The 118,448-nt window shown below is 39.4% G+C and overlaps 1 protein-coding gene and 1 pseudogene across 7 annotated transcripts; both read right to left on the reverse strand.

Annotated features, from left to right (window-relative positions):
- Positions 1–2,045: 2,045 nt before the first annotated feature.
- On the reverse strand, positions 2,046–105,442 carry Hectd1 (HECT domain E3 ubiquitin protein ligase 1). 7 transcript variants are annotated; one of them, XM_070026324.1, is made up of 43 exons: positions 105,089–105,441; positions 103,686–103,846; positions 86,348–86,582; positions 78,848–79,075; positions 77,122–77,403; positions 76,754–77,024; positions 75,996–76,072; positions 75,817–75,915; positions 72,665–72,779; positions 71,805–71,979; positions 61,095–61,233; positions 60,731–60,901; positions 52,765–52,987; positions 51,974–52,237; positions 51,753–51,829; positions 48,467–48,601; positions 47,452–47,598; positions 45,237–45,331; positions 42,342–42,447; positions 40,308–40,442; positions 37,938–38,077; positions 37,166–37,489; positions 35,046–35,212; positions 34,779–34,955; positions 28,041–28,877; positions 27,221–27,442; positions 24,582–24,709; positions 22,759–22,881; positions 20,499–20,655; positions 17,743–17,965; positions 14,785–14,839; positions 14,411–14,593; positions 13,618–13,825; positions 13,446–13,531; positions 13,200–13,327; positions 12,432–12,633; positions 10,919–11,056; positions 9,991–10,598; positions 6,798–6,876; positions 6,615–6,708; positions 4,383–4,533; positions 3,046–3,190; positions 2,046–2,944 (listed from the first exon to the last, which is right to left on the reverse strand). In XM_070026324.1, the coding sequence occupies exons 2-43, from the start codon at positions 103,823–103,825 to the stop codon at positions 2,807–2,809; spliced, it is 7,827 nt and encodes a 2,608-aa protein (XP_069882425.1). In that variant the 5' UTR covers positions 103,826–103,846; positions 105,089–105,441; the 3' UTR covers positions 2,046–2,806. The 7 variants fall into 7 exon arrangements, with proteins under 7 accessions (XP_069882425.1, XP_069882441.1, XP_069882422.1 ...); XM_070026340.1 differs by having other exon boundaries at positions 28,041–28,736; positions 105,089–105,440; XM_070026321.1 differs by having other exon boundaries at positions 24,576–24,709; positions 105,089–105,440.
- On the reverse strand, positions 87,757–87,943 carry LOC138835551 (small nucleolar RNA U3; annotated as a pseudogene).
- Positions 105,443–118,448: the final 13,006 nt, after the last annotated feature.

Consider the following 118,448-nt stretch of genomic DNA (forward strand, 5'->3'; position numbering starts at 1 on the left):
GGACAGCACTCAGGCCCAGAGTTCAAGCCCCACAACTGACACACACAAAAAAAAATCAAAACCAAAAGAAAACCTTAGCTGGTTGTTGGTATCTCACACCTGTAATCCTAGCTATTCAGGAAGCTAAGATCTGAGGTTCATGGTTTGCCATGAGGCTCTGCTCTCCAATTAACCATCCAAAAACTGGAATTAGAGCTGTGTCTCAAAGTGGTAGAGCACTAGCTTTGAGCAAAAATGCTCAGGGACAGTGCTCAGGCCCTGAGTTCAAGCCCCACAACTGATAAAAAGAAAACAAAAAACACCAAAAACACCAAAGACTTCTATCCTCTTGTAAGGATAGAGAAGTGGCTCAGGAAGTTAAGTGCCTGCCTAAAAACAAGAAGTCCTGAGTTCAAGCTCCAGGACCATAACAAAACAAAACAAAAGCCAACAACAAAAAATCCTTTATGCATATTGAAATTTAAATTTCACGTAATTTTCATACATAAAATATTCTGCTTTTTCAGTTATTTAAAAACTTTAAAAACATATTTAGTTCATAGGCCATATTTGCCAGGCTAACCTTTGTAAATATTATGGACAAACATTTTTAGAGATTTAAATAATGGCAAAACTACACACACATAAACTGGATTTCAATTCTAAAACCAGTTATGTATTCATGACTTTATTGAAAAAGAAACATACTAATTTTTGGGTTGAAACACCAGTCATACATTTAAATATTGGTATTAGGTTTTAAATTCAGTCTCTCAGAGAACTGTGACATTGACAAATATTTAAATGCTGCTTTAAATTACACAGTTGTAACATTTTTATGCAGCAAGCAAATATATAGTTGGCCCTTCATATTCTTAGTTTCCCTATATGTAGATTGAAATTATAGGTAATGAGATGACTTAAAGTATGGAGGAAGATATGGATAGGTTATGTGCACGCGTCATGCCATTTTACGTAAGAGATTTGAGCATCCTAGACTTTGCTATAGGGGTGGTAGGAGTGTCTCAGCAACAGCAACCACTTCTCTGAGCATACTCAGAGACAACATACTCAAATCATTGTAATGGGAGTTATCTCTTCAAATATAACTACTAGACAATTTCAAACATGCTCTTAGTGCCCTAATAAACATCAATCAGGCCTAGTTACATTTCTTTATGCACAGCTATGGTAACAGTAGGCATCTAGAAAATGGAAATTCTTCACTTAAGACCAGGAAACAAATATCCTGGTGGTTTCTTTTCACACTAAAACAAGATAATCATTGTCTTTCTCTTTTGTTGTCTGAGACCAGGACTCAAACTTAACATCTGATGCTTGCTTTTGCTCATTGGTTGGTGTTCTACCACCTAAACCATGCCTCCAACCCCATGAAAATAATTCTCGATCTCAGATTTCTACATCCCTGCAGATACAATGATAAATAACAGACCAGCTGTTTTAAAAAAGCTTATAAGCCAGGCACCAATAGCTACTCAGGAGGCTGAGATCTGACGATCGAAGTTTGAAGCCAGCCAGGGCTGAAGTCTGTAAGACTCTTATCTCCAGGAAACCAGAGTGGTGCTGTGGCTCAAAGTGGTAGAGTCCTCAACTTGAGTGAAAAGGCAAAAAAGCTCAGGAATAGTGCCCAGGCACTGAATTCAAGTCCTATGACCAACAACAACAATAAAAAAAGCTGGAAGTGGAGCTGTGGCTCAGGGACAGTGCCAGGTCCTAAATTCAAGCACCAAAAACAAAAGAAGTTAATAATAACTGGACATTTCTAACTGCAGATTTCTACACAACTAAACACAGCAGATGGATCACAAGTATGTGAATACATATTTCTTCTAGTCCTTTAATTTTAGTATTTACTATCAAAAACACATTTTTATATCATAATATCAGAAAACTAAATTTCAGTAATTCAAAATGAAAAGTATCTGGTTAAGCTCTTAGGCCTGATGACTGCAGTGAAATAGTCACATGACACAGTTTTGTACGCTGCAAACATTTTAATGATTATTGTTGAGCATACATTTTGGAAATTTACTTCAAACTGCAACAAGTTTAAATAAATGTTTATAATATACAAAGAAAATACAACCAAACATAAAACTTGCTTCAAGTGTGCCTTGCACCTAGACCAGTGTTTCCCCCTCCCTTAATATATCTTTTATTTTTGAGCTGCACAAACACACTTAAGAATTTGATCTTTATAGTATGGCATTTAGGAAATAAAAATATACTCCCACCTCAAAGAAATAAAAAGGTTGTGCATGATTATATGCCAAACAAAAGAGAGAACACTAGAATACTCTGATAGTGCAGGCATCATTAAAAAGGAAAAGAAAAAGCTTGAGATGCTCATTAACTCTCTATGTCTTAAGGAAGCAGGATTTTTGATGATGTAGCTTTAAAGTCAGCAAAACGGGGGATCAGTGATGGCAACTGTAGTGTATGGAATATGAAATAACAAACTTTACACAAATACACTGTTAGAAATTTACCAGTGAACACTGAAGATCTGAGAAGCTGCTCTTTGGAACAGTCGAGTGAGTGGGACCATCTTTTCCAGTCACATGAGCCCTTGTGAATCAACACAGTGTCCTGTCCTGTGCAATATACCTGCTGGCTGGGTAGTTAAAGGATTTTTTTTTTTTGTCATTAGCAGCTAACAAAGTTATTCCACATGTTCTTAAAGCCTTAATGGTGGGATAAAAGGCAAGTGTCATTAGCGTGGAGGATCACATTTCTCTGCACACAAACACAAGAGGCGCTTCACTAGAATTGTAAGTCTCTGATGACTCCCATTTTACTTCAGAACTCAATTGAGATGAAAGCCTTTCTCCATTGTAGCAGCTAGCAATCGTTCTCTCATGATCTCCTCAGAAGAATATTCTGGCAACTTAAGATAATGTACACATGTATTGACTGATGGATAGCTTGCATCAGTAGCATCAACCTACAAAAAATGAAAACAGAACACCATAGGTTTAATTATTTTTTTTCTTCCTTTCAATTCTAACTAAATACCATTTGAAATCCCTACTAGCTAGTTTGTACCTTTCGTACAACTGTGAGTCTGGGATGGAGGTTAGCCAGTCCGCCTGGGGGTAGAGTTGAACAACCAGTGGTAAACTGCAGGAATGCTTTCCTCTCATCTGAAGACATGCCACATAAAACTCTCACAAACCTCAGGAAACCAGGGCTAAAGGAAGAAAAGTGTATAGTTACGGTGATTTCACAGCAAATTTAAATGAAAACACATTGCAATTATTTTGTAGGCCATGCCCCAACAATAACTCTATGCCCCAAACAATAGCTACATGTCAAAAGAACAAGACTGTTAAGAACTATTAGTATACAGGAAATGGGCTGATTCAAGCTACTTTAAAAATGAACCTCAGGAAAAAAAAAAAAAAAATGAATCTCAGGGCTGGGAAGGTGGCTTGGTGGTAGAGCGCTTGCCTTGCATGCCTGAGGCCCTGGGTTCGATTCCTCAGCACCACATAAGCAAAAAGAAAAAAGCCGGAAGTGGCGCTGTGGCTCAAGTGGTAGAGCGCTAGCCTTGAGCTGAAGAGCTGAGGGACAGCGCCCAGGCCCAGAGTTCAGGCCCCACGACCGGACCCCCCCCCCCAAAAAAAAAGAATCTCAGTGTCTTGCACTTTTACAAACAATAGGAACTGAAACCTAAGATCTAACCTACAACAAACTCAGAAAATCACATAAGCGCAAGATAAATTTGAATAACTAATCCAAATAAGGCTCAACTTATCAACACAAACTTGAAATAATTCCTTTTCATTCCAATAAAATGATTACTGTGTAATCAAAGAATATCTACAATGAAAAGACCAAATGCCACACAGTCATCCCTTGCTATACTGTGGTTCACTTATTGTGAAATCACAGGATTTTAAAAAAAAAATGTAAATAGTGATTCCTCACCTACTGTGGGAACTACAATCCAGAAACAGGTGAAAATCTGCAAAGTAGCAATAAGTGAACCACAACAGAGGGATGACTAATGCTGCTACTGCACAGATTTTCACCTATCATGGGGATCTCTGGAACCTAACTCCCACAACAAGTGAGGAATCACTGTAAGTCTTTAATTTTTTTCTGCCCAGGCTGGTTTTGAATTGTAAATAGCTAGACTTACAGGCATAAGCCACTGGCACCTGGCTCAATTGAGCCAAATTCTTAAATAATGAACAATTAAAACAGGAGAAAATGGATTTTAACATCAACTATTATTCAGTGTCTGTGTACCCTCGTGGCCCTATCATTCATTGTATATGCATTTTCAATGTAATTCAGAGTTAGTTTTTTAAAAGAATTTATCATTAGAGCTTTGGCTACAAAACAATTTTGTACATTGGGAAATTAACAACACATACCTGTCACGTGTATAACCTAGCTTAGGTTCAGTGTAATTGATAATATCTTCTGCTGCCCAGGAAGGTGACTGGTTTCCACAAAGAATCATCTGGACTTCCTCATGACTGAAGGAACTTAATTTCTCCATTGGAAAAACTTTATTAAACCCATCTAGATTATATAAATGTCACAGAAACATATAACTTAGTTTCTAAGTTATGTTACAAAGTACCACATTTTAAAACCAAACAAAATTACTCATTATCATCTAAGTGGACAGAAAATGGAAAAAAAAATAAATGTGTGAATCAACAAATACAAATCAAAATAGCTTAAAAAATAGAAGTTCTGAGGATTTAAGATGTTAATTTCTACCAGGCACCAGTGACTCCTGCCTGTAAACCTAGTTACACAGGAGGCTGAGATGGAGGAGGAGGAGGAGGCTGAGGAGGAGGAGGAGGGGGAGGGGTGTGTGTGTGTGTGTGTGTGTGTGTGTGTGTGTGTGTGTGTGTGTGTGTGTGTGTGTGTGTGTGTGTGAGATAGGGCGTGTGTGTGTGTGTGTGTGTGTGTGTGTGTGTGTGTGTGTGTGTGTGTGTGTGTGTGTGTGTGTGTGTGTGTGTGTGTGTGTGTGTGTGTGTGTGTGTGTGTGTGTGTGTGTGTGTGTGTGTGTGTGTGTGTGTGTGTGTGTGTGTGTGTGTGTGTGTGTGTGTGTGTGTGTGTGTGTGTGTGTGTGTGTGTGTGAGATAGGGCTTGAACTCTGGGCCTGAACGCTGTCCCTCAGCTCTTCAGTTCAAGGCTAGCACTCTACTACTTGAGCCACTGTGCCACTTCTGATTTTCTGAGTGGTTTATTGGAGATAAGAGTAAGAGCCTCAGATCTCAGTCTCCTAAGTAGCTAGGATTATAGGTGTGAGCCACTGGTGTCCAGGTGAGGATTGAAGTTTAAAGCCAGCCCAGGCAGGAAAGTCCAATTAATCACCAGAAAACTGGAAGTAGCACTGTGGCTCAAGTGGTAAAGCGCTTGCCTTGAGTTGAAGGGCTCAGGGACAGTGCCCAAGCCCAGAGTTCAATCCCTACAACGAACAACAAAAAAATGATCATCTGTTTAGGGGGTTGGGATGTAGCTCATTGGTAGGTAAGTAGTAGTCTAGTTTATGCAAGGCCCTAGGTTCAATACCTAGTACCATAAAAAGCAAAATGACTTAAGATCAAAATGTGACACCCTAGACACACAAAGAAAATCTATATACAGATTATCTATACAGATACATATAACATCACAGCATGATGTCATATATGATTCAAAATGTTCAAAATGTGGACTATGAAAATACTCATTGTGATCACCTGTAAAACAACAAACAATAATAAGGTAAATCAGGAAGAAAAAAATATTCATTGTGGACAACAGCCAAATTTTTTTATTTTTTAACCATTCCTAGGGCTTGAACTCAAGGCCTGGATTCTGTCCTTGAGCATTTTTTCAAGGCTGGAACTGGCATTCTGCCACTTGAGCTCCACTTCTGGCTTTTTGGTGGCTAACTGAAGTTAAGATTGTCAGGGACTTTGCTGTATAACCTGGCTTTGAACCAAGATCATCAGACCAGAGCCTCCTAAGTAAATAAGACAAGAGGCCTGAGCCACTGACACCCAGCTAATGGCCAAATTCTCACAAGTAACAATTAGGTATTCACAGTTCTGTGTTATAAAAGCAGCCAATTTGTATTTGTTTTCAAAAGTGATTTACCATACTTTTATCCAATCTTCACTTGAAGAACTTTCTTGGTATTCAAGGGTGGGGAATGACCATGCAAGGACCACATCAGAAATCATTTTGGTATATGACTGAACAGACACAAAATGCTCACAGCCTATCCACCTGTGTTGATAATTTTGTATGGTCATAGCTATGATACAAATACACAAATGGCCCTTGGAGGAAAAAATAAAGTTTCCCATCCCTTGCTCATGATGAATTAACTCAATTCATTCAAATTCTATAATGTAGAAAGTACAATCTTAAGTCTGCTAACAATTGAAGAAATAAAAGCCAATGTGGGACCCTAGTACAATAAGAGGAGAGAGGTAAAAGTATATTATAGCTTTACAATGTTCTAGCCTGTTCTTAATACTTTGTAGGAACCTAATTATCTGGAGGCCAAGAAAGTAGGAGGCAAGTATAAAGATTATGAGCAGTCTTGGCCTTCATTTCAACTGTTTCAATGGCAATGGATTGGTATCCTTCAAAATTACCTCTAAAGGCTTCCATCTGTTTCTGAATACCTGTATGCATACAAAAGTCAAACATCAAATCCACATATTCTTCTGCATTATCCATTGTTATCATCTAAAAAGAAAAATTCACATGCATTATTATTACTTTAGTACTATTTCATAAATAGCTCATGTAACTAGCCTTATTAAACTTATCTTTACCTCATCTTCACCACTTGGCTTGAGATCCACAGCTGTAAAACCATAAATTCTAGAAGAAGGGCAAAACTGGAAATTTAATCTGAGGACAAAAAAAAAAAAAAAAAAAAAAAAATTAACTAACATTCAGCACTACTGCTATTTATTTATTGTGCTAGGCCTGGGGCTTGAAATCAGGGCCTGGTGCTGTCTCTGAGCTTTCTGCTCAAGGGTAGTACTCTACACTTGAGCCACAGCTCCAATTCCAGCCTTTTGATGGTTAATTGGATATAAGAATCTTACAGACTTCCCTGCCTGGGCTGGCTTTGAACTATGATCCTCAGATCTTAGCCTCCTGAGGAGCTAGGATTACAGGTGTAAGCCACAGGCACCCAGCATGGCGCTTAATTTTTATAACACTGCTAGGTGTAAATACAAGAACTAAAGTTTTACTCTTAATTTATAGTGTTGGATTAGGCCCAATGCTTGAACATGAGGCAAATTATCTTTTTTTTCTTTTGGTGCTGGTATTTGGTTGATATTTTTACCACTTGAGCAATATCTCCACTCCTCCTTTTGGGTGGGTAAGTCTCATGGACTTTCCTGCTTGAGCTGGCTTCAAAGCACTATCCACAGATCTCAGCCTCTGAGTAGCTAGGATTATAGGCATGAGCTCTGGTACTTGGCTGAGGCAAGATTTTAATTTTTTAAATATATTTTTATTGTTTTCCTTTCCTAACAGTATCCTCCTTTGATCTGACTGTGAATACCTAGTTTTTTTTTTTTTTTTTATCATGTCCCAGGGTATTTTAAATAGAACTAGCTGAGTCAAGATTTTTAAAGCAAAATCTTATACATAAAAACTACTAGGCCAGGAGCTGGGAAGGTGGCTCAGTGGTAGAGTGCTTGCCTTGCATGCATGAGGCCCTGGGTTTGATTCCTCAGAACCACATAAGCAGAAAAAGCCGGAAGTGGCACTGTGGCTCAAGTGGTAGAGAGCTAGCCTTGGGCTGAAGAGCTGAGGGACAGCGCCCAGGCCCAGAGTTCAGGCCCCACAACTGATCCCCTCTTCCCCCCCCCCCCAAATTCCCCAAAAACCTACTAGGCCAGTTTCTTAAACCTGTTTGGCTTTGCAAATATCACATGAAACCACTACCTTCTCCCTTATGAACCAAAATAATCAAACTAAAGATTTTTTATGATGAATGATAGAACCATATAAGATTTTCTGCAGGAAAAAACACTGCTTCACTGAAGTAATGTGTAGAAAATAAATACAAATATACATGTGTGTGAAAAACCAATTATTAATATAGTTATGTATCACTTAATGATGAGATTCCCTTTTAGAAATATGACATTAGACTTTAAAATTTTTTTGGTCAGTCATGGGGCCTGACCTCGGGGCCTGGGTGCTGTCCCTGAGCTCTTTTGCTCAAGGCTAGCACTCTACCACTTTGAGCCACACCACCACTTCTGGTTTTCTGGTGATTAATTAGAGATGAGTCTCACAGACTTTTCTGCTAGACTGGCTTTGAAACTCAATCCTCAGATCTCAGCCTCCTGAGTACTAGTATTATATGTATAGTGAGACACTGGTGCCCAGCATTAGATAATTTTTGTTCCACAAATATATAACACAGCCAGGTGTCGGTGGCTCATGCCTGTAATCCTAGCTACTCAGGAGGCTGAGATCTGAGGATCATGGTTCAAAGCCAGCCTAGGAAGGAAAGTCCACGAGACTCTTATCTCCAATAAACAAACAGAAGTGGCATTATGGCTCAAGCGGTAGAGCACTTGCCTTGAGCTGAAGAGCTGAGGGCAGCGCCCAAGCCCAGAGTTCAAGCCCTACGACTGACAAAACAAAACAAAAAAACCACAGTTACTAATAGATTGTAGAGCTTACTGCACACTTACTTTATATGGCTTATGCCTATTGCTCAAACTCCAAACCTGTAAAATATTTTACTGTAGTGAATACTGTAGGCAAATGTAACACAATGGTTGTGTGCTTAGAGCTTAAAAACAAAAAGAGGGGCTGAGAAGGTGGCTCAGTGGTAGAGTGCTTGCCTTGCATGCATGAGGCCCTGGGTTCGATTCCTCAGCACCACATAAGCAAAAAGAAAAAAGCCGGAAGTGGTGCTGTGGCTCAAGTGGTAGAGCGCTAGCCTTGAGCTGAAGAGCTGAGGGACAGCGCCCAGGCCCAGAGTTCAGGCCCCACAACCGGACCCCCCCCCAAAAAAACAAAAACAAACAAAAAAAATACAAGGAAAATACTAAGCACCAAAAATTTTACTTCCTTTATAATTTTTGAAACATCCTTAGTACATGTGGTCTATTGTTGACTGAACCACATGACTGTGGCATATGACACCATTTACAATCATTTATCAAACAGAACTTTCTAATCTTATCAGCAAACATTAAGATGAAAACATAAGCCAGGAAGCCATGAGTCAAGTCTGTAAGCCTAGACAGTGAGGAAGCTAAGATATGGATGTCTAATTAACCACCAAGAAGCTAGAAGTGGAGCTGTGGCTCAAGTGGTAGAATGCTAGCCTTGAGCAAAAAGCTTAGGGACAGTGCCCAGGCCCTGAGTTTAAGACTAAGGACTGGCACACACAAAAAAAGGAAGAACAATAAGAAAAGGGGAGGTGGAGGAGGAGGAAGAAGAGGAAAAAAGGAAGAAGGTATTATAGCCAACCCAAACTTATGATTACATGTATATAAACAATGTAAGTACAATGATTACATGTATATAAACTGAAAGAATTTTACCAAAAAAGCTGCTGTAATTTGGAGATGGAGACATCCAGACCAAATGCCTTTGAGCTTTGCTAAGCCATACATTTTAGATGATTTGTCAGAATGCTGTCAGCTCTGGACTCTTTAAAACAAAACAAACTTTTTTTTTTTGTTCCTGTCCTGGTGCTTGAACTCAGAGCCTGGGTGCTGTCCTGGAAGTGTCCAAGACTAGTGCTTTACCACTTGAGCCACAGCTCCACTTCTGGCTTTTTGGTGGTTAACTGGAGATAAGAGTCTCATGGACTGGCCTGCCTGGGCTGGCTTTGAACTACAATCCCTAAATCTGATCCTCCTGAATAGTTAGGATTATAGGTGTCCAGCAAGACAAAAAATTTAACACATCTGAAAATTCAGGTAATCTTTCATAGGTTTGACCATTGATCAGGTTAAAGGAGATACATTTAAAACTTACCCTAAATCCTCTATGCTAAGTGGAGGACCAGAACCTGATGGATTCTTCAGTACTAGTTCCTGTAATTTTGTGTTCTTCTCATCTTCAGAAAGACTTTTGTTGCTTAAAATCTGTCGTCTCTTGATAGCAAGGTCCTTAATTTCTTTTAAAAATCTGGCTCTGTGTGGGTTTACAAGTTCAAAGTCTTCCCAAGTTAAAATTCCATTAAACCAAGCTGGGGGTTTGGGCTTAGGGGGATCAAGAATAAATTCAGATTTTGAATCCTCTTCAAAGCTTCCTACTGACAGTGAATCATGGCCTTCTTCTGTAGAAGCTTCAGACTGGCTTTCAGTGCAGTGTAAGTCTCTATCACCTCGTGATTCATAAATCAGTTTACTCATATTGCTTTTAATGTCACCCATACACATAAGTTTAAAGAAGGGCTTAGAAATAGGTATGTCCACAAGTCTATTGTCTTGAATACACTTAGCCAAGAAAATACCAAGGAAATGAAAGAGTTTTGTGATCCTTTCAAGCTCATCACTATCTTGTGGGAACGGTGCTGTGAACAGTCCACATGATCTCTGTACATAGTAACCAGGAGGTTTCAATCCACCTCCAAGATCCACCTAATTTTTTAGAAAGGATAATTCAAATAAAATTAAAAGGCAAGCATAACTAATCTTTTTCATTATCATCTAAAAAAAGTCCATAAACATTGTATTTCTTCAAAGGTATGTAAACACACACACACACGCAGATATGCACGCACGCACGTACAAACACACACAGACACACACCAGCTTTGGATGTCCAAATTTTATCCTTTACAAATACTTTTAGTGTAAAGATTACTCAAGTTGGCTTATGCTCCAAAAGCATAACTATTACTACTGTTAACACTTTCAAAGGAGAATCACAACTCAAACCACAAAATGACAAATCTTACTTGACGAGATTCATCATCTGGAAAATTATCATCACAAAGCCAAGCTCCCAAGTCAGTTCTCTGGAATTCTGCTGCCACCAGAGCATAAAATTCTAATGTGGGTCCCAAGCCAGTTCCTTCTTCTCCTAAAAATTCAACCTAAAATAAAAACAAATAATGATGTAAAAAAGTAAACTTGAAGTGTGTGTTTGTTTAAACAATTTAATTCTTGCCAAAATTCCCTACATGTGAGTTAGTGGTATACTTTTTGATGTACAACAGTATAGTATTATAAGCAACAGAGAAATTATATTCTAGATTTTCTACAAAAGAATGACATTTGTTTTTTTTTAAATCATTAAACCACTAAACTTACTGTTCATACATTGATCGCGTCTCTGGCTTTTGACATCAGAGGAAATCATACCTCAGATAATCATTTGAAAAAATAATAGTGTACAGATCTTTTTACCTGTGTCTTCATGATACTTATAAATTTAAGCAGTTCCTTTAAAGGTTTTTATCCATAATCTACCTTATTCAATAGTATTTCTCAACAAAAACTTAATAGCATATGTGATTAAAAAAAAAAGGTGAGGATTATTTGTTAGAAAAATCTAAGAGTAGGAGAACAAAGATACAGGCAAAGAAAGTTTATATAAAATATATATGTATAGCTTATAAAAGCTTTATGGTTTTTCTTATCTCCAACTGACCACCAGGAAACCAGAAGTGGTGCTGTGGTTCAAGTGGTAGAGTGCTTGCCTTGATCTGAAGAGATGATCTACTAGGACATAATATATATGGGTAAAATTTAGATTATCATCAGAAAGAATCCTTCTCTAAGTTCTATTAGTCAGCTCACCTTTAATAAATGAGTTAATACTCGAGACTTTTTTCTGGGGGGGGGGGGTCTAGTCGTGGGGCCTACACTCTGGGCCTGGGCACTGTCCCTCAGCTCTTCAGCTCAAGGCTAGCACTCTACTACTTGAGCCACAGCGCCACTTCCGGCTTTTTTCTTTTGGCTTATGTGGTGCTGAGGAATTGAACCCAGGGCCTCAGGCATGCAAGGCAAGCGCTCTACCACTAAGCCACCTTCCCAGCCCTACTGGAGACTTTTAACTCCTTAAGACAGAAGATATTCCTTGATGCTCATTAAGCATAAAAGATCCTGACCTGAGGTGGAGGATTCTCTTACGAAAGATATTCTGCCAAAAAGAAAGGCCTCTGTACCTATAACCAATTTAACTGACAGCTTTTATGCAATGGAAAATATACTTTGGCTAGTTCCATGTCTTTAATTCTCTCTTTTTTTTATTTTATTTTATTTTATTTGTGAACATACTGTACAGAGGGGTTACAATTACATGGGCAGGATAATGCGTACATTTCTTACCAAGCATTGCACCCTCCTCCTTTGGTTTACCCTTCACATCCCTTCCCAGCCTCCCCCGTCCCGCCCAATCCCAATCCTTCTCCTTCCCCCCCTCCCCCCTTTAATTCTCTCTTAAATAATCTTGTTTTATGAGGTTACCTCAAGAACTGACTTCCGATCTGCATGTATTTGCATGACATTCTCAGCCCATTCCATCAGTGATTCCCCACGTGGGACTTTTACTCTTTCATGCTTGAGACGACCAACTCTAAATTCTCCAGGATCATCTCGCCTTACACTGCTTGTGGTCCTTGTTCGTTCCACAGTGGCTTCACGTCGGTTTTGTAACCACACTATTGCTCTGAAATTAAAAAAAAAAAAAAACAACAACAACACAAAAACACCTATGTAGTTGTAGCATACTTTATCTAATAACTGAATGTATAACTTAACCATCAGTTTGAAACTGTTGGGATTCCTTTGTGTATATGTGTGCTAGTCCTGGGGCTTGAACTCAGGGCTGAGGTACTATCCCTAAGCTTTGTTGCTCAAGGTTAGCACTCTACCACTTGAGCCACAGCTCTACTTCTGGCTTTTTCTGCTGGGGCTAGCTTCAAGCAGTGATCCTCAGATTTCAGCCTCTTAAATAGTAAAATAGGATTATACTTTGGGCCACTGGTTCCTGGCACTGTTTGGAATTTTAACAACTAGTAACTTATGTAAGTTGCCAAAAACTATGCAGTAAATGTTAGGTGACAGAAGCTTTTCATTCCATATATATTATTACAACAAAGTATATATCCATCTGGAATTGCAAAAAAACTTGATATTAATGTTTTCAAGATTAGAAGGTAATATATTGCTTACACCAGTCTTAACACATAAAGGAAATCTTTACTCTAAAAATATAAAAAGATATAATCCTACCTTGATGCACCAAATGCTGTACATGTGAAATAAAGCTGTCTAGTTTCAAAAGGTATTAGAAAAGGACACTTGCTGGTTAATTGTTCACACCAGTCTGGCAGAGCGCCACTTGCCAATGCCAATGGTTCCTGAAAATTAACAACAAACCATGTCATAGTGTTATAAAACAATCTCAATTCTTATGTGCAATTAATACAAAATATAAAAAGACCAACAATCAAAACTTCATCCCTGTGAGTGTATTACCTCAATCTGCTGCAAAATTTTTGTTGTGATTTTTTTGCTAGTAAATTCATCTGGTGGAAAAATAAACTGAGGTTGCTCATCACCATCTGTAAAATTAATTAACATAATTGGTAAGATATAAACTGTTTTGCTTTAAAAATGCTATGGAAATAAGACAAAGCTTCTTACAGACCTTCTTGGGATATTCTTGAATAAGGGTCACTCGCAACTATATACAAAATACGCAGAAGCTGAAGGACATCCTCTACTCCACAAGAATTCTGTCCATTGCCTGCTTTAGCCTGAGGTTGTTCTTTTGTCAAATTAAGAATGTCACTACTTTGAAGACTAGATATGGCACCCTGGTTTAATCCAGACTTTGTTCCATGTTCACAAAAATCCTGAAAAAACAATTAGCAAAACTAGATTAATTATAATTTTAAGCAAAAAATTAAAAAAAAAAGAAAATCAAGTCTTTCTGTCAAGCATTAATTTGAAAGGATTGGAATTTTTCAAAGAATTGCCTTCTTTTGAAATAAAAACACTATCACATAATTCATTGTAATTGTTTTTTGTATTTTTTAGTTTTTTTTTTTTTTTTGTCAGTCATGAGGCTTGAACTCTGGGCTTGGGTGCTGTCCCTTAGCTCTTCAGCTCAAGGCCAGTGCTCTACCACTTGAGGCACAACTCCACTCTGACTTTTTGCTAATTGGAAATAAGAGTATCAGGGCATTCCTGCCTGGCTTTGAACCACGATCCTCAATATATCAGCATTTTGAGTAGTTAGAATTACAGTTGTGAGCAATCAGAGTCCAGAAAGCTTTTTAAATTTATATTTTTTATTATGCCAAGGATCAAATTCAGGCCCGGCCTTAGGCATGTGAGGCAAATACTCATACACTTCCAGACCCTGAAGAAGCTTTAAAGCTGAAAAATAAAGCACAAGCCATTCCCAAACAAAATAGTGTCTTTATGCCAATATATACCTTATATGCAGCTATGAGCTGAGAACAATTTCTGTTTTTCCTAATACTTTTATTAGTGCCAGTTAATTTCCAGTGACGCAGGAAAGCAGCATCTGCATTCTTCTGCAGGTAGGTTATCAAGTCATTCTTTGGTAATTCATCAGTGCCCAGGTACTGTTCCACATGCTCTACAGACCAGCAGCCCTACAACAGGAAAAACCAAATGTTGGCCTTTCCCAATTATATATCTATGACATTTCACATGCATTTCCTGAGGTAGCTTTAATATCATGCACTTAATCTAAACAAATTCCTTATTAGTCAAATGTTCAACTGCAATTCAAATTTCAAACTAAAGAGCCAAAAATAAAAACACATCTTTAAAAATAACTTACCATTTTTCCGTTTTCCTTTTCCTTGTCCGAATCCTTCACTTCTCTGTACATGATCCTAAAATATGAAGGTATTATTCATGTTAAATCATACACCAACTGATTTATTTCCAACAAGAATTAATTCTTTTTCTTTCAGGCCAGTGCTAGGGCTTAAACACAGTGCTTAAACACCAACCCAGAGATTTTTTTGCCCAAGGCTAGTGCTCTACCACTTGAGCCATAGCTCCTCTTCCAGCTTTTTTGGTGCTTAATTGGAGCTAAAAGTCTCATGGACTGTCCTGCCCAGGATGACTTCAAACCTCAATCTTCAGGTCTCAGCCTCCTAAGTAGCTAGGATTATAGGCATGAGCCACTGGTGCCCATAAAGTCTCTAATTCTTAGAAGAAATATATGAACCAGAAGATGGTGGCTCATGCTTATGAACCCAGCTACTCAAAAAGCTGAGATCAAGCCAGTCGAGGCAACAAAGTCTATGAGACTCTTATCTCTAATTAGATACCAAAAAAGTCAAAAGAGGATCTGTGTCTCAAGTGGTAGAGCCCTAGCCTTGAGTACAAATGCTCAGGGAGTTCAAGCCCCACAACTGGAACACACACACACACACACACACACACACACACACACACACACACACACACACACACACACACACACACACACACACACACACACACACACACACACACACACACACACACACACACACACACACACACACACACACACACACACACACACACACACACACACACACTGTATGAATGACGTCATTCACTAGCCATATGCTTTTGTTAAGTACTGAAGGTAAAGTATGTTTTTTTACATTTGCTTTGGCATTGCTGGGTATTAAGCCAGAGGTAAATAAATGATCTACAATTAAGCTATATCCCCAGCCCTGAATTCCTTGAGACAGGTCTTTGTAGCTCAGGCTGGTATTGAACTTACTACGTACTCTCAAACTTCTGATCTTCCTGCTTTATCATCCCAAATGCTGGAATTATATTCATATGCCAAAATGCCCATCTGAAAGCGAACTTTTAAGAAACATATTAATTTGGACTAAAGCATGCTGACACATATTTATAATCCCAGCTACTTTAGGACTGTGGTTGAGGCCAAGCCAGGCAGAAAAGTGAGACCTCTCCTCAAATCAGTAAGCTGAGCATGGTGATTTATTCCTATAATTCCAAGTATGTGAAATCTCAGCTATGTGGGAGACAGGAGGAAGGAATATAGTCCCAGACCATCACAGGCAAACTGTGAGATCTTATATAAATAACTTACAGATGAAAGGTCTAAGGCACTTGGCTCAAGCAGTAGAGTGTCAGCATAGTAAACTCAAGGCCCTAAGTACCCCAGTATTGTGAATAAACAAATTGGAAAGTAGCAAAAACCATACTTTTGAGTTATAATTTAAAATCTTAGCATTATTACAAAGAAAGTATACATCAAATCTAGAGCATTTAAAGACATGAATGTCCTTGATTATTAAAGACATGAATGTCCTTGATAATCATATACTACAGTAAGAATAAAATAGGTTATGAAGCATTTCACATTTCAACATGGAAAAAAACTAGAATTAACAATGATTAAGAGTACTTATGTTTATACAAGGCATTGAAATTAATTTTTAAACTTCAAAAACAATTTGAAGGGGCTGAGAATGTGGCTTAGTAGGAGACTGCTTGGCTAGTATGCATGAAGCCCTTGCGTTCAATTCCTCAGCATTATATATAAACAGAAAAAAACTGAAGTGGCACTGTGGCTCAAAGTGGCAGAGTGCTAGCCTTGAGCAAAAGAAGCTGGATAATGCCAGACCCTTAGTTCAAGCCCCAAGACTGGCAAAAAAAAAAAAAAAAAAAAATTGAAGAATACCATTATTACTTCTGTTCTATCTAAAAAGAACCTTCATTAGCCGTTATATAGTCAGTATTTAAAGAATAGAAAACACTAGAAAAAATGAAGTGAATGATTATAGTATCTTATTTTGTAGATAATATTTATTTAGCATTTACTACATCATTAAAAAAATACTAAAACCATTTTACATGTTTTTTGGTTTTCTGTTGGTCATGGGGCTTGAACTCAGGGCCTGGCACTGTCTCTGAGCAAATTTGCCACTTAAGGTTTTTGAGTAGTTAGTTGGAGGTAAGAGTCTCACAAACTTTCCTGCCCAGGCTGGCTTCGAACCATGATCCTTCTGGGTAGCTAGGTTTACGGGTGTGCGCCACCATCACCCAGTTTCATGTTTTTTTGTTTTTTAAATTGATTCCTCACTTCTACAGTCATTTTATAAATGTCCCCGTGGCCATTAATACTTTTTAAATTTCATGAACAAATTAAGAGGTAGGCTTAACTGACATACCCTAAAATTAGGAAGAGAAATATCTAGTACTTTATACACAATTCCCATAAAAGAGTTCAAATAACACTCTTTTCTTCAACTAGCGAAAGTGTGTGTGTGCATGCACGCGTACATCTATGTATGTATGTTTATCTGTCTGTCTTGATCCGGCAGGCTTGAACACAGGGCCTGGCTACTGTCTTTAAGTTTTTATCCCCTATACCTCTTTATTTAACATTGTTATTATAAAGGTGATACGGAGGAGTTACCACAAGGGACTTTGAGCTTATTCACAAGGCTGAGACTCTACCATTTGAGCCCTAACTCCACTTCTGGCTTTTTTGGCACTTAATTGGAAATAAGAGCCTTGCTTCCTGCCTGGGCTGGCAGATCCTTAGATCTCAGCCTCCTGAGTAGCTAGGATTACAGGCATAAGCCACTGGTGCTTGGCTAATCAGTCAAATTATTTCTAAACATCCTAAGAGTTAACCATTCTGTATCTGGAATAAAAAATACTCTTCCCTGTTCCTGCAAGTAACAGAACAAGAATGCTACTGGGTTTACATGTGATGACAATATTTACTTAAAACATTAAGTTAAAAATCTCTTACGTGTATGTTGGCTCCCAAATACGCCTAAGTTTATCTGATTTCACATTGCCATTACAGGACAACTGAAGTAATTTTTGTACATAATAAAAGATGGTTGATCTGAAATTGGTGAGTGGCAATTCAACTTCACGAGTTGTTCCAAGACCGGTTACTTTCAAAGTGAGGGCTAATCGAGGTGAGGGAGTACATTCAACTTCTTCCAAGAGCTCTGAATGAGGTGTTCCTATGAATTTGAAGACATTCATATTAAAACAATATTATTAAAAAACAAGCACTCCAGAAAGAATATTGCATTAAGAAACAAGGTTGCATAAAGTTCAAATTCTTTTGCAGACATTAGGCTAAATTATGTCAAATCCTTAAAGATTCTCTTACCTCTTTGCAAGGTTTCATTCCTTCTCCAGTCTTTAAAGAGTCTGTTTCCTTGGTTTTTCTTATTTCTAGAGGCTGCCTACTCTTACCATCTGTTATCTATCTTTTCTAAACATCTCTCTCTATATAAATATCTTGGTTTTTTTGTGATACTAGGCTTGAAACTCGGGACTCATGCTTTCAACCACTCAAGCTACTGTTTTATTTTTTGCAATAGAAATAATTAAACCGGACACCGGTGGCTCATGCCTGTAATTCTACCTACTCAGGAGGCTGAGATCTGAGGATCACAGTTCAAAGCCAGCCCGGGCAGGAAAGTATGTGAGACTCTTATCTCTTATAAAACACCAGAAAACCAGAAATTACCCTACCTCCCCAAGTATCATGAACCATCATGCCTGGCTGAAATATTTTTGTTACTCATTGTAAAACATCCCATAGCACTTTAGTTGAACTATATCCTTGTTACAGGTCGCATCAAAGTAATTTCCAGTTTTGTTAATAATATCAATACTGTGTATTTCATCAGTGTATTAAAAATGCAGGAATATGCTTTAGTATGAATTACTGACAAAAAATACTTTATCAGAAGACATTTTAATACGATGCCAAAAAGCTTTGTATACTTTCTACTGCAGACATTCATTTTTGAAGGAATCTTGGAACTCTTGATTCAGCCTAAATCCATTCTCTCCATAAAATATTATACTACGAAGAGTGTCTATGTTCATATTTAACACTGTAATGATCTGACAACTTAAGTCATTTTAAGAAGCATGTACTAGTTACAATACTTGACATTTACTGAGTCATGTATCAAGTACCATGTTAAGTGCTTTACTGTACTTCATTTACTCTTCTCAACTATCTTGCTGAACTGGGACTATTATTCTTTCCAAATAAGAGATGTTACAAAGCCAGGCACTAGCTACTCAGGAGGCTGAGATCTGAGGACTGAGGTTTAAAGCTAGCCCATGCAGGAAAGTCTCTGAGACTCTTACCTCCAATTAACCACTAGAAAACTAGAAGTGGTACTGTGTGTGGCAGAATGCTGGCCTTGAAAGAACTCAGGGACAGCAAGCGCCCAGACCCTGAGTTCAAGCTCCATCTCTCTCTCTCTCTCTCTCTCTCTCTCTCTCTCTCTCTCACACACACACACACACACACACACACACACACACACACACACACACTGTGGAAATTCATGTATCAATCATTCATTTCGGGGACTGACACAATGTGTTAGTTTTCTATTGCTGGTATAAAATATTACCTACACGCACTGTTGGTTTAAAACAACACGTATTTACTATCTCACAGTTCTGGAGTTAGAAGTCTACAATGGATCTGCAAGGTTTCAGTCCTTCTCCGGACTCAAAAGTCTGTATCCTTGGTTTTTCTTATTTCTAGAGGCTGCCCACACTTAGCTCCTCTTATCAGTGACTGATGTCTCCTTAGTCACATTTTCCTGATTGACTACTCTGCCTCCTTAAAAGGACTCCTGTGATTAAATTGGACCCACCTGATAATCAAAGACAATCTCCCCATTTTATTATTACCTGCAAAGTTTCTTTTGTCACATTCAGATAACATATTTACAAGTTCTGAAAGTTAGAAAATGCACATATTTAGGGAGCCCATTTAGATTCCTACCATACCTTATTAACAGTTTTATGGGATAAAATTGTCAACCAGGCCAAGTGACTGCAGAGACCATAATTAAAACCACCAGATAGCATTTCAAAGTCAATAAAAATTAATTTTTAACAATTTTGACCCAGAGGAAAGTAGAAACTTTCCCACCTTTAAATGAAACTTTGCTTTAAAAATTTGTACAAGTATGGGCTGGAAATGTGGCTTAATGGTAGAGTACATGCATGAAGCGTTAGGTTTGATTCCTCAGTGCCACATAAATAAAGCTGGAAGTGGTGCCGTGGCTCAAGTGGTAGAGTGCTAGCCCTGAGAAAAAGAAGCTTAAAGACAGTGCTGGCCCTGAGTTCAAGTCCCAGGACTGGCCAAAACAAAAATCTGATAGGGATGCCAGGCACCAGTGGCTCATGCCTGTAATCCAAGCTACTCAGGAGGCTGAGATCTAAGGATAACAGTTCAAAGCTAGCATAGGCAGGGGAGTCCGTGAGACTCTCCAATTAACCACTGGAAGTGGTGATGTGGCTCAAAGTGGCAGAGCACACAAGCTCAGGACAGTGCCCAGGCCCTGAGTTCAAGCCCCATGACCACAACCACCACCATCACCACCACCAACAAAAAACAACCTGAGAGGTTTAAAATTTTTGTACTTATAAGTTGAAAATAAAGTAGTATCTCATTTATCAAATTATATAAAATAATCTAAATTATTATGTAAAAAATAAGCAATACTGTACCTGGGGGCGGAATTTCTAGGTCAGTTGTCTGTTGGACATTAGTACGACCAGGCCTAGGATCAAAAGCTGGAACCAGAGCAGAAAATTGCCGCTTTAGCACGTAATCGTCATCCCATGTTCTCCGCCGTCCTCCTTTCGTTTCATACTCTTCTTCTTCCTATTAAAATAACCATACAGTATTTAACTCCATTTCCTATATGGAAAGAAGTAAGTGTGGGCTGGGAATGTGGCTTAGTGGTAAGAGTGCTTGCGTACCATGCAGGAAGCCCTGGGTTCAATTCCTCAGTACCACCTTATACACAAAAAGCCAGAGCTGAAGAGCTCAAGGACAGTGTTCAGGCCCAGAGTTCAAGTCCCACAACAACAACAAAAACAAAACAAAACAAAAAGCTCCCAGATTTAGATATGCCTTTCATTTTGTATGTTAAGGAAAAAGTAGTGCATGGTGTTAGAAGTTTTACTCAAAATTAGAAAGTGAAAACAATTCTTAGGGGAGGGACACAAAGGCACAATGCCTATGTACCTCTGATCATATAAAACAGTATTTATCAAAATGAACTAAAGAAAATGGAAACAAGGTTTTTTTTCCTTTGTTGTTTTTCTTTTTATCTTATTTTGCTCATTTCTATTGGGAGGGGGTAAAAGAAGGGGCACAGAAATGAAGGGACAAAGGTTGAAAAAATAAACAGTGGTATTCACTAGATAGTCTAGGCAGTTAAGTCCATGAGACTCTTACATTAACCAAGAATGCTAGAAGTAGAGCTGTGACTACCAAGTGATAGAGCACTAGCCTTGAGAAATAACAAGGCCCTGAGTTCAAGCCTCAGGGCTAGTGTTAAAAAAAAAAACTTATTTAAAATCAACCTCCTCCCTCCAGGAGGTGCTTTGTATTAAAGTAAAACATTGTCAAGAGTACCTAACTTAACCACCATCACATTAAAAGGGATAGAGGTTGCCAAGCATTACTATAGCTATCTATCACCTATCACACTGGTTCTGTGGACAGCAGGTATATGCAATATGTTAAATCCATGTACTATCTTTTTTTTTTTTTTTGTCGGTCGTGGGGCTTGAACTCTGGGCCTGAGCGCTGTCCCTCAGCTCTTCAGCTCAAGGAGAGCGCTCTACCACTTGAGCTACAGCGCCACTTCCGGTTTTCTGGTGGTTTATTGGAGATAGTCTCACGGTCTCTCCTGCCCGGGCTGGCTTTGAACCGCGATCCTCAGATCTCAGCCTCCTGAGTAGCTAGGATTACAGGCGTGAGCCACCAGCGCCCGGCCCATGTACTATCTATTTAGAAAGCACTACTTACTTTGTGCATGCTTGCCAGCATTAAATTCAGGGCATTTTGCTTTCTTAGTTTTGCTCAAAGCAGGCACTCTACCATTTGAGCCTCAGCTTTACTTCTAGCCTTTGATTAACTAGATAACTCTCAGATTTGTCTGTCTAAGCTGACTTTGAGGCATGATAAACAGATCTGTCTCCTGAGCAGCTCGGATTATAGGCATGAGCCAACACTGCCCAGCTGTTTACTTTTAAAGAACAGTTTTCATAAACTCTTTTTTTTATAGTTGAAAGAATAGCCAGGTACCAGTAGCACATGCCTGTAATATTAGCTACACAGGAGGCTGATGTCTGAGGACTACAGTTCAAAGCTAGCCTAGGCAAGAAAGTCTGTGAGGCTTTTATCTCTCACAAACAATTTTTTTTTAAGCCAGAAGTAGAGCTGTGGCTCCAGCGCCCAGGCCCAGAGTTCAGGCCCCACGACAGGAGTCCCCCCCCCCAAAAAAAAAATTACTATATATAAGACTTCTCCAAGTTCATGACTACAACAAGATAAATTTGCAGTCCATGTAGTCAGGGAAGTTTCTTTCTAAATTTGTTTTGGAGCTGGGCGCCAATGGCTCACACCTGTAATCCTAGCTATTCAGGAGGCTGAGATATGAGGATCGCGGTTCAAAGCCAGCCCAGGCAGGAAAGTTGGTGAAATTCTTATCCAATAAACTACCAGAAAACAGGAAGTGGCTCTGTAGCTCAAGTGGTAGAGCACTAGCCTTTGAGCTGAAGAGCTGAGGGACAGCTCTCAGGCCCAGAGTTCAAGTCCCACGACTGACCAAAAAAAAAAAAATTTGTTTTGGCAGTTCTTTCCTCTTAGCCTCTCCTACCTTCTGCACATTTTCTAGGCATTTACACATTTCGGTTGATGCTTTCCTGTAAAAGTGAAAGGGAAGTGAAAAGGGAAGTTACACATGACAAATACCTGCTCCCCAATAGGTCGGCTCCCTGCTCCAGGAGGGACCTGTGGTAGTTGGGAGGTGACAGCATGATGTGTTACATCAGAGCGAGAGCCAGCTCGACGTTGCAGGGATGGACGTCTCAGAATCTTTAACAAAAAAATGCCAAGAGACACATCTAATTTATTTGATGAATTAGTATCTCCACCATTTGGCTTACCAAACAAAAAGTAGAACTAAACCCTTATCTTCATTAGTCATTTTCAGAAAAGTTATGAATTGAATGTGTTTTGTACTATTCTTCAAAGGAAATACACTAGTATGTTTTTATTTCATTTTGTTTTTAGCAGTCCTACACAAATGCCAGAACAGGCTCTACCACTGAGATCTCAGTCCTTTTTAAAAAATATTTAAGACAGAGCCTTGCTAAGTTGTGGTATGTCACTATGCAAAATCGTTAATGTGTTTTCTAAGTAATATATATTAAAATGACTTATGATTGAAATTCAACAGTTTTTTGATACTTAAATAAAGATAAAATGTAAATAGATAAGTAATTACAATAAAAAATATTAGGAAGCCAGGTGCAGTGGCTTTAAGTCTATAATGATAAATACTTAGGAGGCAGAGATCGGGAGGATTGCAGTTTGAGCCAGTCTGGGAATAAAAAGTTCATGAGACTCCACCTCAGTCAATAGCTGGGCACAGTGGTACCATCTATCATCTCTGCAACAAATGGAAGCACATAGGAAGATCACAGTATACACCAGCTCAGGCATAAAGTAAGATTTTATCTTGAAAAATGATTAAAGCTAAAAGGGACTGGTGGAAGTGGCTCAAGTAGTAGAGCAGCAGCTCAGCAAGCATAAGGCCCTGAGTTCAAATCCTATCACTATCAATACACAAACACCAAAAGATAAATGAAGTAGACAACTACACTGGCTAACTATTCAGAGTTCTGAATCATACTGCCTAGATTTGAATTTCTGCTTTTCTTCTTAACCCTGATAATATAAACAAATTACTCTTCTATGCCTCTACTTCATTCTTCCATGTTAAGCCTAGTGAGAAAATACAAAGGTTCTGCTTACAAAACACTAAGTACTAAAAAATGGTTTACTGTTCAGAAATCATGAAAATTGTATTTTTATATTAGTACAGTTGCCTATAATAAATGTTCAAACCTATGAAAATAAAAACACATAACTCTAACACTAACCAACAAGTTTAACAAAATGATTACTAGGAAGCTGAAACATGTTTTGTTAGGAGGAGAACCGAGGGAAAGGGTGTAGATAAATGAAATGAGAGGGCTGGGAAGGTGGCTCAGTGGTAGAGCACTTGCCTTGCATGCCTGAGGCCCTGAGTTCGATTCCTCAGTACCACATAAGCAGAAAAAAAAAAAAAGCCAGAAGTGGCGCTGTGGCTCAAGTGGTAGAGTGCTAGCCTTGAGCTGAAGAGCTGAGGGACAGCGCCCACGACCCGACACACACACAAAAAAATGAAGTGTAAATACAGTCATTATATTCAATACATATTTGAAAATGGAATCGGGTAACTTGAGGGTATGGGAAAGATGGGAAGAATAATGGTAGGAGTGCTACTGGTCAAGATGCATTGTACTTATAAGCCGATTTGCTGAATTAAAATCACTGTGTATAAGTATTTAAAGGCAATTTAAAACAACTGAAATTGTAGTATTGTTAAAACAGAGGCTCAGATTAAAAGATTTTTTTCTTTAAACTAATCAAAGTTTTTATACTGGTGCTCTATCGCTGAGTTATACCCTCAGCCCCTCTCTTAACAGCATATCTTAGTCAAGAGAATGGAGGATTCTCTCTACCATAACCTCCTCGTATTCTTGGTCCTCTTGATTGTCATCTTCATTCTCATCATCTTCTTCATCAGGCTCAGGTAAATCCTCATCATCATCGAGTTCAGCTAACAGAGTACTAGCACGGCAGCTATCAAGAAAATCTAAGAAAAATGCAAACCTTATTGTCATATAGGATTGGCACCTGACTTCACAGCCACTTGAAATGTTGTAGAATCCTATCTCAAATATCTGAAAGCATTTTCAAAATGTAATGAGTAAAAAAAGAGCTGGCTGAAAGGTATTATCATTTTGTTGTTGAAAACAAAAACATGTGGTTCATGCCTATACTCCTCGCTACTTAGCAGGCTGAGATGAGGATCTCAGCTCAAAGTCAACCCAGACAGAAAAATCTGAAACTCTTATCTCCAATTAACTAGCAAAAAGCCAGAAGTAAGCTGGGTGCCAGTGGCTCACACCTGTAATTCTAGCTACTCAGGACGCTGAGATCTGAGGATCGTGGTTTGAAGCCAACCCGAACAAGAAAGCCCATGAGACTTTTATCGCCAGAAAAAGCTTATTCAGAAAATGCTGGAAGTGGCGCTGTGACTCAAGTAGTAGAGCAAAAGAAGCTCAGGGCACCCAGGCCCTGAGTTCAAGCCCCCCAAAAAAGGCCAGAAGTGGAGCTATAGCTCAAATGATAAGAGTGTCAACCTCAACAAAACAACTAAGCAAGAAAAATACAAAAACAAACAACTACTAAGCAAGAGCACAGGGTCCACAGTTTAAGCCCAGTCTACCTGCACACAGATATACACACAGATAGCACAACATGGAAATAGGTGTGTTTATTAATCATATTTAGAAGGTAGGCATTAGATGATTTTAATTTTTTTCTACATCTACAAAACTTTCTAAGTACTATTTAATAAATCTGAAAAAGCCATCTAGATACGGATAGCTGATTCAGGAGTGTAAGAACCAAAGATCAAGGTTTGAAGCCAGCCATGGTAAAAAAAAAAAAAAAAAAAAAACCATATGATTCCACCTTCAAAATAACAAGGAATGTGAGGCATGGCTCACATAGCAGAGTGCCATTAGTAAGCAAGCCAAGAAGGCACAGAGCTTCCAGTTTAAGGTCCATTACCAGCAAAAAAGAAAAGAAAAAAAAAAAAAAAAAAGGAAAAACTCATTATGTTATCTAGCTTTGTAACAGTTTTCACAAGACTTTGATAACAATGTATAAGCAATGAAGGTGTCGAAATCCTTGTAATTATGATAATTTACTAAAATTTCATTAGTACTGGGTGTAATAGTATACTCCTGTAATTTCAACACTTGAGAGACTGATGCAAGAAGATTATGAGCTCTAGGAAAGCCTAGGATACATAATGAGACCCTGTCTCAAAACAAAAAATAAAAAAATAAAAAAATAAAAAAAAGGCCAGGAACAGATGGCTCATACCTATAAGCCTACTGACTCAAAGCCAGCCCAAGCAGACAAATTTGAGAGATTCTTTTTTTTTTTTTTTTTTTTTTTTTGGGGGGGGTCGGGTCTGGTTGTAGGGCCTGAACTCTGGGCCTGGGCGCTGTCCCTCAGCTCTTCAGCTCAAGGCTAGCGCTCTACCACTTGAGCCATAGCGCCACTTCCGGCTTTTTTCTTTTTGCTTATGTGGTGCTAGGGAATCAAACCCAAGGCCTCAGGCATGCAAGGCAAGTGCTCTTATCACTGAGCCACCTTCCCAGCCCAAATTTGAGATTCTTACAATCAGTTAAAAAAAAAAAAAAAGTCAAGAAACAGAAGTGTGGCTCAAGTAGCAGAATGACAGCCTTGAAGAATAAAACAAAAACTAAGCAAAAGCCAGTCACACTATCAGATCAAAAAAGGGGAAGCTGATTGCCAGTGGCTCAGGCCTGTAATCCTAGCTACTCAGGAGGCTGAGATCTGAGGATGGCAGTTCAAAGCCAACCCAGGCAGGAAAGTCTATGAGACTCTTATCTCCAATTAACCACTAGAAAACCGGAAATGGTGCTGTAGCTCAAGTGATGGAGCGCTCATCTTGAGCTGAAGAGCTGAGGGACAGCGCCCAGGCCCAGGGTTCAAGCCCCACAACCGACCAAAAAAAGGGGGGGAAGAGGAAATGGTAGGGATGTAGTTCACTGGTGAGAGTATTTGCCTAGCAATGAACAAGTTTGATCTCAGCAGTACAAATCCACTAATGACATTAGGCAAAAAAAGATGACACCTGAAAGTTGTCAATGTCTACTTTATCACTAGTAACTTTAAGTGTTACATCACTGAGACTTACAAATATCATATTCGTAAGAGAAATAATTTTTTTATGTGTGGATGTAGGCGCAAGTACTAAGGCTTGAATTCCTTAGCATAGAAAGGCTGATGCTCTACCACTTGAGCCATACCTCCACTTCTGGCTTTTTGCTGAGATAAGAATCTCATATATTTTTCTGCCAGAGCTGGTTTCAAACTGTGATCCTCAGATTTTAGCATCCTGAGTAACTAGGATTATAGGTATAAACTACTAGTAGCCAACTAAGAAATAATTCTTTTTAACCAAAAGTCTACAGGAACCCAAAGTCTACAGTAACCCAAGAGAAAACCATAATAAAGGCATCATTATGTAAATACCTAAAAATTACTTTAAGCTGCAACTTACCATATAAGGAATATTCTGCTTCCTGACCGGTGTCACTCTCACTGGAGGTTGATGTGAGGCTGGTGGTTAAAGTATTACTTAACGACTGACCCACTGATAAAACTGTCGTTGCAGTAGCTACATTGCTGCTGCTAGTAACACTGGATGTTGACATGGTCACTGTTGATGTAGTACCAGGTGTGGTCAAATTAGGGAAACTTTGAGCACCCATAAGAGGAGAAGCTAAAGATAAAAATGAAGCAAGTCAGTATAAATAACATTGCAAAAACCTCAGAAAAACAAATATATTTATTGCCAAAAGAAGTAATAAAGTGCACTAATAATGAAAAAGTTGAAAAACAACTTTGGGAACCCAACTGAAATCCAACTAAAAATTTTTGTTTTAAATAGCAAAATATTTTCAAAATATTAAGCATAGCTTCTTAAAAAGCAAACTTTCAATAGAAGCAATTCCTAATTTTTTTTCCAAGGAAATTACTTTGACCCATGAGAAATTAAAATTAAATAATTAAAACCCATCCAGGGACTAACCAGAAGCTCTACAAGGATAATAATGTCATGTATTTCTGTGAAAAACGTAAGTGATATTGTTTTCTATCCTTTTAGAACAAGAGACTTTCCTACAGCTGATCTGAATTCTTAGAATGCTTCTGTAGACTGTAACTTCCAATTCCTGAAGTACTAAATCTGCTAAAGTTTTATCTTATATGGTTAACAGTCTAGTTAAATACTTGAACCAGAACACACTGAACAAGAGACCCTACATATTGCATCCCTCAAGCAGAAAAAGCATCGGGTCCCATAAGGAAAGCTCACTTACTTGCTGTGCTCATCACATTCCTCCCCAAAGTATTAGTGTTGTTATCACTGCTGCTTCGGCTTAGATTCATGTTGTTCGTGGCATTAGTCCGTGCTATATTTGCCACTCTCCTTACAAAACTCTCCAAGCTAGATGTTTCTCTTGAGGACAGGTTAGGTACACTTGCACTAGAGCTCATGGGGGCCCCAGCAGCCAACAAAGAACTCACTGACAGTCTGTTACTTGCTGAAGAGCTAAGGGGTCGTTGTGAAGCTGCTTCTTTATTAGTTAATTCAGATACTGAACTAACGTCAGGAGAACTAACACTAACAATTCCCATGGATATTGCACTAGACTCCCCAGGAGTACGAACAGAACTATCAGGGCCTAACTTCCTTTCAACATTTTCACTTCCCGTTTCCGCTGTTAAGGTGCTGGTGCTTGCACTGGAAGATGACCCTACTTCTGTTTGAGGGACGTTTTCAGCAGATGAAAGAACAACAATTGGTTCATGGACATCAGCTCCTGAAACTATACTGTGTTCCATTACAATTTCTGATCTCCGTTCCGTTTTGGTCGAACCCAAGCTGATGTCGCTGCTACTGGCCACGCTACACACAGAACTGCTGCTTCCTTTTCTACTTGAGGAGCCTGCAGCAGCAGATGTCTTGTCAGGACAGTTGTTTTTCACCAAGCTGCTCCATGATTGCGTTGTGCCTGAAACAGTGGATGAAACAGGTTTGGGTGATGCCACTGTATCAGGGTCGTACCCTGGTGCAAGCTTGAGGTCAAATTTTCCTTCTGCGCCCATACGGTAAGAGTTTGAGCCACCAGCATCCCAGGTGACATCAATCCAGCCTGGAAAGGGACAGGAGTTTGTGAGACCCAGCAGAAAGCAGATAGGAGCGTGTTAGACAGTAGCTCCACAATATGGGATCAGCTTTTCATCTGTGCTGTATTTCTCTGAATTTCTATAGTAATTTAATTTTTGCCAACCAAAATAAAGTTTGGACTGATCAGTGTGAAATACCGAACCTATATGGCTATTCTTGCTGTCTTATGTTCTGTGTTATTTAACTCTCACATACATGAAAAAAATATTTGAATTGTATACAACATTTCTGGAAAACATCTAAAATTAAATCTCCCATTTATTTTATGTATTTCTGACCTGTTTACAACTAGTAATATTTAGAAACAACATAAGGATCAAATTTACATTTGTAACACTACATTTTAAGTGGACTTGTTTTTCTCCTTTTTTTTTCATAGTTAGGGATTCAACCTAAGTCTTTTTTTTTTTTTTTTTTTTTGGTCGGTCGTGGGGCTTGAACTCTGGGCCTGGGCGCTGTCCCTCAGCTCAAGGCGAGCGCTCTACCACTTGAGCTACAGCACCACTTCCGGTTTTCTGGTGGTTTATTTGAGATAGGAGTCTCACGGTCTCTCCTGCCCGGGCTGGCTTTGAACCGCGATCCTCAGATCTCAGCCTCCTGAGTAGCTAGGATTACAGGCGTGAGCCACCAGCGCCCGGCTTCAACCTAAGTCTTTAAACACTACTAGACAACTACTTAACATGAAACTACATTCCCAGATCCTAAAAGAATGTTTTCAAAACTTAAAAATGCCTATTCAACTTCAACAAGAAAATGAAAGTTTAAAAATTGCTAACAAATAAAAATTCCTCTAAAAATGTCAGATTAGAATGATTTCTGAGGTTGGACCTTAGAAACCCTCTAAATACAGATATTCATATATGACTTGTAGAAAGTCTAGGTTAGCTCAAATAAAATATTAAGTTAGCATTTCAGTTGTGTTCTCAAAGTTCAATGGTTATTTGATTTTCTTAAGATTAAGTGTAACAAATTTGGTTAAGGACAGAAAAAATGTAAACAAAAGGGGAAAAGCATGCAAAGTTCTTTTATTGGAACCTATATACTAAAGCTAATAACATGTAAAGAACTAATAAGCATAATGACATTTAATCTATATTTATTTGTAATTAGAAAATTGTACTTTTTTAAAGAAAAGAAAATTCCAAGAGCAAAAAAGAAACTGCCTATTAGAAAGTAAGTTAATAGAGACCTTCGTGTTATAAGCTAGCTATCTATTCCAGAACACAACACATTTAAAAAATTACTTATAAAGTATAACAAGCTTTCATCAGCTGAAAAGTACTTTACCCACACACACACAGGTGTGAATTTAGCATACACATGCCACTGACATATCAAATCACACAGCCACCCATACACACAGTTCATATATGTTCAAGATGAAGCTCAGAGATAGGGGTATAATAGTGAATTACCTGCAGGGATTATCTGCATGTGAGTTCTTTCAAAGGAAAACTGACTGCCCCAAATCTATATTAAGTAGGTTAGATGTGATTTCAATTGCTTCAATTTATTCTGAATGCTGAAATAACCTCTGAAGAACCAACATTTTACTATCTCTTGTGCTACATAAAAAAGTCTGAAAAAAGGTAAGTTTCAAAACACATCCCAATCCCAAATAAAACTGAGTTCTACATAGCAAGAACTGGCCCCAAAACATGCTGATAACTTATTTTAGAACACTTACCAAAATCTGTACTTATATTTTTGTTTTACCAATAAAAGAGTTGTCCTTACCCACTGAATATGACTTTTAACAAAGTCACTTTTATATTTGTGCAACAGATGAATAAATGGATAGTTCTAGTACTACAGACTCTTCAGGAAGGAAACAGATATAACTGATATAACATGGAAAAAAATACTAAGAATATAAATTGCTTAAATAAGGCCTAAGATTGTCTTTAAACTGGTATTTCAAACCTGGTAGAAACAAGAAAGGGTAAATACAAAGTACAACTAAGTCTACAAATACAAAACTCTCAACTCCTCCTGTGTCCCTAAAACTGAAAGACTTTAGTAAAAATCAGTTAGAGTTAGTAAAACAAAACCAAAACATAGGCATTATTAAAAATTGGTTGGCATAAATATTTTAAAGTTTAGAACGTTCTCTAACATTCAATATTATGTAAAAACTTTTAGTTTGGGTTTTTTGGGGTTTTTTTGGTGCCAGTCCTAGGACTTGAAATCAGGGCCTGGATACTTTCTCTGAGCTTAAGGATAGTGCTCTACCACCTGAGTCACAGCTCTACTTTTGGCTTTTTTTGGGAGGTGGGGAGAGGTGGTTAACTGGAGGTAAGTCTCACAGAACTTTTCTCCCAGGCTAGCTGAAACCACAACCTCAGCTCTCAGCCTCCTGCGTATCAGTCATGGTCAGTCATGGGGCTTGAACTCTGTGCCTGGGCTGCTGTCCCTGAGCTCTTCAGCTCAAGGTGAGTCCTCTACCATTTGAGCCACAAGGCTCTGGTGGTTAACTGGAGATAAGAGTCTCACAGACTTTCCTGCCTAGGCTGGCTTTGAACCACAATCCTTAGATCTCCTCGTGAGCCACTGGCTGAATCTCTAAATTTTTTTTTTTTTTTTTTTTTTTTTTTTTGTCGGTCGTGGGTCTTGAACTCTGGGCCTGGGCGCTGTCCCTCAGCTCTTCAGCTCAAGGCGAGCGCTCTACCACTTGAGCTACAGCGCCACTTCCGGTTTTTTGGTGATTTATTGGAGATAGGAGTCTCACGGTCTTTCCTGCCCGGGCTGGCTTTGAACCGCGATTCTCAGATCTCAGCCTCCTGAGTAGCTAGGATTACAGGCGTGAGCCACCAGCGCCCGGCTGAATCTCTAAATTTTTAAGATCAGTAAAAGCAGCCCTTTCCTGAATATAGATTCTGAAATTAAGATTCTATCCAGAGTAAAAATTAATTATATTCCTATATCCCTAACTAGCTTATGTCAAAACAATTTCAGATAGACTATCAACTTATAAATATTGAGTAATACTCTAAATTTGCATTGAATAGTACTATTTTCATCTCAACCTTTACTAATGTTTATAATTTTTGTCTTATTATAAACCTGCTTGGAATTATCAATAATTTCAAGCAGAATTCAATGATACAGAAATACATTTAGTAATGTAGTAAAGGAACACAAACCTAAAAAGCAGTAAAATCAGCTGGGTGCTAGTAGCTCATGCCTATAATCCTAGCTACTCAGGAGGCTGAGATCTGAGGACTGTGGTTGAAGCCAGCCCAGGCAGAAAAATCTGTGAGACTCTCATCTCCAATAAATTACTCAGAAAAGACTGGAAGTGGCACTGTGGCTCAAATAAGAGTGCTAGTCCTTAGCAGAAAGAGGCTCAGGGACAGTGACCAAGTAAAATCAAAGGGTTTATTTAGATAACTGTTTATCACTTGAAATATAAATATATTGTGATAATATACAATTATGATAATTGTTAATTATTCTCTAAGCACTGTCCTTTTTATCATGAAACTTTGATAACTTGGTAAAAACTGAGATTATGACATGTTTCTTTTTTTAAAGCTAGGAAAAATTAGCTGGGTGCCAGTGGCTCATGCCTGTAATCCTAGCTACTCAGGAGGCTGAGATCTGAGGATTGCAGTTCAAAACCAGCCTGCGTGGGAAAATCCATGAGACTTTTTTTGTTTTTGTTTTTTTTGGTCGGTTGTGGGGCCTGAACTGTGGGCCTGGGCACTGTCCCTCAGCCATTCAGCTCAAGGATAGCACTCTACCACTTGAGCCACAGTACCACTTCTGGCTTTTTCTGCTTATGTGGTGCTGAGGAATCTAACCCAGGGCCTCATGCCTGCAAGGCAAGCACTGAGACTCTTATCTCCAATTAACTGCCAGAAAACAGAGTGACACTGTGGCTCAAGCGGTAGAGCACTCAAGTTGAGTTCAAGAGCTCAGGGACAGTGCCCAGGCCGAATTCAAGCCCTATGACTGACAAAAAAAATAAAAAGCTAGGAAAAATGGACAGGCATAAAACCATTAAGGTTCAGGAAATTACTTGCCAACAAATCAGTTTTTTAGTTATGATAAAAATAACCATGATGTCAGTAGCAATTAGTAAATTGCAGGGGTGAAGATGTTGTGATTCAAATAGCAGAATACTTGCTTAACAAATGCTAGACTGTTAGTTCAAACCTCATTAATGTAAAAAAAAAATGTGTTGAAGATGTTGTGATTCGAATAGCAGAATAACTGCTTAACAAATGCCACTGTTAGTTCAAACCTCATTAATGCTAAAAAAAAGTTTTGAAAATTAAATGGGTAAGGACTTTGCTAAAATTTATAGTATATCAAAGCTTGATTTTTAAGTCTCTCTCTTAAAGCTGGTAGATAAAAAATAATGAAATATTCATAATCTACTAAAAGATAAAGAAGCCATATTTGTTATTCCATGCTTTAATAAAAAATAAGTATAAACAATCCTTTTCCTTAAGAATGCCTTTAACATACAGTAAAAAATACCTTTAGTATGCAGTAAAAGTAACAAGACAAAACAAATTTAAAATCTTAGCACTCAGGAAGCTGAGGCAGGATCATTAGTTCAAGACAAGCTTGGGCATAATCAGTTAGAACCTGTCCACCTCCCCCTACCCCCTGACAAAAAAAAAGAAAAGAAATAGGGGGACTAGGAACACAGTTCATTTGCTGTTAGTATGCAAGCTAGCAAGTCTAAGGAGTTCAAATAACAGTACTACCAAATACATGTTAAAAAAAAAAAATGCTTGCTGGTGGACACCTGTAATCCTCACAGATAAAGATCGTAGAGGCAAGAGGATCACAAATTTAACTGTACCCCAGGCAAAATTTTGAGACTATCTCAAAAACAAAATAAAAATAAAAGAACAGGGGCTGGGAAGGTGGCTCAGTGGTAGAGTGCTTGCCTTGCATGCATGAGGCCCTGGATTCGATTCCTCAGCACCACATAAGCAAAAAGAAAAAAGTCAGAAGTGGCACTGTGGCTCAAGTGGTAGTGTTATCCTTGAGCTGAAGAACTGAGGGACAGCGCCCAGGCCCAGAGTTCAGGCGCCAGGACTGGATCCAAAAAAAAAAAAAAAAAAAATCAACAAATGAAAAATAAAAGGATAGGCACAGCATTTGCCAAACATATAACAAGCAATGATACTATCTCTGCCCAGTAACAGGAGAAAATGTCTCAAAGACACAGTGATAACCCTTTAAAATATTATTGCTTCTAGAAGAAAAAAAAAAAAGAATCAAGCTAGGTACCAGTGGCTCACGCCTGCAATCCTGGCTACTCAGGAGGCTGAGATCTGAGCATTGTGGTTGGAAGCTAGCCAAGGCAGGGAAGTCCTTGAGCTTCCAATTAAACACAGAAAAAGCAGGAAGTGGCATTATGGCTCAAGTGGGAGAGTGCTAACTTTGAGCAAAAAGGAGCTCAGGGACAGAGTCCAAGCCCCCAAGCCCAGAGCTGGAGCTCCATAACAAACCAACAAATAAAGAAAGAAAGAAAAATAAAGAATTAAGGGCTGGGAAGGTGGCTCAGTAGTAGAGTGCTTTCCTTGCATGCATAAGACCCTGGGTTCAATTCCCCAACACCACATAAGCAGAAAAAGCTAGAAGTGGTGCTGTGGCTCAAGTGGTAGAGCACTAGCCTTGAGCTAAAGAGCTCAGGGACAGAGCTCAGGCCCAGAGTTCAGGCCCATGATCGACAATATAAATAAATAAATAAATGAAAGTCTCTAATTTCTAAGGTTCCCCCCCCCCTTCAGCCTAATATAAAACTGCTAACAATTCTTACACATAGTCCTGAGATATTTATATATAAGAAAAACCCATTTAAGTATTTGGCGTCCAACAGCACAAGTGCTAAGTACCTACTCACCATTATGTAATTCTCCTGTGACAGTGCCTTCTCCTTGAGGGCTGCCATCTTGATCTCGCCATTTCCAATCAAGGCCTCTGATAACACGTGCGCCTGGAACCATGTATTTCAGAACTTGTGAGCGTACTAAACGTCTCTGTCTTCTAAGATTAGCTTCTGCCTCCTTAGCTGCTTTCCCTGTAACAGAACAATATAAACCAAATCATGTGTTAAAAATAAAATATAATTGTTTTCGTAAGTTGGAAAGTGGCCATATCCTCTCTTTACCTAGTTGATCTTCACATACTCCATTCACAGTGCCATAAAGTTCAAATCCAGATAGTGAGAGGTAGTGTGTTTGACCACTAGCATTCTTCCCCATCTGTTTAATTCTCACATGTCGCCACCCTTGCTTTTCATCCTTTGGTGGATCAAGAGGCCAGGTTGCAGTTGATCTATACATGTAATTAAGAAAAAAATAATGCTTTTAAATACATGATGAAAAGGTTTTCAAAGCATGACACATTACTTATATAAAAGAACTTTAGGAAAACGTTCCATATGCACTCAGTAATTTAAAGATCAAGAAACAAATGGGGGAAAAAAGTGAAGGCAACAAATAAAATGAAATGTTTAAGTATGCATTTGATTACATTAAATGACTCAAGATTAATACTGAAAGTCAGTTTGCAAATAAAACATACTTTAATGATGAAATTTTTTTAAAACTCATGAGAAGTATTAAATGATATATTAAAAATTTTAAATTTTAAAGCTTAAAAACCTTGAGGACACCTTAATGCCAGTGGTTCATGCTTATAAGCCTAGCTACTCCGGAAGCTGTATCATGGAGAAATGAGGCCTTAAGCCAGCCAGGCGATTCCATCATTAAAATAACTAAAAGCAGAAGAGAAGCATGACCTAAGTAAGTGTTACACCACCAGCCACACAAGCCAAACAAGTGTGAGGTCCTGAGTTCAAATCTAATACTGCCAAAGATGTAAAGCTATAGAATATTGCCTAATAATCTTAATGATAGAAAGTTCCCTTCAGAGCTAGGAATGTGGCTTAGTGGTAGTGGAGTCCTTGCCTAGCACGCATGAAGCCCTGGATCCAATTCCTCAGTACCACATAAACAAAAAAAGCTGAAGTGGTGCTGTGGCACAAGTGGTAGAGCACTAGCCCTGAGCATGAAGAGGCTCAGGGACAGAGCCCAGGCCCTGAGTGCTAACCCCAGCCCTGCAAAAGAGGGGGGAAAAAAAAAAGAAAAAAAAAGAGTTCTTTTCATAATTTAATTGTATAATCTGTCCTTGAAATACGCCATAATGAGTTCTCAGCTAAAGTAAAATGGGCTAGATACATGACTCAAGTGGTAGGTAGTGTTTGCCTAGCAAGCCTGTGGCTCACACCTATAATCCTATCATTCAGGAGGTATGATCTGAAGTCAGTCCAAGCAGGTCTCCAATAAACCACCTAATAAAAAGCTGGAAGTGGAACAATGGGTGAAGCGGTAGACCACTAGCCTTGAGCAAAAAAGGTCAGAGACAGTACCCAGGACAACAAAAAAGGCCATTTTGTACACTTAAAACTTGAAATAAGCCAGCGTTGATGGCTCATGCCTGCAATCCTAGCTACTTAGGAGGCTGAGATATGAGGATCAAGGTTCAAAGCCAGCCTGGGCATTTCGGAACGTCCATGAGACACTTATCTCCAATTAACCACCTGAAGTGGGCCTATGGCTCAAATGGTAGAGTGCTGGCCTTGAGTTGAAGAGCTCAGGGACAACACCCAGGCCAAGAGTTCAAGCCCCAACAACAACAACAAAAAAAAAAAACATGAAATAATATTAATATGTTAATAACATTATTATTACTGAGCTGGGATATAGCTCAGTAGTAATATGGTTATCTGGCATGTGTAAGGCAGAGGAAGCATGTAATTTGATTCCAAGCAAAACAAGAGTACATATAGATATGTATGTATGTGTGTGTGTATGTGTGTCTGTGTCTGTGTGTGTGTATGCATGCATGTGTGGTCAATATGTAGAATTTTCCAAGTGATATATAAAAAATTTTAAGTTAGAAATAATTTCACTAAGAATAGCCATTATCGATCTGTCAAATACTCATTATCTGTGACTAGATGGAGAACTATAAAGAGCTAATTTCATATTTTACTTCCCATTTGTATATATCCATACACATATAGTCCTAAAACAAATATACTCAACTTTCTGCAAATATTTAACTGTTTGACAAAATTTCGTAGTTAGTATTTCTGGATTTTAGTGCTTAAACTACAGAGAAAATAAATTCACTTTAGAAAGAATATAGATGTTACAGTATTTCTTAAAGAAGAGATAAACCTTTTACTGAGTTTCCCAATTTTGCAAAGACACCACAACTAACCCTGGTTCATTGAGACTGCAGTCATCAACATGGGTATACAAAGAAGTCCAGTTCTGTCCATCTTTGGATACCTGGAAAACCCAATTTCTCAGTGCAGATCTTCCATAACCACGAGCATGGCGAAGTGTATATGCTGATGGTATCACCCAGAGACCCAGATCTATAGCAAACCAGGCATTCTTATCATCATTGCTATGACAATTTAAAGCTGAATTATCGCGACTTAGTATATCTTCCAATCGACCATATGGTAAATTTCTTCCTTCTGATGATGTTACTACTACAAGTCCATAGGCGGCAGGATTAACCCATTCATACGCAGTTCTGCACAAAAATAAGAAAAATAGAAAATTTGAACAATGTTAAAGCAATACCAATAATTCATATTAGTTATATTAGTAGGGCTGGGAAAGTGACTTAGTGGTAGAGTGCTTGCCTAGCATCCATGAAACCCTGGGTTTGATTCCTTAGTACCACATAAACAGAAAAAGGCCAGAAGTGGTACTGTGGATCAAATGGTATAGTGCTAGCCTTGAGCAAAAGAAGTTCAGGGACAGTGCCCAGGTTCTGAGTTCAAGCCTCAGGACTGGCAAAAAAATAAATAAATTTTATTACTGTAAGTAAAATTCTACAGTTAACAACTTAAGGCATTGTTTTCTATTAAAAATTTAATTTTATGAAATTCCTTAAACTACCTAAGAGCAGCTAATAATTTTATTACTACCTAGAATTAATTTTCAGGTGAATAATGTCACCTAACAGAAAGACTTACTTTGCATTTGTCCCAATCCAGTAAATGATTCCATTTTCATCAAAATCATGCTGGTGTCTAAATATGAAATTTTGGCCTTCTCTCAGTTTTCGAACGAAAACAAATGAAGATCGGTCAAAATCATACCACTGTTTTGCTACCTAAACCAAAGAAAACATACAAGACAGTCTTTTTAATAATGTTATTTTAAAAGCATTTAACACTATTTTTCTCATTTCTTAAGGTCAATTATTATTAGAACTGTTCATTAAAAATATTTAAAAACCAGGAACTGGTGCCTCTTGCCTGTAATCCCAGCTACTTAGGAGGCTAAGATCTGAGGATCATGGTTGTCAATGAAACTCTTAGGTGCAATTAACCACCAAAAAGCTGAAAGTGAAAAGCTGTGGCTCACGTGGTAGAATGCTAGCTTTGAGGAAAAGAGCTCAGAAACAATGCAGGCCCTGAGCTCAAGACCCAGAAATAGCACAAAAAAAGCAAAACAAAAAAATTAAAAAAAAAAAAAAAGATCCTCTTCCATTAAAAAAAAAAAATCCCTGTACCAAACAACAACAAAAGATTAAAGCTGTTAACTGTTAAATCTGCCTATTAAATTAAAAAAAAAACTTTAAATAAAAATAAACTATCTGCCAGGGACTGTTGGCTCATACTTGTAATTCTAGCTAGGCAAGAGACTGAGACCTGAAGATTCAGGTTTGAACTCATCCTATGCAATCCTTGAGCCTTGATTTCCAATTAACCAGCAAAAAGCAGGACTGGAAGTATAGCTAAAGTAGAAGAGTGCCATCAGCAAAACAGCAGGGAAGGTAAGGCCCTAAAGATGCATAAATTACTCCTTTGATTATTCCTTTATTATTTAGGTATTTTTAAACGATATAAGTAGTTACAATAAATACTAGGCATTGGTGGCTCATGCCCGTAATCCTGGCTACTCAGGAGGCTGAGATCTGAGAATTGTGGTTCAAAGCCAGCCCAAGTATGTAAGGCCATGAAAATCTTATCTCTAATAAATCACCAGAAAACCAGAAGTGGCACTGTGCCTCAATTAGCGGAGTGCTAGCCTTAAGCTCAAAGAGTTGAGGGAGCTGGGCGCTGGTGGCTCACGCCTGTAATCCTACCTACTCAGGAGGCTTAGATCTGAGGATCTCAGTTCAGAGCCAGCCCGGGCAAGAAAGGGCAAGAAAGTCCCTGAAACTCTTATCTCCAATAAACCACCAGAAAACCGGAAGTGGCGCTGTAGCTCAAGTGATAGAGTGCTCACCTTGAGCTGAAGAGCTGAGGGAAAGTGCTCAGGCCCAGAGTTCAAGACCCATGACCAACAAAAAAAAAAAAAAAAAAGAGCTGAGACAGCACTCAGCTCAAGTTCAAGCCCCATGACAAAAAAAAAAAAAGATATTTAGATTATGTAACATTGTTTTACAAAATATATACAAATATATTCCCAACAGTGGATTTATTGGGCCAAGTGTCACTGGCCCAAACCCTGTAATCATAATTCAGAAGGCTGGGATCCAAAGAATTGAGGTTCAAAGTCGGTCCAAACAAAAATGTTGGTGAGACTCTACCTTCAAACTAACCAGCAAAAGGACAGACTGGTGATGTGGCTCAACTGGTAGAAAGCCAACCAAGAAGGTTCAAGCCCCAATTTCAAATCTAATACCTAGCCAGGTGCCAATGGCTCATGCCTATAAGCCAATGGCTCATGCCTATAATCCTAGCTACTCAGGAGGCTTAGATCTGAGGAATGCACTTTGAAGCAAACCTATGAAAAAACGTCCATGAGACTTATATTGAGTTAACCAGCAAAAACTCTAGGGGCGAGGATCAAGTGGCAGAGCACCAGCCTTAAGCAAGAAAACCAAGAAAGAGATGGGTGCTGGTGGCTTATGTCTGTAATCCTAACTACTCAGGAAGCTGAGATCTGATGATCATAGTTCGAAAGCCAGCCTGGACAGGTAAGTTCCTAAAGTTCTTATTTATATTTAACTACCCCCCAAAAATCAGCAGTATAGAGCTGTGGCTTAAGTGGTAGAGCAGTAGCTTTGAGTAGAAAAGCTCAGGGATAGCACCCAGGACCTGAGTTCAGGACTGGAACAAAAAGAAAAAAAAAAGGAAAAAAAAAAGCCAAGAACCAGAGGTCCAGAGTTCAAGCCCTAGCACTACTGCATACATGCAGAAGGTGTGGTTGAAAGTGATGAAATGTCAGCCTACCAATTGCAAGACACCAAGTTCAAGTCCCAGTAATACAAAAAAAAAAAAAAAAAAAAAAAAAAAGCAAACAAACACAAATAGTGGTAGAGAAAAACATTAATGGGCCAAAAAGGAGTAAGTGTAAATAATACACTATGCCCTTGCCAGACAGAAACCCACCATCTTCAAGAGATACTGTTCTAGAGATTCAACAGTAGCTAATGGTTCCATCTTCAACATTCTGCCAGTCCGATCAATCAGTGCAGTTTCACCAGGTGCACGTTCCAAACGAAAACGCAATCTCCTTGTAAGTATCTGCATGAAAATGATAATCTTTATAAAATACATTTCCTTTTTTTGAGAAGCGTAAAAATGATACACATGAAATAACCACAACAACTGAGATTTATGAAGCATAATCATAATGGGATAAGCAATCGTGTGTGTGTGTGTGTGTGTGTGTGTGTGTGTGTGTGTGTAATCATAATGGGATAAGCAATCGTGTGTGTGTGTGTGTGTGTGTGTGTGTGTGTGTGTGTGTGTGTGTGTGTGTGTGTGTGTGTGTGTGTGTGTGTGTGTGTGTGTGTGTGTGTGTGTGTGTGTGTGTGTGTACACACCCTTCTCTGGTCATGGGCTTGAACTCAGGGCCTAAGTGCTATCCCTGAGCTTTTTAAAAAGCTCAAGGCTAGCACTGTATCACTTTGAGCCACAGTGCCACTTCCAGTTTTCTGGTGGTTAATTGAAGGTAAGAGTCTCATGGACTATCCTGCCTGTGCCACTTCGAACTGCAATCCTCAGATCTCAGCATCCTGAGAAGCTAGGATTATAGGTATGAGCCACCAGTACAGACAGACAGACACACACACACACACACACATACACGTATGTATGCATGTAGGTTCACTATCAGAAGTAAAGCTGTGGCCCAAGGCAATAGGTCTGAGGAAAAACACTCAAGGACAGCACCTGTAAAGGTCCACTGAATAAATGATAAAGCCTACCACCAAAAACAAGGGCTGCAGGTATGGCTTAAGTAGTATGGTGGACATGTGAAATGTGAGGACCTGAGTTCAAACCCCAGTGAGACACACACACACACACACACACACACACGCTGAAGTTTCTAAGTAACTTCAAATACATGTAACTTAAATAAAGGTATACTATAACACTAACAGAAATGTTGTACCTTGAATTTTTTACTCATAATTTTTCAGGAAAAGTTTTTAAAAAGTAAAGTCAGTTAACTTAAAAGTAGCTTAAAGTCAGATTATTGGCTCTATAATCAGCTTTTTAAATATAAAATTTCTTACTTCAGTACATTTTAGTGAGCAACAAAAACAAAATGTCACTTCAGTAAGCTTCATTTCTATATAAATCTTACATACAGATCTAGTCCCTATACAAGCATACTTAAATATTTATGTGTCCTTTGATATCATTTTAGACTACAAAATGACCAGAGGGCACATTCCTGGTCTTTCTATTTGGGGATCTTGTATAATCTCCTTAAATAAAACATGCATAATAGAAGATGCTGGTATTCCCAGGACCATATACGCAAGAGAATTACCAGTCTCTTAGACTATTCTCCAACTCATTCACTTATGAGGATCAAGCCAGGTAATGGTCAGGTTTATAATCCCAGCTACTCAAGAGTCTAAGTTCTGAAGAACCTAGTTCAAAGCCAGACAGGGCAGGAAAGTCTTTGAGACTAATCTCCAATTAACTAAGAAAAAAAGCAGGAAGTAGAGTTGTGGTACAAGGGTAGAGTGCTAGCCTTGAGCAAAAAGCTTAGGGACAGTGCCCAGGTCCTGGGTTCAAACCCCAGAACTAGAATTAAAAAAAAAAAAAAATCTGGGCATCAGTGGTTTATGACTATAATTCTAGCTACTCAGGCTGAGCTCTAAGGATACAGTTCAAAGCCAGCCCAGGCAGGAAAGTCCATGAGACTCTTATCTCCAATTAATCACCAGAAAACTGTGGCTCAAGTGGTAGAGCACTAGCCTTAAGCTGAAGAGCTGAGGGACAGCATGCAGGCCCAGAGTTCAAGCCCCATGACTGACCAAAAAAAAAAAAAAAAAAACCACAGGCCTTGAGTTTAAGCCCCAGTACAGTACTAGCACCAGAAAAAAAGCCTTTTTAAAAACAAGAAAAGCAAATCATTGTTCCTATGTGCATTCACTAATACTAGCTACCACTGTACATAATTACCTGGAGGTTATATGTAGATCCTGGTGTATCGTATAAATGGAGAGGTAATCGTTCAATTGATTCTAGTACTGCTATTAACTTTCGAATTAATGCAACTGCTGGTCGACTGTGAAGAGAAAGTAACTGTTAACTTTGCATAATTACAAATAATGTTCATAGAGAACTGCAATAAACAACCTAACATAGTATTCTACTTTCTTCCAAAATGCAAAGAAACAATTTTGCCATAGACTAGTACTGAATAGTCAAAGATTCTCATAACAGTTTACTTCACTTAGGAATATTTTATTTTTATAATTTAAAATTAGCAATTATACTCAATGCAGATCAACTTTCACATTTAAACAAGTTTATAATATTTGTTGCATAAAAAGAATATAAAGCAGGGCTGGGAAGGTGGCTCAGTGGTAGAGCGCTTGCCTTGCATGCATGAGGCCCTGGGTTCAATTCCTCAGCACCACATAAGCAGAAAAAAAAAAAAAAAAAGCCAGAAGTGGCACTGTGGCTCAAGTGGTTGAGCTGAAGAGCTGAGGGACAGCACCCAGGCCCAGAGTTCAGGCCCCACGACCGGACCCCCCCCCAAAAAAAGAATATAAAGCAGCAAAGTTTTAAGAAAGAAAATATTTGATAGTATATCAAAATGTAAATGCACATAGCATTTTTGGGGAAGTAACTGGAAAATTTAAAAACCTCTATAACACAATCATTCCACTTAAGGAAATTATGTAAAAAGATGTTTCCATAAAGACAAGTATATTTAAATACTATTAGTAATCACTTCCAAAGTGCCAAAATGTTTAATATAGTATAATTTCAATAAACTACTATCCACAAAGATATAATAGGTTAGGTGTGATCACATACTTCTAATCTCACTACTCATGAATCAGAGACTTACAGATAACAAATTCAAGTTTATCCCTCAGAAATCCTACCTCAGAGACAGAATATATAAAAGGGCTGTGCATGTGGCTCAAGTAGTACTACCAAAATAAGATAGACAAATAAATAGATACAGACAGACATTAAGTACTCATTAGAAATCAAGCTACTTGGATTTTACTTGTAGAAAAATTTGAGCCAAGTGAAGTGCCTGGTACCTCTAATCATAGCTATAGAGATTACGAGGACCAGGGTTTGAACACAGCCCGGGCAAAAAGTTTATAAGACCCATCTCAACCACTATCTGGATACAAGGGCATGTATGTGTGATCCCAGTTATGTAGGAGGCTGAGATCAGATAGAGATTCCATGCCAGCATGGGCAGAAAAGTCCATGAGATTCCATCTCAATAGATAGAAGCTGGGATTAAAGAAAGATGACCCTGAGGAGCACCGGTACCTCATAACTGAAATTCTAATTACTCAAGATGTTAAGATCTGAGATGCTAAGATCTAAGCCAGCCTGGGCAGTAAAGTCCTTTAGACTCTAATCTCCAATTAACCACCCAAAAGTTGGAAGTAGAGCTGTGGCCCCATTGGTAGAATGCTAGCCTTGAGCACAAATGCTGAGGGACAGCACCTGTGATCAAGCCCCAAAACTGGTACATGCATGCTCATGTGTATATACATACAATAAGCAAGACACATTCATAAAAATAAGCAGAGCTAAAAGGGCTGGGAACATGGCTCCCGAGTACTATCATAAAATTTATAGTACCTCCAATAAACTTTATAGCCTCAAAAAGTAGGCAAAATAGTATAATATACTAAGACCCAGCTTCAGCAATTCAATCCGAAAGGCTGGTCTATTATTTTTCTTGTTACATTTTTTTTTTGGAGAGGGGGCAGGATAGTAGTAGGCTTCAAGTTAGGGCCTTGTACTTGCTAGACAAGTGCTCTACCATATCAGCCAGACCCTCAGTCTTTCAAAATTTCATTTTGCAGTAGGCTCTTTTTGCTGCAGCTTTAACTACAATTCCATCTTCTTATTTAGCTAGAATAAAGGTATACCACCATTTTTTATGGCTGAGATGGGATCTTGCGAACTTTTCCACAAGTTGTCCTCAAACAGTGATCTTCCTGATCTCACTCTTCCAAATAGCAAGGATTACATTGTGAGCCACTGCCCTAGCATGTCAATCTATTTTTTTCTCTATATATTTGAGCTGGTATTGGGACATGAACTGGCTCTGCTTTTGTGTTTCTGGCTGGGGTGCTACACTCGAGAAATACCAGCAGTCTAGCATTTTTTGCTGGTTAACATGACTCAACATGGAACGTTGAGTCAAACCATGATCCCCCAACGCTTATCCTCCTGAGTAGCTAAGATTACAAGTGTGAGCCACCAACACCTAGCTAGACAAATTATTTGTAACAGTTACCCTTCTCCCCTATATTTTAAAGAAAATGATGCATATCATTTCATCCAGAACTAAAAACTAGTATCTTTATCACATAAAATAGAATTAAAAATGATTACTTAATAGCTTCAAATTAAAGTTAGCCAGTGGTCACATTTTCAACTATATTGTGACTTTCTGAAAGTCTCACTAGCTCAAGCTGGCTTCAAACACCCTACATAGCTCACTTTTGTCTTAAAGAAACAGGTGCTTAACAGTAAGGGATCATCTATGTTCATACCGAACATGTGGTTATTTAAACTGTTTTATTCTATCAGACTAAAAGAATTTTCAAAATGTTCCCTAATACATTTATGAGCATTGAATAAAATAACTCTTATTTAACTCATATAAAACAACTCAATAAAAATTAAGAGTTCCTTTCATGTGTATAAACAGTTATTTTAGGGAAGTATGCAAACTGAAAATATTTCAAACATCAAATTTAATGAAATTTGGGATTTATGTTTTGACTTGGGTGCTGGGGATTGAACCAAGGGCCTTATATATGCTAATAAGCACATTAATGTAATCTCCCAGGCCCTGGTTTTTACCTTTCATCATCTTCATTTTCACTAAAGGCTGTTTTGAAAACATTTATTCTTTCTACCAGTTGACTACAATCTTGCTTCATATCCAAATCCATGCTCTAAAAACAAAAAGTAGAAAGAACAAAGAAGTTTTTATGGATATTGGTTAAATTTATCAGAAATTCACGGAATAAAATATATTTACATCACTTTTCAAATCATTAATAAAACTTGAGTAAAATCACGAATCAATCTGTCACAAAAATTCACTGTATGGTCAGCAGCCTGTAACTAGCATATAGGTTTTTCCTTTCTTCAATGTTATAAGGTAGTCAGCAAATACACTGCTAAGTCAGTGTTTTCCAAATATGCACAATGATTCCTTGTTACGTGAAAATGAATATTTTCCTTTTTATAGGATTTACTTCATTATGAGAAAAAAATCAAGAGCTCACAGATGTTATGAATATAAATTCATAACTAGGATTTTAGTAAATGGAATAAAGATAAATGGTAAACCTCTCAAATGAAAAGATTCATTGAAGTAAAAATAAACTTTAAGATTTTAAAGTTTATAACCACATATAAATATTAATATAAAAATTATAATGTCGGGTTGGGAAGGTGGCTCAGTGGTAGAGTGCTTGCCTTGCATGCTTGAGGCCCTGGGTTCAATTCCTCAGCACCACATAAGCAAAAAGAAAAAAGCCAGAAGTGGCGATGTGGCTCAAATGGTAGAACGCTAGCCTTGAGCTGAAGAGCTGAGGGACAGTTCCCAGGCCCAGAGTTCAGGCCCCACGACCGGACCCCACTCCCCCCAAAAATTATAATGTCAAAAAACTGAAACATGAAAAAATATTTTCTTCATTAACATACAAGAAAACCTTCTTTTTTAAAAAAACCAGTCCTGGGACTTGAAACTCAGTTGGATGCTGTCTCTGAGCTTTTTGCTCAAGGCTAGCACTTTACCACTTGAGCCATAGCTCCATTTCTAGCTTTTTGGTGATTAAAAAGAGTCTAATGGACTTTCCTGCCAGGGCTGGCTTTGAACCACAATCCTAGATCTCAGCCTCCTAATCTAGACGTGAGCCACCAGTGATGGCAGGAAAATTTTTAATAAATTAAAAGATATTCAAGGTAGATTAAAGATAGAAGGAAAAATAAGGTAATTAAACACCTGCCAAATATTCATATGAACTTCCTAAACTTTTTGTTGATAAATTTTATGCATACAATTTAGGTAGAAAACTATGAAATAAGGGTTATAGAATTATTCTATTTTATGTAATTTAGGAACTTAGAGCAGGAATTATGCTAACTCTTAAGGAAAAGTAGTTTACACACATAAACACCAAAATGTAGAGATCTGACTTATTTGACTCAATTGGTTTAAAGTATCTATGTATCTTAAAGGTTAGAGAAATAAATACTAACTAATATTCACTCTGTGTTTCTTTCTTTTTGTCAGTTGTGGGGCTTAAACTCTGGGCCTGGGCACTGTACCTCAGCTCTTCAGCTCAAGAATAGCACTCTACCACTTGAACCACAGTGCCACTTTTTCTGTTTATGTGGTACTGAGGAATGGGACCCAGGGCCTCATGCATGCTAGGCAAGCACTCTACCATTGAACTATCTTTCCAGCCCCCTCACTCTGTATTTGACAAAAGCAATTAAAAAATTCACTCTATCAAAATTGTGGCTACACACTGTGGCTCAAGCAGTAGAGCACTTGCCTTGAGCTGAAGAGCTGAGGGACAGTGCCTGGCCCCAGAATTCAAGCCCCACAACCGACAAAAAAAAAAAAAAAAAAAAATATGTGGCCACAGATAATTTTTAAACCTAATTCATTATTCTTTTGGGCAAGAAGGAAAAAGCAATTGAGAGGGTTATTCTGAATAAAATATATGCATGTCTGAAATATCACATGAAACCACTTGGTGCACTAAAAAGGGGAAAAATAATAAAGTAAAACAAGCTCAGTTGAGGGTGTGGCTAACAGTGGGAGAGAGAAAGACTAACAATGAACTTAGGATGAATATGGTCATAGTAGTTTGTTTACATGTACAGAAATAGAACATACTTCTGAGATGGTTTTAATATGCAGGGAATGGGATAAGGTAGAATGAATCAGATGGAATAAGGTCAATCAGGATGCACCAACGTCTCATCATACAAATAATGTATAACATTTTAAAAAGCTACATTATACTTTCATTTTTCCAGTACTTAATAAACTTACATTATTTAAAACAGTAAGAAGTGCTTGTACTAAACCACTACTGCACATTTCATATGGTGAAATTGTGTTTTCATCCTTCAAAAGTACAATTAGATTTTCTAAAGCTGTCTTCATTAAATCACGCCAAGTGTTCTCACCTTCAATACACTAAGAGAAAAAAATTAGTGAAAGCAATTTTTAAAAACAATAGCCCTTAAAGTAACATCACAATAATTATCATAAAGATAATTTAAATACTAAACAAAATTAAAAGTTAGAATTATTACAGACAATTATCTCTTATAAATATTCTATGCTTTGCTGGCCATATACCTTTTGTGATTATTCAACTCCACTTTTCAAACATGAAGAAGTCATATAAAACACATAAATGGGTCACTAAAATTTGACTTTCATGTACGTTTCATGTGTTATGAATTATTTTTTTCTCTTGATTTTCCAATCACTTAAAAATACAGTTTAAAAAAAATTTTTTTTTTTTTTTTGCCAGTCCTGGGACTTGATCTCAGGGTGTGGGCACTGTCACTGAGTTTCTTTTGCTCAAGGCTAGCACTCTACCACTTGAGCCACAGTGCCACTTCTGGCCTTTTCTGTTTATGTGGTGCAGAGGAATCAAATCCAGGGCTTCATACATGCTAGGCAAGCACTCTATGGAACTAAGCCACATTCGAACCCAGTGTTTAAATTTTTTAACCAGCTTTTCCCATGTGGGGAGCAGAAACTGCTTCTCTCTTTTTTAAAAAATATTTCTCCCTACTTTATCTTGTTATGTGTTAAAATCACTGTTAAAATTTACAAACACAGTAATGAACACCAATAAATAAATTCTTGCCTCACAATCAGATGGCAGGCCAGCTTTATTGGGTATCAAAAATCAATGGACAAGACTAGTCAAGATGGCACATATGTATAATCTCTACACTGATGCATGTCAACCTAGAGTTTGAAGTCAGACTTACTTTCTGGTGAAACCTCATCTCAAAACAAACAATAATAACAACAAAACTTAACATACTTGTCTATTCGTATGAAGCTCCCAAGATGACTCTAACTGAGTTGCTATGTTTCTTAGTGTTACCACTACTCCTCGAGGCATGCTTTCAACAGCTTTAAAGTGGTCATCATATAAATCTCGAGCCATAGTTCGTACCTATACCAAAAAAAAAAAAAAAAAAAGGTGAATTTTCAATATGATTAACAATTTTACCATGTCTTCCCTTTTATGTCAGTGTATGACTTTAAGAATTTTGAGTGTCAGGATACATACCAGTGGTAGACTGTTCACTTACAATGTGTGAATCACACCCAGTGTTCAATCCCACAACAAACAACAAAATGATGTTTGTGATGTATTAACTTCCCAAAATAGGTTACTACTCCTATTTACATATGTCAAAGGTTTTGAAGATTAAAAGGGTATACTAGTAGATTTTAAGCATTTACTAAAATAACTCTTACAATTTTTCTTTTCAGGTACATAAACATGAAACTGGAATACTTACTACAGTTGTCCCTTGCTATACTGCCATTTAGTTACTGAAGCTTCACTGTATCATAGGTTTTTGTTTTTTTGTGTGTTTTTTTCGGGGGGGGGGGGGGGGGGGATCGTGGGGCTTGAACTCTGGGCCTGGGCACTATCCCTGCGCTCTTCAGCTCAAGGTGACGGCTCTACCACTTGAACCACAGCACCATTTCTGGTTTTCTGGTGGTTAGTTGGAGATAAAAATCTCAGACTTTCTGGCCCAGGCTGGCTTTGAACCACAATCCTCAGAGCTCAGGCTCCTGAGTAGCTAGGCTTATAGGCATGAGCCACTGGCATCCGGCTGTTGATTTTTTTTTTTTTTTAAATAGTGATCCCTTACCTATTGCAGGAATTACATTTCAGAGACTTCCACAATAAGTGAAAATCTGTATAAATCTGAAAATCTACTACTTTGTGGATTTTCACCAATTGTGGGGTTATCTGGAACAGTAATTCCCATGATAGGTGAGGAATCACTGTATATTTAAAATAAAGTTACAAATTATATAAAAGACTAACTTTTTTCTAATTAACTTTTTTCTAGCTTGTTCATGCTGAACCAATTTAAAAAAAAAAATCTCATCTAAAGGAAAATTATTTAACTATTTCTATCTAGGTCTATCAATCAAAGCTGACCTTTTTTTCTTTTTTGAACATTCTAGGACACAACTTAGGTTTCTAATAATAGTCACACATATTATACTTGGCATTCATAATTTTACATATTTCAGCACAAGAAGGAATAATTTTATTGTCAATTTTGATACTATTGATCAATTACTGAAGTTAAAATAAAGTTATAAAGAACCACCTATGTATTTTCTAATTTAGGTAAAGTCCGATGAAACTTAGTACATAATACTATTTACTATTTATGCTTAAGTAACACAAATTTAGGGTTTATTTCATTGTGCTTTCGTTACAAACTACTAATATAACTTTAATGCAACAGAAAAAAATTTATTCCCTAAACTACTTACTGATAACTTTCCATTTTATTTTTGGTATATGCTATACAATTTACAAATAAATCTGAACTTAAAATTAATAACTTTCTTTTTTGGGGGTGGGGTGGGGGGTTATGGGTGCCAGTCCTAGGGTTGAACTCAGGGCCTGGTTAGTCCCTCTGAGCTTTTTTTTTTTTTTTTTGTCCGGTTGTGGGGCCTGAACTCTGGGCCTGAGCACTGTCCCTCAGCTCTTCAGCTCAAGGCCAGTGCTCTACCACTTGAGCCACAGCGCCACTTCCGGCTTTTTTCTTTTTGCTTATGTGGTGATGAGGAATCGAACCCAGGGCCTCAGGCATGCAAGGCAAGCGCTCTACCACTGAGCCAACTTCCCAGCCCCCTCTGAGCTTTTTTGCTCAAGGTACAACTCCACTTCGAGCCTTTTTAAAAATTTTATATTTTAAAGCAGTTAGTTGAAAGTAAGACTCTCATGGATTTTCCTGCTGTGTTGGCTTCAAACCACAATCCTCATTCTCTGCCTCTTGAGGAGCTAAGATTACAGGTATAAGCCACCAGCACCCAATGCCAACAGTAAGGGTATTCTGAAAAGTAGTTTTATACACTGAAAGAGTAACTGACTGATCACTGATTTACTAATTTCAAGAAAACAAATCAAGGACTGGGGATGTAGTATGGTCTACCAAGTCCCTGGGTTTGATCCTCAACATATTTTTTAAGGAATATATTAATAATAGTTTCTTTTTGTCATTTTGTTTGGCTTTAAAGAAAACAAAAATGTAAGAATGTGACGTGGATCTTCCTGATTATTTGTCTAGTGTTAAAGAGTTTTACTTCTCTTAGTCTTTATGTGGTAGGTGAATATAATACATAGACTAAGCATCCTTGTTCCTGTAATATAAAATATGCCAAAATCTGAAAATTTTTATGTGCCCACATAACACAAGGCAAAAAATTCCACTTTGTAATATACATATATATACATATATATATTTGTTTTATACATTAATTATAAACTAATTACCTTCAGGTTAAGATATATATGAAATGCAAATCAATTGTATTTTATTCTTTTGCAGCACTGGGGATCCATCTTAGGGTCTCACATGCGAGGCAAGAACTCTATTCCTGAGTTCTACCTCCATCTCACAAATGTGTATAGACTCAAGAATCAACCTCAAGGCATCTCATTATGTACATGTAAGTTTTCAAGATCAAGAGAAATCTGAAGCACATTTAGTTTTAAGCATTTTGATTAAGATACTCTGTTGCTGGACCCTGGTGACTGATGTCTATAATCCCAACTACTCAGAAAGTTGAGTACTGAGGTTCAAAGTTAGGCTAGACAGAAATGTGTAAGATTTTTATCACCAATTAACTAGCAAAAAGCCAAAAGTAAAGGAACTGCTTAAGTGGTAGAGCACTAGTCTGGAAGGAAAAAACATGCAAGAGCAGGAGGCACTGAGTTCAAGCACTAGTACTAGGAGGAAAAAAAAAAAAAAAGCCAGGTGTTGATGAGACAAAGGATGAAGATGTGATCTGAGGATCACAATTTGAAGCTAGCCAAGACAATGAAGTCCATGAGACTCTTATCTCCAACTAGCCACCAAAAAGCTAAAAGTGGAACTGTGGTTCAAGCGGTAGAGCATTAGCCTTAAGCAAAAAAGCTCAATGACAGCACCCTGGCCCTGAAAATTCAAGTCTCAAAACTCTGCCCATCCCCCCAACAAAAACATTACTCAACTTAACAAACCTTATAATCTAGCAAAAAAATTGCCACGTCACTATAAAAAAGAAATCACATTTCACAAATATACCTTTTGCTTTGTTTTTTCTAACTTAGATTTCAGTTTTCTGCCTCTCTTGCCAGTCCAGCCAGTCACAAATTCTGAACCTAGAATAGGGATAATAAAAAAAACACACACAAACATACTTTATTACAATTTATTTATACATATTTGTATACATTTATATAATTTATTTATACAGTCTTATTATTCATTCTTACTTGCTAAAATTACAATAGTTACATACTTACCCAGAGAAGTTTCTGCAGTAAATGAATGTTTGGTTCCTCTATTAGATTCAAATACAAAACCAGGTAAATCTTCTTTCAATATTGTAGCTTGCTGACCATCTGAGTTATGAATAGCAATTTCTCCTTCTTTTAAGCATGTTAGTGACCAATTCCCAACAGTAAGTTTAGTGGGTCCTGGTGCTGATAGTATAGGTTGACTTGAAGTAGATGGCTTTACTTGCCCTCGAGCTCTTTGTAGTTTCTCTAGGAATTCACTTCTGCTTTCTATAGAGACAAAATATTGTTTTAAAAAACCTCAATCCTTTCAAATACTTCATGATTTTTAAAACACAAACTCCATATTAGAGGTTGGGGTATATATATACTTCAGTGGTAGAGCACTTGCCCAACACATGCAAAGTCCAGGGCACCACAAAAAAAAAGAACAACAAAAAAAAAACAGAGAAATTATTATAATGTAGATTTCATACAATAAATATTAGTTTCATGCCTTAGTACCCATTTACAGGTCAGCTCTATTGATATTTAGGTTGCATACAATAAAAGTCATATATGGCCAGTGCCTATAGCATGTACATGCCTGTAATCTGCCTAGAGTACACTGAATTCAAGCCCCAGGACTAGCACAAAACAACAACAAAAGGCATATATAAAATGTTATTATAGTACAACAAATTTTCTTTCTTATATAATTGTTCCCAAGATCATCAAAAAATGTGCTACTTTGATGGCAATACGAGCAGCAGAAAGGAATTTTAAAAGACACTATTTTAATTGAAAGAAAGTATTACCTGAACTATCTGATCCACCTTCAGGGCTACCACTTGAATACATGGTAGCAAGTTTTCCATCCAGGATAAATCTGAACCATCCATTACTGCCATTAGATAATTCCAAAGCTGCAGCATCACTCCAAATATATAAGCAGTCCCTTCCTCTAATGATTGACCAGTCTCTCCAATGATAGGGTTTACCTTGCTGCAATTCTTTAGCATCTTCCTGCGGTTCATCTTCCTGTGTAGAATTATTCAATAAAATAATTTTTGTTTCAAATATAAATATAAAAAACATGAATATGAATCAAAATGTACATATCCTAAACATAATATCCAGATGGTTGGAATTTAATTTTTAATATTTTAATTTAATATGCCTAAATATGAAAAATAAATCCTGCTGGGCACTGGTGGCTCACGTCTATAATCCTGGCTCTCAGGAGACTAAGAGCTGAGCATCACAGTTCCAAGTCAGCCTAGGCAGGAAAAGTCCATGAAACACATATCCCCAGTAAACTAAAATACCAAAAGTAGAAATGTGGCTCCAACTAACTACCAACAAAACCAGAGTGGAGCTGTGGTTCAAGTGATAGAGCACTAGCCCTGAGCAAAAGAAGCTCAAGGACAATTCCAAGGCCCTAAGTTCAAGCCCCAGGAACAGCATACAAACACAAAAATAATAAACAAAAATAAATCCTAAAAATGTTAAGAAAAGCCATATGAGCTCAATTATATCACATCCAGGAATAGTAGTAAGGATCAATGAATTAGGACTCTTTATACATCTAGCTAATACTTTTAAAACTCAGATAAACTCATAACATCTCTGAGTCTACATGAGTTATAACAAAGGTTTAGATAAGAGCAATAGAATCCAAATCATATAACAACAGTGCAATGAATAACAAAATCTTTTTAAAAATAAATTCCTGCTGGGTGCCAGTGGCACATGCCTATAATCGTAGCTACCCAGGAGGCTGAGATCTGAGGATTGAGGTTCAAAGCCAGCCCAGGCAGGAAAGTTTGTGAGTCTCTTATCTCTAATTAACCTCCAGAAAACCAAAACTGGCACTGTGGCTCAAGTGGTAGAGTGCTAGCCTTGAACTGAAGAGCTCAGGGACAGTGCCCAGGCCTAGAGTTCAAGTTCTTTAGTTGGAGGCATGACTGAAGGGGTAGAGTGCCTGCCTAGCAAGCTCAGGCCCTGAGTTCAAATTCCTGTGCTGCCATCCAATAGATACATATAAATATAGATACATTATAAACATATATACACATACACATACATATATATATGTATGTGTATGTGTATATATGTTTATATACATACACATACACTCCTCAGATAAACAAAATGTGGTGTATTATACAATAGAGAATCTGCTCATCCATTAAAAAAAAAAATGACATCCTGGGCTGGGAAGGTGGCTCAGTGGTAGAGCACTTGCCTTGCATGCTCAAGGCCCTGCGTTCGATTCCTCAGTACCACATAAACAAAAAGCCGGAAGTGGCACTGTGGCTCAAGTGGTAGAGTGCTAGCCTTGAGCTGAAGAGCTGAGGGACAGCACCCAGGCTCAGAGTTCAGGCCCACGACTGGGCCCCCCCCCCCCAAAAATGACATCCTGTCATCTGTTGCAACATTAACTGAAGGACACGATGTTAAGTGAAATAAGCCAGGCAGAGTAGACAAATAATACATCACTCAAAAAAGTTGATCTCATAGAAGACAGTAGAAGAGTGGTCTCTAGAGGTGACAAAGGAGAGTAAAATATTGGAACAGAAGGAGGTTAGATTATACATACAAAACCACATTAATCTCTAATGTTCTTTACCACAGCATGGTGATAATTTATTGAAACAATTAAAAGGAAGGAGCTTCAAAGATCCTCCAAAAATGAAGAAATGACAAATGTTTAAGGAGATGGAAATCTAATTAGCCTGATCATTACACATTGTTTATATAAGGGTATCACATTGTACCCCACAAATGTATAATATCATTGCATCAATAAAAAGTAAAAATTAATTTCAAAGCCCTCCATCCTTACCAATACACTGGATTGTTCCTATAATCATACAGATAATCTACCTGAATATATACATACATACATATATACATATATATATATTTAATTTTTTTGTTGTTGTTGTTGTTGGTCGTGGGGCCTGAACTCTGGGTCTAGGCGTTGTCCCTCAGGTCTTCAGCTCAGGGTTAGCGCTCTACCACTTGAGCCACAGAGCCAATTCTGGCTTTTTCTGTTTACGTGGTGCTTAGGAATCAAACCCAGGGCTTCATGCATGCAAGGCAAGCACTCTACCACTGAGCTACCTTCCCAGCCCCTATCCTGAATATATTTTTTTTTTAATTTTTTTTATTGTAAAGATACTATACAGAGGGTTACAGTTACATGAGTGAGGCAATGAGTACACTTCCACTTCCTCTTGAACATTGTTACCCCCTCCATTGTTTTCCCCCTACCATCCCCTCCCTCCCTCCCTTCCCCAAGGTTCTTTTTTTTTTTTTTTTTATTGTGATTAAGTGATTACTTAATTTCCGGAAATTCACAGTATTGTGGAATAATGATGCTCATTTAAAGTCACAAGTTCATTCTAACTTTCCTGGAGCAAATTGTCTATCACAGTCTGTAATATATAACGGTGCTCATATGTTATATACCATATATGTGATCAGCAGCATGGGGATATTTAGTAGTGGTTCAACCAGATGAGTGGGAGTTCTTTGTTTCTTAAGTCCTGTTAGCTGAATATATTTTTAAAAAATAAAATAAAATCAATCTATTACCATTTTGTACTCAAGTACAGGATCCAAATACTAAGAATATTATGATCACAAATACCTGTAATCCTAGCACTCAGGAGGCAAAAACAGGAGGAGCATGAGTTACTAGATTATATAACAGTTCAGGCCAATTATATAGTAAGACCAGTGGGCACCAATGACTCAACACCTAGTCCTAGCTACTCAGGAGGTTAAGTCCTAGCTACTCAGCAGGGGATCATGGTTTGAAGATAGCATGGGCAAAAAGTCTGAGAGACTTTTACCTCCAATTAACAAGGAAAAAAGCTAGACTGGAAGTAAAGCACACAACAGCCATCAGTGCAAACGCTAAGCAAGATTGTTAGGCCTAGTAAAGAGTTGGGTGCCACTGGGTCACATCTACAATCCTAGCTAGTTACTCGGAAGGCTAAGATCTGAGAATCTTGGTTCAAAGCCAGTGGGGAAAACAAACCCAACAGACTCTTAACTCCAAACAATTAATAAAAAGCAAGAGCTATTGGTGAAGTCCAAGTAGTAGAGAGCAAGCTGCTGACTCAAACCGGTGAGCCCAAGTTCAAGCTCCAGTATGTATGTATGTACGTGTACTTGTACTTATGTATGAATGTATACATGGATGTGCATGCACGCTTGTGCACGCACGCACACGCGCACGCCACACAAACTGAAATAAGATATACGAAAAGTGTTATAAATACATGACAAGCAACACTAACTATCATGTGACCCACCCAGGAAAAGGGACCTCCTTTGACTCAAACTATTTTTTGGTTGAGGTCACTGAGAATAAAAATAGAATCTAGTAAAAATGATTATAAAAATTAAGGTCAGAGTTTGGGGTAGTTACAGTAAACATTAGACTACATGGAGGATGGGTTTAAGATTAGGTGACTAGGGCTGGGAAGGTGGCTCAGTGGTAGAGCACTTGCCTTGCATGCTCGAGGCCCTGGGTTCAATTCCTTAGCACCACATAAGAAAAAAGCCGAAGTGGCGCTGTGGCTCAAGTGGTAGAGTGCTAGCCTTGGGCTGAAGAGCTGAGGGACAGCACCCAGGCCCAGAGTTCAGGCCCCACGACCAGACCCAAAAAAAAAAAAAAAAAGATTAGGTGACTATTGAATAGCAAAAGTGTTTTCTATTTTTCCATTAATGTACAGGGTGATACCCAGTTAGACAGGGCAAACACCCAAGAACCAGTGACTTACGCCTGCAATCTTAGCTACTGAGGAGGCTGAGATTGAGGATTATGGTTTGAAGTTAGCCCAGCAGACAAATCTGAGATACTCTTATTTCAGTATTGAGTTGCATGTGCACGCAAATGCACACACAGAGCAGGGTGTTAATGGCTCACATAAGTAATCCTAGCTACTCGGGAGGCTGAGAACTGAAGGTCACAAGTCAAAGCCACCCAGGAAGAAAAGTCTGAGACACTTGCCTCCAATTAATCAGCCAAAAAACCCCCAAAAAACAAAAAAACAAAAAAAAAAAAAAACCTGCCATGGAAATATAGCTCAAGTGATGAGAGTAACCAGACTTCATCAAATAAGCCAAGCAAGAGGTATGAAGACCCACTACTAAGTTCAAGACCCAGCGGGGGGAGGGGGGGGTGTCTGGGAATGTGGCTTAGTGGTAGAGTGCTTGCCTAGCATGCATGAAGCCTAGGTTTGATGCTTCAGTACCACTTAAACAGTAAAAGCCAGAAGTGGTGCTATGGCTCAAGTGGTAGAGCACTAGCCTTTAGCAAAAGAACCTTGGGCGGGGGATTGGGGGGGGGGGTGCCCAGGCCATAAGTTTAAGCCCCAGGACTGGCAAAAAAAAAAAAAAAAAAAAAAAAAGCACTGGGAAAAGAACAATAGGATTTTTTTTCCCCTACATAGGCCTTGAACCCAGGGCCTTGCACTGTTCCTGAGTTTTTTTGCTCAAGGCTGGCACTCTACCACTTTGTGCCACAGCTCCACTTCCAGTTCTTAGGAGATTAATGGGAGACAAGAATCTCACAATCTTGGGGCTGGGAAGGTGGCTCAGTGGTAGAGCGCTTGCCTTGCATGCCTGAGGCCCTGGGTTCGATTCCTCAGCACCACATTAGCAAAAAGAAAAAAGCCAGAAGTGGAGCTGTGGCTCAAGCGTTAGAGCGCTAGTCTTGAGCTGAAGGACTGAGGGACAGCGCCCAGGCCCAGAGTTCAGGCCCCACAACAGGACCCCCCCACACACACACACAAAATCTCACAATCTTAAAGCCGGGCGCTGGTGGCTCAACACCTGTAATCCTAGCTACTCAGGAGGCTGAGATCTGAGGGTCACAGTTCAAAGCCAGCCAGGGAAGGAAAGTCCATGAGAGTCTTATCTCCAATAAACCACTAGAAAACTGGAAGTGGTGCTGTGGCTCAAGGGTAGAGCACTCGCCTTGAGCTGAAGAGCTGAGGGATAGCGCCCAAGCCCAGAATTCAAGCCCAAGAATCTCACAATCTTTCCTCACTGGGCCAGCTTAGAACCACAATCCTCAGCTAGGATTACAAGTATGTGCCAAGCTGAATGGAAAGTGTTAAGCTGAACAATGTCCACAGATCATACAAGGTAGGAAAATATTAAGGGCATTCTAAACAGCCACAGTGGAAAATTCTCAAAGATCTACACAGGGCAATTTCATGAAGATATTAAAGTAATCATACATCAGTTTAACCCTGTCATTTCAATTATGAGTAAACATCCCTAGAGAAAAAGTATTCTAGAGCTACTCTAATAAAACCTTAAAGCAAGTCTAAAAGGAAGTTTTATTCTAATAGCAACAGCTTGCCTTCAACATTCCTTTAGAAAAATCACAATACTGAGCATAGTGGCTTGTGCCAATAGTCCCAGCTACTCAAGAAATTGAAAAGACTGCAGCTGAAGGAAGACCAGCTAAGGCAAAAATTAGTGACCTCCCATTTCACATAACAAACCCGGTGTGATGGTGTGCAACTCTAATTCTGAAACTCCAGTTACATGGAATTCATAGTCTTAGGTTAGCTCTGAGCAAAACCTCAAAGCTCTCTTCAAATAAATAACTAGCCAAAAGTGAGGGGAAATGTACTCTTATGTAACTGTAACCCCACTGTATATAACTTTTACAATAGCAATAAAAAAATATTTTCACAAAAGTAGAGGGAGCACTGAGAGCATAGTTCAAGTGGTAGAGTGGCCACCTAACAAGTGTGAGTCCTGAGTGTAAACTACCACAAAAATCTCCAAATGAATACTAAAACTACTGAATAAAGTTTAATGACATAAGCTTATTTATGTAATCGCAAATTATGTCCTTACAAATTGCTTAATTACAAAAGGAAAAAAGAAAAGGTAAAAAGCCAAGCTACAGAAACAGCCCAAATATCCTAAAAAATGTGGTACCTGTACACATTGGAATTTTACACAGCCATTAGAAAGAATAGTATGATGTCATTTGCAGGGAAATGGATGGACCTAGAACAAAACGTGTTAAGTGAGGTAAGTCAAGCTCAGAGAGACAAACAGGAGCATGTTTTCTCTCCTATGTGGAAGCTTGATCTAATATACACTGGAACATAGTAAATTATACAAGACTCTAGACATTTATAAACAGTAATACCAACAAAGGATATTCTTAGGAGAACACAACAGCGCAATGCCTATGTGCATCTGATCATATAAAATAATATTTATTGAAATGAACTCCAGGAAATGGAAGAAATAAGAAACAGAAGGTAGAGAAAAAGCTTAATCAAGAAATCTTAGGTAACATTATCAGCAACTAGGTAAACACATCATGTACTGTTGAGAATGCTCATAATGTATAAAGAACTAAATATCACATCTTTAGTATTCCTACAAATATAAATAAGCTGAATCTAATTACAAAGAAATATGATTACAATCTAATTACAAAGAAAATGCCAAAAAGCCCTGGCCATATTAACTGGTCTCCCCTCTTTCAAAACACTAAACTTACAGGGAAGAAAAAAAAAAAGACCAACTGCTGAAAGGTTCAGAGGAACATGAAGACTACAATATGTGTTCCTGGACTGAATTCTGTACCATTAAAAAAAAAACTGCTATGAAAGACATTAAGGATGATTGGCAGGCTGGAGATATTGCTCAAGTAGTGGGGCACCAGCTGTGAGCAAGAAGGTTGATGACAACATTTAATCATAGTCTTTGGACTTAATATCAAGTACTTTTATATAAATATACATTTATTTTCAAAATGTTAAGAATCAAATGTAGGTTTTCACACATAACTAAGCTCTATACACCACCAAAGTAATCCTGATCCCATACTTAGACTGTGTAAGCTCTATACACCACCAAAGTAATCCTGATCCCATACTTAGACTGTGTAAGAGAATATGATATTTTATTATTTTTAATGGAATATTTGTATATAAAATGGAGCATCCTATATACAGCTTACCCTCAAATAATAGTCCCAAAACACACACAATTATCTGTGGAAATTATAAAACAAATAAGGCAATGTTAATAACTAGTAAATATAGATAGGGATTTTGACAGTTATATATCTCTAACTTTTCTTTTTTTTTTTTTTTTTTTTTGGGGGGGGGGGTCCGGTTGTGGGACCTGAACTCTGGGCCTGGGCGCTGTCCCTCAGCTCTTCAGCTCAAGGCTAGCGCTCTACCACTTGAGCCACAGCGCCACTTCCGGCTTTTTTCTCTTTGCTTATGTGGTGCTGAGGAATCGAACCCAGGGCTTTATGCATGCAAGGCAAGCGCTCTACCACTGAGCCACCTTCCCAGCCCCTATCTCTAACTTTTCTGTAAATTAAAATTTTATCCCAGGTACTGGTAGCTCAATTCTGTTATTTAAACTACTCAGGAACCTGAGATCTGAGGATAAACGTTTGAAGCCAGCCCAAGCAGAAAAGACCATGAGACTCTTTAACTCCAATTAACCAGTAAAAGGCCAAAAGTGGAGGTTCAACTCAAGTGGTAGAGCTTCAGCCTTGAGTAAAAAGCCAAGTGAGAGTTCAAGGAGCTTAGTTCAAGACCCAGTACCAACACACAACAATGTATCAATAAAAATTTTAAATAGAAAACTGAATTTAAGAGTAAAAGTATACTGCTACCTTCATAATGTCATTATTTTACCAAAAGCATGATGAAATTACATTTCTTCAAAATAAACTCTATTCCTTATATCAGTACAATTAAGACTACTCACTTTTTCTGGTTTTGACTCCTCTTCATTTTCGTCATCAGAGGAGGGACCTGCCAAAGTTGACACTTTGCTAATTACACCAAGTCTGGCTAGCTGATCCAAAAAAATATCACCACCTTTATCTACTAAATCCCTTATGATCTGCAAAGCAAGCAAGTGGCCATCATCATCATCCTGGAGAAGGGAGGGGAAAGAGCACACAACAGCAAGGAAATTAACAGAAAATGACAAAAGTTTAGTCCCTTTGAGTAAACAAATACAGTAATGTGCACAAAATGACTTACTGAAATTAGAACAAAACTTTTATTTTTACTACTATCTAAAGGAAATTAAAACTGTAAGAGTTTTAGACAGATGAGAAACTGACCTCTTGATCAAGAACAGTTGCAGTGATTTCCACTAGTACTGTAGGCAAATTATGACCAACATCAGAGTCACAAACTTCTTTTAACAGTGCTTCAGAGCAAAAATGAATCATTTTTCGAATTAGAGCAAGACTTGCTTTCCTTGAGAAGTGAAAAAAGAAATTTATGAAAGAAATGTTAAGACGCTAAAATTAGCAAAAACACAAACTATGTAATAGTTAAAACTAAAGTGGGGCCAGATGCTGGTGGCTCATGCCTGTAATCCTACTCAGGAAGCTATGATCTGAGGATCTCAGTTCAAAGCCAGCTAGGGCAGAAAAGTCCCCATGAAACTCTTATAATTGGAAGTGAAGCTGTGGCTCAAAGTGGTAGAGTGCTAACCTTACTCAAAAGAGCTCAGGGACAGGACACAGGCCCCGAGTTCAAGACCCACGGATCAGCCAAAAAAATTTTAAAAAGCACTTAATTAAAAAAAAAAAAAAAACACTAGTTTCTTTTGAGTAATTTTATTTCCTGTCATTACTATTATTAATATGTTGAGCTAATCAAAACTGGCACTTTTTTTTTTTCATTTTGCCAATTCTGGGGCTTGAACTTGGGGTCTGGGCAATGTCCCCAGGCTAGTGCTCTACCACTTTTAAGCCATAGCACCAGTTCTCACTTTTGGTAGTTAACTGGAATCTCAGGAAAGTCCATGAGACTCTTATCTCCAATTAACCACCAGAAAACCACAAGTGGCACTATGGCTCAAGTGGTAGAACACACACCTTGAGCTGAAGAGCTAAGACAGCGCCCAGGCTCAGAATTCAAACACCATGACTGACCAAAAAAAAGAAAGAATCTCAGGACTTTCCTGCCTGGGCTGGCTTTGAACCTCGAGCCTCAGATCTCAGCCTTCTAAGTAGCTACGATTACGGGGGTAAGTCACCAACTCCCAGCTTAATAACTTCTTTTAAAATACACGAAATTATAAAAGGCTAATCATTGTATCAAGCATCAAATCCACAAGATTCTAATGTCCAAATAACAAGCCAAAAGCTGGAACTGGAGGCTGGACATCATTGGCTCATGCCTGAAATCCTAGCTATTCAGGAAGCTGAGATCCAAGGATCTAGGTTTGAAGCCAGCTTGGACAAAGAAAGTCAGTAAGACTCTCAATTAAGTACCAAAGAAGCTGGAAGTGGAACTGTGGCCCAAGTGGTAGATCACTAAACTTGAGCAAAAAAGGAGAGGGACAGTGCCCTGGCACTGAGTTCAAGCCACGGGACGCGCACGCACACACACAAGCACGCACGTGCACGCACACACACACACACACACACGCTGGAACGGAAGGCATGGCTTGAGTGGGAAAAGCTGACACACACACACACACACACACACACACACACACGCTGGAACGGAAGGCATGGCTTGAGTGGGAAAAGCTGACACACACACACACACACACACGGAAGGCATGGCTTGAGTGGGAAAAGCTGACACACACACACACACACACACACGGAAGGCATGGCTTGAGTGGGAAAAGCTGACACACACACACACACACACACACACACACACACACACACACACACACACACACACACACACACACACACACACACACACACACACACACACACACACACACACACACACACACACACACACACACACACACACACACACACACACACACACACTGGAACGGAAGGCATGGCTTGAGTGGGAAAAGCTGAACTGCTTAATTGAAGACTCATTACAGGCCCCAAAAGGACAAACAAATAGCTAAGTGACTATTCTGCTATCTATAATCAATTCATTTAACAATGAACTTTTGAGCACCTAACAATATTCTAGGCACCAAGATGTAAATACCATTATCCTTAAAGTGACTAGACAGAGGTGAGAAAGGCAAAAACTTGTATCCTACAAAGGCACCTGACACAGCTGTTATTTTTACAAAATGAGGTCTCAATTTTATAACTGCATTGCTTATATGCTTGCTCGAAGTACTAGGGATCAAACCTAGGGACTCATACATTTCAGGTAAGTACTTTACACCTTCTAATTCTCTATAACTGAATTATAATGTTCTACATTTTATTAAAAATTCAAGCACAGAGAAATTATTGGGTGCCCAGAAGCCAAACTTCCCTGAGTTCCTTCTATACTTTATTAATTTACAATTAGTTATAAGATTAGTATTTACGTGTAATAGTTTTAGATCGTGATTTATTTCAATAAACAGCACAAGATTTCTATGTCATCTGTTGTCTTTGTCTCCCTCTCCTTTATCCTCTAAGTATATGAAGCAGAAATACTACTGAATACTTTAAATACATTATAACTTATTTAAATCAGATGCCAAGCCATGTGAACTGTGTTATTATCCCAAAGAAAGGTAATAACTCAATTAAGTAGCGCTAATAAATTACAATAGCTGAACTCAAATTCACCTTTTATCAGTACATTATATATAATATTTACAACATTAAAAGTTCCAATTTAACATTATTATATAAAGTCAATCATAAATGCCTGATTTACAATCTTTTCTATTAAAAACATTGCTAGCCAGGCACTGGTGACTCATGCCTGTAATCCTAGCTACTCAAGAGGCTAAGATCTGAGGATCATGGTACAAAGCTAGCCTGTGCAGAAAGGACAGGACTCATATCCAATTAATTAGTAAAAGAGCCAGAAGTAAAGCACTAGAAGTAGAGTGGTAGAGCACTAGTTTTGAGCAAAAAATATGAGCAACAGCACCAAGTCCCTGAGTTAGAGTCCCAGGATGAACAAACACAAAAACTAGCACTATACTAAGGAAATAGTAATTCTCTTATTTCTTCAGTACAGAAAAATGTAGGATTTACACTCATATGTATATGAGTACATTGTGCCTTAGTTTTCACTGCTTGATTTAATTACATGTGCTCTGAAATTTATATAATAAGGACAGTATTGTTTGGTCATATTTGCTAACAAACAGTAATCTATTGTCATAGTTATTTGAACTAAGTTTATTCTTGGGCCTTTGTTGCTGTAGTCTTTGTGCTGGCAGTAGGACCTGAACTAAGGGCCTCACTGCCTTGTTTGGTTTTTTGCTCATAGCTGGTGCTCTACCACTTGAACCACATTTCCACTTTCTCTTTTTTGACAGTAATTGGAAAGAAGAGTTTCTCAGCTTCCAACCTTAATCCTTCTGAGGATTAAGCCCCCTGAATAGCTACGATTATAGGCGTGAGCTACCTGCACCCAAGTTAAGTCTTTGTTTTTGATACACAGTAGTTTTGTATTTTTTGCATAAGACAAATCTAAAATGACAGTTAGCCAGGCAAGGTGGGACATGCCCATAGTCACAACTATTCAGGAGATCGAGTTAGGAGGAGCTAGACTCTGGCTTCTCCCAATGTTTCTCACACAGCTAGGATGACAAAAGTATCCAGCTACCATTTAAGACAAGGTATTGAAAACTTTCTGCTCAACCTCAAACCTCCCAATCTCAGCCTTCCAAGTAGCTAGAGTATAGGCATGAGCCACTTACTCCTAGCAATTTTTTTTTTTGGCCAGTCCTGGGGTTTGAATTCATAGCCTGGGCGCTGTCCTTGAACTTCTTTTGCTCAAGGCTAGCACTCTACTACCTGAGCCACAGTGCCAATTCCTACTTTTTCTGAATATGTGGTACTGAGGAATCAAACTCAGGGCTTCATGCATGCTGGGAAAGCACTCTACCACTAAGCCACATACCCAGCCAAGCATGAGTTATTTTTAATGATTCTATAAAGATCTACCAAATTTAGGATAAACTTCTACAATAATGGTATTCTAGATTTGTTTTAAATATTTGATAAAACATATGCCAAAGTATTTTTGAAGGAACAAATAATTCCTAAGTTGAATATGAAATAGAATGGCCTTATGTAATTGTAAGCCCAGCTCCTAGTCTGCACGGCAGCCAAAAACATTAACATTTATGAAATTGTATTTCAGCTTGCTATGACTACAAGTACCTGAACATAATATTAACCTAGGTCTAAAATTATTCCTACAACCCTCTTTCTGGGGAACAGTATTTAGAGCCTGATATGCTTGTTGAGCCACACATCCAGTCCATTTTTAGGGGGAGGTGTAGGTGTGTGTGTGTGTTGGTCCTGGAGCTTGAACTCAGGGCACCATTCTGTGTGTGTGTGTTGGTCCTGGAGCTTGAACTCAGGGCACCATTCTGTGTGTGTGTGTGTTGGTCCTGTATTTAGAGCCTGATATGTTTGTTGAGCCACACTTCCAGTCCATTTTTAGGGGGAGGTGTGTGTGTGTGTGTGTGTGTGTGTGTGTGTGTGTGTGTGTGTGTGTGTGTGTGTGTGTGTTGGTCCTGGAGGTGTGTGTGTGTGTGTGTGTGTGTGTGTGTATGTGTGTGTGTGTGTGTGTGTGTGTGTGTGTGTGTGTGTGTGTGTGTGTGTGTGTGTGTGTTGGTCCTGGAGCTTTAACTCAGGGCACCATTCCCTAGCTTTTGTGCTCAAGGCTAGTGCTCTACCACTTGAGCCACAGAGCCATTTCCGGCTTTTTGTTGATTAACTGGAGTTAATAGTCTCACAGACTTTCTTGCCCAGGCTGGCTTCAAATTGCAAACCTCAGATCTCAGCCTCCAGAGTAGGTAGAATTATAGCCCTGAATTACCAGCACCCAGCTATATTTATTACTTTTGAGATAGAGTCTCATTTTGGGAACAGGCCAGATTAAGCTGTGAATCTCCTACTTGTGCTTCCCTGAGTTGCCCAGGATGACAGGCATTTAATCCCACATAACAGCTACTGGCGGAAATGAGGCCAGACTGGTCTGGAACTACAATTTCCTATCTCCAATTTCCAAGTAACTAGAATTATACACTTGAGCCATCATGCCCAGATGAACACATACTCTTCCCCAAAAACACAGTGTATTTTTAAAAATCCACCATGTAGCAAAATTCATACTATTTCTCTAACCATAATGCAACTAACCTAAAAGTCAACTTAAAAAAAAAAAAAGTAACTTGTGCCAAGCACTAGCAACTTGCACCCGTAATTCTAGCTATTCAAGAGGCTGAAATTTGAGGATCACAGTTTAAAGCCAGCTCTGGCAAGAAAATCTGTGAGATTCTATCTCCAATTAACAACCAAAAAGCCAGAAACGGCACTGGCTCAAAGCAGTTCGAAATCAGCTGAATCAGTTAAGTCCATGAGACTCTTCTCTCTAATAAACTACTCCCAAAAAGCCAGAAGTAGAGCGATGGCTCAAATGGTAGAGCAACTAGCTATAAGCACAAAAGCTAAGGGACAGTGCCCATGCCCTATTCAAGCCCTACGACAGATGAATGTGCATGTGTAAACATGAACGAACACACACACACACACACACACACACACACACACACACACACACACACACACACACACACACACACACACACACACACACACACAGTACCAACCTGGTATTTGAGGCACTTTATTTTGTTGTAAAGGTGCTGTACAGAGGGGTTACAATTACATAAGGTAATGAGTACATTTCTTGTTGAACATTGGTACCCACTCCTTCATTTTCCTCCCACTATCCCTTCCCCCAAGTATTTAAAAAAAATCATACACATGTGCGCATGTGCACACATACATGCACATATACACACATACCTTTTAAACTTAAAATGGCTAAAATCAAATTTCCATTCACTCAACAAAAAATGTGATAGCTATCTTTTCCTTCAATTTGCCTTGCACAGGTACCTAGTCACCAATTTATACAGAATCTATCTCCTAACTCTTGGAATTTGTTATTTATTTTTTGCTAGGCCTATAGGCTGAACTCAGGGCCTAGGCTCTGTCCATGAGTTGTATGGCTACAGGCTAGTACTATACCACTTGAGCCACACCTCTAGTTGCAGTTTTTTGACAGTTAATTGAAGATAAAAGTCTCACATATTTTCCTGCCCAGGATGGCTTCAAACCATGATCCTCAGATCTCAGCCTCCTGAGTAGCTAGGAATTTAAAGAGCCACTGGTTTCCAGTTTTAATAATCTTTAACTTATACTTGGGGGCTGGGAATATGGCTTAGTGATAGAGTGCTTGCCTAGCATGCATGAAGCCCTGGGTTCAATTCCTTAGTACCACATAAATAGATAAAGCCAGAAATGGAGCTGTGGCTAAAGTGGTAGAGTGCTAACCTTGAGCAAAAGAGGCTCAGGGGCAATGCCCAAGCCCTAAGTTCAAGCCCCAGGACTGGCAAAACATAATAAATAATGCTACGATAAACATTGTTGTGCTAGTAGCTTTAGAATGGCCTTGTTTGTGGTCATTTGGGTAAATGCCCATAAGTGGGATTGCTGGGTCATAGGGGAGCTTTATGTATAGCCCCTTCAAGGAACCTCCATACTGCTTTCCAGAGTGGTTGAACAAGTTTACATTCCACTAACAGTGTAGTAGCATTCCCTTTTGGCCACATTCCTTCTAGCATCTGTTGTTATTAGATTTCTTGAATATAGGCCATTCTGACTGGGTGAGGTGGAATCTCCCTGTTGTTTTGATTTGCATTTCTTTCATGGCCAGAGATGTTAAGCATTTCTTCATGTGTCTATTGGCCATTATTATTTCCTCTTCAGAGAAGTCTCTCTTTAAGTAGACATGGACACGAGGTTTTTCTTTGTTGTTATTGTTATCAAAGTACTACCTGATTTCTTTTTTCTTTTGTGTTTTTTCCCCTGCTATAATTTATCCCGTTTTCACTGTGCTCGATTTTGGTACCCTGGATATATATATATATATATATATATATATATATATATATATATATATATATATATATATATATATATATATATATGTTTATCTGAACTAAGGAAGGGAAGGGGAACAAAATGGTGAGACAAAGGACAAAGGGGGAACCAATGCAACAGAGATATTCAGACATTATGTTGGAAATAATCTGTACAACTTGGTGTGGCTTGGGAGAGGGAGGGAAGGGCAGGGGGAAATGATGGAAGGGGTAACAAGTTAGGCAAGAAATGTAATCACTACCTTGCTTACATACCTGTAACCCCTCTGAAGATCACCTTGACAATAAAATTTTAAACAAATTTTTAAAAAGACTATACTTGGTATCATAGCATAGAAAGGCCTTTGTCATTATTCACTGAGCTTTCTAACTATATGCTGTATTCCATTAATATCAACAGACCTGTAATTGCCGACCATTCATTCAGCAAATATATGTTGAGGACAAGTGTCAGGCCCTCTTCTCTATGTCCTTGCCTTTGTAGAAAAAGAGCAGTACATAAAACCAGCTTTTAAGTGTTTATTTTAGAGAGAGGAGAGAGACAATGACTCTGTGAAGATAGTAAAATATGATATATAAAAGTGTCCTACAGTTAAATTTAAATTAGGTAGACAACTTCAGTGAATGTAACATTTGAATTGAGATCTAAATGAAACAAAGCAACCAATCTATGCAGATGACCCATTCTGAGAACAAAGTTTTAAACAGATGGAAAAACAAGTACAAAGGTCCTAATGTAGAGGTGTACTTGTAGTGTTTAAAAACAGAAAGAAAACTAGTGTGTCACAGGCCTACGGCTAGATAGTACTAAGTGAGGTCAGAGAGCTGGCTGGGTATTCTATAAAACCTTGAGAGCCTTAGAATTAAAGAGCTAGTTTAGGGCTGGGAATGTGGCTTAGCAGTAGAGTGCTTGCCTAGCATGCACAAAGCCCTGGGTTCAATTCCTCAACACCACATAAACAGAAAAAGTTGGATAAGTGACACTGTGGCTCAAGTGCTAGTCTTGAACATTAGGGACAGTGCACAGGCCCTGAGTTTAAGCCGCAGGACTAGCAAACAAAACAAAGCAAAAAGAGGTAGTTTATTTGTTTGAGGAAGGTGATCAGAAGGATTTATGTAAGTGCCAGTACTTAGGCCTTGAGCTCTTAGTATTTTTGCTCAAGGCTGGCACTATACCACTTGAACCAAAGAAGTCTGATTTATGACCAAGCAGAACTATCAGTGTTCAAATAGGCAGTAATGTGATATAAGTCTAATTTTAAAATATAATTCAGCCTAATATTTATGAATAGAGTCAAGAAAGAAAAACACCAGAAAATAACTAGTTAAAAGGCAATTAAAATATTCAAATCTATGATAACTTGAAAACCACAGTATTGGCAAACAGAAATGGCAGGCTACAGATACAATGTAGAGTAAAAGAGCCAGAAGAACCTGCGGATAGATTGATTTATATCACCATGTGTTAGCACATTTCATTCCCCACCCATGCTTCCAAATACTTTGAAGACAAAATTTAAATCTCATCTCTGAATAAAATCTCCAAGTTGCTCAAATAATCATTCCCAAAAATCTTTGTTGATATCCATTATCTGTCACCTCCACTCTGGATGCTTATATATTTCTTCACTAGCTTGCAAAACCACAATAAGCAAAAACCATCTCTATTTAGCCACACTTCCAGTGGCCATTTCACACTGACCCCTATCAACAAGCTTCCACAGAGCCCAATAAATATTTGCTATATTTCTCTAAGTGAGTTGATATTCTCCTGTAAACTACAAAAATGTGTTAAGAATCTAATCCTTGCCAGGTGCTGGTGGCTCATGCCTGCAATCCTAGATAGGAGGCTGAGACCTCAGGATCATGGTTCAAAGACAGCCTACACAGGAAAGTCCGTGAGACTCTTATCTCCAATAAACCACTCCGAAAACCAGAAGTGATACTGTGGCTGAAGTGGGAGAGTGCTCCCCTTGAGCTGAAGAGCTGAGGGACAGCACCCAGGCTCAGAGTTTAAGCCTAACAACTGAAAGAAAAAAAAAAATTGAATCATCTTGATTTTTAAAAAATACTTTCTCTTAAAATGTATCATCAGCAGGGCTGGGAAGGTGGCTCAGTGGTAGAGCGCTTGCCTTGCATGCATGAGGCCCTGGGTTCGATTCCTCAGCACCACATAAGCAAAAAGAAAAAAAGGCAGAAGTGGCGCTGTGGCTCAAGTGGTAGACTGCTAGCCTTGAGCGGAAGAGCTGAAGGACAGTGCCCAGGCCCAGAGTTCAGGACCACGACCAGACCCCCCAAAAAAAAAAAAAAAAAAAAATATATATATATATATATATATATATATGTATGTATGTATGTATGTATGTATCATCAGAAGCTGGGTGCCAGTGGCTCATGCCTATATTCCTAGCTACTCAGGAGGCTAAGATCTGAGGGATCACAGTTCAAAGCCAACCGAGGCAGAAGAGTCCATGAGACTCTTATCTCTTTTTTTTTTTTTTTTTGTCGGTCATGGGGCTTGAACTCTGGGCCTGGGCGCTGTCCCTCAGCTCTTCAGCTCAAGGTGAGCGCTCTACCACTTGAGCTACAGCGCCACTTCCGGTTTTCTGTTGGTTTATTGAAGATAGGAGTCTCACGGTCTCTCCTGCCCGGGCTGGCTTTGAACTGCGATCCTCAGATCTCAGCCTCCTGAGTAGCTAGGATTACAGGCGTGAGCCACCAACGCCCGGCTGAGTCTCTTATCTCTTATCTCCAATGAACAACCAGAAAACCAGAAGTGGTGCTGTGGCTGAAGTGATAAGAGTGCTAGCCTTGAGCTGAAGAGCTGAGGGACAGCGCCCAGGCCCAGAATTCAAGCCCCACAACCACCAACAACAAAAAAGAAAATACCACCAGAAGACAAAACGGTTTTCCTACTTCTAACCTGTTACCATTTTGTATGCGCATACACACACATGCTAGTCCTAGGGCTTGAACATGGCTTGGACACTTTTCACTCAAGGCTAGTGTTGTGCCACTTGAACCACAGCACCACTTCTGGCTTTTTGTTGGTCAGCTGGAGATAAGAGTGTGGACTTTCCTGCCTGGGCTGACTCCTAACTGCAGTTCTCAGATCTCAACTTCCTGAGTAACTAGGTTTATAGGTGTGAGCCACAAGCACTCAACTCTAATTGTTATTCTTTTTGTTGTTGTTGTTGGTCATGGGGGGCTGAACTCTGGGCCTGGGCACTATCCCTCAGCTCTTCAGCTCAAGGCTACCTCTTGAGTCACAGAGCAACTTCCGGCTTTTTTCTGTTTATGTGGTGCTGAGGATTCGAACCCAGGGTCTCATGCATGCAAGGCAAGCACTCTACCACTGAGCCAACTTTCCAGCCCTAATTGTTATTCTTAATATAGCTTTTTTTTTTAGGGGGGCGGGGGAGGGGTCCGTCACAGGACTTGAAGTCAGGGCCTAAGAGCTGTCCCTGAGCTTTTTCACTCAAGGCTAGCTCTCTACCATTTGAGCTCCAGCACCATTTCCTTTTCTGGTGGTTAATTGGAAGTAAGAATCTCATGGCCTTTCCTGCCTGGGCTGGCTTTTTGTTGTTGTTGGTCATGGGGCTTGAACTCTGGTCCTGGGCGCTGTCCCTCAGCTCTTTAGCTCAAGGCAAGCACTATACCACTTGAGCCACAGCACCACTTCTGGTTTTCTGGTGGTTAACTGGAGATAAGGGTTTCAGGAACTTTCCTACCTGGGCTGGCTTTGAACCTGATCCTCAGATCTCAGCCTCCTAAGTAGCTAGGATTACAGGGGTAGCCACCAGTGTCCAGCATTTAATATAGCTTTTAAATGTTAAACCTCAAATCCTTATTGAAAAGGTAAATATAAAAAGTAATTAGTATCATGTAGCCCAGAGATACAAACAATATGAATAAATACCTTATTGAAGGCAGCATGGTTTGCTGAAATGTTTGTGCAAACACTGGCAATAACCTTTTCAAGTATATTGGTGCCATTTCTGGATCTCCTTTGGGCTCATTACATTCTTCTTCATCCTTATTTGTATCTTTCTTTTTCTTATCATCTCCTTTATTAACTGGACACATCCAGTCACCTACAAATAAAACATTATACAAAGAATTATTTTCAGAAACATTTTATTTTAAGGGAAAAAAAATCTTAAGATATACCAATATTAGCAGGCTTGGAACACAGCTTAAGTGGTAAAGCACCCACTTAGCAAGCAAAAGTTACCAGTTCATACCCAAGTACCACCAAAAATTAAATAAGATGTAACTATCTCAAATTGCAATCATCTAATGGGCAGGGACATAGATACCTAGTGGCAGAGTGACTGCCTAAGCATATGTAAGGTCTTGGGTTGGATCCTCACACCAGGAGGATCTAGAGGGGAGGATATAAAATTAGGTAATATCTGTTGATGGTGTTTTTACAAATATTAACACTTTCAATGAGATGAATAACACATTAAGGAAATCATTTTGATACCACCTTTGATTCTAAAAATTACCGCACAAAGGCTTTACATTCATCAACTCCAAGGTTAAATAAATTAATCTGCACAATACCTCTGAATTTTATTGGTTCTTGAAACATGTAGTCAGTCTCAAGAAAGTGTATCAGTAGCTGCTAAAGATTTAACAAATAAAAGGAGACACGTATTTTTTTTTGTAGGAATGGTTTGTTTATATAATGTTCATGTGTCTACAAAAAGCTACTTCTGTGGAAGTGAAGATGAAAAGTAATATTACATAGCCTAAAAGGAATTTACTACTCACCAGGAGACTGAAGAATAGCTACAACTTCACTATGGCCTCTTTCACGAGCTTTATCTAATGGAGTTTTCCCATCTTCATCTCTTAAATCTGGATTTGCACCATGCCTTAACAGAGTCTTGAAAAGAAAAACAATGTGAATACCTTGTTTCTTTAACATCTAACCCAGCAATCTATAGAGTTTCCATAATTACTTCAATTATAGAGATACTAATCCAAATCTGCTTTTGCATTTGTCACCTTAAAAGCAGCTATTCATAAGTGGTGCTGTGGCTCAAAGTGGCAGAGCACTAGCCTTGAGCTGAAGAGCTCAGGGACATCACCCAGACCCATAGTTCAAGACCCATAACTGACAAAAAAAAAAAAAAAAAAAAAAAAAAAAAAATCAAACTATTTTAGCTGGGTGCTGGTGGCTCATGTCTGTAATTCTAGCTACTCAGAAGCTGAGATCTGAGGATCACAGTTCAAAGCCAGCTGGGGCAGGAAAGTCCGTGAGACTCATTTATCTCCAATTAACCACCAGAAAACTGGAAGTAGTGCTGTGGCTCAAGTGGTAGAGAGCTAGCCTTGAGCTGAAGAGCTCAGGGACAGCACCCAGGCCCAGAATTCAAGTCCCAGGACCAACCAAAAAAAAAAAAGAAAAGCAGTTATTCATATCTTGAAAAAGTAGACTAATTACACATGGTTTTTATTATTACTACCTGAACGTGTCACTTCATTAAATTATTCTTCCTAATTTCTGCATTAACAGAGTACTATTTAGGGGCTGGGAATGTGGCTTGCCTAGCATGCATGAAGTCCTGGGTTCGATTCCTCAGTATATAATTCCTCATACAAATAGAAAAAGCCAGAAGTGGTTCAAGTAGTAGAGTGCTACCTTAGAGCAAAAGAAGCTCAAGAACAGTACCCGGCCCTAAGTTCAAGCCCCAGAACAAACAACAAATAACAGAGTAGTATTTAGCTTGTGATCTGTAATCAATGCCGGTATTTCCTACACAATGCCAATTAGTATATTTTGACTAAAAAGTCATCAAGATCTGTTGTCTTTCACTGCCACTAGCATTACCTTAACCTTTTATAACCTCAAACTGAGAATACTTAATCACAATGTTTCAAAAAACTTTATTAACTGGCATTAAATCTAAGTGATGAAAGAGTGTTTGTTATGTATGAGACCTTTGACTCCATTCCAAGGAAGGTCAGGAAAAGGGATTCTTAAAATGCAACCTCTAAAACATGCTTTGTTAATTATTAATCACCCTTAGAAACACCACTCTCTTTAAAAACTAACCAACTGATAAGTCAGTCATGGTGGAACATGACTATAATCTCAGTTACTTAGAAAACAGAGAGGTTAGCAGGTCAGGGTAGCCAGGAACAAAACACAACAACCTGTTTGAAAAAAATAAGTAAAAAAGAAAAAAGGGCAGCACCAGTGGCTCATGCCTGTAATCCTAGCTACTCAGGAGGCTGAGATCTGAGAATTGCGGTCCAAAGCCAGTCTGGGCAGGAAAGTCCATGAGACTCTTATCTCCAATTAACCACAGAAAATCGGAAGCAGCACTGTGGCTAAAGCAGCAGACCACTAGCCTTGAGCTGCAGAGCTGAGGGTCCCACGACCGACAAAAAAAAAAAAGGGGGGGGGGGGGTAAGGAGGGGACACAAAAATGGAGGGAGGGCTGGGAAAGTGGCTCAGTGGTAGAGCACTTGCCTTGCATGCTCAAGGCCCTGGGTTCGATTCCTCAGCACCACATAAGCAAAAAGAAAAAAGCCGGAAGTGGCACTATGGCTCAAGTGGTAGAGCGCTAGCCTTGAGCTGAAGAGCTGAGGGACAGCGCCCAGGCCCAGAGTTCAGGCCCCACGACCGGACCAAAAAAAAAAAAAAAAAATGGAGGGAGAAAGGGTGAACAAATGCAGCAGTGGTAGTCACCAGCCACTATATTGAAAATGAACTGTATGAACTGTACAATTTGTGGGTAGGGATGGGAGGGAAAAATTGGGAGAGAGCAAAGGAAGGGGTGACACTGCCCAAAAAGGAATATACTCTTTACCTGATTACGTAACTGTAACCCCTTTGTACATCACCTTTATAATAACAATGAAAAAAATTAAATTTAAAAAGAAAAAGCAAAATGAATAGGGAAGCAAAAAGGGTTAGGAGCTGAAGTGATAGTGTGCTTGCCTAGCAAGTTTGAGGCCTTGAGTTCAAAACCTCAGTACCCCATGTCCTACCCAAAAAGACTCAAACTTACAAAATTTGAGATTAAGGAGACATCTTTTTCTATTTAAAAACCTACTATATTGAATGGTGAAGGAGTCGACATTGATCAGGATGCATTGTACTCATAAACTGACATGTTGAATTGAAACTCCTTTGTATAACTACTTAAAGACAAACTATAATAAAAGAAAACTACTATATCACTATCAAAAATTTTCTGTACTGTAAAGGTGACACTGGTGGCTCACTCCTATAATTCCAGATACTCAGGAGACTAAGATCTGAGAGTTGTAGTTTGAAGCCAGCCCAGGCTATAAAGTCAATGAAACTCTTTATCTCCAATTAACCATGAAGAAGCCAGAAGTAGAACTATGGCTTACCTAATAGAGCACTAGCCTTTAACACAAAAGCTCAAGAACAGCATCCGGGTTCTGTGTGTAGGGGTAGTGCATGCGTGCGCACACCCACACCCACACACAAAGGTAACAATAGCAACTATCATCTGAATACCTAAGATATGATGACTACAGTGTGTTACATGTAGTTTAATTCTCAATTTTATTTATTTATTTTTGCTGGTCATGGAACTTGAACTCTGGGCCTGAGCACTGTCCATGAGCTCTTCAGCTCAAGGCTAGCGCTCTACCACTTGAACCACAGCGCCCACTTCCGACTTTTTCTGTGTATGTGGTGCTAAGGAATCGAACCCAGGGCCTCATGCAAGCAAGGCAAGCACTCTACCACTGAATCTCCTTCCCAGCCTCCAAAATAATTATACAAAACTTATTTTACAAATAGTTATAGTGGGAAGAGACATGGGGAGATACAGATGACTTGAGGCATAATTTAGCAGAATAACATTTTATGTATCATTCTAATTTTTGAACAATGTAATTTTAAAAATCAATGGTTTTAAACACTAGACCTTCTTTACCTTTGCTACTTGAGGTCTTCCAAAACAGGCAGCATAATGTAATGATGATGACCTTTGACCCCTATTAACATCAGCACCTCTCTCACAAAGAAATTCTACCTATAGGAAAAAAATCATAAAAGTTGCTTTATTTATACTTCTCTCTTTCATTTAAAATACTAGCTGATTTATTAGCTTACCATTTCCTGAGTTCCAAAAGCAGAGGCCCAGTTCAGTAAAGTCTGACCCACATCATCCATAAAGTTCACTTCAAAGGCTGAAAGTTTAAAAGAATTTCATTTTTACAACCAATAAAATAATTCAGAGCTTTTCTAAATTTGAACCATTTAAAAATTATAAATAATCCACTAACTACACAGCCAAGAGATTGTTTTAAATGCCAAGGTCAATTATTTAAATAATCACTTTAGTATTCTAAAATTTTTCAACCACTGAGGATTCCTAAGGCCTTAAAAAACAAACATGAAATAGGGAAAAAAATCAGCTTAACAGGGTATGAGCTGTATTATAATCTAACTTTGGAAAAGCTAATCCATATCTATCTTTTAAAGAACCCAAAAGAACAAGCCTGACGATCCAGAAAACTCTTTCATGAATTTGCTCATCACCTCATATATACATATATATAAATACATTTACACACATATATACACATATATATGTTACTACAATTTACTCTAGTCAATTTCCATCAATCTTAATAGCACTAAATTCAATCAGTGATTCATCTTAGAACTGGCAGGCTCTCCCTTCAAGTATTAAAACAGATAAATTTCAAATGTTGTTTTACTCATTCAATAGTCTTACCATGCATCAGGCAGATAATTTAAGCATATGGAAATGGGAAACTATTTTAAAAGATTGGCCATAGCACAGTTATGGGAAAAAACTAATTGCCTTTAATCTCTTATCTCATAATATTAACAAAAAATCTGACCTCCTGTGTCAATTGCATCTATAAGTGCATCAGTATCTTTACTTCGAATACAGTCTATAAGCTGCCGATGTGAACGTTCCCCAGAACTATCCAATCTCCGAAGTCCTGGGATTCTGCCTGTAGATCCAGCACTAGACTTAGGCAAAGCTTTTCGTCCCTCAAATAATAGCACCAACAGAAGATCAACCAAACGCATGGTATCAAGCACACATCTTTCATCACCCTGTAATGCACTCTCAATTGAATCTGGAAGCTCTGACCTCAGTAGATCCTAGGAAGAGAATACAACAAAATATTTTATATATTTTCAGTATACAAAAACATTTTTTCTAAAAGATTAAAAAGCAAAGATTAAAAAACATTCTTACGTGTGTTACTACCGGAGAGCCTCTGCAAAGTGTTGAGAGCAAACTTACAATCGTTGACACTTGGTTACTCAACTTGGAATCAGCAGTGGTAGAAGGGGCTCCAGTGGTGCTGCGACCTGGTTTGCATGCTGATGAGGGTCCTGATACAGTACCACCAGCAGCTGCCATTCGAGATAAGAGTTCCTCAGTTAATCCATGTTTGGCTAATGGAGCTGGGTCAACACCACGACGAGTAAATCGGTCTGCTAGCGAGGCAAAACATCGCAGTGCTCCATCTGAAACCTGATGATGTAAAGAATAAGCACACAGATAAATTTAACCTAAATGGGGATTCTATCATATCATATACTGTTACTATAAGAAAGGAAGCTGTTGTGAATGGAAATATAAAATCTACCTAGATTTAATTGTGGCTCCATACTCAGCTAATGGTATAACCTGAGGACACTACCTAGTAAAGGCCTCAGTTACCTCATTTATAAAACAGATATAATAGTGGTACCTTTGTCTCATTTTATCAGCCTAAATGTTGTAACACATGTAAAGAATGTAGATGGTAGGCAGACACAGGCTCAGCCTGCAATCCTAGCTACTCAGTAGCTAAGAGCTGAGGATTCCAGTTCAAGCCAGCCTGGGAAATCTTTTTTTTTGTGTGCCAGTCCTTGGACTTGTCTGGGCCTGAGCACTGTCCCTGAGTCTCTTTTGCTCAAGAGCAGCATTTTACCACTTGAACCACAGTGCCACTTCTGGCTTTTTTGAGTAGTTTATTAGAGAGAAGAGTTTCATGGAGTTTCCTGCCTGGGCTGGCTTCAAACAGCAATCCTCAGATCTCAGTCTCCTGGGTAGTTAGGATTACAAGCATGAGCCACTGGTGCCCCCCTCAGCCTGGGAATTCTTATCTCAAATGAACTGTCGGAAGGAAGGAAAGATGGAAGGAAGGAAAGATGGAAGGAAGGAAGGAAGGGAGGGAGGAAGGAAGGAAAGAAGGAGGGTGAGAAGGGGGAGGAGGGAAGAAAGAAGGGGAGGAAGGAGGGGGAGGAAGGAGGGGGAGGAAGGAGGGGGAGGAAGGAAGGAGGGGGGAGGAGGGAAGAAGGGAGGGAGAGAAGTAAGAAGGGAAGAAGGGAGGAAGGGAGGGAGGGAGGAATGAAGGAAGGGAGGGAGGGAGAGAAGGGGGAGGAGGGAAGAAGGGAAGAAGGGAGGAAGGGAGGGGAGGAAGGAGGAGGGAGGGAGGAAGGGAAGAGGAAGGAAGGAAGGGAAGGAGGGAGGGAGGGAGGAGGGGGAGGAGGGAAGAAGGGAGGGAGGAAGGGAAGGAGGGAGGAAGGGAGGAAGAGAGGGAGGAAGGAAGGAAAGAAGGAAGGAAAGAAGGAAGGAAGGAAGGAAGGAAAGGAGGGGGGAGGGGGAGGAGGGAGGGAGGGAGGGAGGGAGGGGGGAGGGGGAGGAGGGAGGTAGGGAGGGAGGGAGGGAGGGAGGGAGGGAGGGAGGGAGGGAGGGAGGGGGGAGGGGGAGGAGGGAGGTAGGGAGGGAGGGAGGGAGGGAGGGAGGGAGGGAGGGAGGGAGGAAGGAAGAGGAGGGAGGGAGGGAGGGAGGAAAGCAGGTAGGCAGGCAGATAATTTCTATAATTATTTCTACTTCAACAAGTTAAAATATTCAAATAATAGAGTTCTAAATAGGGACCATTATATAAATCATTTTTGAAGACTGAAAATAAACAAAGCAACTTATTTACCTGATGATCTTCATGTTTTAGTAAACTAGACAGAGATTCTACACAAATTTCTAAAGAAGAATCCTGAGGTTCCATTTTGCCACAGAGTCTTGATACCACAGCCATTGCAGAGTGCAAGGTATCTTTGTGAACCAGGTGTCCACTGTCACGAATGAAGGTAAGCACACAATTCAAACCACCAGCCTCAAAAACTGCTCCTGACTCACGGGTACATATCAGTTCCAACACCTGCAACAGTAAAACAAAATTACAGAAGAATATATTTACCTTCTATTTGTTAGAATCACAGACCATAATGTATCTCTTTTTATGTCTTCCTAATAAAAGGTAGTCAAGTTTTGTTTGCTATTAAGTAATAGCAAACAGAATTGAAAAACCAAGTTGAATTATCTGTCAACACAGGGCCCTTCTGAATGAGATACTAAGAAATTCCCTAACACCTTGAGCAAAGAAGCTCAGGGACAGGCCCTGAGTTCAAGCCCTAGGGCGAAACAAAGAAAGAAAGAAAAAGAAAGAAAGAAAGAAAGAAAGAAAGAAAGAAAGAAAGAAAGAAAGAAAGAAAGAAAGAAAGAAAGAAAGAAAGAAAGAAAGAAAGAAAGAAAGAAAGAAAGAAAGAAAGAAAGAAAGGAAGGAAGGAAGGAAGGAAGGAAGGAAGGAAGGAAGGAAGGAAGGAAGGAAGGAAGGAAGGGAGAGAGAAAGAAAGAAAGAGAGAGAGAGAAAGAAAGAAAGAAAGAAAGGAGAAAGAGAGAAAGAAAGAGAAAGAAGGAGAAAGAAAGGAAGGAAGGGAAAGAGAAAGAAAGAAAGAGAGAGAGAAACAGAGAAAGAAAAAGAGAGAAAGGGAGAAAGAAGAGAGAAAGAGGAAGGAAGGAAGGAAGGAAGGAGGGAAGGAGGGAGGGAGGAAGGGAGGGAGGGAGGAGAGAAAGCAAGCAAGCAAGAAAGAAAGAGGAGGGGGGAGGGAGAGAAGAAAGGAAAGAAAGAAAAAGAAATTCCCTAACAAACAACTGAAGAGGCAGGTTTAACATCTCACACAATTATGTAATACTGACTAAAGTATTAATGCAGGAAATTCAAAGTGTTAAGCAATTGCATTTGTTACTCTTAATTGGTGTTAGACTAAATATGAACTTTCAAAGAAAAATAGGCTCTGCTGGGGAATTACCAGCAGGAATGGAAAGGGCTAAAGAAGAGGGTAAATGAGGATGAATATGGTTGATGTATAATAATAGAATAAAACCTATTGTTTTAAGAGGGGAGGGATTGGACTGGGAATATGGTTTAGTGGTACAGTGCTTGCCTAGCATGCATGAAGCCCTGGGTTTGCTTTTTTAGTATCACATAAGCAGAAAAAGCTGGAAGTGCTGCAATGTATCAAGGGGTAGAGTGCTAGCCTTGAGCAAAAAGAAGCTTAGGGACAGTGCCCAGGGCCTGAGTTCAAGCCCCAGGACTGGTCAAAAATAACAAAGGGGGGGAGTCATGAGGGAGAGTGACAAACAGTATGATTAATGGTGGGGGTACATTTTATGCATATAAATAACATAATGAAATACCCCTAATACAACAAATGAATGCTAATTTAAAAAAACCTTCAAGAAAATAATGAGGGCTGGGAAGGTGGCTCAGTGGTAGAGTGCTTGCCTTGCATGCATGAGGCCCTGGGTTTGATTCCTCCGCACCACATAAGCAGAAAAAGCTGGAAGTGGTGCTGTGGCTGAAGTGGTAGAGTGCTACTCTTGAGCTGAAGAGCTAAGGGACAGTGGCCAGGCCCAGAGTTCAGGCCCCATGACAAAGGAAGGGAGGAAGGGAGGAAAGGAGGGAGGGAGGAAGGGAGGGAGGGAGGGAGGGAGGGAGGGAGGGAAGAAGGGAGGGAGGGAGGGAAGAAGGAAGGGGAAGGAAGGGAGGGGGAAGGGGAAGGAAGGGAGGGGGAAGGGGGAGGGGATAATGAAGAGCCTGAACTTGTTCCTTAGCTTGGGCTCTGTTCCTTAGATTTTTCACTTAAGGCTGTTTCTGTATGACTTAATCAACACTTCCACTTCTAGCTTTTTTTTTTTTTTGTCAGTTCTGGGGCTTGTACTCAGGCCTGGGCACTGTCCCTGAGCTTCATTTGCTCTAGGCTAGCACTCTACACTTGAGCCACAGCACCACTTCTGGCTTTTTCTGCTTATGTGGTACTAAGAATTGAACCCAGGGCTTCATGCATGCTAGGCAAGCACTCTATCACTAAGCCACATTCCTAGCCCCCATTTCCAGCTTTTTGCTAGTTAATTAGAGCTAGAGTCCTACACTTTCTTTTTTTTTTTTTTGGGTCCGGTCGTGGGGCCTGAACTCTGGGCCTGGGCGCTGTCCCTCAGCTCTTCAGCTCAAGGCTAGTGCTCTACCACTTGAGCCACAGCACCACTTCCAGCTTTTTTCTTATGTGGTGATGAGGAATAGAACCCAGGGCCTCATGCATGCAAGGCAAGCGCTCTACCACTGAGCCATCTTCCCAGCCCCGAGTCCTACACTTTCATGCCCAGGCTGGCTTTAAACCATGATCTTCTGATCTCAGCCTCTTGAGTAGCCAGGATTACAGGTATTGAGGCTCCAGTGCCTGGTTAGCCCATAGTTTTAAGGAGAGTGAAGAAAGCATAAGCCTGATTTTAGACAGCTAAAAGGGAGTCAGGTTAAATCTCTTAATACTACTTACAATAATAAGAATATTAATCTTGGCTATGAATAGGAAAACAGTTAAAATTAAAATCCACAGCTAAAGAAGGGGCTTTGTGGAGGGTTTTGTTTTGTTGTTGTTTTTAGAATGGCAAAAAAATAATGGAACAGCATGAAATTATATGCCTTCTGATATGATGCAATTTGAACTATGCAACATCACCCCCAAACCAACATGGCACTGTGCAAGTAAGTTTTCAAATCAATACTATCATAAACAGTTGACCAAATCTAGAATGTGGGACTTTAAACAAGACAAATTGCCTAAACTCTGTTTAAAAAAAAAAGTATCATAGAAGAAAAGGAGTAGGACTGTTCTTCATTAAATAAGAATAAAAATAACAATATACAATGTGTAAACTGGATTTTGGGGGGAGCAGAGTATTAGGAATTTGAACTCAAAGCTTCAATGCTCTAACGTCTTGAATCGTGCATGCCTGGCCATTTTTGCTCAGATCTGTTTTTAGTTAAGTCTTGCATTTTTGTCCACAAAGATCACTCTACATCTGCCAAAGGAGAAGCCAGATTACAGGTGTGAGTCAACACACCTGGGTCCCTGAATTTTGTTTTTGGGGGAGGGTCCTGGCTAGGGCTTGAACTCAGGACCTAGGCACTGTCCCTCAGTAGTTTTTGTTCAAGGCTAGAGTTCTACCACTTGAGCCACAATGACACTTCCAGCTTTTGGGGGATTAATAGGAGTTAAGAATCTTATATATTTCCTGCATGGGCTGGTTTTGAATTACAACTCTCCTATCAACCTCCTGAATAGCTAAGATTTATAGGTGTGAGCCACCAGCGCCCAGCTACTCTGAATCTTAACATGTTGATGACTACTAAGTCTATAAACTGTACGTTACATTACTGAATGAATCACTATTCATTTTCATAAATGGAATAATAGCATTATGGCTTGGTAGAATGCTCTTATCCTTAGGACATACATGCTAAGATATTTAGATAAAGTGTTATGATGACTGCAACTAATTTTAAAAGACTCTAAAAAGAAAAGGAGGGGCTGGGAAGGTGGCTCAGTGATAGAGTGCTTGCCTTGCATGCATGAGGCCCTGTGTTCAATTCCTCAGCACCACATAAACAGAATAAGCTGGAAGTAGCACTGTGGCTCAAGTGGTAGAGCGCTAGCCTTAAGCTGAAGAGCTGAGGGACAGCGCCCAGGCCCAGAGTTCAGGCCCCCACAACCAAAAAAAGAAAAGAAAAGGAAATGAAGAAGGCAGGAAAGGGAAAAGGAAAAGAGGGAACAAAATGTTAATAACTACCAAGTTAAGGTAGACATAAGGTATTAACTATACCATTCCTTTAAATACAGATCTAAAATATACACAAATAGATACTAGTGGAATAGCTGAGTGGAAGTGCTTGTTTAATATGAGCAAAGTCCAGGATGTGATTTGTCAATAATGTAAAAATAAATAAAATAACCACGTGGCAGTGGCTCACGCCTGTAATCCCAGTTTCTCAGGAAGCTGGGATCTGAGGATCATGGTTTAAAGACAGCCCAGGCAGGAAAGTCCGTGAGACTCTTATCCCCAATAAACCATCAGAAAACCAGAAGTGGTGCTGTGGCTCAAGTGGTAGAGCGCTAGCCTTGAGCTGAAGAGCTGAGGGACAGCACCCAGGCCCAGATTTCAAGTCCCACAACCAACTAACTAAATAAATAAAATATATAAAAATTAAACAAGCCGGCGCTGGTAGCTCACGCTTGTAATCCTAGCTACTCAGGAGGCTGAGATCTGAGGCTCAAGGTTCAAAGCCAGCAAGGGCAAGAAAGTCCATGAGACTCTTATCTCAAATAAACCACTAGAAAACCAGAAGTGGCACTGTGGTTCAAGTTGTAGAGCACTCGCCTTTAGCTGAAGAGCACCAGGACAGCACCCAAGCCCCACAACAGACCAAAAAAATAAAAAAATTAAAAAATTAAACAATGGTAGTAATGGTGTTTGTTTTTGCTTTTGGTCTTTTTTTTTTTTTTGGTACTGTTTTGTTTTGTCTTTTTAGGGACAGAGAAGGGGCACAGAAAGGGAGGGAGGAAGAATAAACAAATGCAGTCATAATTTTCAGTATACACTATGTAGAAAATGAACTATGCAACTTGTGGGCAGGGATAGGACGAGGAAGCTAGGTGAAAGTGAAGGAAGGGGTAACATTATCTAAAAAAGAAATGTACTTATTACCTGACTCTCTGTATAACATCTTAATAACAATAAAATTATATTTTTAAAAAATTACAACAATGGGGGTGGGGGGAGGGGGGAGGCTGGGAAGGGAGGTGAAGGGTAAACAAAGGAGGAGGCTGCAATGCTTGGTAAGAAATGTATGCATTATCCTGCCCATGTAATTGTAGCCCCTCTGTACAGTATGTTCTCAAATAAAATAAAATTAAATTAAAAAAAAATTACAACAATGGGCAACTGGAGACATGGCTCAGGTGGTAAAATCCTTGATTATCAGTGTGAGGCCCTGAGTTCAAACCCCATTCTACAAAAAAAAAACAAAAAACAAAAAAAAACAGAAAAAAGTTAAATGACAAATAGCACAAAAAGAGATGGCTCAAGAACAGTATGTTCAGCCGGGTGCCGGTAGTTCAAGCCTATAATCTTAGCTACTCAGGAGGCTGAGATCTGAGGATCGAGGTTCAAAGCCAGACGGGGCAGGAAAGTCTGTGAGACTCTTATCTCCAATAAACCACTAGAAAACCAGAAGTGGAGCTGTAGTTCAAGCGGTAGAGCGCTTGCCTTGAGCTGAAGAGCTGAGAGACAGCACTCAAGCCCAGAGTTCAAGCTCTATGACTGACCAAAACAAACAAACACACACACACACACACACACACACACAAAGAACAGTATGTTTATATGCTGAGAATATAGGTAAGAGTTTGAAAATACAGTTAATAAACAATGAAGTAAAATCCCAGAAGAAACATGAAATGTTAAATAAAGCAAATAGTGAAGAAGGTCTTAATGAAAAAATAGGTATCTTTTTCTCTGAAGCTGTGGACACAACAGGTAAAATCTATAGCTATATATACAGAAAGTTCTCAAATATAGTCTGGGAACTCCAGGTTCCCAAGGCATTTTTCAAGGAGCCATGAAGTTAAACTTGTTTCACACTATGAACACTACAATGCTATTGTCTTTCATGAAGTGCAATATTGTACCACAGCAACCAGGAAGCAGATTCAGCCATTTTCTAGTCAAGCCAGTTTTTAAAGATTTCCAAAAATGTACAATGACAGTTTCTCACTAATTTTCTTTTCATTTTGTAAAGTCCTTTTTCATTAAAATATGTTAACATGTAATAAGTTTAAGAAAAATTAATAAACATTTGAACTTAGTTTTAGTACCTAATATAGCAAGCATATAGTAGATATGTTATTATATATACAAAGGCTCCTTGGGAATTGCTCTTCGAAGACTTACAAAGAGATACTGAGCATTTTCTAAAAAGAAATGTACTCTTTACATGACTTATATAACTATAACCCCTCTGCACATCATATTTATGTAACAATTAAAAAAAGGACTTCTAAGAAAAAAAATCTTTGAACTCTTTTGATCTAAGAATTTTTTTTTTAAGTGAGAAGCATGAATCAAAGAAAGAGAATCACAGTCAAGTGCTGAGAGCCCTCACATTCAGGAGGCTGAGGAAGGAGAATCATGAGTCCAGAAGTTGCTTCAAGACCAACCTGTATAAAACAGTGAGACTTTGTCTCAGAATAAAACAACCTAAATGTACTTACCACATAATGTTAATAAATTAACCAACATGGATTCTTTTAGAGTTAAGTAAAATTATACTTGAGTCTCACTCTAAAAGGCAGTAGTAGAATAATAATTAAATCACAGGCCCTAGAACCAGATATCCTTATCTTCAAATTTCAAATTTTCAAATTCTGGCTCTGCTATTTGCTGCCTGTATAACAAGTATTTAACTTCAATATACTGGATTTTATAAAAAAAAATTATTAAATAGAAATGTACAGTTGTCACAAAGATTAAATGAGTGTAATACTCTTTTTTTTTTTGGTTGTTGGTCATGGGTCTTGGACTCTGGGCCTAGGTGCTGTACCTCAGCAGTTCAGCTCAAGGCTAGCACTCCACCACTTGAGCCACAGAGCACCATTTCCAAGTTAATACTCTTTTTTTTTTTTTTTTTTTTTGGTCCGGTTGTGGGGCCTGAACTCTGGGGCTGAGCACTGTCCCTCAGCTCTTCAGCTCAAAGCTAGTGCCCTACCACCTGAGCCACAGCGTCACTTCCGGCTTTTTTCTTTTTGCTTATGTGGTGCTGAGGAATCGAACCCAGGGCCTCAGGCATGCAAGGCAAGCGCTCTACCACTGAGCCAACTTCCCAGCCCCCAAGTTAATACTCTTAAAGGGCCTAAAATGATGCCTGGCAGGGGTGACTAGTATTTGTTCTTAAGGGGACTCTTACTAGTATCAGACAAAATAACCTTGGCAAAAATATAAATAAGCTACGTCAAGTGTTAATGACTACCAGTAGCACCAAAGACCTTATCAGTAACCTTTAAATTTTCATTCACAAATTTTCTTTCCTAAGCTCACAAATTTTCTTTCCTAAGCTCTATGGGACCTTCTTTGGTATCAAAAGGCTTGTGATCTCAATTGTTCACAATTATTCTTAATAAAGTTGGTGACAGGAAGAATTCTGTTTTAGTAAAATATACTTTTCATTCTGTGATTTTCAGATGGACCAATAAATAAAACTTTTAGGGTGAATGAGGACATATATGATCCAACTAGTTTTTTGCATGGTAATACTCACTTTTACACATTGTTCAGCTAAGTCTCTGCTAGTCCTGTTGTTAAGTTCAACCACAACCAAACGATTACAAAGTGCTTTTATAGCTCCATCTACCCCAACAATCCTTCGGGTGCATTCTGCAGATACGTCCAGGTAGTATGTTATGGCTCGAGCTGTCACCTCTAACACATTGTCTGGAGCACTTTCATCAAGAAAAATTTTGCAGAGGGCTGGTAAGAAAGTGCGAGGAGGACACCTATAGTGAAAGAAATCATATTACATCTAGTATTACTAGACAAAAAACAAAAGATAAAAAAGCTTTTTAACATTTATTTCACTCAATACTATATCTGAATGTTTATTAGGCAATACTTTTACACTGTTTTGACTTCCACTATAATACTCTCATACAAATTTTATTGCTGAAAATACTAAGCTACAAACAATTTTAAGTAGCAGCACTAGGCTGGTAGGCTCAAGTGGTAAAGTTCCTTTCTAGCAAGCAAAAGACAGTAAATTCAAACCTCAGTACCACCAAAAAACAAACAAATATATATATATATATATATATATATATATGTAGCAACATTAACTTGAAACTAGGTTCAAAAAAAATTATTTTAGTCAATACTTCACTTACACACCAACTACTCTATAAAAACTTGCCTGAATATCCCAAATAGTGAAATGGTACTTCCACATTCCTAAACTTTATATATATAAAATGCACACAGTTTCAATTTATTGATTTATTTCTTTGCTTACAGAAGAGTCCCTTTAAGGCCAGGTACACTGTTTAATTCATGTTTTATAGAAACAAACACTGGTTTAAGGTATTCAAAACTGAGATAACACAGAGAATAGCATCTATATGACCCTTCCAAACCTATTTCCTCCATTGTATAGCAAAGACAATACATTAATAATACCTACTTTAATATGATAGTTAGAAAGATTAAATTATTTACATTATAAATACTTAGCTAAGTATCTGGCCCAATGCTAATCTAACTTAGCTCCCTTTCTCTCCTTTGAATAATCAATACCCATCATTTATACCTGTGTGATATAGTTTTCTCAAAAGCAAAATCATTCAGATATCAATGAGACTCCCTATATTTTTATCAACATATAAAAATACCAAAGATCACAACTTACACTTAGTAGGAATGTATTTACATTAAATACATTATTCTTTTTGCCATTTCTGCATAGTCCAAGCTACAATTACAGATAAAACAAATACAATACTGTTCAACATTTAGGCCTATTTTTTCCTCCAATTTCAAGTGTGTGCAAGGGAGCACCTCTCAAATTTCAAGTGTGTGCAAGGGAGCACCTCTCAAATCTTTAGCAACTTTTAAAAAGTAACTGTGTAAATGTCAAGTATCTCTAAATCTGTTTTTTCACTTTTATTATTCCTTTTAATGTTAGAGTGTTCTTTCCCTCTGACTCTCCCAAGGGAAAATAGCAATCATCAATTGGCAGTGAAGCAAAGCCCTAAAAAAAGAAATGGTTTCAGTCTCAGGCGAGATATCCTCATGTCTTCCAGTACTCTACATTAGAGAAACTCTTCGAGCAACAATCTACAGAAATGATCCATAAGAGTACAGACTTCCTCGCTTTATTCTTCAATAATATATGATATGTGATTTAAAATCAGGGGTCCAGCAGCAGGAACATTTATCAAAGATTTTAGAAAACTTCTTTCATTCAATGATTTAATACAGGTCCTTTTTATTAGGCAGAAACCCTGGCAATCTCTGACATTGTACTTTTCAAGTTTTTATTTTGTTTTGTGTTTGATTTTGGTTTTTGATGGTACTGGGGTTGTACTCAGGGATTCAAACTTGCTACCCCTTGATCTTGATCTGTATCTACAGGCCCTAGCCAGTATAACTACTTATAATAATGCTGTCAAAATTTTAAAAGGTGCCAGGTACCGGTGGCTATACCTGTAATCCTACCTACTCAGGAGGCTGAGATCTGAGGCTTGCAGTTCAAAACCAGCCTGGGCAGGACTCTTATCTCCAATTAACCACCAGGAAACCAGAAGTGGAGCTATGGCTCAAAGAGGTAGAGCCTTGAGTGAAAGAGCTCAGAGACAGCACCCAGGCCCCAAGTTCAAGCCCCACAATCAACAAAGAAAATAAAATAAAAAATGCAGCCAGGCTCACACCTATTAATCCTAGCTACTCAGAAGGCTGAGATCCAAGGATCAAAGCCAGCCCATGCAGGAACCTTGAGATGCTCACCTCCACTAAACTACCAAAAAATGCTAGAAGTAGAGCTGTGGCTCAAGTGGTAGAGTGCTAGCTAGCCTTGAGCAAAAGAGGCTTATTGAAAGCACGTAGGCCCTGAGCTCAAAACCCAGGCCTGGCAACTAAAAAAATGCTTTGAGAACAGATTACAGGACCTCACCAATAGTTCTCTAGTAAGATGATAATACTTCCTAGAATATCAGAATATTTAAGCACTGTTGATCCCTACACATGCAGTAAATATGTAATATAGTCTATAAAATAAACTAGAAGAGACTGTGGACAGGTTTTTTGTAATATTTGTTTTCTGGGTTATTTTCTTAGGGTGTGGGGGTGCTGTTACTAGGGCATGGATTCAGGACCTGGGCACAGTCTCATGGATGTTTCTGCCTGAGCTGGCTTCAGACCACAAAAATCCAGAAGTGGAGCTGTGGCTCAATTAGTACAGCTCTAGTCTTATGAGAAATAAACTCAGAGACAGCACCCAGGCCCTGAGTTAAAGCTCCAGGAGGGAAAAAAAAAGCTGATATTGATAGTCCTCACATCAAATGACAAGCCTAGATGTAGTATGATTATATCAAAACTTAAAACATACTCATTTTTATGAATTACAAAAACTAAGTATCAAGAAATAGTTTTTAAGAGAAATATTTTAAATGTTCTGCATTGCCTGTGAAAATAAGTTTTTATTAATTTTGGGAATAATGATGTCTCCTGCTGTGTCCTCCAGAAAAATGAAGAGTCTCAAACAAGGATAATTAAGGAATCAATTTAAAACAAACACATATGAAGGTGTAGGCTCAATGGTCTGTGGTAGAACTCTTAATTGCCATAAGTAAGGCACCTGGGTTTGATCCTTAGCAATGGGAGTGGTGGGGAGAGGCAGAGAGTTTCCAACTAAAAAAAAAAAATTTGGTCGCCAGGTGCCAAATGTTCACACATGTAATCCTAGCTACTAAGAAGTCTAAGGACCACAGTTTGAAGCCAGCCCAGGAAGAAAAGTCCTTAAGACTCTTATCTCCAATTAAACAGCAAAAACCAGAAATGGAGCTGAACAGGGGTCAAGTGGTAGAGTGCTGTTCTTGAGCTAAAAAGCTCAGGGACAGTGCCCAGGCCCTGACTTCATGCCCCAGGACAGGCACACACGCAAAAAAGAAAAAAAGTTTCCAGTTTAATCTTGTTTAGTTTTAAGAGAAAAATTAAGATGGTTTACATATTGAAAGTATAATGAAAGCTTAATGAACGTGTGTGTTTGGGGTGGGGGTGGGGTGTTGGTCCTGGGGCTTGAACTCAGGGCCTAGGCATTATCCCTTTTTTTTTTGGCCGGTCGTGGGACTTGAACTCTGGGCCAGGGCGCTGTCCCTCAGCTCTTCAGCTCAAGGCGAGCGCTCCACCACTTGAGCTACAGCGCCACTTCCGGTTTCCTGGTGGTTTTATTGGAGATAGGAGTCTCACGGTCTCTCCTGCCCAGGCTGGCTTTGAACCGCGATCCTCAGATCTCAGCCTCCTGAGTAGCTAGGATTACAGGCATGAGCCACCAGCGCCCAGCTATCCCTGGCCTTTTTTGCTCAAGGACAGAGCTCTACCACTTAAGCCACAGCTCCACGTCCAGCTTTTTTGGTGGTTAACTGGAGATAGAGTGTCACAGACTTTCCTGCCTGGGCTGAGTTCAAACCACAATCCTCAGAACCAGTCTCCTGAGTAACCAAGATTACAAGCATGAGGCACGAGTGCCCCACCTTCATGAACTATTGGAATATGAAATCGCTGTTTTACTTTGGGCTATTAACAAGAAAAAAATTCTTTTTCTAACCCTTGAGTTACCCTTTTAACTCTGAAAAGGTATTTTGTTTTTTGTTGTTGTTTTTTTTTTTTTTGGTCAGTCGGTGGGACTTGAACTCTGGGCTTGGGCACTGTCCTTGCACTCTCCAGCTCAAGGTAAGGGCTCTACCACTTGAGCCACAGTGCCACTTCCGGTTTTCTAATGGTTTATTGGAGATAAGAGTCTTTCCTGCCCAAGCTGGCTTTGAACCACAACCCTCAGATCTCAGCCTCCTGAGTAGCTAGGAGGCTACCAAGGTGAGAAGATATTTTGAGTATATTCAAAGATATGCCAAAACACAGGGCTGGGAAGGTGGCTTAGTGGTAGAGCGCTTGCCTTGCATGCATGAGGCCCTGGGTTCGATTCCTCAGCACCACATAAACAAAAAGAAAAAAGCCGGAAGTGGCGCTGTGGCAAGTGGTAGAGTGCTAGCCTTGAGCTGAAGAGCTGAGGGACAGCGCCCAGGCCCAGAGTTCAGGCCCCATGACCAGACCCAAAAAGAAAAAATAAATAAATAAATATATGCCAAAACAGTTTTTTTTTTTTTTTTTTTTTGCCAGTCTTGGGGCTTGAACTCAGGGCCTGGGCACTATCCCTAAGCTTTTTAGTTTAAGGCCAGCACTCAACTACTTGACCCCTGTACAGCTCCATTTCTGGTTTTTGCTGTTTATTGGAGATAAGCGTCTTTGTGCCCAAGGCTAGCACTCTATCACTTTAGCCACAGTGTCTCTTCTGGCTTCTTCTGTGAAAAACTAGAAATAAAAGTCTCATGAACTTTCCTGCCCAGACTGACCTTGAACCGTGATCTTCAGATCTCAGCCGCCTGAGTAGCTAGGATTGCAGGCGTGAGCCACCAGTGCCTGGCTGTGGTTGTCAATTTTCAATGAGCACAGTGCTACCAATAAAACCTGTTCTTCCACTGTCTAATATTAGTATTGTGTAATTTTTCTATAATTTTCTCGATTCCCCTGATTTTTCCTCCTTTAGCCTGACTCCTCGATTAATCTTTTTCAACTCTTCTGTATTATTTCACTTATCTTAACTAATCCCTCAATTTATACAGGATGGTAATAAATCTCATCCACACACTACAAAATAATTCCAAAGTGGTCTAACTTACCATAGCTAGCTCCATTTAAAATTACAAATCTTAAACATAAAGTAAGTATATTCCAAACAAAACCTATCTGTACTCCACTCCCAATTTATCATTACAGTAAATGTCAAGCTTCCAGGAAGACTTAAAACCTAAGAAACATTTTTTATTTCTCCCCCTATTTTCCTAATGTTATACATCCCATCAGACAAATCCCATCAATTAAACTCTCCAGAGTATATACTAAATCTTCCCACTTCTCTCCACCTCCTCTTTTATAACCCTATTCTGAGCTAACTTCAAAATCTTGTTTAGTCTACTGAAATACCAGAGGCATACACATCTGGCACTTGTGATGAGGAAAGTATCCAAAGAGAAAAGCATGTTCCTTCTGGCATGGTATCAGTGCCTGAGCAAGGTAAAAAGGACCACTGTGAAAGAGAATGGATCCAATAAACAGATCAAGGATAATTCTCTTACTATAATAAAAAGGACTTACAAATACAGAAACACAAAACATGAAACTGAAGTGGCACATTGGAAGTGGAGATATTTTGGTGAATTCATGATATTCAATATATAGAGATAGAAAAATATATTTACAAATGGTACACAACATATAATAGGGTCAACCTATGTACTGGACAAGGTGGTACATAGTAATGATACCAGTTTCTAAGGAAAGGAAGATAGAGGGATGAATACAAGGTCAACCTGGGTGGAGTCTGTAAGATCCTAGACACAGCTGTTTGTTTTTGCCAGTACTGAAACTTGAACTCTAGGCCTGGGTACTGCACTTGAGCTTTTTGCTCAAGGCAAGCCCTCTACCACTTGAGCTACAGTCCCACTTCTGGCTTTTTGAGGTTAATTGGAGATAAGAATCTCAAAGACTTTACTGCTTGGCTGCTTGGAACTGTAATCCTTACAAGTCAGCCTTCTGAATAGCTAGGATTACAGCTGTGCCACCAGTGCCCAGTTTAAAAAAAAAATTTTTTTTTAAACAGTGTGCTAGACATCGGTGGCTCATGCCTATAATCCTAACTATTCAGGAAACTGCAAATCACTGAATAATGCCAAAATAACACAAAATTTAATATATAATTTTTCTAATTTTTAACCTTTAAAAATATTTACTCTTTATATAATAGAAATTATTTCTACATACTATACCCAGTGCTATTAATATCAATTTACCCAAAATAACTTAATAAGGAAACCAGAATTACAGTGATCCCTCACCTATCGTAGGAGTTACATTCCAGAGACCCCCCGCCATAGGTGAAAATCCATGAAGTAGCAGCTTTCAATAGTTGTCCCTCGATATATCACAGTTCACTTATTGCTACTTCATGGATAGTATATTGGCAATCTACTTAACCACATAAATGAGAGTATAAAAGATCTTTAAATCTAGGTACTATTTTCCAGAACGCTATTTGCAATAACATATTTAGAAACTTTCCCTGCAAGAAGTACACGTACCTTAAAATAAGAACAAAAACAAGAAGAACCAAGTTTCATGAAGATCCTAAAAGAATTTCCCTGAAAATGGTATTATTTTTTGTATTGTTTTCTCTTCAGATTGTATCAATCTTTTGCCTTCTAATTATCTGTACTGTGACTGCCACATGCCTTCTCTAGACATCATCTGATCTTGAGCTAAGATGTACAAAAACTCACAATTTAAAAAAAAATTAACTTTAAAAAAAAGATACATTATCTTTCAGATATTTTTAAATAATAAGTGAAGTACTTCTTTCTTCCTACATTTAAAAAACTAAAGTAGCCAGGTGCCAATGGCTCATGGCTGTAATCTTAGCTACTCAGGAGGCTGACATCTGAGGACTGCGGTTTGCCAGCTGGGCAGGAAAGTCCATGAGATTCTCATCTCCAACAAAGTACCCAAAAGCTGGAAGCAGAGCTGTAGTTCAAGTGGTAGAGCACTAGCCTTGAACACATATACACACAAACACTCAGGGACAGTGCCCAGGCCCTAAGTTTTCAAGCTCCAGAACTGAAGTATGCACTCACACACGGACACATGCACATGCCCGAAATACAAACGTAAATTAATGATAGTTTTTTTCTTTTAAAATTATTATATTTAAGTAGTTGTACAAAGAAGGTATCATGTAACAAAGCAGTTTATAAATAAAATATACCTAAATCAATGTCACCCTTTTTTTGTCTTGATATGTTTAAGCAATTCATTGAATTATTATGCTAGTGGAGCATATAACACTCAAAAAAAGCCAGGACAGTGTCTCACACTTGTAATCCTAGCTACTCAGGAGGTTGAGATGTGATGATCACGGTTAAAAGCCAGCCAGAGCTCCAGCAGCAAAGTCCATGAGACTCTTACCTCCAATTAGCCATCAAAAAGCTGGAAGTGGAGCTGTGACTCAAAATGGTAGAGTGCTAGCCTTGAGCAAAAAGGTTCAGAAACAGCACCCAGGCCCTGAGTCCAAGACTCAGGATCTTCATGTACGTGTGTGTGTGTGTGTGTGTGCATGTGCACACACAAACATGCACATACCCATGCACGCACACAAACTCAAAAGGAAGATGAGTCTGGTTCAAGTGGCTCACACTTAAAATCTCAGCTACTTAGGAGTCTGAGATCTTATTTCCAATTAAGCACCAAAAAACAGGAAGGCTCAAGTGGTAAAGCACCAATCTTAAGTGAAAAAAATAAAGGACCCTGAATTCAAGCCCCAGTATATAGAAATCTAGGTATTCACACACAGTGAGACCAAAGAAGGATATTCTTAGGGGAAGAACTCAAAGGCCCTATGTCTATGTGCCTCTGACCATATAAGAGAATATTTATTGTTTGTTGCTGTTTTTGTTTTCTCTTTGTCTTATTTGTTCCTTTACCTGTGTTTGGGAGGGTTTGGGGAGGAGGGCACAGAAATACAGAAATGTGGCTTAGTAGTAGAGTGCTTGCCTAGCATACATGAAGCTCTGGGTTCAAATCCTCAGCACCACATAAACAGAAAAGGCTAGAAGTGGTGCTGTGGCTCCAGTGGTAGAATACTAGGCTTAAGCAAAAGAAGCTCAGAAGACAGTGCCCAGGCCTTGAGATCAAGCCCCAGGACTGGCAAAAAAAAAAAAAAAACCCAAAAAACAAAACACACACACACACACACACACACACACACACACACACACACACACACACACACACACACACACACACACACACACACACACACACACACACACACACACACACACACACACACACACACACAAAAAACAGAAATGGAAGGACAAAGGGGGAACAAATATAGAAATTCAAAATGAACTAACTATACAACTTATGGGCAGGGATGGCAGGGAAAAACTGGGAGAAAACAAGGAAAGGGGTGACATTGTCTAAAAAGTTCTGTACACAAGTATGTCACCTTTATAACAACATAGTTGTTTGGGGGTTTTTTTTTGTTTGTTTTTTTAAAGCCAGGTGCTGGTGGCTCACACCTCTAAGCCTAGCTACTCAGGAGACTCAGATTCGAGGACTGTGTTTTGAAGCCACTCTGAGCAGGCAAGTCCAGGAGATTTTTATGTCCAATTAAGATACCCCAAAACAGGCCAGAAGTGGATCTGTGACTCAAGTGGGAGTGTTAGGTTTGGGAAAAAAAGCTCAGGAAGACAGGGCCCAGACCTTGAGTTCAAGTTCCATACGGACTTGCATACGTACACACAAAAAAGTGGTATTACACTCTAGTGAAGAACTCAAAAGTATACTAAAATAATAGTCATGTGTGAGAATGTAAGAATAATTTTTAATACATTTAAATCTAACTCATTAAATTAAAAAATCCAAAAGATTTTTTTAAAGGAGAATGGTACAATCAAATCAGTATGTTAAAATTACAACTTTGGTTACAGTTAGCAAAGATAAAGGCATATCTGTTACAAGCCTACTAGTACTACCTCAGGGAGAAAATACAGGTTATCCAACTGAAACCTCTTCAACTTTTTACCATCAAACCTAATCTCTTCACGTTCCTCTTATTTCAACAAAGTAACTACACCCGTTTCTATAGAAAATTAATCTCTCTACCAATAGATGGGAGCCTTGCTATTCAATGTGCGATATGCTACAAACAACTTTCTGAATTGTGTAGGAGCATACTGGAAATGCACTTTAGACCAACACATCAGAATATACATTTTAACAAAAGCCCCAGGCAATTCTCATTATTTACAATGTAGCTCAGTGGTAAGGCACTTGCCTAGCATGCACAAGGCCTTGGTTAGATCCGCAACAATACAAGGGAAACACTTCAGTTTAAACACATGCTAGTTCTCAGTTTTTCAGTATCCCTGAACTGTTAATTATTCCTTCTCTATCATAGTTCTTTGATCTTTAGAGAATAAAAGTCCATGTTCCTTTTTTAATACTCCTCAAAAAAACCTTTTTTACGTAAGTCATGTATCTTATTTCAGTCCCATTCACTTCTCAACCCATTTTAATCTGCCCCTTACTGACAATCCACTTGGCTCTCATTAAGATCAATCATCTTGAGAATGTTGGCAAAATACAAATGACACCTTTCTGTTTCACTCTACTTGACCTCTCTCTACTATTCAACATGGCTGCCTTCTCTCTCTCCTTGAGTCACTTTCCTGAGTTGATATGTAAACTAACTATGCAAAAGCAATCATGGATGAAATTGCTGGTAAGCTGGCATGAATCAAGACTGTAGCACTAAGCACTAGCAATTGTTTTCTTCACTGCCAAAAACTAGTATGAAATAAAAGCCAGTTTCACCAAATAACCTTGATGATGGAACAAAATTAGGCTTCTATCAACTCTTTTATTTATTTTGTAGTATTCTCCTTAAAGGAAATGAGAAATAAGTATAAAATACTAATGCATGCCAAATAACGATGGCTATGGCTGGGGAACATATTTGTAGGACTATTTAAGAGTTAACTTAGCAGCTATTTTCTTGCAACACCATTTTTTACTTGAAAGAGCATCAAAAAAAAAAAAAAAACAACCAATTTTATAGACAAGATATCTTGTCTCAAAAATTAGTCAAAATTAGTCAAAAGCCAGGCGCCTGTGGCTCACACCTGTAATCCTAGCTACTCAGGAAGCTGAGATCTGAGGAACAGGGTTCAAAGGCAGCCCAGGAGGGAATGTCTGTGAGACTCTTATCTCCAATTAACTACAAGAAAATCAGAAAACTAGAAGTGGCGTTGTGGCTTAAGTGATAGAGCTAAAGAGCTGAGGGACAGCACCCAGGCCCAGAGTTCAAGCCCCACAACCGACAAAAAAAAAAAAAAAGTCAAGTATGCCTTTCACTTCAAGAAAAACACAATATACAGTGTTGTAAAACACCTTACACTGTTTTCGATGAAAACATTCAAGCTTTCAAACAAATCAATAAATTTTGGAAAATATATTTGCCACCAAGGCTTGATAACATCTCAATAATCTTTAGTCACATTGCCACATGTGAATAGTTTGTTCATTTATTGCTGGCACCAACACTTGAAGTCAGGACCTTATGCTTGCTTGTTGAGCTAGACACTCTATCACTTAAGCCATTTCTTCAGCCCAGTTTTTTTGCTTTTTGGGTTTGTTTGGTCTGTTGTGAGGCTTGAACTCTGGGCCTGGGCGCTGTCCCTCAGCTCTTCAGCTCAAGGTGAGCGCTCTACCACTTGAGCTACAGCGACACTTCCAGTTTTCTGGTTTGGAGATAGGAGTCTTACGGTCTTTCCTGCCCGGGCTGGCTTTGAACCGCAATCCTCAGATCTCAGCCTCCTGAGTAGCTAGGATTATAGGCATGAGCCACCTGTGCCCGGCCCAGCCCAGTTTTTTAGTGGTTATTTGGGAGATGGAGATAGATTCTAGTGGATTTTTCTGCCTAAGCTGGCTTTCAATCTCAAATATCCAAATCTCAGGCTTCTGAGTAGCTAGAATTACAGGCACTGAACTACCAGTGCCTGGTCAAATGTCAATTTCTAATCCTGTATACTGACCTATGTCAGCATATAGAATATCTGTATAATTAACTCAGTGTAACAGTATTTTCCACATGACAAGTATAAGCTCCTATAAAACTAAATATGACTAAGACATCTACTCAAAGTACAAAAAAAAAAACCCACAAAGATTTTAATGTAATAGAGCATGAAGTTCACTGATATTTCAGAATCCACATATATTTTTTTTTTTTGGGTCCAGTCGTGGGGCCTGAACTCCAGGCCTGGATGCTGTCCCTCAGCTCTTCAGCTCAAGGCTAGCACTCTACCACTTGAGCCATAGCGCTACTTCCGGCTTTTTTCTTTTTTGCTTATGTGGTGCTGAGGAATCAAACCCAGGGCCTCATGCGTGCAAGGCAAGTGCTCTACCACTGAGCCACCTCCCCAGCCCTTCATTGTTAGGTTTTAACATGTAATAATGTTCCAATCAATCTCACCTCCTCTATCACTCTTTCCTTGCTCCCCAAAACAATTTCAATAGTTTCTTTGTTCAAATTTCATAGTTACAATCTATTTTGACAATGTCCATTTCTTACCACTTTTATTATATTTATTCTGATACTGTACACTGCCAACCTATGTCAACATATAGAATTATCTGTATAACTCATAACTAACAAAACTACAGAATTTGTTCCTTTGGTCCTACCTTCTTGCAATCTATTCTCCCAAGGGCAGGTAATATTTTTATTTTTTCATCTCTTTCTATTGTAGCCCTCCTAACTAATGTTTTATTTGGTATGGTTTACTTTTTGTTTTGTTTGAGATAGGGTGTCATCAATATCGAAGGCTGCCCTTGAACTAACAATCCCCCTCCTACTTCAGCTTCTGGAGGGCTGGGATTTTAGGCATGTGCCACAATACCACCCCCAACTATGCTTTTGAGACAAATTTGAGGGACAGATATGTAGCTCAGTGTACTTGTCTAGTATATACATTTAATACCCCAACACTGCCAAAAAGAACAAAAAATAAATAAAACTAAAAAAAGCTGGGCACTGGTGGCTCATGCCTATAATCCTAGCTATTCAGGAGGCTAAGATCAGTGGATTGTGGTTCAAAGCCAGCCTGGGCATCATAGTCTGAGATTTTTATCTCCAATGAACAACTGAAAAAGCTGGAAGTAGAGTTGTGGCTCAAGCAGTAGGGCACTAGCTTTGAACTTTTTAAAAAATAGATCAGGGAAAGCCAGACACTGGTGGCTCATGCCTGTAAACCTAGCTACTCAGGAGGCTGAGATCTGAGAATCATGTGTTAAAGCCAGCTCAGGCAGGAGAGTCCATCAGATTCTTATCCCCAATAAAAACTACCTGTACTCAGAAAAAGCCAAGTGGTAGAGCCCTAGCATTGAGCACAGGGAGGCTCAGGAACAGAGTCCAGGCCCTGAGTTAAAGCCCTAAGACCAGCAAAAAATTAAAAATTTAAAAAAAAAAAAAAAAAAAAAGGAAAAAAGATCAGGGACAGCACCCAAATCCTGGCCCTGAGTTCAAGCCCCAGAACCAGCACACATACACAAAAGATTATGTCTAAAAAAGCAAAAGATGTCCATATTATTTTAATACCTGTCACTAATACCAATATTATTTCTAACTTTTAGTTTAATATAAAACAGTAAATTTTTAACACTGTGCTGCTCAATAGCTTTGGAATACAAACTCAGGACAGTCTTCCTTGGTGTATTTTCAAGATCACACTAGAAAATAATGAATGATGGCTTTCTCTGTCAAGGGAATCAAATGACAGACTATAGGAAAGCAGAATAAACTTTTTGCTACTTACCACCCTTTGTGTTCTCAAAATTAAAATTATAATTTCTTAGAAACTTTTTTTTTTCTTGGGTCGATCGTGGGGCTTTTTAACTCTGGGCCTGGGTGCTATCCCTGAGCTCTTCAGCCCAAAGCTAGTACTCTACCACTTGAGCTAAGCACCACTTCCACTTTTTCTGTTTATGTGATGCTGAGGAATCAACCCCAGGGCCTCATGCATGGGAGTCAAACACTCTACCACTGAGCCATCTTCCCAGATAGACTTCTAAATATAAATGATCAACATCTATTTAGATATGAAAGCAAAAGTACTCATTAGCTAACAACTCACATTACTCATATTACACTTAGGAAGACATCGCAAACAACTAATCTTGAAACCACTTTCTGAAGCATTACCTCAATAAATTGAGGCATTAACAGAAGCACTGCAGAAAGTTCTACACTACCTGCCTTTCCAGATTAAATAGATGTACTTATTAATACAAGCTAACCAGGTAAACTGTATCTGAGTATATGGACATCTTTCGTTTTCTTAGACAAAACAAAGGGCTACCTGCCTTATGAAATCAAATTGTGTATATGACTTTCTCCAATATCCAAAATACGTACATCATCTTTTACCTGCTTTACTTGTTGACTGAGTTAAAAGACTTTATAGACTCTCTAAAATTAACCACTGCTTCAAGAAATATACTACAAAAATAAAATAAACTTTAAGCCAGGCATGGTGGCTCATGCCTGTAATCCTAGCTACTCGGGAGGCTGAGATCTGAGGATCTTGGTTCAAAGCCAGCCCGGGAAAGAAAGGGCAAGAAAGGAGAATTGGGTGGGGGTGGGGGGACCCTCGGAGATGGGATTAAAAAAGAAAGAAAGTCTTTATAAGACTCTTATCTCCAATTAACCACTCAGAAAACAGGAAGTGGTGCTGTGGCTCAAGTGGTAGACCTGTAGCCTTGAGCTGAAGAGCTGAGGGAGAACGCCCAAGCCCAGAGTTCAAGCTCCACGAACAACAACAACAACAAAAAAAAAAAAACTTTAAAATTAAATATTTAGTAATACAATCAGTAGGTAGCTCATTTTACTCAAAATATTGTCTCCTCTAATTCTCAGCACAAACACACTGAAATAAGATTGCAGAAGTTTACAGAAAAGTAGAGCTCTGAAGAGGCTAAGTAACACAAGCAGACTAACAATTTGATGCCAACTCTCTACAACCAATTCTACCATTTCACTATGCTGCTTCTCTGTTTTAAAAGGAACCGAGACATATTTTTCCTTACAACAGTAAGAACACATTTGCCTGAATGATAAAAGCAAACTAAAGTTTAAAACCAAAATTAAGAGCTAGGCACTGATGACTCACACCTGTAATCCTAGCTACTAACGAGGCTGAGATCTGAGTAACTCGGTTCAAAGCCAGCCCAGACAGGAAAGTCTGTGAAAATCATCTCCAATTAACCACCAGAAAGATGAAGTGGCGCTGTGGCTTAAGTGGTAGAGTGCTAGTCTTGAGCTAAAGAGCTGAGGGACAGCACCCAAGCCCCGAGTTTAAGCCCCATATCCAACAACCAACAACAAAATTGCAACAAGGCTAGGTAGCTCAATCCTTTAATCCTAGCTACTTAGCAAGCAGAGATCTGGAGGAACACGATTTGAAGTACGTGCGTGGCTGGGAAGGAGGAGTGCTGATACTCCAGCTCATTCAGTGGTTGGTGGCATCTCAGCATCATGGGAAAACACAAAAATAGACTGGATTTACAATCCAGTCTAACCCAGGCATAAAGGGAGACTATCTCACTACCAATACTAACAACAAAAAAAAGTTTTTATTCTCTTACATATGAGTACTAAACAGAAGAGATAAAATGATAGTTCATTTGACTGGCAAGTATAACTTTTTCCCCTCTATGGCCCTAGGGATCAAATCTAGGACTTCCTACTATTAGGCAAGCATTCTACCAGAAAGCTACATTCCTAGGCCTAAGGATGACTTTTTAAAATGCCAAAAGGTTAATGATGAACCTTCTAATGAAACATATGAATAAAAACTCTACTGTATTTTTCTATAAATCTTGCTAAAACAGGTGTCAACTGAGGGGCTGAACTATTCTGATTTTTCAAGAGTGGGCTGATAACACATATTACAATCACTGATCTGGAAACTTAGTTTGCAGGAACTTGTTATCAAAATAAACTTCTAAGAATATTTAAACAATTATTTAAAATAAAAAAAATAAACTGGGCCGGACACTGGTGGCTCATACCTGTAATCCTAGCTACTCAGGAGGCTGAGATCTGAGGATCGCGGTTCAAAGCCAGCCGGGCAGGAAAGTCCATGAGACTCTTTTTTTTATTTATTTTTTTTTTTGGGGGGGGGGTCCGGTCGTGGGGCCTGAACTCTGGGCCTGGGCGCTGTCCCTCAGCTCTTCAGCTCAAGGCTAGCGCTCTACCACTTGAGCCATAGCGCCACTTCCGGCTTTTTTCTTTTTGCTTATGTGGTGCCGAGGAATCGAACCCAGGGCCTCATGCATGCAAGGCAAGCGCTCTACCACTGAGCCACCTTCCCAGCCCCTCCATGAGACTCTTACCTCCAATAAACCACTAGAAAACCGGGAGTGGTGCTGTGGTTCAAGCGGTAGAGCGCTCGCCTTGAGCTGAAGAGCGCAGGGACAGTGCCCAAGCCCAGAGTTCAAGCCCCACAACCGACAAAAAATAAATAAATAAATAAACTGGGAGCCAGTAAGTAGTTCATGCCTGTAATCCTGGCTCCTCAGGAGACTGAGATTTGATTCAAAGCCAGCCTGGGCAAGAAGTCAGTGCAGGCAAGAAAGTCTGTGAGACTCTTATCATCTCCAATTAACCACCAAAAGCTTTATGTGGAGCTGTGGCTCAAGTGGTAGAGCACTGTTGGCCTTGAGTAAAAAAGCTCAAGGACCTGAGTTCGAGCCCAAGACAAGCACAAAAAAAAAAAGAAGAAAAAAATCAGGAGAAAACAACAAAAAATTAAAAATACTATACCAATTTAGCAAATAATACAGTTTTTAAATTCTCACCTCAAGGATGTTAAGATAATTATACCAAATTTTAGATCAATAATTCAAATATTTTTTGTTATCTGAAAATGGTATTAAATACAGAAGCAGTATTTTCAATTACTTATTATTGGGCTGAGATCAAGGCTAAGTGCCTAGCCAGAATAAAGCCTTGAGTTCAAATCCCAGTATGGTCCTCCCAAAAAACGCAAAGAATAATTACTTACTAATGGAAATCAGAACTATGAACAGTAAAAACTAAGTATTGTTTGTATAACACCAAGAAGAAAGATTACTCTTACTGGACCACAATGAATGCTCTTTTATGTTTTTGCACACATTCTCTATTAAAATAATATCTGAGGGCTGGGAATGTGGCTCAGTGGTACAAAGTGCTTGCTTATCACGCATGAAGACCTGGGTTCGATTCCTCAATACTACATGAACAGAAAAAGCTAGAAGTGGTGCTATGGCTGAAGTGGTAAGAGTGCTAGAGAGCAAAAGCTCGGGGGCAGTGCCCAGACCCTGAGTTCAAAACCCCAGAATTGGCAAAAAAACAAAAAAACAAAAAAATCCTCTGAATAAAATTGTTTAAATTCTCCAAAATTCAAGATGTTTCTATTTTTTTCAGAAAAGTATGCTACATGTATAACAGCCAATTTCTGTCTTCCTCAAATGTAATTAACAAGCCCATGGTATGCATAACAAAACTACACTATCATATGACTTAACACTAGTGAAGAACTGTTCAAAAGGTATGTTCAACCATTATTTCTCTAATTCTTTGGTCAGTTTTATGCAATAGAAAAAGCTTTAAAAATAGGCCAGGCACCTGAGTACCCAAGGCTCATGCCTGTAATCCTAGTTACTTAGGAGGCTGAGATATGAGGACTGGGGTTCAAAGCTATCTCAGGCAGGAAAATCTGTGACACTCTTATTTCCAACTAGCCACCAAAAAGCAGAAATGGAACTGTAGCTCAAGCAGTGGAGCAGTTGCCTTGAGCAAAAAAGCACTCAGGGACAGCACCCAGGCTCTGAGTTCAAGCCCCAGAAGGAGCACAAAAAAAGTCTTAAAAATAATAAACATCTTCGCAAGTTATAATATATTCTAAGAATGATTTAACTGGTCTATGAATAGTTAATCTTAGTATTTCTTATTCCCACTCATTCAAAAAATATGCATTTATGTAATAACAGTATTACTTTACCTACCACTTCTTATTTCTCAAAAGAAACTGAAAAACAAAACTGCAGAAAAATTTCTAAAGGCTATCTTAAAATTCACTAGAGAAGTTCGTACAAAAACTAAAGTCAGCACATGGTTGAAAACAGATGTCACTACAGCAACCCCAAAGGAAAAGATGAAGGAATGTACTTACGTTTCAAAACAACGATCCACGTTGTCAGACATCAAAAGCAGCATGCATAGCTGTTCGAGGGCTATTAGTTGCATGTCCCTTTCATCTCCCTGTCCCATCTGTAGCCATTCCAGCAAGGTATCCGGATCCACATCTGCCATGGTTTTTTAAAAGCCTCTTCGCTTAAATTTTAAAAAAGTAAAGGGAAAAAAGTTCTTCAAATGCCCACAACTAATGAGTTTCAGTTTGATTTTTTTTTCTTTTATATGTGCAAGTACCAAATTTTCACGGTGTTCTCCTAGGAATTAAACTCCTAGGTATGTTTCAATAGAATGCTTAATGCAGTTTTCAGCGGCCCTTATTCACCAGGTTTAATGTTGATACACTAAAAAACGAAAACCACTTTAGCCCAGAAGTATAAGCTGATTAGGTTGCTGCTGAGCCAGAAACCAGAGCTGTCTTTGTCAAAGACAGGCAAACAAGCTTCGGGTCCTACTACCGCTATCACTCACGTCTGTGCCAAAAGGCAAAGAACACCTACAGAAAGTTTTGGGTTCTTGCCTCCCTTCCCCACCACTCCCCATCCCACTTCCAGAAGGAGGAGAAAAAACAAACAAACAAACAACTTCTTCCCCACTCCACCCAAAATTGGTATTTAGATAAGGGATGGCCTCAGATCCAATATTTTGTTAAGACTTTAAACACCTGATCCACTCCTCTCCAAACTAAGTTTCTCCTCTGCCTCCAATTTCATAAAATTGTGTTCAACTCTCACATTTACGAGGGGGAGGAGGGCAGCAGGTAAAAGTCATTACAAAGGCTTCTCGTTTCAGTGCCCTCAACTAAGGACAGCGTCCGTTTCACCTAAGCCGGCTGCAGGTGTAGGGACCCGAGCGGCGGGGCGCGGTGGGCACTCAACGGCGGCGGCCAGAAGGGCTGACCCCACATCCCCGACCCCCCCAGGCGAGCCTGGCTGGGGCGGAAAGGCGCTGGTTACGAAGCCCGCGAACCTGTGCGGAGGAGCCGGGAGAAGAGGGAAGTTCTGGAGGAGGAGGAGCAGCCACCGAGAGCAGGGCAGAGCAGGGGAGAGCGCCGAGTCCCCAGGTAGAGCGCCCGGAACTTGGAGGCCCGGCAGGACGTCCCCGCTCCCCGCCCGGCGGCGGATCCTGCTCAAGGGCAAGGGGGGGACCCAATTTGGGCTCCGGCACCGGCAAACCCGGCCCGCCTCTGGCGAGGCCCCGGGAGACGAACAAAGGGGCCAAGCCGGGGTGGGGGTGGGGGGAATGGCAGCAGCCCGGCTAACCTCCCTCGCGCCCGGGTCCCGCTCCTCGCCCGCCGCTGGGCGTCCCGGATCTCGGTCCCAGAGGCCTGGCCCTTCCGACGGCCCAAAGGCGCTCTCACCTCCCCTTCTCGCGAGCTCTTACCCAGGCTTGGCGTCCCAAACTGCTCCCGGTCCAGCTCCCAAAGCAGGCCGCGGGCAGAGCCAGGCCCGGCCGCGGCCCTCGAGTTCCCAGGAAGCCGCAGGCCGCGCAGGTCGAGCCCGGCAGGCGGCACAGGAAAAGCCGCGTCTCGTCCCTCCCCTTCCTCCGGCGGGGACCTGGTGACAGGGGGGGAGGCGAGAGGTTTCCCCTCAGCAGCGGCGGCGGCGGCCGACGGCGGAGGTCGGGTCCCCGGCACGCGGCTCCTCAGGCCCTGCAGTTCAGAGGGAGGCCCGCGCGGGGTTGCCGGCGGCAGCGGCGGGGGCAGGCCGCGTCCATCGCGATCCGGGAGGGGGAAGGGAGAAGGGTCGGGCGAGAGCCGGGCGGGGAGTCGGCCGAGGGCGGCCCAGCCCGGCGGAGGCGGAGCGAGTTCCGCGCTCCAGCCGGCGACCCTGCCGGCGGCCACCTGAGGCGCTGCGGAGACGACCGACCCACAGCGCAGGGGCGCCAACCCGGGAGGGGGGCGCCGGACGGGCACGGCGCGTCGCCGCGTCGCCCCGGCCCCGCGGCCTCGAGCTCCTCGGCCGACGGCTCCGCCTGCTCTAGGCCGGCTCTAGCGCCGCGCCGTCAGTCGGAGCGCGCCCCCCCCCCCCGCCCCCGGCACCCGCGAACCTCGTGCTCGCACGTTCCGCTTGTTTTTGCTCGGGTCCCGCACTTCCTGTGCTCCTGCCCGAGGGCCCCTCCCCCCACCCCTCCCGCCCCTGCTGCGCCCGCCACCAGCTTCCCTCCGCGCGCACGGAAGTGGCGTCGGAGGGAGGAACAGCGCCGCCCTTCGGCCAGGGGAGGCACAGCATCCCCCCCGCTGTTCTCTACAAGGACTGGCAAATGGGTTCTGTATCCGCTAGGCTTTATGTCCATTCTACAGGTGGAAGAATTGAGGCCCCCCGCAACGCGAAAACGCGGGTTCCCCCTCGTCTCTGTACTCGACAACACTGAGAGTGGACTTGCTGCTGCTTTTCCTGTGGGTTATGGCCACAGATACTTCCTGGCCAAGACCTTCACCCCCCCACCCTGCTTTTTTACATATTTGAATAATATCAGCTGCTTGCAGATATTTTAGGATGTACAATACCTTTAAATCAAGAAACGAAGTCTCTTGGTTTGTTAGATAGGTAAAGCTGGGCCCTGTTGTGTTCTTATCTTTTTACCTTTGAACAAAAACAGTATGAATACTTCATGATGCTATTTGAGACCTGAGACCTTAAACAACCAGACTTGCTTTGGGTAATTTTTTTTTCCCAATTTGCATTGGATAGGTAATATGTCCCCTAGGTCTTCTGTTAACAAATCCAGTCAAGAGTATCTTGGCACAACGCAACACTTGAAGTATTAAGAAGCTGGGACTACTAGGAAAATCTTAGAAGAGGAATTAGATTCTTTCTGGATCTTGAAGAACTGGACACTAAAGGACAGTGGATAGTGAGGGGACAAATACAAAAAGAGAGAAGAAAAGGAGAGAGCCAGCTTTCATCAATAGGAGAGAGAAAGTCAGGGCTATAGGGAGAAAGTCCAAGAATGAGGATGCAGAAATTAGGCTGTTGCAACATGGAAAATAAGTCCAAAGAAGATTTATATGGCAAGAGCATCCAGAGTGGCTGAAAATAACTATATACATAAGGATATCAGCTGGAAGTTGGAAGTTGGTAATGTTCTAATATGGAAAAAAAGTAAGGCCCCATCATTTGGTAGTAAGAATCAAAAAGAAAGAAATGTACAAACTATTTTAAAAGACAATATATCTGAATTTAAGTGATTTTGTTTTCAGCCCTTGCAGAGACAATACCTGGAAGCTAGGGAAATGATTATGCTATTTACAGAAAATGGAAAAGTTAAGAAAAGTGAACTAAGTTCCTTTACTAATTTTTTCGGTGTGTTTTTCTTTATTCCTGCACCATTTCTACCTGCATCACTCCGTTCCTTTCCCCAAGATTAGTAACTATAGTGTGCTTTAAATAAACCTTATCAAAATAATCCTGTGATTTTATGTGTTTTCTAAAGACATATGCTATATATATATGTACTTATGATATGTAATTATCATATATTTATTATATGTGTGTGTTTCTTGAGATTGAACCAGGTTCTTACTCATTCTAGGCAAGTGCTCTACCACTGGGCTACACCCTGAGCCCATATAAACTCAAAATACAAAAAGAAATTCATATATGAGATCCCAGAACAGAGCATTAAGGAAAAGGAGCTAAGTTCTAAAGAACACGAAAGATCCAGGTGAAGGCACACTTAAATACATGTAAAGAAAAAAAACCCAGGAAGTGATTACATGCTTATATTTCAACATAATGCCAAAACTTAAAAATCATGCTCTTGGCCAAGTACTGTCCTGGAAGTTGTAGACTTCAGACTTTGTAAACTATAAAAAGTCTAGAGGAGAGGAAAAACTGAAGGGAAGTGAAAGAAGGGTAGACATTGTCCAAAAGGAAATGTACTCTTTACCTGACATATGAAACAGTAACTTCTCTGTACAATACCTTAACAATAACAATTTAAAAAGTGCAAAAAGTCTAGAAGAAGGTAGTATCTCTACACACAGTCTTTGTTATCTTTCTCATAACATTTGTTACATGATATTGGAAGGTATACTCTTGGAACATGGGGACACAAAAGCCTTGAAAGGCTTCAAAAATGCTGTGTAAAGACCAAGTATAGAGGTAATCCTGTAATCCCAGCTACCCTGGAGGTGGAGGTGGAAAAATCCAGGGTTCAAGGCTAGCCTGGGAAAAATTTAGAAAGATCCTGTCTCAAAAAAATTTAAATACAAAAGGGCTGGGGGTGGGGGGCAGTGTGTGTGCATGGGTCAAGTGGTAGAGTGCTTGCTTAGCATGCACAAGGCCCTGGGTTTGATTCCCCACTCCCACACACAAAAAGAAGTGATAGTGGTGGCTCACACCTCTAATACTAGGTACTCAAGAGTATGAGATCTAAGGAACACAGTTCAAAGCCAGCCTGGACAAGAAAGTCCAGAAGACTTCAGTTAACCATCAAAAAGCCAGAAGTGGAGGTATGGCTCAAGTGGAAGAGCATCAGCCTTGAGTGAAAAAGCTAAAGAGTTACTCCCAGTCCCTGAGTTCAAGCCCCAGTACCAGCAAATAGGCACACACACACACACACACACACACACACACACACACACACACACACACACTATGAGCTACATCTCAGATGTTAAGTCAGAGCTCACCAGCTATTAGGGAGACCATGTGGACAGGTATAGATACAAAGATCTACAGAGGGCTTCTCTTAGGGAGAAGGAAACAGAATTAGCCCCCTTTCATGGAGGATCTTCAATACACATAAAGTCACCTGGATCCACTCATAGGACCTAAAAGGAAGATATTCATCACCTAAATTTGAAGTCTTATTTGATGAGCTGTCATATACCATGAATTAATTTTAGCTAAATCTTATAATTTTCTTCTCTCTGACATACTCATATGGCATTATGTATCACAAACATTAATTTGTCATGTTATATATATATATATATATTTTATATATATGTATATATATGCTACAGAATATAGGCATTTCTTTAACTTTGAACTGGAAATGTCCATGGCTATACACAACTTCTCAGAGGCTCAGCATGTGAATATGTAGTCTATAATTTTGGAATAGTACATTAACTATGACTAGAACCTAGAGCAATGTCAGAGACCATTTCCCTTGGTCTCTTCCAGTGGTAGAAGACCATGGTTGTTATTGGCTACAGTTTGCTAAAGTGAGCTATGAAGAGTGAGACTTGTCCTGTTTGAGCTGTGAAACCCTGAACAAGCCACTTAACTTCTGAGGTTTTTTTCCTTTTTATATACAATCAAAATAAGATTTAACACTAAAACTAGTTTGGTTTTATTTCAGCAAGTCTTTATTTTGCATTAATAAATAGATACTTGCTCTATCTTCTATCATTTTGAAAAAGAACAAAAAAAATCAATGAAGTATTCTCTGGCATCCTGAAGTATGTTTTTTTTTTTTTTACAGCCCTGTAATATTTCCAGGGTTGAGAAATTAATACTTCATGAGGCAAGTATATATATTTTTTGGGGGGGGTCCAGTCGTGGGGCCTGAACTCTGGGCCTGGGTGCTGTCCCTCAACTCTTCAGCTCAAGGCTAGCGCTCTACCACTTGAGCCACAGCACCACTTCTGGCTTTTTTCTTTTTGCTTATGTGGTGCTGAGGAATCGAACCCAGGGCTTCAGACATGCAAGGCAAGCGCTCTACCACTGAGCCACCTTCCCAGCCCTAGGCAAGTATATTTTACTTTGCCCTCCTCATACCAGTTATTATATGAGTTATTACACAATTATTACAGAAAGAGTGGGAGACTCAACAGACCAGTGTTGAAAACCTAGTTCTTGTCTCACTAACTCTTTTTTTTTTTTTTTTTTTTTTTTGGGTCCAGTCATGGGGCCTGAACTCTGGGTCTGGGTGCTGTCCCTCAGCTCTTCAGCTCAAAGCTAGCGCTCTACCACTTGAGCCACAGCACCACTTCCGGCTTTTATTTTTTTGCTTATGTGGTGCTGAGGAATCGAACCCAGGGCCTCATGCATGCAAGGCAAGCGCTCTACCACTGAGCCACCTTCCCAGCCCTTGTCTCACTAACTCTTAACTTGGGAAAGTTATTTAACCCCATCCAAACCTCAGTTTCCTCCTATACTACTACTATCCAAACTACTACCTAATTTGATCATAAGAATTAAGGAGATTCAAGCCCCACGACCGACAAAAAAAAAAAAAAAAAAAGAATTAAGGAGATTATATATACAAAGAATCTAGGCCACTAGTTCTTAACCTTAGTTGCACATTAGATTCACCTGTCAAGCTTTAAAAAAAAAAAAATACTGGGCTGGGAAGGTGGCTCAGTGGTAGAGCGCTTGCCTTGCATGCTCAAGGCCCTGGGTTCGATTCCTCAGCACCACATAAGCAAAAAGAAAAAAGCCGGAAGTGGCGCTGTGGCTCAAGTGGTAGAGCACTAGCCTTGAGCTGAAGAGCTGAGGGACAGTGCCCAGGCCCAGAGTTCAGGCCCCACGACCGGACCCAAAAAAAAAAAAAAAAAAAATACTGTAATAGCAATATTTGGGAGGAAAAGGCAATAGGATTTTGAGTTCAAGACCAGCTTGGGCCACACAAGACACTGTCTCTAACAATGGCAACAAAAAAAGAAGCAAATGAATAAGTAAAATAAATAAATGAAATTAAAAAATAAAAGTGGGGAGCTGGGAAGGAGGCATAGAGTGCCTGCCTTGCATGTATGAAGCCCTGGGTTCGATTGCTCAGCACCACATAAGCAAAAAGAAAAAAGCTGGAAGTGGTGCTGTGGCTCAAGTGGTAGAGTGTTAGCCTTGAGCTGAAGAGCTGAGGGACAGCATCCAGGCCCAGAGTTCAAACCCCACGACTGACAAAAAATAATAATGGGCTTCCTTTTTTTAAGACAGTTTTGGGTTTACAGAAAAACTGAATGGAAAGTTCAGTGAATTCCCATGTATACTTAGCCTCCCCCAGACATATTTGGTACAATTGATGCTGACCCTACCTGGCCACACATCATCCAAGTCCATAAGTTTATGTTAGGGCTAACTCTCAGTATTGTACAGCCTATAGATTAAGAGCAATGTAAAATGATATATATCCACTTTTATAAGTGCACAGAATACGAGATGGGGGGCATGGCTCAGGCAGTAGGGCACCTGCCAGTGAATATAAAGCTTCAATTAGCAAGTGTAGGTCTCCAACAGAAAAGCAAGTATACTGCCTGAAATTGCCTGTGTGCCTGCTCTGGTATAACTAGCTCACCCCTGTAAGTCTAGCTACTCAGAAGCTTTTTGTTTTGTTTTGTCAGTTGTGGGGCCTGAACTCTGAGCCTGGGCAATGTCCCTCAGCTCTTCAGCTCAAGGCTAGCACTCTACCACTTTGAGCCACAGTACCACTTTCAGCTTATGTGGTGCTGAGGAATTGAACCCAGGGCCTCATGCATGAAAGTCAAGTACTCTACCTCTGAGCCACCTTCCCAGCCCCATTTAGGAAATTTTGAAACATAAAGTTCAAAATAAAAATAAAAATAAGCCAAGTGTTAGAGGCTCACGTCTGTATTCCTAACTACTTAGGAGACTGAAATCTGAGGATTGAGGTTTGAAGCCAGACCAGACAGGAAAAGTCCAAGAGATCCTCATTTCTAATTAACCACTCAGAAAAAGCGGGAAGTAGTGCTGTGGCTCAGGTGGTAGAGTGCTAGGCTTGAGCAAAAAGAGCTCAGGGACAGTGCCAAGGACTGGAGCTCAAGCCCCAGGACTGGCCTGAAATAAAAAATAAATTGCCCAACAGGCACTGGTGGCTCACAGCTACAATCCTAAGTACTCAGGAAGCTGAGATCTGATGCTCACACAGTTCAAAGCCATCCAGACCAGGAAAGTCTGTGAGACTCTTATCTCTAATTAACCACCAGAAAACCTGAAGTGGTGCTGTGACTCAAAGTGTTAGAGTGCTAGCCTTGAGCAAAAGAGCTCAGGGACAGCACCCAGGACCAGAGCTCAAACCCCACTACAAGTAACTAACTAACTAACTAAATAATTAAATAAACAAATAAATTTCCTGTTTTTTTTCCTATACCCCTGTCAACTACATGTCTCTTTCTGTATCCTTTTGTATTTTTCAGAATGTCATTCAATTGGAATTATATAGCATATATCCCTTTCAGATCAGCTCATTCATTTGCTCATTCATATGCACTAAAGATTCCTCTTTGGCTTTAGTATCTCATTTTTTAAATGCTGAATAACATTAAATTGTCTGGATATACCAGCTGGATATATCCAGCTGCCTACTGAAGGACCTCTTGATTGCTTCCAAAGTTTTTGTTTGCTTTTGTTTTAGTGCTGGGGTTGAACCTAGGCCCCTGTGCATGCTAAACATGTGTTTTACCGCTGCATATACGCTAAGCTCCCTGCTTCCAAATTCTGTTTGTTTCTTAATGTCTTTTTTATAACGGTACTGGGGTTTGAACTTAAGGTCTTACGCTTGCACCACAGACATTCTACCACTTAAGCTGAAACCTCACTGGTAAGTCTTAACAGTTATGAACGAAGCAGCTATGAGAGCTGATGTGAAAGTTTTTGTGTGGGCTTCAGGTCTTTCGTCAGATTTTGGGAGGGGATTTTGTTTTTTAGTCAAGGAGTGATTTTCTTTCTTTCTTCCTTTTTTTTTGTCAGTTGTGGGGCTTGAACTCTTGGCCTGGGCTCTGTCCCTCAGCTCTTCAGCTCAAGGAGAGTGCTCTACCACTTAAGCTACAGCGCCACTTCCGATTTTCTGGTGGTTAATTGGAGATAAGAGTTTCACAGACTTTCCTGCCTGGGCTACCTTTGAACGGTGATCCTCAGATCTCAGCTCCTGAGTAGCTAGGATTACAGGCATGAGCCACAGGTACCTGGCAAGGATTGATTTTCTAATTAATGGATTGTAAAAGTTCTTTGCATATTTTACTAACAGTATGAGATATATCTTTTGTAAAAGTATTTTCTCCATCTAGGGAACTTGGAAAATTTCATATGTACAGGCTATTCCTTAGATCAGCATTTCAGTCAGAAGGTAGGATGAAGGTACCAGTTACCTCTCTGTCTCTGTCTCTCTCTGTCTCTGTCTCTATCTCTGTCTCTGCCTCTGTCTTTGTCTCTCTTAGATATAAGAGTCCCATTATGTAGAGCAGATAGACTTCAAACTATACTTTGTCTTAACATCCTGAGTGCTGGAATTATAGATGTGCCTCACCACTCCCAGATCATCACTGCAGATACGTAGGGTTTTTCATTTTCTTTTGTTTTTATGTGGGTCTTAGGACTTGAACTCTGGGCTTGAGTTTTCTCACTCAAGGTTACTGCTCTACCAATTAAACCACCACTCCATTTCCTGATTTTTGGTGGTTAATTAGAGGTAAGAGTCTCATAGACTTTCTTGCCAAAGCTACCTTCAAACCAAAATCCTCCGATTTCAGCCTCCTAAGTAGCTAGGATTATCTAATCAGGATACTGACTTCACAATTTGAAGTCAGTCTAGGCATAAAAGACTACTGTCCTCTGTCTCCAAAACAACCAGCCAAAAGCAGGGCTGGAGGATGTCTCAAGTGATAGAATGCCAACCGAGCAAGCAAGCCAAGCAATTGTGAGACCTTCAGTTCAACCCTCAGTATTGAAAAAAAAAATAAACAAAATTTGAAAACTTAAATCTAAACTTTTTTTTTTTTTCAGTTGGTCATGGAGCTTGAACTCTGGGCCTAGGCGCTGTCCCTCAGCTCTTCAGCTCAAGGCGAGCTCTCTACCACTTGAGCCACACCATTACTTCCAATTTTCTGACTGGTTTTTTAGAGATGAGTCTCACAGCCTTTCCTGCCTGGGCTGGCTTTGAACCATGATCCTCAGATCTCAGCTTCCTGAATAGCTAGGATTATAGATGTGAGCCACCACATCCAGCTCTAAAATCTCAACTTTATGTTACACACATTACCTCACAATCTGTTGCTTTTCCACTCCAAGCTCAGATGTGTCTCAGCTATAGCTGATTTCTGAACATAGACATAAAGTTGTTTTTTGGTACTTGGAATTGAACCCAGGGCCTCCGAAACACTAGGTGAACACTCTACCACTCAAGCTAGGCCCTAGCATACTCTTTCTATAACTCCTCTTCGTATTCCTCCTCTTCTTCTTTTCTCCTCCCTGTCCCTTCTCCCTTTCCCTCCTCCCTCCTCTTTTTTTTTTTTTTTGAGATTAAAAAAAATCTCACTACGTAGTCCTACACTGGCCTCAATCTTGTGATCTTCTTGCTTCTACCTCCTGAACCCCTGAGTACCTGGAATTGTAGGTGAATGCCACCATGCTAGAAAAAGGCATCTAGCCAGTCCTGGGGCTTCAACTCCGGGCCTGGGTGCTGTCCCTGAGCCTCTTTGTGCTCATGGCTAGTGTTCTACCACTTGAGCCACAGCACCACTTTGGGCTTTTTCTGAGTAGTTTATTGGAGTTAAGAGTCTCATGGACTTTCTTGCCCAGATGGGCTTCAAACCACAATCCTCAGGTCTTAGCCTCCTGAGTAGCTAGGATTACAGGTGTGAATCACTGGCATCCAGCTGCATCAATACTTTTTAAAGAGCTCTACGTAACTAATATGTGACCAACACTAAGAAATACTGTTCTTGGTCAACATAATAATGATAATAAAAATAATAATATTGACTATAATACTTAATACTAAATCTAAATTTTATGAGCACGTATTATCTCTAAACACTCTTATGTGTTTTACAGTTACTAACTCATATGATCTTAGCTGTTTCACCTTACTGTTGATGGGAAATTGACCTCTCTGAGCTTTACTTATCCTAATGAATAAGACAGACACAATAAGATTAAATAACTCCTTATAGGAGCATTATTTAAATAAGATAATGCATGTAAAATGCCTACCACTTAAGCATTCAAAATATCAGCTATTAATATGAGTTATTATTAGGTTTGCTTTCTAAAATGGCATGTTATGTCTTTTCCCTCTCCATTCAACAGATCACATAATAATTCTACTCATGTCTCCCTTTTTCAGGATGAAACAATTCCAGTACTTTCAGTTGCTTTACCCTTCCTGGGCACATTATACTTTCTGTTAATGTTCATGAACTGATTCCTAAATCCAGTCTTCCAATATTGTCAGTCCAGAACAGAGCAATGCAGTCTTCTGTGACCTTGCCATGAGAGAGTCGTAGCATGAGAGGGTCATAGCATTCTTTCGTCTCAGAGTTTGTAGCAAAGTAAAGCCTTCACTTTTTGCTGCCTGAACTTCTGAGCTAGATTCTCTTCATTTGTTTAATTTTGCAGTTGAAAGCTTGTCCTTAATATTTAGCCTGACTGGGCTGGGAATGTGGCTCAGTGGTAGAGTGCTTGACTAGCATGCATGAAGCCCTGAGTTCAATTTCTCAGTACCACATACACAGAAAAAGCCAAAAGTGGCACTATGGCTCAAGTGGTAGAGTGCTAGCCTTTACAAAAGAATCTCAGGGACACTGTCCAAGCACCAGGACTGACCAAATACATATATTTGGCCTTATTAACTCTCATCTTGTTGGTCTGTCTCATTGCTTCCAATGGGGATCTCTGTGAACCCTGACTGGATGGATGGCCAGCCTTCCAAATGCTTTATTAATAGTCAATTAGATAAAAGGTGTTAAGACAGAGGATGGCCAAAACAAAATTTGTGGCATATCACAAACCATTCATCAAGTAGTTATCCATTCCATTAAGTAACAGCCTCCCAGTAGTCATGTCAGATAGCTGTGACTACCTAATAATTATCACCTGACCCACCTACCTCCTTTAAAAAAAATAATTGTAATAACCTCTTATCTAAAATATGATGATAGTAATAAAATCTCTAAGATTTCTCTCCTTCCCCCCCCCTTTTGTGATACTGAAGTTTGAACTCGGAGCCATGTACTTGCTTCCTTGTTAGGTGGTGTTTTTACTACGTAAGCCCACTTAGAGCCCTATTTTTTTTTTTAAGGTTTTAAAGAAACTCTTATCAAATATCTTCTTGAAATTGACTTCCACCAACTATGTTATTCCAACAATTTTGGGAGAAGCTGGATGAAGGCTATGTAAGAATTTTTAAAGTATTTTTGTAACTTTTAGAAACCTGACATATTTCAAGATAAAAAAATTAAAAACACGACAGTAAGTTAAGCTTGAGATGACTAATTCTTAGTAATTCTGTCTTCTAGGAATCACGGCTTATTTTCTAAAGACCCCCTTTTTGTAAACGACATATTTAAAAATAAACTCAAATGTTTTGACAGTTTGTTACATAATTCACTATAGTCACCAAATCTTGGTAGTAGTGACAAAAGCCAAATCATATTGTAAAAACTGTGTACTTCATGTTCCTAATTAGTTGTTCCTGTTCCAAGGCTAGAAAACATTTCTATAACTTGCTAAGATTCTGCCCTTTAGTCTTAAGGAAAATTATTCTTTTTTTAATCTCTTACTTTTCATTGTTATTATGAAGGATATATAGAGGGGTTACAGCTACGTAAGTCAGGTAATGAGTACATTTCTTTTTGGACAGTGTCACCTTTCCTCCCTTGCTCTTTCCCAGATTAAGAGAAATAATTTTTGTGAGTAAATAAAAAGTTGCTACTCTGAATTCCCATATTAGGATGTATAATACTTACTTATAAGCTTGAAGGAAAAATAGAATCCAATAGTAGTTTTCTACTGATCCAGTAGAAACTTAACTTCTATAAGAAATATTTTCTTGGGGCTGGGAAGGTGGCTCAGTGGTAGAGCACTTGCCTTGCATGCATGAGGCCCTGGGTTCAATTCCTCAGTACCACATAAGCAAAAAGAAAAAAAGCCGGAAGTGGTGCTGTGGCTCAAGTGGTAGAGTGCTAGCCTTGAGCTGAAGAGCTGAGGGACAGCGCCCAGGCCCAGAGTTCAGGCCTCATGACCAGACCCTCCCCCCCAAAAAAGAAATATTTTCTTATTATCTCTTGGAAAATGTATATTAGGAAAAAATTACATAATTAGTGCATAATTTTGAAAACTTTCCCTCTGGATATAGTCATTGTTTTTATTATGATAATGGCATTATGGTTATGTTTTCTTAAAAAGAGTCCTAATAGCTTAATGATGTATACTAAGCCAGGAGCCAGTGGCTCATGCATGTAATCCTAGCAGCTCAAGATGCTGAGATATGAGGATCGGTGTTCAAAGCCAGCAAGAGCTTGGGCAGGAAAATCTGTGGGACTCATCTGCAATTACCACCAAAAGAACTGAAAGTAGAGCAGAGGTTCAAGTGATAGAACACTAGCCTTGAGCAAAAAAGCTCAGGGACAGTACCCAGGCCCTGAGTTCAAGTCCCAGGACTCACACTAATCGAAAAATAACAGCAAAAATCTTCTAAGATGTTTGAATAAATACAATGGGGTTTAAGAGAACGTTCATCAGCAGGTTTGTTAGTGCATAGCTGTAATTTTTTACCCAGCCCAGGGGAAGATGAGGCTGGAGGATTCAGTTGGAGGATGATCTGGGCTACACAGTGAGACCTTGTCTCAAACACAAAACAAACAACATACATTGAACCATTAATTACTCTCCTCTGAAAGACATATTGAAAAAAGGAAAATAAGGGAGAGGATTTTAAAAAATTTTATATTTAGTGTTGACTATTTTCACAATCACACAATTTTTAAAAAATGGAAAATTCAGAGTAAAAAACAAAGAACAATAATCACTATCTTGAGACAATTATTAAACATTTTGTTATCATTTCTTTGCTCCTTTCATGAATGGATAAAACAGACTGTTGTGGCATTGTTATATAACAGGAAGGCAATGTGAAGTAAAACTACTTTTAAGCCTTACCTTGAAAAATTGCATTCTATTGATTTTCCTTTCAGACTTTTTATATCTCAAAAATCCAAAATTCAGGGCTGGGAATGTGGCTTAGCTTGCCTAGTATGCATGAAGCCTTGGGTTTGATTCCTCGGTACCACATAAACAGAAAAGGCTGGAAATATCGCTATGACTCAAGTGGTAGAGTGCTAGCCTTGAGCAAAAGAAGCTCAGGGACAGTGCCCAGGCCCTGAATTCAAGCCCCAGGACTGGCAAAAAAAAAAAAAAAAAAAAATCCAAAATTCACCTGTCCATCACCACCCAAGCTATCTGAGAGTGATTTTTACCCCTTCTACCATCAAAATACATAAGGCTGAGGATGGAGTTTTTCTAGATGAGCTAGAAAACATAGCTAACTTTCCTTTAGCAGTGAGAATTTTACACTTCTCTTAGGGTTCAGCATATAGTCTACCAAAACAGCAGAGTTAAAGTGGTGACCAGTTACTCAGGAAAGTTGCTTAAGGTAAAAAAAAATCCATCTAGAGCATTCCCAATAACAAACTTACCTCAAGACCATTTGCCACAAATCATCTGAATCATTATTTGTAAGACCTAGATAGGCAGAGTAGAATCTACTATAGGAACGAATAGACCAGGAAATAGCATTTGCTTTACTAAATAAATGTCAATGGCTGCTAACACCTGCAAACTGTAGATCCACCTTATTAAAGTAAGAATGTGGATAGTTGAGGTATTCTAGAGATGAGGCGAAAACCTTCTAAGCAACTGTTTATATACTAGTGTTCTTTCAAAATTGCCATGCACATGTGACTCCCATATTTTACTCAATTATATTAGATCCATAATCAATTTTTAGTATGCACATGGTATCAGAGGTATATATAACAAGTTTAGGAAAATATAGT

The sequence above is a fragment of the Dipodomys merriami genome, unplaced genomic scaffold (genome assembly GCF_024711535.1).
Source record: "Dipodomys merriami isolate MVZ:Mamm:240054 unplaced genomic scaffold, mDipMer1.0.p SCAF_1, whole genome shotgun sequence".
In the NCBI taxonomy this organism is placed as follows: domain Eukaryota; kingdom Metazoa; phylum Chordata; class Mammalia; order Rodentia; family Heteromyidae; genus Dipodomys; species Dipodomys merriami.

Coding starts and splice junctions, on each gene's coding strand:
- Hectd1 (XM_070026321.1), bottom strand. CDS start 103,825: ATGGCAGATGTGGATCCGGATACCTTGCTGGAATGGCTACAGATGGGA. Junction 51,830..51,973: donor TACTGCAGAAACTTCTCTGG/GTAAGTATGTAA, acceptor TCCCTATTCTAG/GTTCAGAATTTGTGACTGGC. Junction 37,490..37,937: donor TGGATTGGGACAAATGCAAA/GTAAGTCTTTCT, acceptor ATTTTTGTGCAG/AACTGCGTATGAATGGGTTA.